Raw genomic sequence first — 144,179 nt, forward strand, 5'->3', positions numbered from 1 at the left:
GTGGCAAAGCACCACAGAGGGCTAAAAAAAATACATTGCAAGGTCTCCCACAAGTTAATCAACCCCAACAAACACTCAGCAAAATATTTTTAAGTGCTAGTCCCAGAATTTTGGCATCTCAACAGGATACATGTTAGTCAAAACAGTTACTTTTCAACATTTGCAACAGTTTCTTATTCCAAGAGGTTTGGACCTCCTGTCTGTCCTTAAACCTCTTGCCAGCATCCACTTCTTTCACTTGAACAGCCAGCACTAACCTCCACCCTGAGCTTTATTCCAAACATAGTCATCACGTTGCAACACATCCAATTAGTTTAAAAAAATTCAGAGCAAACAAGTTGCATCTACAGCAATAGGTCTCTTACGAACCTTTGCGCTGTTAAGAATTTCTTCATTTCCTCTCAACAATTTTATTGGTGACTGATGTTTTTATCAGAATTTAAAGAACCTCCAGGCAGGAATAAGTCTTTGTACACCTGTGAAGCGCATCCACACCTGACTGCTTAAACTACTGCTCACGCTGCAATAACCTGGGTGTGAAACCTACAGGTTTAGAATGATATATATATAAATGGATAGCATCAAAATCGGTTCTCAAACCACCTGCATTTCTGCTGCAAACCAACAGCCACACACAAGGCAGAATGGCTGTCAGCAACATATCCCTGTGCTTAGATGATAATTGCAGACCTGTATTGCAACCATACTGCTGGGCAAATCAATCACTTTCTACCACCCCACCACAGGAGAAAGGAAACACAGAGAGTTTACCAAGGATCTGCGGTTCCTCGCACACTGCCTGGTTGCAACACTGAGTGAAGAATCCTACCTTTCCACTAGAGGTATTTCACAGGGATGAACTATAATGATATATGCTTTATGTTCTGGATCTGGACAAGAAAACCATAAGGAGCAAAAAGATTGCTTTTGATATTTAGGGGTGGAAAGATCATACTTCTCCATGCTAGAAGACATGTCAGCAGGACGCCAAAGACAACTCTGACATTTCTTGTCACATATGGTGAGCTAGGAGTGGGAATCCACATTAGTTTACCAAAGTCAAGATCTCATCTACACAAGACAGTCATACATTTTTTCATACGCCCTAAAGAACCTACTACTTAGCATACCCAGAAGACAAGCCTTGGACCACAGCTTAAGTGCACATCTACATTTAAAAACCTCAAACTGTAAACCAAACCTAGAGAAAAATGCAGAGCTTGTATTGCTATGTGAGATGAAGACACTAATATGAATGTACATGACAGTCTGGGCTCACTGTTTATATAGTGATCCATAAAAAGAAACTGAGACATTTCAGTTCAAGATGAAGTAAGGTGATACAAGGTAGTGGAGAAGCCAAAGGTCTCTGGTCCCCTATTTAAAAAAACACAATACAAAACCCCACCCTATGGCATAAATATTTTTCTTCTAGGTTTTGTCACTGCCTAGAGGACTAGAATGCCCGTTTTAAAAAAGAACGGATTTTGACAATTTTTAGTTGATTATGAAAGCTTTTACCTCTTTCCTGTGAGCACTTTAAGGAAAACAGAGTTCTTGACTGCAACACCAACACCTACATTTCCAAGGTCTGTAGCATGGAAGTGAGCACAGAACTCCCACCCAAAACAGGGCGCAGACTGGAATTCATAATTACCAGGACAGCTGCCTACACCAGCACATGTCCAAGATTTCCTCACCTACAACATAGCTAGTGAAAAAAAAGATGGCTAGTGGTGAAGTGCAGGTTTACCATGATGACACCTAGCCCCCTCCTGCCAGTCTTGAACAGTGATACATGATCAGCACATCAGACACCCAGCTGCATTAGCACTCACATCACTGGCAGACTCCTGGGAAACACAGAAGTGTGCCAACACCAAGCAGAACTGCTTGCACTAAAAGCTGAGTGAGTCAGTGCACTTCTCCCACCATATCCCCATGCTCAGGTAAGATTAACGACACTAAATCTTCTCTGGAGCATGAAGTCAGATAAGTCTGAACTTGACATGCCACTGACCTACTTTTCAGACATGCGCAACACCCACATCTCCCTCTAAAGGCAACAAAAGACAAGGTTGCTCAGCAATTTTGAAATGGTAGCACATGCTTTTAGCACACAGGAAGCTGATGACAGCTTAGAGCCAGCTGTGCACGTTAGGAAAAATCCCACTTTAGTTTCATGTGTAGCAAGCACCTAGGGCATTCAACGCTATAGATCACTCAAGACTCCACATGTTTGAATATATGTGTCTGTTAATTCCACTCGTTTGCCGGCAGGTGAAAGAGCATGGATGAAAGCTAATAATTTCTTTCTTGTAGCCCTCCTGTATCAGATTCATACCTTCTTGGATAAAATGTGCTGCCACTCCTTTAACTCTCACCTGCCTAGACAGGTGCATCCCTTTTCCTTAGAAGAAAAACACAAAATAAAATTACATTTTATCCCTCCCAATGCACGCCAGCTGTACTTGTAAAGAGGTAACAGGCTCAGTCTATTTTGCCCTAATAAGGAATCAGACAAAACAACTAAGATTTGGACAAAATGCACATTGTTCAACTAACATGACTGACTAGGATTCAGAAGAGAGAAATATGTAGATCATACAGGTGATGCACAGTGAAAAGAAAATCTAACCTTGCAGATTATGTAAAGTTTAGATAATCTAGTTTATATATAAAACCCCCCTGAGACTACTCCTTTCCTCCTCTATGCCATTCTTTATGAGGAATTACCACACTCTCTATCATTACTTAGTTTTCATTTTATTTCTTAAAACATATGCATGTATATGCTACAAATACAGCAATTCAGGGCTATATAATGCACGACTATGTCTGCAAGCTATAGCTGAAACCACTTCCGTGGCTTTTCAAGCCAGATAAAACCACTGGTACTATACAAAATAAAGGCTAGAAACCGAGCTCCTGCTTTGAAGGGTTTACGGATTTAGAGCCACACCATGCACTAAAGAAAACCTTTAAAGCTGTACCTAGTTCTTGTGTGTGTTAAAACTACTAACAACTTCAACAATGGTATATTCAGCCATGAGCCAGCAGTCCAGCTGAGAACTCCCTCCCTTTCATCTCCAGAAGACTCATCCTCCCCAGCATGAGGAGAGTGCTGGAGATGGCAAGTTGGTTCAGCTGAAGTCCTCTGCAAAAGTTTCAGAACATCTCTCTTGTATGAGCAGTACATATCACAGGCTGAGAAACTTGGCCAAAACTCATTTATTTGTCAAACAAGTAGAGAGACAGATAACATCTCCATAAACATCCTTTAGAGTTTCCAGGAATCACTACAAGCCCTCCACATTCCATTAAGGCCATTAAACAACCACCTCAACACTAACACTAGAAGGCAGGACCAAACAGGCAAAGGTACCATAAGGAGCTGCACAAGCCTAATCATAAGCCGCACGTATTGAATGTCTGTTAAACTATGTTTCCACCCCAGGTATCCCAAGACCTCCAAGTTCGACTCCCACCCTGCTGTTCCTGCCAAATGAGTTTTAGACTCTGAACTTTTTAATTACAATTAAAATGCTAATGCAGGTGGAAAATGAAAGAAAGAGCCATCAATCAACATTTTCATGTGTAAAAAAAAATAAGAGGCACAATCATAGCTTGCAGCTTTTCAAAGACACTGCAAACCAGCCCCACAAGCAGGCAAACTACCTGGTTAGTGCCTTTAAACAGAAAATAGCCTGGGAACCTCCAGACTTACTGTCCGTAGAGCTATTCTGCATCACCAGCAAAATTCTGGACATCAGCAGATTTCTTTACCCAGTTTAATCAGCAAGCAGGACCTAACTGACCTACATCAGGTGTTTGCTCTGGGATGGGAAGGGAGAGGGTGGTGCTCGCTAACTAGTGAGTTTCCTGATGTGAAACCCCTGGTTTCTGTACACCACTTGTTTCTTGAACCTGACATATCAGTTATTAGCGAAACAAAGTTATCTGATAATTCCCTTATTCTACATAGAAATATCAACTTGGAGCATCAATATTCTCAACAACTCATATGTGCTAAAACAGCAGAAGCTACTTATTTTTTTCTGAGGTGGGGGGAGAGGCAGAGATTGAGAGAGACAGCACCTATACCACAGCAAATTAATTTTAGGAATACTCTCTTACAGATAAAAAGAATTGGCTGAGTGAGCCTAACAACCTACAATGAGCAAAAACACACTCAAGCTTTATTCAGCTCCACAACAAACACATAAAAATGTAAAGACAAAATTGTGAGCACATGGCAATATAATACTCTGCTTGAAGTCCCTTTGACAGTGTAATTTTAAGTAGCTCAGTTCCTCTTGTTGTGAGGCACGAGAGATCACTTGGAGACCACAGCTTAGATGAAAAATGATCTTAAATTTACTCATATTTGACAACTGACTGAAAACTAACTCACAGGCAGGACAAAGACAAGATGAAAGAAATACCGACACTTTTCTGGAAAGCTAGCAGAGACATAAAAGCAGACGCTCAACAGGGTAACTGGCATCCCAGAGAAGCAGTCTACCAAAAACCCTTGAGAACCAAAACATCTTCACACACTGGTCAACGTTTGTCTTTCAAGCTGGGGACACGGGTTACACCACGCATCTGAGTTGCAAAGAAACTCTGCTTAAAACAGTTATTTATGGGCTCTGCAAGGAAAAGAAGCTCTTACTTTAAAGGAGGGCACCTTCAGCACAGAGTTTTGAAGCTCCGGCCACAGGGCTGAATGAAGTTTGAGCTCTTTCAGCAGACACCGAGCTGCTTCTGGGCAGCCTCCGAGCCCGCGCAGCCCAGCTGACCGGCCGGAACGGATCCTGCTCTTTGGCAGCTTTACAGCACGGGATGTCACTCCACGATCTTACCGCCGGTACACGGTATTTTTAAACAATTACCGAGAAACGCCTGGAGAGGGGAAACGGGAACCAAAACTGCTGTTGTAGCCAATGACACCACCGTCCTCAGGCACGGTCAAAGATCTCCACAGCCTCCCCGGCACCGCCTGCGATGAAGGCCATCTCAGACCCCGTTGTACCCACGCTGAGGGGAGTCACTCCCGTCCCGCCAGCTCCAGCCGCGCTTCTGCCCGCTCCCGGCCCTGACCCACACGGCAGCGGAGGAGAAGATGGACACCAGGCTGGAGACCCCTGCCCAAAGCTCCTTCCCACCCAGGGCCAGACGCGGCTGCCTATAGCAATGTCCCCGTGCGGGGCCGCTGCGACCCTGGCGCTGCCCGAGACTCCAGCCGGGGCGTCCACAGTCACATCGGTGGCGGTCTGTCAGCACTGCCACTCGCCGGTGACCGTGGTGGACCACCACCGCGGGACCTGTCACCTCCCACCATCACCTGTCGATGACAGTGGTGGTCGACCACTACGGAGGAGCGATGGTGGGAGGTGACGGACAACGGCCACGGCGGGTCCCGTGGACGCCCGCTCCCCGGTACCTGTCCTCTGAGACACTGATGACTCCATCCTCCTTGGGCACTATCGCTGCCATGTTCACCACCTCCTGCGAGCCCTCCACTTTGTTGAGCAGGAGGGGCTTGCGGGTCAGCGCCTTGGGCTGCGGCTCCGCCGCCATGGGCGCCGCGGGGCCGCCGGGCTCCACCGCTGCGGCCGGGGGAGGCTGCAGCCGAGGGAGGCAGCCCGCACCGCCAAGGCGGAGGAGGGACTTGCCGGAGCCTGGCGCCGCCGCGGGCTCCCTGGGAAGCAAGAAACAACGCGGCGGCAGCACCGCCCCCAAGCCGCGGTGGTCTGAGGCGGGGAAAATGGCGGCCGCCCGCTGCCATCGCGCGGTATGGGGCTGCTGCGCCGCGCCTTCATGAGGGAAACCTGCCGGGCAGGCGGCGTTTTAAACGCACGTCTGCTTCAATGGCCGCCGTCCCGGGGGCGCGGGCTGCCCGGGCCGAGCGCTGGTGCTTCTCAGGGGCAGCCAGATAATCCTGTCCCTCTCCTGACAAACGCCTGGGGCTGGCTCGGTCGGCACGTTAGGCTGCTTTGCTGCCGCCCCGTCGTCACGCTGCGGTGAACCCTTTTGCGAAAGAAAAGGGAGTAAAGATGAAACGGGGCGACTGCTTCCCTGTGTTTACATTACTTTTTCCTCTCTGCGTTTACCTTGGGGCTAGAGGTCAGCAGGTGAGGTAAAGACGAGATTTTTGCTGCTACATCGGACAGCAGGACCTTGTCGTATTCACATCTCTCTAGTATTTTCTGCACAACGTTTACATAACGATTTCTACGTGAATTTCAGTATTCAGTGTTGAAAATGGGTGAAATAAAGCGCGGAGGCAGCTGGGCTGGTGGGGGCTGGCCGCAGGGATTCACCCCTGGAGAGCTTGTTCCTGAGGGGAAGGCAGCAGGCTTCCAGCAGCTCATTTTCTGCAAGATGCTACTGCTCGCCTGCCTTTCCCGATGGATTCATCGAGATCCAAGCAGATCAAATCACTTGCGCAAAGCTCTGTGCTAAAGCCTGTGAAAAGCACCTCCAGGAGGTGTACACCAGACTTTCATAATCTGTCTCAAAAAGATTCTGGAAAATCATGTTCGGTGTCTGAAACTGTAACCCTGCATCACAGAACTAGTCAGCCGATTGGGAAGCGTTACTTCAGTTGTAACTTTAAATTTACCCACACTAAGCCAATGAGTAGCAGTTCTTCATGAAAAAAATCAGATACGAAAAACTTGGAGATCAGGAGTTTATTTTTTTCTCTGGGAGTAACATACAACAGTGTCAGCAACAGAACAGGCCCTCCTTGCCCGGTTGGTTGGCAATGTTGCCTATGTACTAATAGGCAACAGAGGAAAAATATAGTAAATTTTTGGGGGCAGAAACTAAATTTTCACAATGTTTAGTAATCTCTGATATACTAAACAAACAGGCAGTATCTGCAGGAGAACAGCACAACATTTAAGCTATACTCTGCTCAGCCGTCAGAGCATCCTGTGGAGGGAAAGGTCCAGACAGAAACAGCCAGTGGCTTGTAAAATGGCTTATAGGACATGAATCTGCAGTCTCAAAGTATTTCCCAGAGGATGTGTGATTGCACTAGATAATATCTCTTTCTTGCAGTTCTTAGACAGGAACTAATACTAAAGAGGCAAAGACCAATCCTTGTACCACTATGGATGAACCTGTGGTCATAGGCTAGACCTACAGATAGAAATGCACATCTTGCAACTTGATGAGACGTGATATTCTTTGAAGATGTGTATATACTTGATAGTTTTCAGAATGGACATGTATCTAAATGTTTTTTAGAACTGGCAAGGTCCGCTGTCTTTGCAGTTGGTTGCATTCAAGACTGGGCACTGTGACTGGGCTGACAGATAAATGGGGGCTGAGAGTATGCTGGAGACAACAGACTGCAGGCTCTTCAGAGACCCAGAATACTTTTTGCCAAACAGGCCTTTAAGGAAGCAGGTAATGGAGAAAATTAGTATCTTAATAAACAGCCATGGTTCACGGGACTGGAAGTAGGTCCTTTGTATCCCCCAGATTAGCTGGATTTTTTTCAATTGCATATGAAGACATATTACATTTCCCTATTTGTCTCTCCTATATCCTTAAACAGTTTCAGGTCCAACACTACTCCTTCAAGGTTTGAGACACTGGAGGAAAATGCTGAAAGGTGGGCGTGCATTTTGAACCAAAGCCAAATAATATGCTGAAATAAAATACGGATTTTTTTATAAAGGTTTGATCTTTGGAAGTAAGTTACCCATTGGGGAAATGAAAAAAAAAAACCACCAACAAAAAAAAACCACAATGCAAGAGAGGCTCCAGCTGCCATGATAAAAATCTTAAGGGCATGTTCTAAAGCTTGTCTGTAATGGTGACTTCCTCTGCAAGACCAGGAAGGTGTGTGAATAATAGAAAGGTATCCTGAAGTCTAGTACATCACTTTACCAGGTATGCAAACCTGAGGTCAATGCTCTACTCTCCCTTATATGGGAAATATGGGTGGGAAATTATTGCACACCAAAGCAGTTTTGCTATGACTGAGGGAAGAAAAAGTAATGCATGGAAACCTGAGGAGAGGAGGAAGGGAAACAGAGAAGAAAGAAAGATTTCAAAGTGAGATGGGAACCTGGAGCTTCCTCCTGCATTCCACCCGACAAGCTAAAAGAATATTATCGTAATGGTAGGAAAAGGCAGTGAAATTAACAACAAAACCTGAGTGTTCTCACAGATCTACTGTTGTCACACACAGTTCAACAAAAACTTTTAAAAAAACAATTTCCCCATAGTGACAAAAACTAATGGACAAAAAGACTTCAAGTTAGAATCACTGTAGACATCAAGTTTAATGAGTACCTATAGAAGCAAAATTAGAGTACTTTAGAAAAGTGTTTCCCCACATAATTGAAAAAAAAAATATCAAGAAAATAAATCTTATAAATACTTCCTAGCAGATTGTTTTCCATTTCTTGTCATATCTTTTAGGTTAAATTGTGTGGATTAAAAACATTGCTAGGACCAAAAGCAAGACAATTTAGTAATTTAATTTGATGCCAAAAAAAGCAAGATTATTCAGTTCTTTTTCTACATTTAAAAAAATTGTAGGGTTAAGAATTATATGGTGCTCCTCTGGTATGTGCTTTTTGCAGGAAATCACAAAAATTACATGTAAGGAAATTTATATGATGACATAATTTAAAGGTTCTTTTTCTTCTTAACATAAATTCTGAATTTGTAGAAAGCGTGGTTACTCGTATGGATTATCTGAACTTTCTTGGAAGAGTATATCCATCAGAGTGAAAAACAAGCTGAAAAATACAGCTTACTTTATATCAAGTTATTATTACCTCATCCTTGTTTCTTAGCATCATTTCTCTTGCTCTGCGTTTTGCTACGCCACCATGGTAAATCAAACATCCTTCCCTCTCTTAGTTTTGGTCTTTATTTTCTTGATGCGGGTTGACTTTCACTCTTTTGATATGGATAGAGCAGAATTAGGCTGTCTGCTTATGAGCAATTAACAGTGGCTCATGCATTCATGTACAGGGTGACAACAGAAGACCTCTGGTTTGAACCGATGTGTTTACACACAGTGCAGCCACCTTCCATGCCCTCGTACCACACCGGAGCCTTGGAGCAAGGACTTTCTCCAGTTCCTCATCTGCAGTCTTGTTTGAAGCTTAGCAGTTGGAATTCCCAATCTTCTCTGGCAATTTGCTTTAAACGCTGCTCTCTGGCTCCATCTTCTGTTTTGTTGGTTGATTGGTTTGGGGCATTGATTCTAAAAAAAATATTTATTTTGGTATATCAGGGTGAGATTCTTCTGAGTCTTACAAATAAAATTTGTTTTAAAACGTAGGTAATCACGCCTTTTGTGACAGTTCAGACAAGCAGGAGAGAATCCCGACCTGCAGGTGAACAGCGTGATCCAGAGAGGACGGAGCTGGAGGGTCTCCAGCTCTGCTGTCAGCCCTTTGTTTAGATACTGCTGTCTGCAAAGTTGTTACTTCTGTTAAAAGAGGAGGGGAAATCCCTTAGTCAAACAGCACGATACATTCTGTTCTAGCGTCATTGAAACTGTTCTGCAATATTATCATCATTACATGATCTGACAACATAGTGACATACTTGGATACCTTTCAGCTAAAACTGGTAACCGTTGCGGCCACTGAGTGGGTGTAGGACAATTTAATAAACAGGGTAGCCTCTTTGTGAATACTAAGAAAAACAGGCCTTTTATAAAGTGCCCAACAAGAAGAAGAGTACTATTAACAATCCCAAGAACAGGCCTTTTATAAAGAAAAAATATTTTATTGCAATTAAAATTTAGGCCCAAACTATACAACACGTGCCTTTCTGAGCCATTAAGTAATCTGATTCCAGTTGCTGTCAGTCTGCAAGAGGGGAACTAGTGTGGGAGTGAAACTGCACTTTGACTGATTCAGTGCTTAAATTTAAAACTGCTCCACTGACAGCAAACCAGATTACGCCTTCTGGGGCCTCTTCCTCCATTGCCTCTGCAAAACCAAAGAACTTATATACACAAAAGATAACCACATAAAAAAGCTAAAATCACTTTGCAACAAGTAGAGCCTCTCAATAGCTGTTGAATGTGCAAGTGTTTTATTCTCTCCCATGCTTTTCTTCTCTGCCTATTTGCAAACTAAATGTTTTCCAGCTTTACAGTATACAGGATTTACAATTTCTTCAAAACTTGCACTTCTATGCCATGCAAAAACGCATACTTAAAATTCTCTCCTTCTTCTGTTTTGTCAGCAGTGATAGCCTGTGGATAACTGGCTAGCTGAAAAAGGTCACATAGACATAGTCCAGCTGGCTGGACAAAAATGCACATCGCTCTCAGCTTATCTGAAGTAAAGCAAAAATACACTGTCCTTGGCTGTTCTTGTTATACAATAACAGGAAAATTGCGGTCGGTAAAGAATGTTGCAGGAGGAAACAGATAACTACAGAAGAGAAACTAGGGGCGGGCTTGGTATTTAGGCAACTAACCAATAATGAGCTTAACTTTTGTAATATGTATGAGCTAATTATAACAAGGCATAAAAGGTGACTGTAAGGGACAATAAAGAAAGTCTGCTGATCACTCATATTGAGTGACTGTGTCTTCCCTCCATCGCGACAATAGCCTTCATAAGATAGTTACTGAAAAATATTTTTAATTTGAGATGCTACATCATTCCTCGAACCATGTGGGAAAAAAATATAGATGAGCTCTTTATATAGAAAGGCAAACTTCACAGAGCAAAAATGTTCTGTGGAAAATTCGCTTGTCCATCTTGCTTAAAAATACAAAAGCTGTTATAAAAATGCACCCTCAAATTTAGATATTGCTCCTTATTTTCCTCTAGGTATTTATCAGTCACACAATGAACAGTACTGCCTATCACATTTCTGTTAATAAGCCCCACATGCTCATTATGACAGTTTTCTTCTATGTTTCATTAGTTTTGTTTTATGCAGGCATTCAGAAAATTATGACCTACCAGAAACATGCTTGAATCTGCTCTAGGTCAAAGTTACGGAGAAAAAAGTTAGCTTTAAAAAATATGCATGGCACTATCACTGTGCAGCACCTTATTGAGAAGAAATACACTCATTTTTAGCTGCCATGCAAGTGCTGTCAGCTTTGTAACTGACTGTGAACATGTGAAAACAAAAAGAGTGATGCTGTGTCAGTGTGTGGGCTGCAAATGAGAACTCCTGGCTCATAGATTTTGCCCCATAAGCAGTTCTGGCATTGTATGCAGTCTTATTGCTGTTTCCTTTGTCCTCATTGATCCTGCTATAGTATTACTCACATTTTGGGCTCCCAACTTGCTGTAAAAAAACCTCTGTAATTTAATTCACTGTCTTTTTGGTGGAACTTTCTGACCACTAATTCTTCTAAGCTCATTATTCTTTTATTTTTCTAGGTCTCAGAACTTCAAAACTTTCTTTTTTCCTAAATCTTCTTTCCCTCCATGATATTGAAGAATCACGGAGTATCATCAATAAATACATTTTCTATTTGGAAAATGCATTAAAATCACCTATATAACCTGCTTGAAGGATAAATAAATTTATCTTAAATAGTGCACGAACTATATGAAAGCTTTGAAGTATTTCCTCTTCTTTCATCTAAAGTGTGCAGTTAAGAACATGTCCAGGGAATATCAAGGAACATTTTCTTGCAACAACTTTTGTCTTTCAGCTTTTTTTATTATTATTATTTTCTCACCTTTACTACACATGGGCCTACAATAGATGTTGTTAGGCTGACAAAATGCTTTCAACCATCTGAAACCTCGTGAAGTTCAACAAGGGTAGGTGCAAGGTCCTGCACCTGGGTCAGGGCAATCCCCCATATCAGTACAGGCTAGGGAATGAGTGGATTGAGAGCAGCCCTGCAGAGAAGGACTTGGGGGTACTGGTAGACAAAAAATTGGACATGAGCTGACAATGTGCGCTTGCAGCCCAGAAAGCCAACTGAATCCTGGGCTGCATCAAAAGAAGTGTGTCCAGCAGGTCAAGGGAGGTGATTCTGCCCCTCTGTTTTGGTGAGACCTCACCTGAAGTACTGAGTCCAGCTCCTGGGTGCCTAGCACAGTAAAGACATAGACCTATTGCAGTGGGTCCAGAGGAGGGCCACAAAAACAGTCAGAGGGCTGGAACATCTTTCCTGTGAAGAAAGCCTGAGAGAGCTGGGGTTGTTCAGCTTGGAGAAGATAAAGCTATAAGGGAGACCTTATAGCAGCCTTTCAGTATATAAAGGGGGCTTATAAGAAAGAGACAGACTTCTTACCAAGGCCTGTAGTGACAGGACAAGTGGAAATGGTTTGAAACTGAAAGAGTGTAGGTTGAGACTGGACATAAGAAGGAAAATTTTTTATGAGGAGGGTGGTGAGGCACTGGCACAGGTTGCCCAGAGAAGTGGTGGATGCCCCATCCCTGAAAGTGTTCATGGCCAGGCTGGATGGGGCTTTGAGCAACCTGGTCTGGTGGAAGGTGTCCCTGCCCATGGCAGGGGGTTGGAACTAGTTGATCTTTAAGGACCCTTCCAACCCAAACCGTTCTGTGATTCCATGATTAAACACTGGTTTTTGCTTACTAATACTGAAAGTACCTTAGAAACAGGAACAAAAGACTATTTAAATAATAATAAAAAAAGTCTGATACAACTTATGGCCAAAAAGATCCTACCAGTGCTACTGCTAACAAAGTTCTAGCATCATCATAATACGCATTTTTCAATAGAAAGTTTCTGGAGCTGGGCAGTTTTCTTAGTCAAGACATTTTGTAGATTAGCCCTTACTTGCAATTGCATGGAAATCTCCACATTGTACAAAACAAGTGTCTGGATCTTTAAAAAAATAGGTAGGCCCTCACTAAAGCTGCCAATTTTTCTCAATGCAGACCTATAACAAAAGATTGCTTTAAAAGCTTGTGGTTCCTGAAGCAGGGTGACTGAGCTCATCCTTTCTGTGGAAAGTGATTCCTGCAAAGAAGTCCTGAGAAGCAGCTTGAGAGCAAAATAGCAGAAATTTCAGTGTATACATGGACTTATGACTCAGTACAATAGGTGTGTTCAAGGAGTTTAAAAACGAATCCTAGACTGTCTTGATCAAACTTTTTTATGTCTTATTCTGTGCAAGTGTTACGAGTCACCTTCACTTTAGCAGGTAAGTCAGCATTTCTGGTCATCACTGCAGGAAGGCATTCCTCAGCCTTTGAGCACATATATACATCCCAGTGATGCCATGCTTAGATGGGCACTTTCGTGGATAGTGTGGAGCATTTGGTTCCCTGATTACCTCATGGCTATTACTGATAAGCATCATTTTTATTCTAGATTATAGCCAGAATGTCCAATTGCTTGGAACATCTTGCACAGTAGTAGGCCCATATGTCTATAGTCAGAATCTACAGCGTGCCCTTTGAGTTTGAAGAGAGAACCATATCTGAGTCAGGTTTAGCTGCTTTGGGGAGACATCCTTTAGGACAAGAGTTGGAGAGGAAGCACTGGCCTGCGGCGAATGAAGAGACGGGATGCAGCTTGATGCAAGCAAATGTCAATTTATTGTTCAGAAGCACGCGGTTTTATACACTTTCAGAAGCTGCGCGTTTTAAACAGATTGGTTCTCGAAGCTAAGCATTGCATACTAGGCAATCCCCGATTGGTGGTTAACTACCAGCAATTAACAGCAAGGTGTTACCTTTCCTTGGCGATGGCGCCATCCGTCTCCCACTCCCCTGTGCTCTGCAAACATGCCCCATCATGTTAATTGTTGTCTAGACAAGCTCGAGCACATTCCCCTCAGCTAACTGATTGCCACGCATGGTCCTAGTTTCCAGACGGCTCCTGCATCTCCCCCTTCCTGTTGCACAAAAGAACCCCTGAAACCGAGCAAAAACAAGGCACAAGTAATAGAACAAATAAAAAACCAACTAAGACATATTATCAATGTCAAAATAACCCACTGTCTTTGTTCCGTACAGTTTTACAATTTCCCCTTTTTGTTTTTGAACAGCTAGTACCAGGTTTGCCATGTTCTGCAGGGCCCTTGCAAACAGGACAGCAACCAAGGTAACAGCAAACAAACAATACTGCCAATTGAGTGAATGGATGCCAAAAAGGCTGACATTTTCTCAGATTTTGGTAACATGTTGCTGCAATGGGGCGCCTAAAATCCACGCAGCACATACCATCAAAATCCTCACAGCCATGTCCCTGAACCAACAACAAAAAGCAGTGGCAATTTTGACTCACATTCTTAACTGCCTACCAAACAAGGTGATTTAACTCTTTAATGCTTTCCCTGCTGTTACTCTGGATAAGAGAAGAACCGCTGCGACACGTTCCCATCATAGCCTCCTACTACATTAGCATCCACAGAAAGACAATTATCGACATTCAAAGTGTAAACAATATCAGCTTCTTTTGGATTAACATTATACATAGGTGGAAGGGCACACCAAACAAGAACTGGTTCAGTCAAAAAGTTCGAAACATAGCATGCCTTCTCTGAACATACCTCTGGGGTCATTCCCCTCATTCCCTCTCTTTTTTATGCAAAGAGAAACACTTTTACCATAACAGAGAAGCCCCTATTTACATCTGAGCCCGGACACAAACCGCAGCTGTATGCTCCACCAGGCTCAGGGCAGAAATCGTTCATGTAGTTACATAGCTATATATCTCTACAAGCGTGCAGACACCTATTAAACACTAGATAACCATGTTTATCTTTCCTAGTCTCCTTCACAATACCCAGCTGTTCTCTCATCTCTTCTTAGGTCAGACATTCTCCAGTTTCCTCTCCTACATCTCTCTTCAGACATTCTCTATCCTCCTCTTTTTTGCTTGTTAATTGCGACAAGGCAAAGGTTGTGTGTAGCTGGGTGACCATGACCTGATTTATGTGACAATCAACTAAACACTGAATACAGGAAAAAAAGGTATGGGAGACATAAGGCAAACATCAATAAGGTGGTTAAAGATAATTATAATAAAACCTGTAATACTTTTGAGTCATGGCCCAAAGTTTCCCAGCCGTGAGAAGAGACCAAAGGCATCCCGCCCCTGGCTCTGTTGCAGATCTTTGTTTTAAGGCTTTTGAGTTTTGTATACTTTTGTAAATTAATTCACAGTGGTCACTCAGATTCACGTAACACATCCTATCAAAGCCTTCACACTTGTGTCCCTGTGCTAATAATAAAAATCAATAGCAACTCGGTTCTGTAGCAACATATGATGGACAGAATCAACATCTGTTAATAAGCCAGAAAAAAAGAACAGTATTTGTAGTATTACTTTGTTTAGCAAGCTAGCAGCCTAATTTACTAAGCAAGTTAAGAGCGTGTACTATTCTTACAGAAGAGATTAGAGAAGCAAAAATGTGTTATGCTGCATTCCAGAACTCAGCCTGAGAATTACAGTCTGCTGTGAGTTCTGCGTTACAATCATTTGACACATGTTGGGGTTGCGATTGTGAAAGTTGCCCGTTTACAATTTTCATTGGCATTATCACAGCCAGTTGTTTTAAAAGCAACCCTTGAGCTTCCTGATGTTCGACTTGTTGCAAAATATTCTGAAGCCAATCAATCAAGTTAGTATTAAAGTTAGTGACTCTCTAGGACCCTGCAAGACTGTGGCAAGACTCCCGCATCCTGACTGCTTTAATAGCTATTCCTTCATTTGCAAACAGTTGTCCCTGGCATACCTTGCCTGAGTCACAGAATCGGCACAGTTAATTGCTCCAGCCAACTGCTCATAGTTAACAGCAATTCCCCGATTAAGGTTTTCAGTCAAGGCCACTACACATAGCTCACAAAAATCAAATAACCACATCATAGACTGTATCAGTTAGTACCATACAAAGCAGTAACTTCCAATCATGCAGTGTGAGTGTGTAAGGCTCTGCCATCACTTCAAGAAGGGACATAGCAAATGTATTATGAATCCTCCCTTCCCGCACTGCTTTGCTTAACCCTTTAACAGCCTCGTATTGCACAGGCTGCCACTCTGCAGGTTGATTTGTCTGACAAAATACTAAACATGCCATAGCGACTCCCAAAACCCATCACTGAAGTGTTTCCCACTTGCATTCCTGTCACCAATCCCTCAGACTCCCTTTCACCCTCCCCAAAAATACAATCAATGCATCAGGAGAGACGAGGGGGTGGGGAAAGGTCTAGCTCCTTTTCCAGATCTATAGGACCTGGATCAAAAGGTTTATCAGTGTCAATGGAATCATTGTCCGAGTTGTCCTGTTCCCGTGCTTGCTCCTGTGTTGTGAGGGTCGCTGCAATCAGTGACAGAAGCTTTGGGGGCAGAGGAGGTGTGGACAGAATCGCCATCGCTGACGGTGTCTTGAGAAGAGTCGCGCTGTCGGTGGAATTTACAGCTTCCTCTGGTTTAGCACCGATAGTAGAATTAGTCCACACTTGGCAGAGTAGTCAGAATTTGCCACCAAGGCGCTAAATGCATTCCCGACACGGAGCTCCCCTCTGCGGCAGCATCATACAATTGGCTGCTGTCTGTACACACTTTCATTCTTTCAAAGTCTCTAAAGTTTCTTGGCTGCTCACCTGTCTCGATGCATACAGGTGTTATCCTCGGGGTTTAGGTTGTCCGCCTGGTCCAGACAGCAAGACGATCGTTCAGCCAAGCCGTCTCCTCCGGAACGCAGCCCTCTTCCACGAGCTGTCTTTTTTCCGTCCTTATTCTTCCAAGGCTTCGGGACACCACCATAGGGGTCACCATTTGAGGAGACTGAGGCACGGACTCCCTGATCTGACTAGAAGACCCTTCATGAGTCCATATACGTCTCTTTCTGGGGACGAAGCCTGATTCCCCATTACGGATTTCCCACAGCTCACCTCTCAACTCCGGAGGGATTTCAGGCCGGCTCCTGCTTCCTTTCAGCGCTCCATTCAAAGTTCTGTGGGATTCGCTGCATGTCGCTCAGATAGGCGATTCGAGAGCCCTTCACATCGGATCCTTAAACGCATCACGTCGGGGTCACCAATTTGCGGCGAATGAAGAGACGGGACGCAGCTTGATGCAAGCAAATGTCAATTTATTGTACAGAAGCACGAGTTTATATACGCTTTCAGAAGCTGCGCGTTTTAAACAGATTGGTTCTTGAAGCTAAGCCTTGCATACTAGGCAATCCCTGATTGGTGGTTAACTACCAGCAATTAACCGCAAGGTGTTACCTTTCCTTGGCGCCATCCCTCTCCCACTCCCCTGTGCTCTGTAAACATGCCTCATGTTAATTGTTGTCCAGACAAGCTCGAGCACATTCCCCTCAGCTAACTGATTGCCACGCATGGTCCTAGTTTCCAGCCCGCTCCTGCATGTGGGTGAGAGACCTTCCAAGAAAACAAAATAGTTGTGATTTCAAAATCTAATCACAATGACAAAGGGGAATCTATTTTTAGAAGCCCTGCCTGAGAGCACAAGTATCAGTTGCGAACTAACTAATGAAACAGCTTAATCTTTCCCTATGACCAGTTTACTTCATGAGATGTTCAATGATGATCCTCAGCCACCTCTCTGTACATTCATATTCTTCCTTGAGCATCTGTCCTGAAGGCCTTGAAGTCAACAGAAGAGCATGATGTAAGCCCTTCCTTACAACAGCTTAGGTACATCAGGGCAGGCTACCAGCAGTTGGCATGCTTTAACCTTAGCCAGCAGCTAAGCACCACACAGTCACTCGCTCACTTCCCCCCCAGCAGTATAGGGGAGAGAATCAGAAGGGTAAAAGTGAGAAAACTCATGGGTTGAGATAAGGACAGTTTAATAGGCAAAGCAAAAGCTGCATGCACAAGCAAAGCAAAACAAGGAATTCATTCACTACTTCCCATCAGCAGGCAGGTGTTCAGTCATTTCCAGGAAAGCAGGGCTCCATCACATGTAACAGTTACTTGGGAAGACAACCACCATCACTCTGAATGTCCCTCCTTCCTTTTCTTCTTCCCCCAGCTTTTATTGCTGAGCATCATGTCACATGGTCTGGAATAACTCTTTGGTCAGTTGGGGTCAGCTGTCCTGGCTGTGTTTCCTCCCAAGTTCTTGGGCACCCCCAGCCCACTCGCTGGTGGGGCAGTGTGAGGAGCAGAAAAGGCCTTGACTCTGTGTAAGCACTGCTCAGCGATAATGAAAACATCCCTGTGTTATCAACATTGTTTTCAGCACAAATCCAAAACATAGCCCCATACAAGCTACTATGAAGAAAATCAACTCTTTCCCAGTCAAAACCAGCACAACTGTGTTGACTGGAGCAGTTTACACTGGCCCCAGTGTCCTGCAGCATCCACATGCTGAAGGGAGAAGCAGCAGTTAAGAGTTATATTGCTCCATCTGTCGCTTCTGCAGGTCTTCTGTGTATGCAGCTAAGACCAATCAAAAATGTCCACCTCTGTGGCACAAGGGGCTTCAATCTCTCTTTCAAGTGGTTACTCATTGTCTTCCAGGTATTCTATTGTTGTTTCAGCCTGGCCTTCCTGAGACAAAGTCTAGTCCTTTCCAGGAAAGGCATTTTGATATCAAAAGCTTATGGCAAGCTGCCTCTCAGGATAGGGTCTGACCAGGAAAACAGTGCTTGCTACTGCTTCCTTCAGTTCAGAACAGACACTTAGATTTACAGACTCTTGCTGCTAGAAGAACAAGAAACGTACTGTTAGGTAACCATCACCCCAGGAAATGCTGTCTGTTGGAAAAAGAGTACCACAAGACTTGCCTCTGTCTGTAAGCAATGGCCTGTCTCTGTGTGCATGGGGTGTCATTTGGAGTTCTGGTAGAATCCATCCACAATACAGATCAGGACTTTCTAACAGAAAGCTTTTTTTCCTAATTCAGTTTCACCATCAAGGTGGTGCCTGCCCCTTTAAGCCACCCTCAACACTCCCCCTTTGATCTTTCTATAGGGATGACCATGATATCTCAAAATATGTTGGATCTCTGCATCAAGTCAGGCACCTTCAAGGTGGATAGTACAGGAAATGCAGAAGAATGACAGTTGATGATCAAAAAGTTACCTCCTCAGAAAAAAACAGCACTAATCCCTAAAGAAAGGCTACAGCCAGGTTCCTTCTATATCTGTATCTGACTCTTCTCAGCAACTAGCTATTTCAGTTGAAATAGCTGAAGAACAACCCCAGTCAGAAGACAGCAATGTTTTTATCAATTTTAACTAGAGGTCAGTGGAATTTTGAAGGCCACAAACTTTTCAAACAAGAAACAACCGAGTGCTCCATACTCTGGTGCCACAACTTTCTAGATTGGCCAGTCTATTTTTATGTTCACTGAGATTAGTGGAGCAGGCACTAGTGGCAAGCATGAGAAGCATTTTGTGACTTGGTCACTAGGGCCAAACATGGTTTGATCAGTGCTGTGAGCAACAACTGGACAGTTGAGCAGTAGCATCTGACACCTCTACAGCTGCTAGTGGCTCATAACAGCAGCCATTCTGTGGGGGACACTGTTTTACTGACCAGCTTTAAGGGGACCTTGCCTTGTGCTCCCTTTGCTCTCATTCTCATTTTAGCTGCCTTTCAAGCTGTGCAATAGCTGATCACCAGAGAAAGGAGCAGCACTGAGAGAGTAAGATGAAGAAGTCCATAGGGTAGTTGGACTCCCTCTGCCCTAGACAACTCAATAGAGACTGTTGCAATATAACCCCAGCCTTTTCTGCTCAGTTACTTTGATTGAAATATCTTCATTAGAACAAATGGTATAATGATCATCAAATACCAAAAGCTTCCCCCTATAGAATCTATCAAAACCCTCTACCAGGTATTTGTGAATCCCTCCTTTTAGCTGGAAAATCTCTCTGCACAGTGCCTGTTTAAAGCAAATTGGCAGAAAATCTGGAGACAGTGACAGCAGGCTTGTACCAGATTGCCCAAATCACATACTGGAAATGACAGGCTGAGAAGTCGCACCTTCTCAGTGGCCATCAGAAGACACCACATATGCTCCACAACTCTAGCCAGTTCCAGATGGGATTGGTGGGTTGCCCATACTTAATGCTGGCTTGATAATGAACTCAAATAGATATTTAATGGTACAGTTTAAACATACACACACATACCCAACACATTCAGCAGAAAAGCCTTTGAAAGTGCTTTGTGCTGACTTCATGGAATAGAACAGAACAGAAGACTATTTCAGTTGGAGGGGACCTACAACGATCATCTAGTCCAACTGCCTGACCAATTCAGGAATGACCAAAAGTTAAAGCATGTTATTAAGGGCATTGTCCAAATGCCTCTTAAACACTGACAGGCTCAGGGCATTGATCATCTCTCAGGGTGGTGCCTCATGGTGGCTGGTCATTAACCAATTCTCGTGGAGTTCACCTACAGAAAATTTCTCAGCTCCAGTGTGCCATTTCTGATCCATGGAGAAAAGAAGCAAGATCTGACCATCCTTGGAATATCCAATTGGTTGGGAGTTGGAATATAGGAGGGACATTTCATTTTCTGCTCTGATTCAAGTCAGAGGCTCTTGCCTGAATGTCCTAGCCAAATGCTCCAGCGGCCACAAACCTGCTTATTTTGGAGCGGAATTTCTCTCTTTTGTCATCTGCACTAATCTGCAGAACTAATTAAATAATCATTGGAACACAAAGGGATATTCCATGCCATATAACATCATGCTCAACAAAATACCTGGGGGGTAGTCTTTCCAAGGTAGCCATTCCTTGGAGAATGGCTGGGTATCATTCTGCTGGTGGGAGGTGGTGAGTGCCTTTGCATCACTTGTTCCCCACTCCTTTTTCTTCATTTATTAAACTGTATTTATCTCAACCCATGAGTTTTCTTGCTTTTGCTCTTCCTTTTTTCTTCCCCAACCTGACAGGTGGAGGAGTGAGCGAGCAGCTCATGTCCTTAGTTGCTGGCAAGGGTCAGCCCACCACATGTAGTCATTGCTTTCTCTTCAGGAAAAATCCCAGCCTGAATGACATTAAGTTGCTACTCAAACAGATCTCCCACCTTGAGGGCAAATGCTGCAATTGCTTAGCTACAATTTATGCTAGGCTTTGCAACTAATGCCAAAAGCTCGTATTCAGAGTTCTATATCCATAGCAGAGAAAGGTGCATTCCTTAGTGAAGACAGGCACCTACCCATCTCAGCTACTAAAGGCCAGAAGCCTTGTCTAGTCCTCCGTCTTTCATTCCTGACTAATCTAGGTAAAGCTTCTCTTAGGCACTTACTTTTCCACAGGCACTGTGAGCAGAGTGCTTATCTCAGGATTAAGAATTCCATTAGGCAGTGGAGCACCAAGACACTGCAATACCCAAGAAGGTTGGATAATACTGCCATCAGATCTTGTCACAGATCTGTTAATATGTATGATTTATCAGGTGAAGGGGATGGAGTTCTGAGCAACAGAGAAGAGCCAGGGGCTGCTGCTGTGTTAGGAACCAACAAGGCAACACCTGATAAATGCCTCAAAGGAATTAGGGCTTGTTCCTCTAAAAAGGTGACATGGTCAACAGCCTAACTGAAGTGCTCTCTACACCAATGCATTCAGCATGGGTAACAAACAGGAGGAGCTGGAAGACACTGTGCAGCTAGAAAGCTACAATATAATTGCTATTGCAGAAATGTGGTGGGATGAATCAAATGACTGGAGCTCTGCAATCTATGGCTATAAACTTCAGAAGGAAGGAGAGCCGGGGATTGCCCCCTATGTATAAAAAAATTAAATGGATTGACTGCACAGAGCTGTCTTTGAAAGACAGCAATGAACAGGTTGAGAGCTTATGGGTGAAAATTAGAGGTCAACCCAACAAAGGAAACCTCATAGTTGGTGTTTACTACAGGCCATCTGATCAAGGGGAGGATGTTGATGAAACATTCTTACTTCAACTAGAAGCATCATCACACTCACAGGCTCTGATCCTGCTGGGGGACTTCCACCACGCTGACAGCTGCTGGAAAAGCAGCGCAGCAAGCTGTACGCAGTCCAGGAGACTCTTGGAGAACATCAAGGATAATTTCTTAATCATAGAATCATAGAATGGTTTGGCTTGTAAAGGGGCCTTAAAGATCATCTAGTCGTGTCGTCCCCCCCCCCCCGCCCTTTTATATAATATATAAAGGACCCTTTATCTATTGAAAGGTCACAATAATGTCTACCTAGAGCCTTCTCCAGGCTGAAAAATACCAACTCTCTCTGTCTTTCATCATAGGATAGGTGTTCCAGCCCTCTGACCATTTTCGTGGACTCCTCTGGACACGCTCTAACAAGTCCATGTATTTCTTGTACAGGGGGCTCCAGAGCTGGATGTGGTACTACGGGTGGGGTCTCATGAAAGCAGAGTAAAGGAGGAGAATTGCCTTCCTCAACCTGCTGGCAACACTACTTTTTATGCAGCCGGCTCACGTGCAATTTTTCATCTACCAGTACCTCAAGTCCTTCTCCACAGGGCTGGTGATAGACAGTGAATTTCCAGTTGTTTAATAAATTAGTGCATGGCACCCCCTGGGAAACTACCCTCAGGGATAAAGGAGCAGAAAGGAGATGGCACCTCTTTAAAGACATTTCTCTTAGAGCAGAAGAGCTCTCAATTCCCACAGATAAGAAATCAGGCAATGAAGGCAGGAGACCAGCATGGCTGAGTAAGGATCTTCTGGTTGAGCTGAAGCGCAAGAAGGAAATCCACAGGCAGTGGAAGCAGGGACATGTGTTCTGGGAAGCATATAGTGATGCTGCCTGGGTGTGCAGGGATAGGAACAGGAAAGCTAAGGCACAGTTGGAGCTGAATTTGGCAAGGGATGTGAAGAATCATAAGAAGGGCTTCTACAGCTGCGTTGGCCAGAAAATGAAGATTAAAGAAAATGCACCCACTCTGACAAATAAGGAGAAGTATCGACAACTGACATGGAGAAGGGCTGAGGTACTTAATGATTTTTTTCCCCTCTGTTTTCACTGGCAATCACTGTTCCTACATCTCTCAAGTACCTGAACCTCAAGGCAGGGGCTGGGGGGAACAAAGACTCTCTCATTGTAGGAGAAGATCAGGTTTGAGACCACCTGAGGAACCTGAACATACACAAGTCCATTGGATTCAATGAGATGCATCCCAGGGTCCGAAGGGAACTGGCAGACATAGTTGATAACTGGGCTGAATAAAAAGAATTGTTGACGGTAGGTTGAGGGAGGTGATTCTTCCCCTCCACTTCACTCTTGTGATACCTCACCTGGAGTACTGCATCTAGCTCTGGGGTCCCCAAACAAGAAAGATGTGGAACTGTTAGAGCTGGTCCAGACCTTATTGCAGCCTTTCGATAGATAAAGGGAGCTTATAGGAAAGATGGAGGGAAACTTTACTAAGACCTGTAGGACAAGGGGCAACAGTTTAAAACTGAAAGAGGGTAGATTTAGATTAGATATAAGAAAGATTTTTTTGCCATGAGGGTGGTGAGACACTGGAAAACAGGTTGTCCAGAGAAGTTCTGGATGCCCCATCATTGGTAGTGTCCAAGGTCAGGTTTCTAATGAAAGATGTCTCTGCCCATGGTGAGGGGGTTGGACTACATGATCTTTGAAGGTCCCTTCCTACCCAAACCATTCTATGATTCTACGATTCTATATCTGAGTTACACGGGAAGTCCCACGGCAATAAATGGAACTGCATGCAAACACAATAGGAGGAGAGGAATGCTGCACAGCAAGTTGCAGTATCAGCACCTGAACATTCTGCCAATTTCCATCTATATCACTGGCCTTAGTACAGGAGCATCTGTGGCAGAAAATACCAGTGGAAGCCATAATTTGTACTAAGCAGCTACAAACAGAACAAAACAGACACAATCTGTGTCAGGTGCACATCCAAATTTAGGGACTGATTCTGCTTCAGTGAAGTAAGCAGGAACATTATTGTTAAATTTCAACAGAAGCAATTCTAGGTGTGGGAAAATTACTTGGGGGGGGGGGGGATTAGAGAAAACTGGGACCTAATAGAAGTGTAGTATTAAAGAAAGTTTTTAAGGGTAAAATACAGGTATCACCTTCAGGATGGTTGGCATGCACGGAATCTACATCACTACAGTTCCCTAAGCAACACACCCTGCCAGCTCAGCACATGCTGATAGGAGTGATGGAGGATGGAGAGGAGTGGAGACCCCGTGACCAGGCTCTGTTGTGCTCCCTGCAGGAATGGGAACTTGATGGTACCATACAGCTGATAAGCTACATACCAGTTATCACATGAAGAATCCATGAGATGTCTGTGGCTGAGCCAGCCATTGAGGCAAAATGACTTTCCTCAGATTAAATAATCTCATTGTAATACTAACACACACCTCCATCTCAAAGTTACCTGCCTCCGAGGTACTACTACACCTCACTGGGCACATGATACCAGTTAGCAACAACAATATGTATGACTAGAGTCACTCAAGTGCCACCTAAATGTGATGGAAATGGACTAGTCCTGGACAGAAACAAGTCCAGAGGGAGGAGAAACTGTTGTCTAAACTCCCGAATTACCCAACTCTGATTCAGTGTTCACAGAGCTAGGTCAAACTGACTCTCTCTAAAGCTGTTATGAATGAAGGGACTTCTAATCAAGGTAGTCAGCCTTGGGGAGCATGAGAAACACAGAACAGACAGTGAAAAGAACACAGTTATCTAAGTTACACAGAAAGAAACCTTCAAGTGAGGGTAGGTTTGGCTATGAGAGGAAACAGGATGATAAGGTGTTGCAATCCACTGACATCAACAGAAAATTAGTTGAAAATAGGACAAAGATAACAGTGGTAGTGGGAGACCATGACCTCCAATTCAAATAGCTCCCCCACCACCACCACCACAAGAGGGCAAAACCCTGCTTGAGGAGCACGTGTAGTTAGTAGAGAACTTCAGTAGTGCTATCTCAGGATGTGTACTAATTCGCATTGGAAGCGAGAAACTTGTAACCAATCCCATGTATGAATGAATATGCAATATACTATGAAGTATAAAACGTGGACAGATGAGGGGAGAAGTTAGGGAAGACTCCATCGTAACTCCTGGGATCAGTTGACGGGCTGAACCTGTCTTCTCCCCCATAGGGATGCCTATTGGGCAAGAACATTGACTTATGCATGCTAAGTAACTAACCCACACTAGCTGTTATTAGTGATTATAGTTTGGTTGTATGTTGACGCAGAAGGCTCGGACACAACTTATATAACCAATGTGATCAAGTTAGTGCCACTTTATTAAAAGACTTACAGCAATTTATATTCTCAGCAAAAGATACACACGCTACGAAAGGTTTTGTTATGTAAAAGGTGACAGGTTAAAACCACTCGTCCACACGCTTCCACCTCCCTTATGATTGGTCCCGGTGTGGTGCCCACACGCTGCTCCCCCCTTGTGCAGGCATCCTGTTTTTTCTCATCTTTCTGTCCAACTCTCTTATCTCTCTGTGAATACACAGTTTATCTCCCTTGGCCTTGCATATGTCCTTCATAACACCTGCAGCTTGTTAGGGCTGCAGCCTGTTATTACAACCGAGTTATTCGGTCTGGATTGCTCATAATATGCCCGTTTTCTTCCAGCCATTCCACAAATCCCCCTTTTTGTTTTTGAGTGATCCAGACCCCTTTTATCATTCGGTTCATCATTCTCATAAAGCAATTCCACACACAGCCTAATATCATTAAAAAGATTACAATGGCAATTAATACCGTTATTCTGTGCAGAAAGAAATCTTTTAACCATCCAGTAATTCCTAAACTCTGTAGCCAGTCTATTAACCCGTTCTCAATCTTTACGGCCTGTACATTTTTTCTCAACTCAGCAAGCTGCTTATGAATAGAGTTTGAATGAACAGTCAAATTCATACAACACTTTCCTTAGCACTGTTCACTATAGGCTACTCTCTACTGTTCATGCTGTTTCCTTATCTTCTAGAGGTGAGATCACATTCCTCCTTTGTTTCTGTCTCACCCTAGTTTCTTCTCATACTCCCTAAAAGTTATTTAACTCTCTGCTGCAGGATCACAGCTGCACATCGTCAAAGCAAGGCCAAAACTGCACATTATCAATGTCAAAACAACCCACTGTCTCTGTTCCATACAATTCTACATTTCCCCCTTTTTGTTTTTGAACAGCTAGTACCAGGTTTGCCATGTTCTGCAGGGCCCTTGCAAACATGACAGCAACCAAGGTAACAGCAAACAAACAATACTGCCAATTGAGTGAATGGATGCCAAAAAGGCTGACATTTTCTCAGATTTTGGTAACATGTTGCTGCAATGGGGCGCCTAAAATCCATGCAGCACATACCATCAAAATCCTCACAGCCGTGTCCTTGAACCAACAACAAAAAGCCAATAGTTGCTCTGTTTTGTATGCCATAGTGGCAAATTTGACTCACATTCTTAACTGCCTACCAAACAAGGTGATTTAACTCTTTAATGCTTTCCCTACTGTTGCTCCGGATAAGAGAAGAACTGCTGCAATACGTTCCCATCAGTTCCATAAATCAACTACATCATTATGTGGATAACTGGCTAGCTGAAAAAGGTCTCATAGACATAGTCCAGCTGGCTGGACAAAAATGCACATCGCTCTCAGCTTATCTGAAGTAAAGCAAAAGTTACACAATAACAGGAAGATCGCGGTGGGAAAAGAATGTTGCAGGTGGGAACAGATAACTACAGAAGAGAAACTAGGGGCGGGCTTGGTATTTAGGCAACTAACCAATAATGAGCTTAACTTTTGTAATATGTATGAGCTAATTATAACAAGGCATAAAAGGTGACTGTAAGGGACAATAAACGAAGTCTGCTGATCACTCATATTGAGCGACTGTGTCTTCCCTCCGTCGCGACAAATGGCGCCCGAACAGGGACCCTAGAGAGGGCTGAACCTGCGAGCCACGGTTCGACGGAGATTCGGGTACCGGTCCTGAAAGCAGCGCAGGAGGCGGAAGGGCACAGTCCCCGCGCCCGGGAGCACCTACAGAGGGTCCCGCCGGCCACGCGTCGCCGAAGTCTCGCAAAGGCTGCAACAGCGCTGACGAAGGTATGGAGAGACAAGCGACGTACGATTCGCTCATATGCTTTTTAGAAAAGCGGAGCGTTCAGGACATAGATTGTAAAAAGGCATTACCCGGGTTATTAGCGTATGGGATAGCGTCCGGGACCCCCGCGGCAGCGGCGAGCGGCGGCGCAGCCCGGCAGGCCCCGTCCCGGCCGCGGTTTCTCTCCAAGGCGGCACCCCCCCCCCCCTCCGATCGGCGCCATGGCGATGCAAGCGGCCAAGCGAGCTGACATCCGGCTGCCCCCAGAGGTCAATCGGGTCCTTTATATTCGGAACCTGCCGTATGAAATCACAGCGGAGGAAATGTATGATATCTTTGGGAAATACGGACCTATTCGACAAATCAGAGTTGGAAACACTCCTGAAACAAGAGGAACAGCCTAAGCTTCTCAAGGAAAAATACGGAATTGATTACAAACCCACCAAAAAAAGTGCTTCAGATGTCCCCTACAAGAAATGGGTTTCTGCCTTGAACTAGGAAACATCTCTGTGCTTAAAGAGAAGCCTTTTTGCCTTGATGGAGATAATTCTGTATTCTGTATTTATGCTGTATTCTGAATGTGGAAATTGGTTGGGACTAGGAGGCTGGCTTAAAGGCATTTTGCAAACGGGATTATTATTTTTGATCATTATTGTAATAATAGTTTTTTGATCAAAACCAGCCAAAATTATTTGTAAGCATTAGGCATATCTGAAGAGAATGCCTTTATTTGAATCAGCAGTTAAGGTGTAGTTTAGTCTGATGCTGTGGTTTTATCTGCTTCTGGTGAATTTTTGAAGTGATGAAATCAGAGATACAAGGTATACTAAGAGTTATGAGGTAATAAGGTAATAATCTAAGTAAGGGTGCTGTCTTTTATATCTACAAGTGCAATATGCTTTTATGTAGCAGAGAGAAACTTTGACAATAATGTTGCTTGAACGAGATGTGAATGTGACAACTTGGGAAAAGGGATATCACAACTGGAGTGCAACAGTGTTTCTATGTCTGGCAGAGTGAAATCTTTCAAGACCCGAGTTTAGACAGTCTAAAATAAATTGTTAGCATTCAGAAAACCCATCTTAAGCCTCTTTTGCTTACATAGTGTTATGGAAGTCAACTGCTATTGTAGAGAATTAATGATTTTTTAATACATATTAACAAATACTACTATTTTACCTTGAGGCAGTTGAGTGAGAAATACTCACGTGTAGCATTTGAGGGAATGTCAGCATAAATCGCACTTACAGTAAGACTGCATTTTTAATTACTGTACTCGTTAAGATTCAATGATGCCATAAGGCTAAGGCCTTTTATCGCAGATTGGTTCTGAACTAAAAGGTGTGTGCACATGTAGATATGCACATTTGTGTTATTTTCCTTAATTGGCTACAAAATAATATAATTAGGTTGGGGACTAGATCTTGGGAATTTGTCTATTATACTTCTGTTTGTTAAGGAACGTGCATAACACACAGCACCCATGTAGGCTTGGCTTGTGGCACAGTTGTCAAATTTAGCATAGACATTCAGACAGATAAGCAACGTACTCTTCTTGTGTGTATCACCTACAAGCCATTATGGCTTAGTGTGTAAATCTGTATGTAACTATTGAAAAAAACACTTATGAATGTATATAGCTTAGAACTAATTTTTTCCCTTTGTTAATTCTTTGATATCAATGAGGTATTCTTCAGAAAATGTATGGACTGGTTGGTTGCATAAGGGCAGTTATTTGGACAGAAAATTGTTAATGGTCAGGGATTTTCCACTAAAATATTTGCAAATATTCCTGGTCAAACATCAGTTTGGTTTCTTTTGGGGTTTTGAGCTTGCATTAGTCCATGTTCAGAACTTTAAAATTACCTTTGAATTTTTTAAACTTTTTATATCACTGGAACAGAAAGAGCATCTAAATTAAAACTTCAAGCTAACTTTATTTTTCAAGTATTTCAGGAATTATACTTCTGAACTGAGATTTTATAAGTTGGCTGTGTATTTTCCTGTGTTAAAACGCTGTTATTGAAAATGGTCAACCAGGCCTATGTCGCCCAAAATAAAAACGGGGGAATTGTGGATAACTGGCTAGCTGAAAAGGGTCACATAGACATAGTCCAGCTGGCTGGACAAAAATGCACATCGCTCTCAGCTTATCTGAAGTAAAGCAAAAATACACTGTCCTTGGCTGTTCTTGTTATACAATAACAGGAAAATTGCGGTCGGTAAAGAATGTTGCAGGTGGGAACAGATAACTACAGAAGAGAAACTAGGGGCGGGCTTGGTATTTAGGCAACTAACCAATAATGAGCTTAACTTTTGTAATATGTATGAGCTAATTATAACAAGGCATAAAAGGTGACTGTAAGGGACAATAAAGAAAGTCTGCTGATCACTCATATTGAGTGACTGTGTCTTCCCTCTGTCACAACATCATTACATGCTTCATCCAAAGCTATATTGCATTTAAGCCTATTATGCTTATCAGCATGTTCATGTGTTGATTTATGTGGGTGTCACGGTCCCATCATAGCCTCCTACCACATTAGCATCTACATAAAGACAACTATCAACATTCAAAGTGCAAACAATATCAACTTCTTTTGGATTAACATTATACAGAGGTAATCAATTATCCCTAATATCAAGGCTTTCAGTAAGATTCTTCATTCCCTACATACATTCACTTTTTTGCAACAATGTCTGCAAGTCAGGAAGGGCACACCAAACAAGACTGGTTCAGTAAGGAGGCCACACATTAGTTGTTGGGTTGACTGGCAGCAGCAGCTCTCCCACGATCCGGCACGCTAAGCTCAGGCCATACACAGGGAGCAAGTATCCATCGTAGACCTAGACTTTCATCTGTAGAAACACAAGCATAACCTCTTCCCCAAGGTAAGAATTCATGGGGTCCCGACCAATGCCTGGTACGAGGGTCTTTCATGCGTACTAAGACGCCTTCGTGCTTTTGCTGCTTGTCACCAAGTAACAACGTGCCACACAATGGGAGGCACCGCATGGTTGACAGATTTTCAGAAAATTCAAAACATAGCATGCTTTCTCTCAACATGCCTCTGGGGTTGTTCCCTTGATTTTCCCCCCCATATTTTTTTTTTATATGCAACCCGAGACACTTTACCGTAACAGAGAAGCCCCTATTTACATCTGAGCCCGGACACAAACCACAGCTGCACACACCACCAGGCTCAGGGCAGAAATCATTCATGTAGTTACATAGCTATATATCACTACAAGCATGCAGACACCTATTTATCACTAAGCAAGTTAAGAGTGTGTACTACTCTACAGAAGAGATTAGAGAAGCAAAAAAGAAAAACTGTTATGCTGCATTCCAAAACTCAACCTGAGAGTTACAGTCTGCTGTGAGTTCTGCATTACAATCATTTGACACATGTTGGGGTTGCGATTGTGAAAGTTGCCTGTTTACAATTTTCATTGGCATTATCATAGCTAGTTGTCTTAAAAGCAACCCTTGAGCTTCCTCATGCTCGACTTGTGGTTGCAAAATATTCTGAAGCCAATCAATCAAGTTAGTATAAGACTCTCTAGGACCCTGCAAGACTGTGGCAAGACTCCCGCATCCTGACTGCCTTAATAGCCATCTCTTCATTTGCAAACAGTTGTCCCTGGCATACCTTGCCTGAGTCACAGAATCAGCACAATTATTTTCTCCAGCCAACTGCTCATAGTTAACAGCAATTCCCCGATTAAGGTTTTCAGTCAAGGCCACTACACATAGCTCACAAAAATCAAATAACCACATCATATACTGTATCAGTTAGTACCATACAAAGCCATAACTTCCAATCATGCAGTGTGAGTGTGTAAGGCTCTGCCATCACTTCAAGAAGGGACATAGCAAATGTATTATGAATCCTCCCTTCCCGCACTGCTTTGCTTAACCCTTTAACAGCCTCGTATTGCACAGGCTGCCACTCTGCAGGTTGATTTGTCTGACAAAATACTGAACATGCCCTAGCGACTCCCAAATCTCCTTGCTTAAGCACTTCTGACTTGCATTCCTGCCACTGATCCCTCTGACCCCCTTTCACCCTCCATGAAAATACAGTCAGTGCATCAGGACAGACACCGGGGGGGGGGGGGGGGGGGGGGAGTCTGGGTCCTTTTCTGGGTCTATAGGACCTGGATCGAAAGGTTTACCAGTGTCAATGGAATCATTGACTGAGTTGTCCTGTTCCTGTGCTTGCTCCTGTGTTGTGACCTGTATATCACTTCAAGCTTGTTTATGCAGACAGTCCCTATCACCCACAATCACAAACCTTAATTTGTAATGATTTTATATTAATAAAGAGTTTTATTCCATAAACTGTTAGTATTAGTCCTTCGTGGGCACTAGCAGTCGCTGGCAGCAGGTAACATTTATATAAAGTGGGAAGGCCTGCTGACTGGTCCCCTGATGCTATTGGTGCACTTCCCTGAACAAGTCAATCAAATTGCCTTCCGATCCAGTGAGACTGTTCAGTGAAGAGTCCCTGTAACAGGACACTGACAGACTGGTCTGGCACAAGGATCTCAGCTTTCCTGGAGCACTGGTAGACAGATCAAACACTAGGGCAGAGGTCCTTAAACTACAGCCCACGGGCCAGATTGAGGACCCCGGGGTCCTCAAACTGGCCCCCGGTATTTACAGAACCCCCCTGCCGGGGGTTGGGGGGAACCAAGCAGCGCAGATGACCTCCTGCCACTTCATCCGTGCACCAGCCCCCTGGTTAAAAAGTTTGAGGACACCTGCACTATGGGTTGAGAGAAGTCTCTCTCCCCCCCTTCACATAACAGCCATCACTAGCCTTTAATTGAGTAAAGCACACAATGATGCTAAACTTAAAACTTGAGTGGGACTTGAGTATTTTCTCAAGGCCAAGCAGAGCTCCTGGCTGAAGTAGAGCTTTAGTTTTCATTCCAAAACCTGTGAAGTCCACAGAAACACTCTATAGAATTCTCTTCAGATGCAGCTTGATTCTTATTACTGGCTAACCACAAAGACAATTCATTGAAGCTCTTTATACAGTACCATTTCTGAGCTGTCTTAAACATTTAGACCAGTTATAAATATATTAACATACCAAAAAAATTTTCCTAATCATTATATATAGTAATTTGAGTCCAAAACAGTTTGCCTCACACAGAGCACCCATTGTTGCAGTACAAGCAAGCTGCAACAAGGCTTTACCATAGGTCAAACTCTACTATCCATACCGTTTCTCCATCCTCCAGAAGCCCAACTACACACCTACTTGTCTCTGCTACATCCAGATTCTTCCCTCATCCAGGACCTTTTCCATCCAGCCTCTCTTCCCTCCCTCCTCGGTGCTATTTAACCACTTAGCGGGAACGAGCTACAGCTGCACATCATCCATGTCAATCAACCCACTGCCTCTGAGGCAAGGCCACAGATGCATATTACCAATGTTAATCAACCCACTGCCTTCAGTCCTCTACAATTATATGTAATTTCTCCTTATGTCCTCCTTAAGCAAATGCCTTGTGACTGATTTTCACACCAAAGCACAACATTATTACCCCAATGCTAGATAACTGATGTCACTTGTGCTATTATAGTTATGAATAAAACAGTTCAGTCTTAACTTTTCAAAGTAGTTAAAGACTGAGCAAACCAAAGCCTGATCCAGCAAAGCCTCTGTGTGGCGTATGAAGGCATGGACTCCAGTTGTGGTGCAGCCAGAGACACTTTATTGTACAGAGAAGCTCATATTTATATCTCTAAGCCCAAATACAAATTTCAACCATATGTACCACCAGGCTCAGGGCAGAAACCATTCATGCAGTTACATAGCTATATATCACTACAAGCATGCACACACCTTTTGACTACTAGATAACCATGTTTGTTTCTTACTCTCCTTCACAATACCCAGCTGTTCTCTCATCTCCTGCCAGGTCAGACATTCTCCATCCTCCTCTCATACATCTCTCTTCAGACATTCTCTATCCTCCTCTCTCTTATCTCCCATCAGTAATGGTCAGACAGTCTCCATACTCCTCTCATACATTCTCTATCCTCTTCTCCCACACTCTGCACCAGGAACTCTGACTACCAACAACAGATCAATTTTCCACATCTTCCTTCCCCATATCCTAGTAATTGAGCAAAAGGAAACTTTTTTGCTGAAGGTGATTTTTTTTCTTCACTTAACTCTTGCTTAAGTTATAATTTCTTTTAAAAACAGGTTTTAATTTTCCTTAAATCAGCTTACCAGTTTCTCTATAGGAGGTAGTTTTTGTATCAGTACCCACAGGTACAATTTCTTCAAACACAACAACTTTAAAGGTGTGGAAAAAAGTGAGCTCCTCCTAGGCTGCTGTGCTGGTTTTGGCTGGAATAGAGTTAGTTTTCTTTACAGTAGCTGGTATGGGGCTATGTTTTGGATTTGGGATGGAAACGGTGTTGGTAATACAGGGATGTTTTAGATACTGCTGAGCAGTGCTTACACAGAGTCAAGGCCTTTTCTGCTCCTCACACTGCCCCACCAGCGAGTGGGCTGGGGGTGCCCAAGAACTTGGGAGGAAACACAGCCAGGACAGCTGACCCCAACTGACCAAAGAGATATTGGAATATCTGGAGACCATGTGACATGATGCTCAGCAATCAAACTAGGGGGGAGGTTGGAGGGTGGGGGGCACTGCTTGGGGACTGGCTGAGCATGTCGGTTTGTGGTGAGCAATTGTTTTCATTTGTATCGCTTGTCTTTCTTGGGTTTTATTTCTCTTTCTGTCATTTTCCTTTTCATTACAATTTCTTTATTATTATCATTATTATTATTATTTTGTTTCAATTATTAAACTGTTTTTATCTCAACCCACGAGTTTTCTCACTTTTACTCTTCTGATTCTCTCCCCCATCCTGCTGTGGGGGGAGTGAGCGAGTGGCTGTGTGGTGCTTGGTTGCTGGCTGGGGTTAAACCATGACAGCTGCTCTAAAAAAGCAAATACAAGAACACTACACTAAAAATATCTAGTTGTCAAGATAAAATTATCCACTTGAATGTGCTACAAGTACAGTGCATTTCTGGTCTTGACATCTTCACTAGAAGCTAATATTGCAGGGTCCTGGAGGCCTGAGGGGAACAACCATCTCTAATCTTTGATTTGGTTATGTACAGAAAATGAAGTGGTACTTTCTGCAAATAAAACTGTCTGGAAGACAACAATACTGATAACAGGAAGAGCAAATAGCTTCTCCTCAAAAATAGCATACACTACCCATAGCACTATGGGAGAGAAAGCTCATCAGAATGGCATACACTTCTCTCCAGAGGTACCTCCAGCTGCTGTCACTGTTTGAACAGAGTAGTCAACACGTGCTCAGACATAGGCAGGAGTTAGCACCTGACTCCCTCCAGTCAGGCACTGATGGCAGCTGGGAGAAGGGTCTTGACTCTGTGCATTTGTTCTAGAAAACAAAGGTGTCTGATTCATGGAATCAACAGTGCACCTTACAGGTAGCCTGGGACAACAACAAATTCTCCATGAACCCAAACCAGTACATTTGTACCAGTGCAAACTAAGCCAGGGTCTTAAGAGAGAGTGAGGAAGAGAGCACAAGAATACATTTCAAGGATAAAGATATGGAGTGTGTGGTCTTCATTGGGGCAGGGTGGTTGGAGTAAAGGTGTGTGATAGAAATGATGGGGTTGGAACACACCTCTTCCTTCACCTCTGTGCAGCCTGCACAGAGCTGAGTGACTCTGAAGCAATTTGTACCTGGGAGTCAAAAGGAGAAGCAGGCCCAGGAGTTTGGAAGGGGTCAGTGGAACTATGCCAACTGATGAGGCAACATGCAGGGGAAGGAGCAAGGAGGAACAAAGTGGGGGTAGACAAAAGGGGCTGACTACATGTAAAACATGGTCAGTCAGTACCCTTGTCTGGCTGAGCCCTGTGCCTGATCACTGCCATCTGTTCTATCTTATTATTAAATCCTTTCTTAACTATCTCTCTGTGTAATCTCATTCTCTATTCTGTGTGTATTCATGTTGCAAGGACTAAGTGCCAGCTACTGGGGGGACTGTGTGAGTGGACTGGGTGCCAGCAACTGGAGTCAGACTAGGTGTGTGCATGTAACTCACTAGCAAACTGCAAGTTGGACCAGCTGGTGAGTAGGGGGATCTGTGCAGGTGTACTAGGCAGACAGAGGGACCATGCTGGAATTCAAAGGATCCGCAAATGTGTGTGTGTTTGTGAATCCACAGATTGTTGTGTGTGTGTGCCTTCACTAGTGAACTTCTGTCTCTGCCAGATAAAGAGGAGGAAGGAGACTTGGCTGTCTGTGTTTGTGCTTTATGTGAGTCCTTTATGTATGTGCTGTTGAAGGTAGTGCCTTGTCTGTGGCAGTCTGTGTGATTGCCCATCTCAGTGTCCTGTGTATGTGTCTCTGTGATACGTGCTCAGCTTTGCTACTGGTTGAACCTCCAAATGGGAAAGTGGCAGCTATGTCACTCAGCCTGGGCAGAAACCCCAGGTCCCTGAGCACACCAGGCTGGGTTCTAGTGGGCGGGCAGGAGGGAGTCCTGGGCCAGAGCTGCTGGAGGTGGTGGCCATTCCTAATGTCCCTTAACAATGGTCTTGAGAAAGAAGGATACAATAAAAGAAGAACTGGAAAAAATGTTCAGTAGCCACTTTTGTATCTTTTCTTAAGAATGATAGAAAAGAGTTACAAAAAACTTGTGCAAGAAAAAAAGTGATGACTGGTTAACAGGCAAATCCTACAGCCGTTATAAAGTTGAAACTCCCACTGGAAGTTTGCCTGAGGACAGACAGTAGAATTGTGCCCAGTAATTCAGGTAGCTAGAATGAAAAATGTCAGTGCATAATATTGACATTAAATCTAGCTTATTCATTCCATCTACAGCACTGACATAAATGAACAAAATCTCTGAATCGGTGAAACAAAATTTATTGAATCAAAGGGAGTGAGGGGGAAAAAATTCCTCAATTGACTGAAAAGACAAATGCAGTATCTATCTTGGTATGGTGATGTGACTTGACCTTGGCTGGCCACCAGGTGCCCACCAAGCCACTCTCTCACTCCTCCTCCTCAGCAGGACAAGGGGAGAAAATAAGATGAAAACACTCATGGGTCAAGATAAGGACAGGGAAATCACTCACCAATTATGGTCACAGGCAAAACAGACTTGACTTGGGGAAAATTAATTTAATTTAATGCCAGAGTAGGATAGTGAGAAATTAGAACAAATCTAAAACACCTTTCCCCCACCTTTCTTCCCAGGCTCAACTTCATTCCCAACTCTTCTACCTCCTCCCACTCCAAGCAGCACAGGGGGGATGGGTAATGGGGGTTGTGGTCACTTCATAACACTTCCTGTCTGCCACTCCTTCCTTCTCACATTTTTCCCCTGCTCCAGCATGAGGTCCCTCCCAGAGGATACAGTCCTTCCCAAACTGCTCCCAACATGAGTCCTTCCCAGTCTGCAATTCAAGAACTGCTCCAACATGGGTCTTTTCCAGGGGATACAGTCCTTCAGGAACAAACTGCTCCAGTATGGGTCACCCACAGGCTGCAGTTCTTGCCAGGAGCCTTCTCCAGCATCAGCTCTCCACAGGTTGCAAAGTGAATATCTGCACCACTGTGGACCTCCATGGGCTGCAGGGGGACAGCCTGCCTCACCATGATCTTCACCATGGGCTGCAGGGGTATCTGCTCCTGGAGCACCTCCTCCCCCTCCTTTTTCACTGACCTTGATGTCTGCAGGCTGTTTCTCTCACATTTTCTCAATCCTCTCTCTCACAGATGCTGCAGTGATTTTTATCCTTTCTTAAATATGTTATCAAAGAAGTGCCACCAGCTTTGCTGATTGGCTCAGCTTTGGCCAGCAGAATGTCTGTTTTGAAGCTGGCTAGAACCAGCACTGTGTGACACAGGAGCAGCCCCTGCATCACCCCTCTCCCCCCAACATAAACCAAATACACTTGGAGAAAAAAGAGCTGGGATACTATGAGATAAGAAGCATCAAGAGATTTTACCCTGGGAGCTGCAGAGAAGTGTACATCTATGGGGGAGGGGGGTACCTTCCTTTCATTTAATCTGAACAAGGAAGACTGTCTTTGTATTTGCGGAATACTGTATTTCTTTTGCTTTAAATAGTATTGGCTCTGGGAAGGAGGTCACAGACCAGATATGCAAGTCTGTTAGCTGAGTTAGAATGCTGTGTGAAGTTTTGTTCCAACCTTTGATGATACAGAAAAGAAAAAAAAAAGCACAAAAAGAAGGAAAAAATATTATGACGTTTGGGACACAGGACACAAAGGACACAGAGCATCAATGGCACAATTCATCCTGCACCAGAGGATACAGACAAAACTCAGACAATAATTTCTATGCAGTTAAGCTATAAGTGACTGACAACAACATTCAGCATTCAAGAAAATGGCAGAACAAGAATCCAAAGCCTGTAAATAAATAAAAATAAAATAAAAATCACACTCTACGTTAGAAAAAAGGTCCTGGGAAATGGAACACCAAGAGAAGGAGAAATGAGGCAGATATTTCTGGAGATACTCCAGTCAAGCTAGGAAATATATCTTCCAGTGTCAGTAGTGCAACTGAGTTAACTTCAAGGGTAACCACAATGGTTAAGTTCAGCCTAGGGAGACCATTCTCCCACTGTCAGCACAGAGAAAGACAGACTCCTTTGGGAAGACAATTCAAATAGTTTAATTTTCTGCTCAGACTTGCCCTCTAGAGGAGTCTTTCCCCACTGGCTATAAAGGGAGCCTAAGAAACCTGACCGACTGACCTCCTTGGATCTAGTCTGAGGAATTAAGGGAACAAGGATATTATGGAGTAATGAGCAGTGCTATTCCTATGATTTTATCCAAGTTGACAGCTGTTTTGCTTTTTTCATGCTTGACAATACAGATTACAATTTCACTCTCCATAAAACGCATTATCCTGCACTAAGCAAAGACAAATCTCTGTAAAGAAAGTAACTGCTGCTGCTTAAAACATTACCTTACCAGTGAGATGCAGGTGCTGGCGCTGAGCCTTTTGCCAGAGAGCTTTCCTGGGTCCTTCACCTCACAATAACATAGCAGTACTTCTCCTACCTTGTTGCTTATAACATGACAAATTAAAGCAGATAGAGGATTTTAGACTTGGCAGCACAACCCCACCCCCCCACCCCCCACGTTTTTAGCATTAACCCCGCAAAAAGCAGCCAATTTTCTCCAAGGAGATGTGAAAAAACTTGGTGGAGCTAGCACATCTATTTATCATTTAGTTCTAAGAGAGAAATATACACTAAAGTTAGGACATTTGCCACATTCACAGTTCTTTGGAAACCTGACAAAATAAATTAACCTATGCTTATACAGTTCATCTCTGTCAGCATATTGTGATAAGTTTTCTTTTAACACACTAGACACAAGTACTCCTGTTTTCTGGACTTATTAGTGTCTCATTAAAAGATGAATTTTAGAAATTTTATCCTAAGAATCCAGTTAATTGTATTATCTAAAGAAACACAAATTGTTCAAATGGATAGTTTTTGGATGCATTCTGAGAAGCACAAGCACAAGACTCCCTAACATACAGTTAGATTCTTCTGCATCTACTCTCATATCTGAACCCTTAACGTACCTGCAAGGGAGGAGAAAAGGGATCTATGAAGAGCATGACCTACTTATTCCTACTCCCTCCTGTTGCTGGCTTTCCTTGCTGTGTGTCTTTTTATAGACATGAGGTGTTGGGTAACATTAGCACAGGTCTGCTTTGACACTGCAGGAAAAATACAGTTTGAGGGGGTGGGAGTGGGTTGATCCTATAGAGTCCCCATCTTTTCCATTATAAATGTAGGCAAATGCTTCTGTATCAGCACAGCAGTAATGCTTTGTGCAGGTGTAAGCAGCTGTGAAAGGTGCACAAAATTGGGAATGAGTTCAAGGAAACTGGATGAATTGTAGAGGGGATCTAAACCAGTTGAGTAAAGGAAGATCAAAAGCTACGGTCTTTTCTGTACCTCAGAGTATCACTTGTCTAAATATAATTTTTAAAAAAGAGAAATTTGGACTTGTGCTAATTGATGTGAGGTGTGAGCCAGATGCAAACCTGCTTATAGCAAGTAACTTTTTCAAACTGTCAAGGGATTTTCTTACCTTGTCAGATCATCAGAGCTAGTGTGGCTTGTGTCTGGGAGCCTACCAGAAACCTTGGGATGTCACCAGACATCAGTAAGGTATCCTAGGGGTGGGGCACACAGAGTGCAATTCACACATGCAATGGGCAAAATACAAGCCTTCAAAAGAGATCAGGCACAAGTGAAAGTAAATACGACTTTTTCATTTAATGGAAAATTCACTAACTTTGTGTCTATTCTCCCATCTTAGAAATCATCCAAGTTCTTTGTACAATAAACAGGTAAAATAGCACTAACTCCCAGAGAGTCGCGAGAAGTCATGAAAGAGAAGGCACTAGCTTTTCCTATTGCTCTTTTACTCCGGAAGAAGATTGAGACGAACAGGAAGTAGGGAGAGGGGAAGCAGAGGAAAATATTCTGATCCCTATTGTATAGTTTTTACATAGTGCTCTTCCTTCTCCGACTGTGGGTATAGCGTTCCTGCTTTTTCCTCTTTTACACGCAGATTTCTCGCAGGGGTGGTGCTACTATGTCGCGACGGCGACGGCACAGTGACGAGAGCGATGGTAAGTATGGATGGAGTGAGTTCCAGGGTCTGGACTCCGCGTGCCCTGCGCTTGGGGCCGTGTTATCCTTAGGGCTGGGGGAGTGGTAAGTCTCGGCTGAGATAACTCCCCGCGTTGCCTCGCCTTTGGTTCGGGGTGGTGGCGGCTCACACTGTTCCTCTGTCAGGACTTGTAGGGCGTTCTGGTGCAAGGAATCGGCTTACGTAACTGGGGCTAAAGACTGCCCTGAGCCGTTGCTTCGGTCTGCCTCAAATACGGGGAGCGCCTTGGGTGAAAGTAAACTTATATCAGAGCACTCAGCTCTGCATATGTGTAGTCAGAAGGATGTGCTCTCACATCATGTAGAGGCTTTAATGGAAAACGCTCAGAAAACATTGAGAATGGAGAATAACTGACTTCAGAAACTGAAACAAGTGCTGTTTCTCTTTATAACATAAATCTGCATGAGTGGAGAGTTGGACAGTTTTGTGACTAGCTTTTTCAGATTTTCATTGCAAAGATAAACTGGTTTTTAATCACACTTTTATTTTTTAATTGCTTTGATGTGCAGTTTTTTCTAAGCTTATAACCCCCCTAAAAATATAAACAAGGATTCTTAATATCTTTTTTTAATGTATGCTGAAGAAGGTGTTATTAAGCAAAATACACAGTAACTGATAACTCTGTAAAGTATGCTTAGTTTATCTCACATATACTGTCTCATACAATAGTAGAAATGCAGAATTATTTCTAAACAAAATTTGAGATAGCTACAATGTTAACTGTTTCTACTTCATGGATTAAGTCATCAGTAACATGGCTATACTTTTGTTTTTCTTGTTTATTGAGTCAATTTTGAATGCTTTGTCAGGACTTAAAGTATGTTGCTGGAATGGTAAAAGTATCTAGAGAGTTCTTTTAGAATAAGCAGGTGTATTGGGTCTGGCTGGGATGGAATTAACTTTCTTCATAGCAGCCTATATGGTGCTGTACTTTCAATTTATGACCAAAGCAGTGTTGATAACACACCAACATTATTAGCTATTGCTGATCACTTCTTGCAGTGTCAGGGCCTTTTCTTTTTCCCACTTTGCCCCTCCAGTGAGTAGGCTGGGGGGCAGACAAGATGTTGGGAGGGGACACAGCTGGGACAGCTAACCCAAACTGACCAAAGGGATGTTCTGTACCATATAATGTTATACTCAGCAATAAAGGTTGGGGGGTAGTCTTTCCAAAGTGGTTGTCAGACTGGATAGGTATTGGTCTGCTGGTGGGAGGTGGTGAGTGACTGCCTTTGTATCACTTATTTTCCTCCTGCCCTGTAGAGAATTGAAGTCAGTGGGTTGATTAGCATTGATAATATGCAGTTGTGGCCTTGCCTCGCAGGCAGTGGGTTGATTGACATGGATGATGTGCAGCTCGTTCCCACTAAGTAGTTAAATGCCACTGAAGATGGGGGGGGGGGGGGGGGGGGGAGTTGGATGGAAGAGGAACATTGTGGTCTGACCTCTGGAGGATGGAGAAACAGCATGGACAGTAGAATCTGACTGACAGTAAAAGCCTTGTTGCAGCCTACTAGTTTGTTTAGTTTGTTTGTGCTGCAATGCTGCCCTTCTTCACTCATTAAACTGCTCTTTATCTCAATTAATGAGTTTTCTCACTGTTGCTCTTCCTATTATTTCTTCAATTGTGTTGGGGGTGGGGGGAGTGAGTAAGTGGCTGTGTGCATGCTTGGCTGCTGGCTGGGGTCAACCCACCACAGCAGGCAAATAACGTTTAATGTATTGAAACAGGGCAAACTCGCAAAAGGAGGAGAACGTCTGAGCCATCTGAAATTGAAGAGAGACTTGAATCTTTAATATGCAGAGTGGGAGAGAAGGTATAAATACTATTTCCATATTGTTTTGTGACTTGGGGTCCTTGAATGTAATATGTTGTTTTCTTTGGTTTATATGTTTTAATGTGTTAATAGAACATTAGCGATCCAAAAGAAGAAAATCCATTGGAAACTTCCTAGCTGGAAAATTGTTGGCCTCAGTAAAACTTCTTTTTTTTTTCTTTTTAAAAAAAAGAAAATTCTTAAGTGCTATCCCTCTGATACCCCTCTGCTAGTTATACTTCAGCATTGTATCATTCCAACTCTGAACTTTATCACTGCTTCCAGTTTTTTTGGGGAGTAGAGGGAAGCTAATGAGATACATACCCAAACAAGCAAACAACAAAAGGTTCCACCACTGTCACAACTGATCTTGGGACTTGGCTGGGTTTGGTGCTTTTAACAAGCATAGAAAAAAGGGTGACAGCAAATATTATGGGTCTTATACATTAATTTAAGCCACGTACAAGCTATGTAGTTGTTTCACTTCCCCTAACGTCATTAATGTAATGTTTAATTTGGTTACTGAGAGACCTCTGAAGCTATGTTAACTCTTCCTAGGAAAACACTAGAGCTCCTTGCTATGGAAAACTCACAATTGAAGCTCCTCTTAGTCATTTTTGCTTCTTATTTCTAGCAAATGAGAAAAATTGTGAATTCCTAATGGGATTTGAACCATTGCTAACAGGAAAAAAAATGCAAAGTAATATTTTGTTTTATCCTATTTGCTTGTCTTCTGTTTGTTACTATGGGAATAGTTGATATACCTGATTGATGAGAAGACACCATTTTCTTTCTTAGAGTACTTCCTCTCTGGAGAGCAACTTGGAAGGTCTAGCTGGTGTCTTGGAAGCTGATCTACCAAACTATAAAAGCAAGATATTAAGAATTCTTTGTGCTGTGTACGTATGCAGAAGATTTGGGAGGTGCTCTGTTATCTATGCTAAATAGAAAAGTTTAAGTATTTGAAGCACTTTAAATGGTGTGAACAGCTTTTAGTTCTTGAACACTGTTATTGCTTAGGGTTTGTCTTACTTCGGGCAAAAGAAATTTGAGAAGCTTAGTCTGTTGGCTTAGGCATAAATCAATGAAAATATCCATGTGCAGTACTCCTACTTGAAATGTGTGCACGAGGTCATAAGCAAAGTAGATGTCAGAGCTGCTTTCTTGTTGCTATGGGGAATATGCTGGGTAGTATCTTGTTTCTGAATTGAATGGTCACTAAGGAAAACAAAAATCTGTTAAGTGCTAATTGTTATCTGTGTATTTCTACTTTTCCTGTTCCCTTTCTTATGGGCTGAGGTGCTCCTTTCTCCATGAACCTACCCTGTATGTAATAGTGGAGAGATGAAGGGACTAGAGGTAGGCTCTGCCCTTGGCTAGCAGCACTTCTTCCTCTCCCTAGCAAAGTCCTGGAACAGAGTTGCTTTGTCTGTTGGGCCGTTAGGGAAGTTTCCCAGGAGAGTATTGTGTGGGGTCTGCAATAGTATACCACATTGGGGGTGGGGGTGTTTCAGTGCCAGCTTGTGCTATAGCTGTAAGGAAACTTTAAATCAATTTTGTAGCACTGTTCATAAACATAAATCAAACAGTACATGTTTCCAACAACAGCTGAATGCCTTTGAAGGCATGGAATTAGCTCACACATTTACAAAACATTTGAAGAAAATAAGTGGTTACAATAGGATCTAACCTGTCTATTTCTTTAAGACCTTATACTGAAAATTGCTTACTTAAGTTCAAGATACTTACAATCAAATTTAATTTTTAAGTGATGTAAAAAGTTTACATGTCTTGCGTATTCTTGCTGTTCTAGCATAATAGAATGGCTGACATGCTACACTGAACAAGTTGTCTTAAATGGTATTGTTCAGTCATATTCCCATAGAGTATATAAAACATTGGAAAACGAGGCAGAATAGTCAGAATGGTTACTAATATATATATATTTAATTAACAGATTTTTGCTTTAAAGTGACTGATATTTTAAAAATCTGTTAAATTATATATTTGGGCAGTACTTAAAATTATATTACTAGAAGCTTTTGTCAAATGTCATTCCAGTCTTATACCTTATGTCCTTTGCTTCAATAACAGCTTTTGTCCAGATTAAAAGTTTTTGCTGAGTTGGAGACTGCAGCTGAAAATGTCTTAAAGTGTAGTTGCTGTAGGTTTTAGAATCTACTATAATCCTAAATGCTTATGAGTTAAAAATAAAGAGAAAATTTATTGAAATGTAGTTAAAAGTAGTGTATATATTCCTAAAGAATTATAGTCCTAAAAAGGATGTTCTGTAATTTTTTGTCGACAGGACACATGAGGTTAGCAGTTTACCTTGCTTAAACACAAGAGAAGCATAACATATACAAAGCAGATTCAAAGATGCTATGTAAATGCAATGATTGGCATGTGATAAATGAACATCTAACAAAATGCTTGGATTTCTTCATTTAAACCAGTGCACGTCTATTACCAGAAAAGCTTACCATTTACACAACGTTAGTTGGGTTGCTGAATGCCAGGAACTACAACTTTGGTGGGGAATTTGTAGAAGCCATGATTCGTCAGCTCAAAGAATGTTTGAAAGTCAACATGTATAATGAAGCTGAGTACTTAGTAAGTGGAATCTTTCACATCTCTCTTTCCTCTAGTCTTCCTCTCCTCGTCCTCACCCAATATTACTTGCTCTTTGACATCCAGAGGGGCTGGAGGTTTTCTGTATGCAACATGGTTATCCCAATTCTGGGTTCTTCACACAGTGTGCAAGAGCAGATCCACACACCCAGTTGAGATACTTGTTTATTGCATGTCTGTGCAGAGATGGGTGCTAGGTGGTGAATCCACAAAGCTAGCATGTCTCTTAACACATAGTAAAACTTTTTATACAATTAACGTTTAGTCACACTTAATTCTCATTGGTTCTTACAAGCCTTGTCTCCATTTAAAGTTACAGTGGTGTGTTTTTTACCATGCATGTTCTGTGGGGAGGGGGCTTTATTAGTAGGGGGCTCTCTTTGCTCGAGGGTGGATCTTTTAGTATGCTACTTAGGATAATTCACACACAGTTCCAGTAATTTTCTGTTTGGTCTCATTAACCTTTTGGTTCTCCTTGAGCTTATCTTGTTATGCCCCAGCTTGACATATTTATGGTGTCCATTCCTTCTCCCAAGGTCTTGTTTTGTTAACTGTAAGGATTTAACTAACATCCTCTTTTTTTCAAAATTTTCTTGTTTTTCACTATATTTACATTTTTCCCCCTCTCTTTTTTTCTTTTTTGAAGTAAATCATTCTTAAATCAGCATGGTCTTTTCTGACATCCCCATGTAGTGCTCCATAGGCATGCCAGGAGAAAGTGTGTGGGTATTCCTAAGGAGAGGAAAATTTAGGTTATGATTGCAAAACTGATCTCCAAACTGTGTGTGAAATTTCCCACAGTCAAATTAACTCTTGGGAAATCAGAGGTTTTCTTTTTCTTCCTTCCTCCTAGTTTGTTCTACAGGAGAATGTAGAAGGTGAATGAAAGCTATTGATTTCTACTGTGCTCAGAGACAAATACTGATCCTGTTGGGACCCTTTATTTATTTGTTTGGTGGTTGTTTTAAAGACAGCTTATTCCCAAGTGGATAGGTTTTATTGGATGGCTGTAATCAGTTCTGTATGCTCATCCTGCTTGTGAGTAATGAAGACCAAGTGGATAATTTTCAGTGCTGGCTCCTTTTGAAACCACTTCAATTTGATTAGCAGTATACCATTAATTTGGTGCCTTGTTAAAACACGACAGTAGCAGTGGTTTTAAGGGTCTGTCTGTATGAAACTAGTTCAAGTTATGAATAAGTGACTGTAGAAATGCATTTTGTATGAAAGTCCTGTATGAGCAGCATACTGATTTAACACTGATGTGTACTATTATTCTCTGGATAAATGCAAAAAATAAATTTCCATCTTCAGTCTTGCATACTCTGTGCATGTTACTCTGTGTGTGACACCCCCAGCAGCTCCTCTGTCCCACCCCTTGCCCACTCCCCATGTCTCTCTCTGACTCTCACCCCTGCCCCATGTCATGCTCTCTCGCTCACAGGACCCTGCCCCGTGTCTCATGCATGCTCTTTCCAGCCCCTGCCCTTTGTCTTCTGGCTATTTCTTTCTCTGGCTTGTACCCTGTGTCTCACTCTTGCTTGTTCTTTCTCCAGCTACCACCCTGTAGTGCGCTCTGGCTCATGCCTTGTGCCCCCCTCATTCTTAGGCTTGCTCGTTCTCTTGCTCCTGCTTTCTCCAGTTTCTTCCCTGTGATGTTATTTTGCTGATTGACTGTATACGAAGTAAAAATGAATTCCAAATCAAATATAAGAATAAATGCAGTTTAGTACATTATAATAAAGGAAAAATAGCATGGAATATGATAAAAGGAAACGGTACTAGTCATGCACAATATGATAAAAGAGCAATAGGAGTGAAGCACCAAATCATTACTGCAAAGCATTACAGACACTAAGAAAAGGATACATCACCAATTACCACCTTAACATCATCCAGGCCCACACTTTGGCTGAGAAGTCCCATTGCAGCTGGCACCAGGAGTCTCTCTGTAACAGGGAAAATTCCTATGCAGTGCGTCTACCCATAGGTGCTTGCCCACCTTTATACTCGGTGAAAAACAAAAATAGTTTACATACCTAGTATATGTAAACTTTTACATTTAGGCTAAGTGCAGGTGTGCACTGTCTCATGATTCGTAAAATTTGCACACGCCAGGGGCATTGGCCAGATGCCTGAGCATGGTGGAGTTACTGTCATGACATAGCTGCACACAGTATTGATTGTCTGGATCTTCCTGCTCATATCTTGCTTGTTCGGGGGGCTGAGGACAAACACCACCTGCTCATTAAAGTTGTCCCTGAGCTCCCTGTCCAGGTTAAATGATTCATAATTAAAGACAAAGGCTTTTTCATAAGCAGTAATCAATTTAAAAAATTTTAACCACAGATGTGTTCTAACTATTGTGTACTGGATTGCATTCACTATGTCTCACTCAACTTTCTTCAGCAGTCAACTGTTGGTGCCCTCTATTTTGTTCTTTCTTGAGCTCCCACCCTGTCATGCGCTCTAGCTCATGTGTTTTGGCTTGTGCATTCTTGCTGCTGCTTCTCATGTTCCCACCCTGTGACACATTCTATATTGTGCCCTGTGTCTCGCTCTCACTTCTTCAGCTGTCACTGTCCCCCATCCATTTCCACCCCTGCTCTGTTGTGCTCTCTTCCCCCTTTCCCCCTCCCTCTGTGTGTACATCCACCTCACCTCCTTTGAAGTTGAATTAATGCTTGTTTCTTTTTGTGTGGTTGGATGCAAGAGTATTGATTTAAAAATTAATAAAATAACATTTTTGTTGTTGTTCAATAGGTTCGTTTTCTATCTGATCTTGTGAATTGTCATGTAATAGCTGCACCTTCAATGGTAGCCATGTTTGAGAACTTTGTGAGTGTGACACAGGAGGAAGATATACCACAAGTAAGCATAGTAACTGCCATCTCAAGTGTTGTGCTGTTTTTACACAATTTCACTTTATCATGAAGAAAACATTCAGTTAGCATGAATAAAAGGATTTTGTGAGTTAGACAATACATGCATACAGTGAACTACTTAAGTGTTCTGTAGTGAGGTAACTCAAGTAAATTTCTTTTCCTTTGCTTCTGGCAAGTCTATAATACTCAGTGAGTTTTGCCAAGTTTATTGAACAGTTGTAATATATAGCTGGTTTGCAGAAAGATTCTAAACGTATATTTGTTTTCTTATGTGTGCATGTCATGTTTCAAATAAAATGTAACATCTTTCAGGTAAGAATATATTTTTTCTTTGGCTGCCAATCCAGCTAATACACTGTGACTGTGGACTATGGGAATTGGGTTTAGTTATTTCTTTGCTGATGAGTGCATTGCAGTAGCCTAAATATTTCATAGATCACATTAAGGTCACTGTAACAGTGATGCACCTTATGGGTTGCATAACTACTTTATGGAAGGGTCAGTTATTAAATTGTTCTGTTGATAGCTTAGTTCAACTTCAGTTTCACTTTTTTTTTCTTTGTTAACAGTTTTAAGAGAAATTTGTCAGGAAATTTGGCATTGGTAACTTTGAATGATTTAAGTAAAGAGACTCTAGAAGGGTTTTGTGTAGGTCTCCAAATATATTGTATGTCTAAATGTCTGCCTCTTGAATTATACATTCCTGTTTTCAAACAGCCTCTTGACATGTTTTCAGGAACTTGAACTGTCACATGGTTGTAATCCCAAGTATTGATTGCCGATTTAACTGGAGTTGATCTCTGTATCCCTTTAAATAATAATGCATTTGCTACTCTTTGCATTGAGACAAATTCAATAAGTTTGTCAAAGAAATTCCTTTTTAATTTATTTCCTGTAGGTACGATGTGATTGGTATGTGTTTGCATTTCTGTCATCTTTGCCTTGGGTTGGAAAGGAGTTGTATGAGAAGAAAGATGCTGAAATAGATCGCCTCTTGTCCCACACAGAAAGTTATCTGAAGTAAGCTATAACCAGTAAAAATATATTCTTTCTGGTACCTATTCAAGTATGGATCAAAAGCTTTGATTATTGTTAATTTATAAATACTCTAAATTCTGAGACAAAAACAACTGTGAGGAAAAGACTCTGAAAAATAAAATAGATGGAGAGGTTTATGAATCTAAATGACTTAAGTATCACTCTCAACTTCTCTGTGTGTTGAAGGTAATATTTTCTTGATGCATATATGTCTACATTGTTATGACTGGGCTGCTGGTCACCTGTGTCTGTGCCTGTCTGTTTGTGTCTGTGTCTTTTTCTCTAAGTGATTTGAGTTAACATTGCCATTGAGACTAGGCGTCAGTGATAATTTAAATGTTCACAAACCTGCTTTTATATTACTGCAGATCTCATCAGCTTAATAGACCAAATAGTAGTACATTCACAATAAGAAAACATTGCTTTCTTAGATCGGCTTTTTAAGTGTTAGATTTTTTTCCTATATAAACAGGCGTCGCCAGAAAATTCATGTACCCATGTTACAAGTTTGGATTGCTGATAAACCACATCCACAAGAAGAGGCAAGTAGGCTTTATTTATTTTGTACTGTATAAAAGATGCTTTAAAATAATTATTTAGCTGAAGTGTTCTTTGGAAATTTTAAAATAAAGGTGATTTAAGAAGAAATTTAATTCTTTCTGAATCACCCTCCCATGTGTCTTTATTCCAAATGGATTCTAGGTAAGAAGTTCTCTTAAGTCTTGGGCTAAAACTTAGAGCTGCATTGGGTGAGTGGGAGAGCATTTTGTTGCTTGGTGACAGTCCCCTTTAGGAAATGCTGCTAAACAAGGAATTGTCACTGAATATAATGTTCTTGGGAAATGGGGTTACAAGGCTCTGTACTGAAAGTACCTTTTGGAGAAGGAAGATGTAATTTACCCATTAAAATGTTTCCCTTCCACAAAAAGAAAACTATTAGAGTGTTCTTCCTGTGGTACCTTTGCTTTTTACAGCTCTAGAAAGTGCTAGACAAATACAGGCAAATGTTATGCAGCACTAATTGCACCCTCTTTCATAATTAAACCAAAAGTATTAGAGGGGAGAGGTGGCTGATATGCTTTTTTTTTCTTTTTATTGAGCTTTTTACTTTTTCCTCCACTGGACTCACTCCCGTATAATATCAATGTCTGCCTTGTACTGAGGAGCCCAATACTGGACACAGCACTTCAGATGTGGCCTTAAAAGTACTGAATGGAGGGGAAGGATCACTTCCTTTGACTTGCTGGCTATGCTCTTGCTGATAAAGCCCAGAATGCGGATGGCTTGCTTTGCTGCAAGGGCACACTGCTGGCTCATGTTTAACTCGTTTACCAGGACCCCCAGGTCCTTTTCTGCAAAGCTGCTTTCTGGTTAGTCAGCCCCCAGCATATACTGATGTATGGGGTTGTTCCTCCCCAGGTGTAGGGTTTGGTGTTTGCCTTTGTTGAAATGCATGAGGTTCCTGTGAGCACATTTCTCCAGCCTGGCTATGTCCCTCTGAACATCAGCCCTGCTCTCTTTGTACTTACTGCTCCCCCCAATTTGGTATCTCTTAGACTGTATTTAAATCTTTAATTGTAGTATTGAAATAATGTGGGTCTTTTTGTAGGTGGAATGAATGTTGACTGAATTAATATTGATGGAATGAATTTGTGTATCACACTTGGACTCCTGGACTGCACTCTGGTGTTTATTTTATTAGTAAAATGGCAGATGCCTTTAATGTGTGAAATTAGGAGCAAGATTGCTGTTCAGAGTTGTTGTCTCTTGGTTTACTGAATCATTAGATGGCTTCTAATAAGCAATTTAAATAGGTGCTTGTTTGGTTTTTTTCTGAATGCAATAAGGAATTTACCTAAATGTTTGCTAGTCCATACATCGCAGGGAGCTACAAGTTCAGTTATAAAATTCAGCATATCTGAGATTTTGTGTCTTTTCCTTCAGTACTTGGACTGCCTTTGGGCCCAGATTCAGAAGCTGAAAAAAGACCATTGGCAAGAAAGACATATTCTGAGGCCTTATCTTGCCTTTGACAGTATTCTTTGTGAAGCATTGCAGCATAACCTGCCTCCATTCACTCCTCCGCCTCACACGGAAGATTCAGTGTACCCAGTGCCAAGGGTTATTTTTCGGATGTTTGACTACACAGATGACCCAGAGGTATGTATTTTCTAGGGTGGAACTGAATGTGCAATGGGGTGGTGGTTGCGAGGCAGTGCTGGTCAGGATGCAGTATCACCTTTCCCAGAATGGTTATCAGTGTGAAAGTCAGAAGTAATTACACTTTGATACTGCTGGGGAGATTAACTAGATGACAGAGCTAATACTGACAGGCAGATTATTGAAGTTTAAAATTTAATAAGTGATTTTCAGATGTTTTCATTAAGGATATGTCTTGAATGGATTCTTTGATGTCTAATAATATAAATGTGTTCAGGTAGTAGCCTCTCCTTCTGTGAGGATGGTGGTTTGGGTTTCATCAGCCTAGCTGCACATAGGAACTTTATACATTGAAGATTATCCTCTACCCATCTGTTCAAATTGATTAATATAGAACATGGAACATAGTGGTTGACCTGGGTTAGATCAAAAGTCCATCTAGCCAAGTTTCTGTGTCCAGCAGTGGCTAAGAGCAGATGTTTTGACAAGAGAACTTATGCATAGAGGAAGAAAAGAAAATGCTTTCCCCAAGTGCTTTTTCACCTGTTTGCTTCATTTGATGGCCCTCAAATCTTGCGTTGAAAGAGACAACAAACATTTGTTCTCTCCAACCTCTCTAGGCAATTCATCATTTATAAAATCTCTAGCATATCCTGATTCAACTGTGTCTTTTCTAGGTTGAATGATAGTAGCCTGTCTAATTGTACCTTATACAGAAGCTGTTCTATACCCTAGGTCATCACCATCACCTTTTTCTGAAACTTTTCCAGTTCTGCTACATCCTGTTGGGGGAGGGGAGAGTGGCAAGTATGAGTAGAACTGCATATGGAATGGAAGATGTGGATGCACCATGAACCTATACAATGGCATAATGTTCAGTGGTGTTCCCTATTCCTTTTCTGCTAAGTCCAGTCTGTTATTGCATACTGAGATAAGGTTTGTATAGAACTATGTTACAACCAAGTTTGCATTCCTGAACAGTAGAGGGCAGTTCAGCGTTCACCACTTTATATGTGAAGCTGGTCTATTTTTTCCCATCTGTAGGGAGAAGTCAACCAGTCATTTTATGGTTATCTTCTACTTTAACACCCAGACACCAAGTTTCTCAAGATGTTTTTTTTATCTGCAATTTTCCGTTAATGGTCCTTATTGTTACCAAGTTATTTAAAAGTAGCATCTGCAAGCTTTTTCGTATCCAACGCCTGCTCCCTTTCCAAATAATTTGTGGATCTGCTGAACAGCACAGGTCCCTGGATAGATTTCTGTGGGATTCTGCTGGTGACCCTCCTCTGCTGTGAGGACTGATTACTTATCTTTTAACCAGTTATTTTTCTGTGTAAGGACTTCCCCTCTTGTACTGTGGTTGCTTAGTTTACATGAAAGCCTTTTGAAGATCTAGCTAGGCTGTCAGCCATGTTTCTCATACACACGATTGTTGACTTTGTTAGAGAACTCCAATAAGTTTGAGAGGCCTGACTTTACAAAAGCTGTGCTACTGCTTCTCCAAACAGCTTCTTAATGCTATTATTTTCTATTAGTTTTCAATAATTTTCCCAATATGGAAGTCAGCCTTGTTGGTTTACAATTTCCTGGAAGACCTTTGCAATTGATATAATCTTAGTTGATTTTGAATGAGAGGATATGCATCTCAATTAATAGCTCAGCTATTTCATTCTCAAGTTCCTTGAACTCTTCAGTGGGTAATCACTTGTTGGCACGTGTTGCAAAATGAGTGGTTTATGTCAGGTTGCTTAAAGAATCACCACTAAGGGTTTGAGTGAAATAGGTTTAATATGAATTTGTGGAAATGCAACTACACAAGATTTGATGGCAAGGTTCACTCTATTATTTATTATGTGGACTAAATGCACAGAGATAAATCAAATTGAAATTGAGTCAGAACAGAGTTGGAAATAGCTTATAGAGATCAAATGCGTAAGAGAGTAAAGGAGATCCTTCTGTTGAGTCACGAGGTTTAGAGTGGACCCCCTTGCTTTCTAAATTCTCATAAAGTTTAGGTGCAGCTAGATCCAGTCTTAGTTTCAGACTTGGTCAATGGTTTATGTCTAATGGGAGAGATATAGAGAGTGGGATAAAGAGTAAGGGAGACCCTTCTACTGAGTCATGAGGTTCAGGGTACACCCCCTTGCTTTCTAAACTCTCAGAGTTTATGTGCGGCTAGGTCTACTCCTAGTCTCAGACTTGGACAATGGATTAGATCTAGAGAAATATAAAGAGTAAGGGGAATTCTACTGTTGAGTCATGAGGTCCAGAATAGACCTCCTTGCTTTCTTAGACTCTTACGGAGTTTAGGTACAGCTAAGTCCAGTCAGTCTCAGACTTGGACAATGTCTAAAGGGTAAGGGGGGAGAGAGAGAGAGGATTTTTTCACAATTCAGGATTATCCATAGGATTTTGGCAACAAAACAAATCAATGGAATTTGTTCAAATTACTAGAATAACTTAACCAGTTCAAGATTGTAATACTTATTTTGACAAAGGTATACCTGTTAAAAGTTCCCCTTGTGTTCAGTGAAATACACCTTTTGCATTCCTCAGTGGGTGAAGGGTTGAGCCTTGAGGAGCAGGGGTATCAGCCCAGGCCCTGTTGTCAGCTTTCAGCGACAGTCCCCCTAGTATGGCAAACTTGGTAGTTCACGAGCTCTGAGCAGCGTCCTGCTCAGAGAGATGCTGGCCGCAGCCTGCTGTGGTCCAGGAGAGCTCAAAAGGGTCTCACTTTAGGACTGCTGTGAGATGATTGGTTTTAGTCATCAGTAAATTTCCATTCTCGCTGCAACCTGAGTTGGTAATATTTCAAAAATTCCAAGATCAATGCTGTCATTCCACTTGGGTTACCACTTGGACTACGATCCAGGCAAGAGTGTTCTGTGGTTGTCAGGGAATAACTGATTGTCTCCATTCTCATTCCCTGCTCCAGCCAGTCAACGGGAGTTTCAGTAGACAGTGTCTGGGGTGCTTAACCGCCCAACTCATTACTCAAGCTGCCAAGTCCTAATTGGTATCTCCTGGGGTTGTAGAACAGCCCAGACCAAGGGGGAGAAGTGTGCCACCACAATCCACCCCGTTACTAAAGTCAATCTATCTCTCATAGAGTGGTAGTGTGGTCGCCTCTTGCCTCTATGCTTATAAACAGAGTGATGTTATATTCCAATTATGATTAGAGGGAAGCTGCCTTTTGTTAAATGTGATTCTTAAGCAGTGTTATATATGCAAGGTTTTTGTAAATGGTGTTATCTGCTTAGCTGTCCTCCATACCTTAACATATAAAATAATGTTTAACACTAACCATAACACAACAGAGATTAATAAAATTATGATGGGATGTAGTATTTGATTCAGGATTCCTATTGCTGTCGATGACTATCCGAATAAGGTATCCCACCAGTGATGTTCTCTGTCTTTCTTCACTCTTTCTAGGACATGGTGAATCTTCTCTGTATCATGATGGATGGTAATTAGTATTTTGCCCATTGTCTTGGATTTGCTTTAGCAATTGAGTTAGGTCATTGTGTTGGAGCATTTTCTTACCAATGTAATGTTCATTCCAATGGAGGTAGGTAGTAACTTTTGATAAGGTGTGTAGTCTGATTGTAACAATTGATAGGTTGTGCCAGGAGCTGAATAGTTAAAGTCACATCTTATAATTTTGGTAAAATTACAAATACAGATATTTGAGTGATTATGTGTCTCCACAGTGGTGTTGTCTGTAAGTATAAAATCACAAAGGGTTCTCATACAAGCACATCCATTTCCAACACGTACAAATACAGTTTCAGGGGTTTCATCAGGATGTATTTCAAAATGACAAACATTTTGTTCAGTGTCAAGACAAATGTCTTGGGCCTTAATAGTGTGTGTTTCACAAATAAATCCTTGTTCTTGTACAACACGCATCAACATCATCATCTAAACACAACTTCAGCTTTCAGGATTCCTTTTGCTAGCTTCTTGTACTAATAGTGTTTAGCATATCTGATTTCCTTTTTGCAAGTCTCTCTCAGTAAATAGTATGCATTTGCTGCATGGTAACTTTAAATAGTCTCTGTGCCACCCTCAAAAATGGAACTTGTTAGCTGCCACTTTTAGCTTCTATTCATAACGCCCTTTTTGAAGCTAAGTATGTAAAATGAAAAAAATGCAGTAGTGTGTTTTTATAGCCTATGTTGCTGTCACAGTCAGTTATGTAGTCAAATACTATATCTTTTCCCTGTTTAGGCCTGGAATTTCAATCCATTAGTGTTCAGTTACTTATTTACATGTTTAGCTAGTTGATCTGATTTGTATCTGTGCTGCCTTTAACATGCAACATCACTCATCTAACAGTATGGCCTTTACTCGCTCCTGCAGGCTTTATACCTTGATGGTTTTTCAGTTATATAGTGAGATTGCCCTTGCCTAGTCAAAATTTCCACCTTTCTGTGAACAGAGCTGTTACCATAGCCACAATGGAAAGAGCAAATAGATACAGTAATCTCAGTGCCATTTAGTTGTATTTTCTGGAACATTGATGCATAACTGTGAGCACATTACAAAGAATTAACAATATGCTTATGAAATCATTCTATCCTACTTTTAAGGATGTTTCTGGAACTTCCTTTTGGGTTTTTGGAAGATAACTATTTCATTGGCTCTGAGAATTATCTTTTGCAAGTATTGCACTTGCTATAAATGTAGATTTGTGATGCTTTGGGGTCTAGTTTTACAAGGCTATAAAGGATAATAAGGTACTGGTATGCAATCGAGTTCTTGCATCAGCTGATGCATAGTAACAGACAATGAATATACAACGAAGAGACACTGTAGAATAATTATGAAGTAAAGCATGTTTGTTAAGCTAGCTATTAAACTATGCTTTTATAACGTGCATAAAGATAGAACATCAAGATTATTAAAGGTGCAATGTTTTCAGTTTGCAACTAGAGCAGGCTGTATTGTCAGTTCCCAGATCGCTCTGATCTTCTGTGGTGTAGCTGGAAAAGATGAAGTGTGTATTAATATACTCCTGATGTATAATGATTTTATGTAACCTGAAAAAACAAAAGATGCAAAATGTCAACCCTTTAGCATGGTCCCAGCTGCCTAAATATAGAAGTACTTACACAGCAGAGAGGAAACAGTCTAGGAGGTTCCTGGAGTGTGGGGAAGAGAACTTCCTGACACAGCTGGTCAGTGAGCCAACCAGGGGAGATGCCCCACTGGACCTGCTGTTTACAAACAGAGAAGGACTGGTGGGTGATGTGGTCAGAGGCTGTTTTGGGGATAGCGATCACGTGATGATAAAGTTTTAGATTCTCTGAGAAGTAAGGAGTGGGGTCAGCAAAACTGCTACCTTGGACTTCCACAGGGCAGACTTTGGCCTGTTTAGGAGCCTGGTTGGCAGAGTCCCTTGGGAGGCAGGGCAAGGAAGGCTGGGCATTCTTCAAGAAGGAAGTCTTAAAGGCACAGGAGCGGGCATCCCCATGTGCTGAAAGATGAGCCAGCAGGGAAGAAGACTGGCCTGGCTGAACAGAGAGCTTTGGCTGGAACTCAGGGAAAAAAAGGAGAGTTTACTACTTTTGGAAGAAGGGGCAGGCGACTCAGGAGGACTATAAGGATGTCGCAAGGTTATGCAGGGCGAAGATTATAGAGGCAAAAGCCCAGCTAGAACTCAGGCCAGCCACTGCTGTAAAAGATAACAGAAAATGTTTTTACAAATACATTAGAAACAAAAGGAGGGCCAAGGAGAATCTGCATCCTTTATTTGATGGGGGGGGGGGGAACAACATTGCCACAAAGGATGAGGAAAAGGCTGAGGTACTTAACACTTTCTTTGCCTCAGTTTTTAATAGCAAGACCAGTTACCCTCAGGGTACTCAGCCACCTGAGTTGGAAGACAGGGACGAGGAGCAGAATGAAGTCCTCACAGTCCAGGAGGAAACAGTTAGTGACCTGCTGCTCCACTTGGACATGCACAAGTCTATGGGGACGGATGAGATCCAACTGAGGGTACTGAGGAAGCTGGCAGAAGAGCTCCCCAAGCCACTCTCCCTCATTTATCAACAGTCCTGTGTGGCGTATGAAGTCACATACTCCAGTTGTGGTGCAACCAGCGACACTTTATTGTACAGAGAAGCTCATATTTATATCTCTGAGCCCAGATACAAATTCCAGCTGTATGTACCACCAGGCTCAGGGCAGAAACCATTCATGCAGTTACATAGCTATATATCACTACAAGCATGCAGACACCTAATTGCTACTAGATAACCATGTTTGTTTCTTACTTTCCTTCACAATACCCAGCTGTTCTCTCATCTCCTGCCAGATCAGACATTCTCCATCCTCCTCTCATATATCTATCTTAAGACATTCTCTGTCCTCCTCTCCCACAGTCTTGGCTAACAGGGGAGGTCCCATTTGACTGGAGGTTAGCCAATGTGATGCCCATCTACAAGAAGGGCAAGAAGGAGGATGGGGAACTACAGGCCTGTCAGCCTGACCTCAGTGCCAGGGAAGGTTATGGAGCAGATCATCCTGAGTGCCATCACATGGCACATGCAGGACAACAGGGGGATCAGGCCCAGCCATCATAGGTTTATGAAAGTCACGTCCTGCTTGACTAACCTGATCTCCTTTTATGACAAGATGACCTGATAAGTGGATGAGGGAAAGGCTTTGGATGTTGTCTACCTGAACTTCAGTAAAGCTTTTGACACTGTCTCCCACAGCATTCTCCTGGACAAACTGGCTACTCATGGCTTGGATGATTTTGCTCTACACTGGGTAAAAAGCTGGCTGGATGGCCAAGCCCAAAGAGTGGTTGTGAATGGAGTCAAATCCAGCTGGTGGCTGATCACAAGTGGTGTTCCCCAGGGCTCAGTGTTGGGGCCAGTCCTGTTTAATATCTTTATCAATAATCTGGATTATTGATAAAACAACTACCATGGCTGCTGCTGGGAATGAGCAAGGAGAAGACCTGAAAGAGTTGGGATGAACTGACATCAGCAAACCATGAGGTCCTAGTGATTTCTCAGCTGATGCTCATAGGAAATGACTTGTGCTGGTGACAATTTTTGCACGATCCTGCATGTGTTCCATGTTGTACCAAATTCTGATGTTAACCTAGGCCAAAAATTTAGAAGTAGCCTAGTGTTTTGTGCAGGTACTGGAAGAGCATAGATCAAAAAGGAAATACTCTCCTTTCTATGAAACTAAGATAATTTCTATAAATTGGCTTCATTTGATATCAGGATTAAATATTGTAGTCAGCCAAACTGTCTTGGGTACTGCCCTCTGGGGTTGGTACAGGAGATGCCACTCTCACTGTACTTTACAGCATTATTACTTAGACCTGAAGCCCCAAAATAGCCAAATGTGAACTAAAATAAGGACTAATTAGACTGGAGTGGCTGGCTAGGGACACTGAAAGTATTTGGTGCCACAAAACACTCAAATGAGGAAGGCACAGAAAGCACCTTCTTTTTCCCAGTGCAGTACAAAATCCCAGTAACCCAGCTGCTTGTCCAGGAATAACAAGTTTCTACTATCGCTTAGGACTTGAGTCACACAATGTGTCTAAAAATATTTGATAGTCACTGTAAATCTGTAAATCTCACTGTAAATAGTAGTCTAGGTCATACAAGGACATTTGAAAATAAAATTCAAGAGAAGCAAAAGGCAGATGCAACTGTCCGAATCCAGCAGCATCTGTTAAAAGAACAGCGACAGGTATCTCTTCTTCTCAATGACAGCTGGCTGTTTCCATGCACTTCTCCACACAAGATACGAGGTCCTAAATGACTACTTACTAGTAAAATCTGAAAGTAACTAACAACCTACAATAAACTTGAGTATGAATTTGACTGTTCCTATTGCTACCCAATAATGTAACAGGAACCAAGATTCAAAAGACAGAGTGAAAGAAGCTCACATTGGAACAAAAACTTACAAGAAAAACCTTGAATGGTGCAAATGCACATGAACTTCTTTAAAGACTTCACTGAATTCTCAAGCTCTAAAAGCCTTTAGAAAAACATACAAAAAATTGTGTTGACTTTAGTGTCCTAGTACTAGAGATGGCAACACATGTAGATATGCCTCCTGACTCTTTATTCAGCCCCTCCAAGAACCAATTGTGTGTCAGTCTGATATGTGACAGCCTGTGGGTTACTTAAGTGTCAAATATATGTATAAAAAAACCCCCAAAATCCAAATTACCCTTTTGTGCTGTCTTGCCAATCTTGCCTTAGTTTCATCCAGTTCTTTGTGAATCTTCAGTACATGCTTGTTCATTTTACGAATAGTGGAATGTAAGATTTCCCAGACGTAGAACCTAGGAAAGATGCAGAACCCAAAACAGTAAATTGCACACTGCTCCAAGACAGAAAATGTGCAGATCTGCTATAACTCTCAATTCTTCTTATTCAAATCATCAGAAACAGGGCAACTTTGTATTGCTACAGAGCAAGTTAGATAGAAAAGTGCACAACATTGATCTGGGGGAGATTTACAACATTTCATTGCCATTACCTAGGACATCTACTGGAGCGAGCAAACATTCAATATTAAGAAAGCATATCACTCACTTCTTACCTGTACTTTGCACTGAATTACCAAACCAGCACTTTATTTCAGAATCATTCTGCAACACTACTAGCATCAAAATGCCAGGTCTGAGCATTTTTCCCACTCTCAGTAAACAATATATCGGAGGGTGATGCAGGATACATAGAATCATAGAATCGTTTAGGTTGGAAAAGACCTTTAAGATCATCAAGTCCAACCGCTAACCCAGGACCGCCAAGTCCACCACTAAACCATGTCCCTAAGCACCACATCTACACATCTACACATCTTTTAAATACCTCCAGGGATGGTGACTCCACCACTTCCCTGGGCAGCCTGTTCCAATGCTTGGTAAACAATTTCAGTAAAGCAATTTTTCCTAATGTCTAATCTAAACCTCCCCTGGCACAACTTGAGTCCATTTCCTCCTGTCCTATCACTTGTTACCTGGGAGAAGAGACTCTGTCTACAACATCCTTTCAGGTAGTTGTAGAGAGCAATAAGTTCCCCCCTCAGCCTCCTTTTCTCCAGACTAAACAACACACCTATATGCCCTAGGTGCAAGCCAAGACTCCACCAGGCTAGCAGCTATACAACAGGGTTGATGGTTCTTGTCCAGAAATGGTCCTAGAGCTTCTCCTTCCACTTTGGCAAACTTACAGGCTACTTGCATGAATCTTGCTAGCATAGCTTTTTGCAGGACATAGAAATGTACGCTGCAGCTCAGAGGAAAATCCTAAAGCTTGTGTTTTAGGGAAGCAACACAATTTTATGTAGAGTTTAAAGCAAAATAATAAAGGAAACACTACAATTATTCTAAATTTTTAAAAAATGGATTCTAATAATTTAAAATAAAAAGTCAGATAAAAAGCAACTCAAGACAGAAATTCCATACTTGTTACCTAGTAAAATCATGTGCAAGTTCTGAAGAGAAGATCCAGTTTGCTACTGCAGCGCAATCAACAATCTGTGTTCGAATCATCTTATCCACAAGAACAGCAATCATCTACATTTTGGGAAAGACAAGATGGTCATTCCTACTACAAGAAATGTTCAAGTTTACCTGCTGCAACATGGAATCTGTGAAATTACTGTGGGCTAAGGTACATCTAGTGCTGGGTTGTATGAAAAGTTATTAGAGTCAAGTTTGGTTTTATGCAACTTTGCAAATACATTAGTCAAATTAACGAGTGATTTCAAACACTTTAGGAAGCTAGTATTGCTTAAATTAGACATCTCATTTGCTGAACCTAAAAATGCTCAAACTAGGGGAGCTGTATCAATCATGCCAAGTATGCATTCGCATTTTAACAAGTCATCTTTATTCTTCATATATGATGACTTCACTTTTCATTCAAGTGAGTACTTCTGCTATTCCCAAGAGCAAAAATACAAGAACTGAATTTTGAAACAAGGCATCAGAGAAGCAAGTCCCAATAGTCAACATTGGAGTATCCAACCAGAAGACATGTTCCTGTTACATAACCATAAGGTAACAGCAACTGCTAGCCTACTCTCCTTGGACTTTGACAGTCCCCAACCACAACCATGTGCTCTTTCCTGCAGGAACTCTTCATTTTAGAATGAAACCAGCACCGTATATAAGTATTTACTACAGGACCCTACCTTGGATGAGGTTTGTGGGAAAATCAAGCAGGTAGCTACAAAATCTTTTGATTAGAACAGCTTTGTGACATTCAGAAGAAAGGGCCCATCTTAATTATTCATGTACTCCATACCACAATACCCAAGAAACTCAACCTGCAACGTGTTTATTCTCATAATCATCCATTCTCAAATATAATAAGAAATTGTAACAAAGCTCAATTTAAGGTAGAAAACTAAATTAATGGAATGAAACAGAGAACTCATGACTCGTTTCTCAATTTCCAAGACTACTTCCTATATGCATTTGTCTTAAGAAATTCTTCCTGACATCATCTAGATAATTCAGTTTGAGCCTTCATGTAACACAGACATAGGAATTCGTGAAAGTATTCGATCTTCATGTTAAAGTTTCCCTTTATGACATCAAAGCCTTTGTGCCCCCAGAAAATAGTTGAGGCTGTGACCATCCATAATTTAAAGGTTGATATTTCAGATAGGAACTTATATATATATTTAATCTCTGCTTTTTTTGAGCATTTTATTTAAGAAGCTATTTTACAATATCTTACCTCTCTTTCAGGACCTGACTTTTAAGAATATTAAAAGCAATCTTTTAGTAACCCTAGAAAATGGGCCTTAGGCCCAGTAGTAGATGCAAGGATTCTCCAGCACTCAATGAGATTATTTTTGCAAGTCTGGCTCATGCAAGTGAGGCAGCAATCACTTCCAGACATAATATCATATATTACAAACACACCAGGGAAAAGTATCCAAATAACTAATAGAGAAAAAATGAATACAAGTTTCTTACTGTTCTCCATTTATAAAACAACATCAACACGGGGAAACAACAACTGCTGTGAAGAAACTGCATGTTCTAAACTGAGGTATTTTTCATAGTTCTTTCAGCACATTATTTCATCAGACTCAGGAATTAATTTTAAGCATGGTAGTGTCACAGACAAATCTGTTCTGAACATTGGTTCAGAGCAGATTTCCTTGCTCTGCCTGTACATAACACTGATTCCAACCTGGTCTTTGTGGCTCGTGATTGCTAGTGAAAAACCACACAAGTGCTAAATAACCAGGTTCTATCTTTTTACCCTACTAATCAGGTTCTCTCTTCAGCCTACTTCTGTGTTACTAGATCTACATCTTAAAAATCAAAAAGCACAAGAACACTGTTCTAGTATTGAAATCTTGAAGAAAAACAGGGTTGGGTTGGCTTGGGTTTGTTTTGGTTTGTTTTTTAAGTTACTCTCTCGTAAACCAGACCATAGCACAAGGCTGAAAGTCTTCTACGCTGAACTTTTAACATGAAAATCTCACTGATAGAGAATAAATTTGATGTCCAGTTTAAGGCACTTAACAGTAGTAAACACAACTTCAATTCATTTAAATACAAATAGACAGTATTTTTAAGTAAACAAAGGAAATTGTAATGCTTTATATTTTAACATGACTTTCTGTGAGAGGCAACTTCAACAAATATCTGCCATTGATGCTCTTACTTGCGGATGATTCTTCCAAACCTCATATACAACTCTCAGGACATGGAGTTTCCCCTCATCACTTTCAGCAAGTACTTTGAAGACTTCGTGAAACCTTTAAAGAAATATAGGTAGTGAATAGAGGGGTTAGGATCAGGGCAATGAAGCAGAATCATGTAGTAAGGGGTTTAGATGGTCCCAACATTTTCTTTTGGCCAATCTGCAACAATTCTGGAAAGGCTACGCCCTGACAAATGGAACTGTCCTGAGTTTAAAATGTTGCAGAGACAAAACATCTCCTAAAAGCAATATAACCCTGCCTCAGGGCAAACTTACTCCTCAAAGCTAGGCTACAGTTTTCTTGCTTTTAAATGCAGGAGAGAACTCTGCTGCTTGATGTGCTTATCTATAAAACTATCATTAAGAGGATGTAATAAATTTGCAAGTAGCTAATCCAGACACTAGCTAGGATATTTTTTCATTACACTGTGGGTGTTTCTCAAGACTTTGCAATAGTATGCACGAAGAATCATAACACACCAGACTTGTTAGAAAGATTACTTAAGACTTCCTATTAACTCTCTTTTTATTTTAGGTAGATTAAGTTTTCATAATTAGAAGTCACATACAGAAATATCTACACACTTAACGAGTTGATGAACTGCCACACAAATGACCTCCCCACGTTTTGTTTTTTAAAAAACAAATTACTAACCTGCATGTTATTGACTGATTTAAACACAACAGCACAAGCCAACAGCAGTATGCTTGTGCAGGCAACTAACTCATAGCGTAATACCTTTTGTTAGCAACAAAAGCAAGGTGAGAGCTGGGTTGAAAGACATTTTTGTAGGCTACAATGAAGGGTACAAGGGGATTTATTTCAGCATGATTTCAGGAGTAACGTTTACATTTAAGAAAGATACAATGATTTGGGGGTTTTTATTTCAATTACAGACATTTATAACATTCTCTACTGCATAGATGTACATTTCCTCTTGCACTTTATGCCAACATAAAGCTCCAGGAACGACCTAAATGCTTCTGTGCAGTGACTGAGCTTAATGATGGTGACAATAGGGTTGAGTGTTTATGAGTGAGAATCAGGGGGAAGGCCAACAAGGCAGATGTCATGGTGGGAATCTGTTATACAACACCCAACCGGGATGAAGAGGCAGAGGAAATATTCTATAAGCAGCTGGGACAAGCCTCAAAATCACTAGTCCTTGTTCTGACTGGATGGCCAAGCCCAAAGAGTGGTTGTGAATGGAGTCAAATCCAGCTGGTGGCTGATCACAAGTGGTGTTCCCCAGGGCTCAGTGTTGGGGCCAGTCCTGTTTAATATCTTTATCAGTGATCTGGATAAGGGGATTGAGTGCACCCTCAGGAAGTTTGCAGATGACACCATTACGAGGGGAGACTGTTGATCTGCTTGAGCGCAGGAAGGCTCTGCAGAGGGATCTGGACAGGCTGGATTGATGGGCCAAGGCCAATTGTATGAGGTTCAACAAGGAGAAGTGCCGGGTCCTGCACTTGGGTCACAACAACTGCACACAACGCTACAGGCTTGGGGAAGAGTGGCTGGAAAGCTGCCTGGTGGAAAAGGACCTGGGGGGGTGCTGGTCAACAGCTGGCTGAACATGAGCCAGCAGTGTGCCCAGGTGGCCAAGAAGGCCAGCAGCATCCTGGCTTGCATCAGAAATAGAGTGGCCAGCAGGACTAGGGAAGTGATCAGCCCCCTGTACTCAGCACTGGTGAGGCTGCACCTCAAATACTGTGTTCGGTTTTGGGCCCTTCGCTACAAGACATTGAGGTGCTGGAGTGTGTCCAAAGAAGGGCAACAAAGCTGGTGAAGGGTCTGGAGCACAAGTCTTATGAGGAGCGGCTGAGGGAAGTGGTGTGGTTTAGCCTGGAGAAAAGGAGGCTCAGGGAAGACCTTATCGCTCTCTACAACTACCTGAAAGGAGGTTGTAGCGAGGTGAGTGTTGGTCTCTTCCCCCAGGTAACAAGCGATAGGATGAGAGGAAACAGCCTCAAGTTGTGCCGGGGAGGTTTAGAATGGATATTAGGAAAAATTTCTTCACCAAAAGGGTTGTCAAGCATTGGAACAGGCTGCCCAGGGAAGTGGTGGAGTCACCGTCCCTGGAGGTATTTAAAAGATGTGTAGATGTGGTGCTTAGGGACATGGTTTAGTGGTAGACGTGGCAGTGCTAGATTTATGGTTGGACTCAATGACCTTAAAGGTCTTTTCCAACCTAAATGATTCTATGATTCTCTTTAACTATTGTGCGTCAAATTAACATAATATAAACAGCACCAAAGCTGTTTCATTGTAAATATGGGTGCAGTTGAAATCATAGCTGGGTATTTTTGTTTATAAGTTTTTTTAAATGGTTCATGTACAAATCTTGTATAAAAATCCAAAATCTTTTCTTATGATAATGCTTTTTTTTGTTAACTTTGTACTGGAGTTTAAAAGCCTATCTTTTAGCTGTTGATTCTACAACTTGCTCATGTTAAATCTCCATGAGTGTCTAATTCAATCTGTCAAGATTTATTTTTTTATGTGTGCGTGCATGCACTTTTTAATAAATTCTTTTTCTCTGTAGTGATCTTTCATCCATCTTGATTCCATTTTAATAGGGCCCTGTCATGCCTGGCAGTCATTCTGTTGAAAGATTTGTAATAGAAGAAAACCTCCACTGCATCATCAAATCACACTGGAAAGAGAGAAAGACTTGGTAAGGTGCTGCTTATTGTTCTGGATTCCCAGCACTGTTTATATACAGTCATGGCTTCCCCTAACATCAGGGACCTTCGGAGCCCAACAACATTTAAGTAAAAGTTTGGAATTCAGAATTTCCCAAAGTGTGCAGTGAACTGTGGTTGATGCTGTTGTTTGGAATAATGTGAGGCTGCAGTATCCTGATCATGGTTTGTTCATGTAATTCAGTAGGGGTGGGGCACCCTGATGATTCCATCCTGGATTATCCAGGATTTCTCTACAGAGCATGCAGTGCTGTAGGGACTCTCAATGTGTTTGTGCCATGCTTTCCAGCACAAGCATGAGTGTTGAACTGGCTCTGTCTGGAAGGTTCCTGTTGCTCCTGCTTCTTCTTCATCCCATTCTTTTTTCCTCTTTTTGTAATTATATGGAAGAGATAATTGAGCTAGATCTGCATGGGAGCCAGTACATTGTCAACAAAGTTTATTATTTAAAGTTCTAATGGTTTGTAGGAAATGATGTTGCAACAATGTAGCAAATCTCAATGAGAGACCTTATGAAGAGGGAAGATGGTTTAATTTTAAAATAAAACTGAAGTAAAGCTCATTCACACTTGCCCTCTCAGGCATCAAAACATGAGTGAGTCCCAAGCAGTCTGTCCAGCAGTCAGGCACAGAGATGCCTGTATCTGGGTTATCTGTTCAAGATTACTTGAATTGACAAGGACAAGGGATTCTCATCAGCTACTGAGTCTTCCTTGTGTCTCCTGGGTTCTTCATTTGGCAGCTGTGTGCTGGTTTGGGGCCTTTTTGTATGCTTAAGGTGTTGACAAGTGGTTGCAATCTTTTGTCTTTCCATCCTGTGTCAGACACCTCTGAGAGTCAGTAGCATTTACTCACTGTTTCTGTTCTGTATCTCCTTATCTGGGCATCTTATGGCTCCTACCCCCTTCTGTCTTCCCACCATTATCTCTTAATGGCTTGAATCTTAGTCTGGATGTGGACTATCATTTTTTTTGGCTGCCCTTCCTTCCCTAAATTGGGTATCCTGATAAACTGCTGGTAGAGGTGTGCTAGGATCTTGATGATTTGTAAATCTAGGTGGCATTAACATATGCTCTAATAGCCTGTCAGAGAGCCACAAAGGTAGGGTGCCCTGCAAGGAAAGGGATGCTGAGGGTGACCCCAGCACAGGCAGGGCAGTGACCTTGCTGACAGGGTGCAGTCCCTCAGGACCCAATCAAGAGCAGAGTGGGTCCATGATGATAACCAGGGTCAAGCACAGTCCAGTGATCACCAGGCAATTCTGTAGTGATGAGGCAGGGCTGAGGTCAAGTCAGTGGGTCAGAATCAGGGAGGTAAAATCTCAGGTGTAGGCATAGCTGCAACACAACTGCAGTGTAGCTCATGCAGGACCAGGTGCAAGAACCTCAGCTTAAAAGCAGCTCCCAAGGAAAAAGGGTTGGGGGGAAACCTCTGCTGAGCATTCTTCAAAGTCATTATTTTAAAGTCATTTAATGGGTCTGGCTGGGATGGAGTTAATTTTCTTAATAGCAGTCCATATGGTGCTGTGCTTTGGATTTGTGACCAAAACAGTGTTGATAACACACTGATATTTTAACTATTGCTGAGCAGTGCTTGCACAGTGTCAAGGTGGCCTTTGTTACTCAATACCCCCTCAGCAAGTAGGCTGGAGGTAGGCAAGAGGCTGTGAGAGGACACATCCAGGACAGCTGACCCCAACTGACCAAAGGGATAGCCTGTACCATATGATGTTGTGCTCAGCAATAAAAGTTTGGGAAAAGGAGGAGGAAGGGGGAGACGTTCATGGTTATGGTGGTTTTTTTCCCAAGCAGCCATTACATATGCTAAGACCCTGCTTTCCAGGAAGTGGCTGGACATCCTTCTGCCAATAGGAAGTTGTGAATTAAATCCTGATTTTGCTTTGTTTGTGTGTGCTGTCATTATCTTGATCCATGAGTCTTCCCATCTTCCTTTGGTTTTCTCCCCATCTTGTGGGAGAGGGGAGTGAACAAGCAGCTGGGGCTAGTGTGTGGTTTGTGTGGTGTTGACTGTTAGCGAAGGCTAACCCATCACAGTCTAGCAGCAAAAGCTTGTGTGTGTGTGTACACTCAGGGCCTTCCTTTTCTCTCTTCTTTCTGGTGCTTTCACATCCAGACATTCCTATTAATTTTCCATTGAGGCCATTCTTAACACTTGTCTTGCAATTCTTTTTGCTGCCAGGCAACAGTCCAGATTTCTTAATTTCTGCTGAAATAATATCTGATATGGGTAATTTGGAACCCATATAATTTACCACAGATATTTAGCTCTCTTGTGCTCCCAAGTAAGAGCCAACAAACTTGATATACTGTGCAAAAATTAGGTAGGAATAGTGGTTTTGGCATGGATATGTGTTGTAGGTTTTTTGTTACAGCTTTTTGACTCAGCAGAGACTAGAAATCCAGCACTGTTGAAGTTAATGGAGGGGACTTCTTTATTCCCCAAAGAAAGTAAGTCTAGAGGGAGGTTATAAGAAGTGCTAGAGAGCTAAAATTTGAAAAAGCACAATTTTTTTTGCTTTTTATAAATAATGGGTGATTCTGTATCTTTTAATCAATTCATTTGTGACACTAATATGTCTTCTGTAGCCCATTAGTTTGGTGGGTTGAGAATGACTGGAAAGCAAATCTATTGTTTGGATATTTATATTTTTTACTTTTCCTGATATACCAATGTCTTTTGTCCTTTAGTGGACAGATGACAGTGTCACAGGTCACTGTGAGGGTTTATGTAAAACTGTGTTTTGTTTAGCAGTCTGTGTTCAAACATCGCTTGGGTATGGAGATGAAATGTGTCTCTCCGAACCATGGTTCAGATACTGCTGTTAATATCTTGTGCCAGGTGTTTTGTATGTGTTCTATGGATAAATAGACTATTTCAGTCTTTGAGGTCTGCTTAGTTTGCCTGTTTCATAAGGGTAAAATCTTGCAAAGAATTAAATATTTCATGTCTATTTAGTATATACATAATTTTTGCTGTGTTTCAGTTTAAATGCATCTGTTAATTTGCAGTGCTGCACAGCTGTTGAGCTATCCAGGAAATAATAAGATACCCTTGAACTACCACATAGTAGAGGTATGTGTTTTACAGATAACCTCTTTATTTCCAAAGTAACAAACCCCAATTAACTCCATGATGAATCTATTAAATTACGGTATGATTTAGGAGTCTGCAGTCTTATCCTGTTGACTTAAAGTGCAATGGCTTTGAACAGGTTAGATAATAACAATAAATTCAACTATTATTTCTATTGTTATTAATTTATTTATGTGATGTTTAGGAGCCTTGTTTGGGAATCAGGATCTTATGGTGCAACAGCATTCCAATTTGTGGTATTTCTCAAGCTGTTCTTGAACGTTTCTCTGTGTTTATCACTCTGATGTGCTAGACTGTCTTGGAGATGACTGCACTTAAAAGATCTTGCAAGTCCGTTTTTTTAGCGATATTCTAAGTTACTTGGATGAATTGCATACCGATTCACCTGAAAGGCTGTGAAATAGTAGTATGTTTTCTTCTTCAAATTGGAGGATTTTAAATAACCATAAATATATATTGGAATAGGAATGTAGTTTTCCTCTTGCTGCCTCCTTTCAGTGGACTGCTAACAAGATGCAGAGCTGCATAAAACCTGCTTCAAAAACTCCTGTCTAAAGTTAAAAGATAAAACATGATTGCAGTAATAATAGCAAATTGTCATGTAAAAAACTTAAAAAGAGGTAGTAAGAAATGAAATTCAGAGCTAATTGCAAGAACTCATAAGATTGTGGAATGCTTACTTTAATCAAGATGGAATTAACGATTCAACTTTGCACTGAAATCCCAAATATTCTGAATGCCCTGAAATTTTGTTTTGGTCAGCTTGAGACACTTTCCGTACTCCAAGTTCAGTCAAAAGAAATCTTAGTTAGTGAAGTTTTTCTGCTGTTAACATCTAAGTGCTTTCAGGGACCTTAAAACCTCAGGTGTTTGTATAACTGTTTTACAGAATATTAATTTATGCTCAATTACACATTACTTCTAAAAACAGTTATTGCAGATCATGATTAAACAAACTACTTAAAGGCCTTGAAAAATTGATTCAGAAACTCATCAAATCTGAAAATAACCAAAGTTTGTATAGATGAAATTTTTAGAATCATAGAATGGTTTGGGTTGGAAGGGACCTTAAAGATCATCTAGTCCAACCCCCCTGCAATGGACAGGCACATCTTTTACTTGATCAGGTTGCTCAAAGCCCCATCCAGCCTGGCCTTGAACACTTCCGGGGATGGGGCATCCACAACTTCTCTGGGCAACCTGTGCCAGTGCCTCACCACCCTTGTTGTAAAGAATTTCTTCCTTATGTCCAGTATAAACCTACCCTCTTTCATTTAAGCCCCCTTTATCTATTGAAAGGCCAAAAAAAGTCTCCCTGGAGCCTTCTCTTCTCCAGGCTGAACAACGCCAACTCTCTCAGCCTGTTTTTATAGGAGAGGTGCTCCAGCCCTCTGATCATTTTTGTGACCCTCCTCTGGACCCACCCTAACAGGTCCATGTCTTTCCTGTGCTGAGGGCTCCAGAGCTGAATGCAGTACTCCAGGTGGGGTCTCACCAGAGCACAGTAGTGGGGCAGAATCACCTCCCTCGACCTGATGGCCAAGCTTGTTTTTATGTAGCCCAGGATACAATTGGCTTTCTGGGCTGCAAGCACACATTGCTGGTTCATGTCCAGCTTTTCATCCACCAGTATACCCAAGTCCTTCTCTGCAGGGCTGCTCTCAATCTCTTCATCCCCCAGTCTGTACTGATATTGGGGACTGCCCCGACCCAGGTGCAGGACCTTCCACTTGGCCTTGTGGAACCTCATGAGGTTTGCACAGGCCCACTTCTCAAGGCTGGACTGGAAAGTTGTTACTCAGCCATGCTGGTCTCCTTGCCTAATTTCTTATGCATGGAAATAGAGAGCTCCTCTGCTCTAAGAAAAATGTCCTTAAAGACCTACAATCTCTCTTCAGCTCCTTTATCCTTGAGGGCAGTTTCCCAGAGGGTCCCATCCACTAATTCCTTAAACACCTGAAAGCTTGCTCTCCTAAAGTTCAAGGTCCTGACTCAACTCTTTGCCTAGTCCATATCCCTCAAGATCGTGAATTCCACCAGGGCATGTGCACTGCAGCCCAGGCTGCCACCAGTCTTGATCTCTTCAATTAGCTCATATGTTTTGGTGAGTAACAGGTCTAGTAATGCTTCTCCTCTGGTTGGGCTGTCTATCATCTGGATTAAGAAATTATCTTCAATGCACTCCAATAGTCTCCTGGACTGCGTACAGCTTGCTGCGCTGCTTTTCCAGCAGCTGTCAGCGTGGTGGAAGTCCCCCAGCAGGATCAGAGCCTGTGAGTGTGATGATGCTTCTAGTTGAAGTAAGAACGCTTCATCAACATCTTCCCCTTGATCAGATGGCCTGTAGTAAACACCAACTATGAGGTTTCCTTTGTTGGCTTGACCTCTAACTTTCACCCATAGGCTTTCAACCTGTTCATTGCTGTCTTTCAAAGACAGCTCTGTGCAATCAATCTTTTTTTTTTTTTGCACAGACTGCAAGCCTGTGTAAGGACTCCACTCCTCCTTCCTTGCCTGTCCCTTTACTGAGAAGAAATTGAAAGCTGATATACAAACTGTTTGAGCATAACTGCTAATTTCCTTGGTTTCCCTCCCAAGCATTTGAATTTATTTTGGAATATTAATCTTATTTCTTGTCTACAAATGTTTTCAACAGAGCTGCAGTCTTTTAAACTTTAGTGTGAATTCTGTAGCCTTGTATTCTGTTTGCTTAATGCAGTTTCCTTGTAAGGCCTGTCAAGTTGATAATACATTGCCTTCAACTACAGTCTAATAAACATCTCTAAGAAATTTCCCTTGGTTGGCAGATGGACACAGAGCAATAGATATAATTTAGCCTAACTAATATTTTCTATATATTAAGCCAATGCTTTTCTTTATTTGCAAGACAGAAGTAAATATAAACTGAAAGCACTCTATCCCTTTTCAAATAAACCCACTTCTAGTGGTGGTTGAAAGGATTAATCACCTGTGGGATCTCATGTCTTTAAATTTCATAAGCCCAAGCCCAGAATTCTCCATACTACTCTGTAGACTGTGTGAAATGCTCTGAAGCGTGGCCCCTTTTTCTTAATAGCTCCACATAGATGTATGTGTTGATTGTATTTGTGTCTGTTAAAACAATACAAGAACTTAGAACTTAACTTAGAACTTAAGCTATACAGAGTCTGGGTATGTCATCAGTACCTTGATCTTCCAGATAGCCAGGTGATTTCTTCCTCCTCCCATCAATATCCCATGATATGCCAGTTTGAAAGTTGTATCTGAGCATTTGATAATAAACATTTGAGAATTTAAAAAACATGGTCCTATGTAAAGTCTCAAGTTGATCAGTCCTTATCAAGTCTCAAGTTGATCAGTCCTTATCTATTTTTTTTCTGTTTTGTATCCTGAGGATAGGAACAGTTTTTTGCCTAACAGACATGCAAATACCCTTATATAACTTTTTAGGTGGGAGTAAAGTAAATGCAGTGCTATAAGAAAGGTACAGATGTCACTTTCATGCAACTGTGTTTTCATGTTAAATGCTTATCTTTCATTTAATGCTTTCCTAGGTCAAGAACAGATTAATTCAGCTAGCGTGCTCGCTTCCTTCCTTCCTCAGATTCTGCTATAATAATCCTTTAGCTCGCTCTATAACTTAGTGCATATTTCTACACGGTTTGTTGTATTTAACTAGACATAAAAATTGTTTCATAATGCTAGTCTTATGCATGGTATTAATCTAAAATGATAGGGATAATTAAGGAGGGTTATGTTAGTATTGTTACCGAAATCTCGGAATGAAGAACTTATCGACACCAATGTGATGTAGATAAGCAGACACTTCTTTATTGACGGCCGGGTGCGTGAGCGAGTCCTCTCACAATCAACGCACACCAAGTCTCAAAATCATACACCATATATAGAACTTATTCATACATATTCATTAAGTATTCATGCATAATCATAATATTTCCCGTAAATCATTAATATACTCTCCTCCCATATCCGATTCTGCACAGTAGAGCTTAGAAAGGTCTAGAAATGGGTCTGGGGTACGATTTAGGTAGGTGGTATATGAGTCGGTGGTCGCGATCTCCCCCTGCCGGAATTACCTTTTACTAAAGTTCACGGTTTCTTGGCAGGTAACTACAAGCTGTTCCAGTCGACTCTCCCCAGTTCCCATTAATCCTATATACTGACATTTCAATACACCTTCTACATACAGAAGACTGGTCAAATACAAAGAAACCTTTCAAACCCTAAGTTATTACCTAAGTTTTAACAATGATTCTAGCCCATTCTTCTGGCCTTGGTACGGGATGTACAGAGGATCTCATAGCAGCTTTTACTGTGCAACTATAAGTTTCATTAAAATATATTTCTTATCCTTCTATATTTCTATTCTATAAAATAATTTTATAAAATCAAATAATCAATCAAATAAAGTCAATCAATCTTAACTTATTAGCAAATCTGTAACAGTATGGTGAAGAATTTGCACTATCTTTTGAAGGTACTCTCTTATTCCCAGAACATGAGTTTGACAGAATAAAATGGGCCTCGGTTTGGTAGGTAATTGCTGAATGTTTGCATTGCTTTTCTCAAGTTCAAGACTGCAGGCTGAGTCTGACTGTGCTCTGATTCTGTGTTTTCCTCCCATGTAGGTAATATTTGCAGAATTGTTTCAGCTTCCTTCTCCACCACATATTGAGGTTATGTACACAGCACTCCTCATTGAACTGTGCAAACTCCAGCCTGGCTCTTTACCACAAGTTGTATCCTTTTCATGCTGCTAAAGAGCCTTTTTAAAACAGAGTATTTTTTTCTTTTGTTCTGTACAGGATAGAATAGCAATAAAAGTCAGCAGTAATAAATTTTCCTTCTTTCCGTGTTTAGCTGTATGAAACTACCAATAACACTGTTCACATGAAAGAATAACACAGCTTAACAGTCATAAGTAAAACTTGCATTCACATCTAAACCTGTTCTTTAGCTTGCAGACCAGGCAAACTGAGAGGCCGTGTTCTGATTCTTCCTCAGATCTTTTTGAAGAGCCATCTTGTAGCCAAAGGATGGAATAAATAACTTGCATGTTTCTGAGCCCTGTTCTTACATCAGGGAAGTTTATGGCATCATTGTAGTCACATTAAAACCGGGAAAAGTAAATGAAATTATTAATTTCTTAAATCTTTTGTTTTAACAGCAGTATGAGTGCTTCTAGTCCATTTCACTGCAAAGTGCAGTAGTTAAATTAACTTGTTTGAATTTGCACTCAAATGGACTAGGAATATTAATAAAGTCAATAATAATCTCTCAGGTCAGAGAGTAGCTAATGGTGAGGAAAGAAGTATCAGCTCTTATCTAATTCTGAGTGTTGCATTGGCCCTTTTTCATTGTAATTTTAGATTGTGGCTAATTGAGCTACAGTCACTGAGAATGGAGGACTAACAGACATGCCTACTGGTAATTCCATTCCCAAAGTTTTATTCTACTGCTTGAAATCACCCATTGTTTGTAACCACATAGCCTAAACTCTCACTGAGACTATCCCTAAAATTGTGGGGACCTGCTTGCAGTAAGTATCAATAGGGGTACAGCAACAAAGGATCAGGGTTGGCCGGCCATGGTCTTTGGGTCAGGCCACTGTGGACATACTTTCTTGAACTGTTAATGATGAGCAAAGATGGTCCATTGATTAGGCAGCAACAGGAGCATGTGAAATGTGGTCCATAATGAGATTGATGTCCATTCGTATCATTAGTGTGCAGTTTTTGTTGTCTCATGGTGGGGATTCTGGCTTCCAGTAAAAGCAGCTAATGGTCTTGCTGTAATAAATGGAAGAAACCCAGACTTGGTTTAGAGAATAGATGTTACTTATTGGAGAAAACTGCATGCTTTATTATTTTATTTATTCCTGTGGCCTTTTCAAAATGGGGTAAGTCGTGATATAGAGACAGGAAGCTGTCAGTAGAGAGTTGATGAAATCATCTCTGAAAAATGGAGAGTAACTTATGATTTCAGATGCTTCTCTGTTAACTTTAATAAGAAACTTTCAGCTTGCACAAGCCACAGAAATGCTTTACATGCGCTTGGATACAATGAATACTACGTGTATAGACAGGTAAGTATATATTTTGGGGGCAACAGAATATGTTTCTCATTTTTCTTGTGCATTGGATATCGATGCATTTTTTAAAAGGATCATCTGAAATCCTTGATAAACAGTTTGATTCTGTACAAAATGTTTTTGGGGCTCTAGACTTGAGCCATCTGAAGAGAAGGTAAGGGATGAACTGACCACTTGCCTTTCTTCCCCCAGAAACTCTTTCCTTCAAGTCACTAGTCTGATTAGCTATACAGTGCAGCTAAGACAACTCTTCCACATCCATACCCCCTTCTGTTCTGTACTACTTTCTCCTCCCTGTTGGCCTGAGGAAGGAAAGGGTTGGAAGTGGGTTTATGGGAAGGTTGGCTAGCTGGAAAAGAGCAGTGGTGTTTCTGTGATTTGAGTGGTCTGCATTATGTAGAACTAAAATTACTGTGCAAAAATGTGAAAGCCTGTAGACTTGCACTAAGTTTTTTCACTGCTTATTAAAATGTCATTGGTCTCGTATATGTACAAGAACAAGAGAGACTGCACATTCATCCATAAAGTCTGGCTTTTGACTCTCAGTTCAATCTTTTTGTATGAGTCAACATCGATGTATATTTAATGCATTGATGACTACAGATTGGAGACTTTGGGCTTATCTTTGAGATTTTCTTATAGATGTATTCTACTTGTGAACTAGGAGGTTTGTGGGGAGGTTTTTTTGTTTGCTGTTTTTCTTTGCAGTTCTGGTATTTAATAGAGCTTTCTTCTTTTAAAAAAGGTTTATTAACTGGTTTTCCCACCACTTGAGTAACTTTCAGTTCCGTTGGAGCTGGGAAGATTGGTAAGTCAGTCTGTCTCCCATCATAAGTTAAACCTTCAAACTTAGCCAGCAAATGTCACAACATAGTGGTTCTGTTAACTGCTTTCCACTAATGCTTTTGACCCCTCCCCCCCCACCTGTTTACTACCATTCCTTGGTAGACAAGGTTGGTAACCTGTAGTCATTATAAAAACAATCACAGTTTTCTGTAATGAATCCAAGAAGTACTGTGTTCTGTAAATAGTGGAAACCTGATTTGCCTGTATATTTTTGTCCTTATCACTTCAGTCAGTTGTTTGCAAGCTTTTCAGAAGGGTTCTCCTACTTATTAGTAATTTGCCTTGACTCTCCTTCCATTTGGTTCTCTTTATTCATATGTGTAACTTCACTGTCTGAGTGCCATCCTAACATGACAACCCCCACCCTCCCCCTGAATCTTGATCTTTTGGCTTCTAGCAGGAGTTCCCTGCACCCCCTCAGTGCCTAACCATAGCTTTCCCAAAGCCTTGTATTCCAGGTACCATGCCTTCTGCTTACTCCCATTCTGTTCTGCTCCCACATAAAAAAAAGATTACTTGGGGGCTTAGTCCCTCCTACAGTATAACTTCTGCAGCCTGTTACCATACCTGCATCCCATAGCCAATGTACCTAGGTGTCCCTGGGAAGAGGAGTACAGCCCTGTATGTGATGCATTACTTCAGATTTACTTACATCCCCTGTGTTGTGCCAATTGGGAGTTGTACGTTTGCTTCTTATCAAGTTTGTTCATGTTGATTGACCAAGTGGGAGCCTCCAAATAGCTGTTTTTTCATTGCCTGCATTCCCCTTGTTGGGAACACTGATGTGGATAACTCTCTACCAAGCTACCAGTTTTCACAAAACTTTTAAGAATGTAGCTGTCTTTGAGACTTCTCTTTCTCTGAAATGTATTTAATATTAGCTAAGAACCCAAAAATTGTTTGGAGGGAGGAACATAGTGAAATCATACAAGCTTTGTTTCCTCGGGAAAACAGTCTAACCGACAGAGCAAATGCTGCTTTAATTTTTCAGAGAAGCCATTCAAAAAATTACCTTATGAAGAAGGGATTCTTAAGATTGCTAATGGCCAATAAGGAAGTAGGGATAGACTGGCTCCTTATCTTCAAATTGTGTGCACTGTAAAACGTGAAAGTCTAAAACAGTCTGCTGACTAGGGAGTAATCTGCTGGTTAGCTGCTGTGGGTGACACCTGTTTAGCTGGTAAGCCGAAATGCAGCTCCCAGAGTACAGAAAATAGAAGCAGTCAGCACACCATGGAGCTCCAGACAGTGTGGGGCTGTACAGCAATGGTGGTGATGTGCCACAGGGCTCTGTCCCCAGCGCTGGTTGGAAACAACACCCCTGATAAATTAAAAGCCTTGTTCCAGATAGAGCTTTAGAGGAAGAATGTTGCTGTCGAGGTCTGGGGCTGCAGGAATTGCCTGAAGCAGGAGGCAGTGGTGGTTTTGCTTGTGGGAGGTGTGCTCTGGTCAAAGAGCAGAATTGCCAGGTAAAGGAGCTGTGTAAGGAGGTGAGCAGGCTGTTGTAGCATTAGGGAAGGCGAATGGATCAACAGAGTCTGCGTAGAGACCTTGCAAAGACCAGAGACTGAGCCACATAATGCAAGGAGGAAGGGACAGCAAGACGCTACACTTAAACCAGTGGTGGATGAGAGATAGCCAAGATGGGGGAGGCCAGAGACTTGTAACTTCTGGAGCAGAAGACTCCTCTGTCCTTAGATCTGAACAGTCCTGTAATATCTAATGCAGGGGAACAGGCTCTCTCTGTAAGGGAGGCTTCAGAGCCAGCTGGGTATGAATTGTGCATTAGCAACAGGAGGCAGCAGTGGTTAGAGATCCCTTTCTGCAGGGGATGGAGGCACCCATCTGCTGACCAGACATGCTGTCATGGAAGGTTTGTTTCTTGCTAAAGGCCCATATCCAGGATGGTTATGGAGAGACTGTTAAGACTTGTCTGGCCTTTGGACTATTACCTCTTGCCACTCATCCATGTGGGCACCAATAATACTGCCAGGGGAGACCTGGAATATATCAAGTATAACTACAGAGCTCTAGGGACAAAGGTGAAGGACATGGGTGGTGTCTCAAACCTACATGAGGAGTGGATGCATTTTGTGAGTTAGCAGCTGGCTGCATGGCTGGTGTTCGAGGCAGCACTTTGGGTTTTATGACTGTGGGTCCCTCTAAGGAATAAGGATTGCTAGGGAGAGCCAGGATCCATCTGACAAGGTGAGGCAAGAGCATCTTTGCCAACAGGCTTGCCAACCTGGTGAAAATGGCTTTCAACTAGGTATGTTGGGTGATGGAGTTCATACCATGAAGTGATATGAGGGAATGGAAAATGGGGTGGAAAGAACATGGGGTGGGGTGATGAAAGCGAGAAAGCACTTGGAAGGATAAAGCGGGACAAAAGGGCCCCCCCCTTCAAGTGTCTGTGGACAAATGCACACAGCCTGGGAAACAAAGAAAGTGCTAGAGCTCTGTGTGCAGATGAACCACTGATAAGTAGCTGAGCTGTGATGAGAGAGCTCATTTAACTACAATTCTGTAATGGATGGATTCAGACTCTTCAGAAAAGGCAGGCAGGGAAGAAGATGAGGGGAGTTGCCCTCTATGTGAAGGACCAGATTGAATACCTCTTCTATAGAATAGGCAACAGGCTGATTGAGAGCTTGTTGGTCAAAATAGGAAGAGAGGCCAGTGAGGGTGACATCATGGTAGAATTTACAAATTACCTGATTAGGATTAGAAAGCAGTCAGTCATCTTTAAACAACTGGAGGAATCCTCTGGATCACAGACCCTGTTTTTTATGGAGGACTTAAACCTCCCTGAGGTTCCCTGCTGAAAGGGCAATACGGAAGGATGCAAGTCTGCAAAGGAGGAATTTAGAAACATTGCCTGGGTTGGCAGGGATGGTATTAGGAAAGCCAAAACTCAACTTGAATTGAGATTTGCAAAGAACATAAAGGGCAATGAGAGCTCCTGCTGCTACATTATCATTAAAAGAATAAACAAGGAAAACGAAGGCCTGCAGCTGAATGGGGCAGGTGATTTAGTGACAGCAGAGGTAGCTAAGGTACTCAATGCCTTTTTTTGCCTCAGTCTTTACAAACATGGTCTCTCAAGTCTCTGTGCTTAGAGATAGTGTTCAAGGAGAAGAATTACCAGTAGTGGAAGAGGATCAAATTGGCAATCTCTTGAGAAATCTTAATCTATAAAAATTAATGGGACCAGATGGGGTGCACCTGAGGGTGCTGGGAGAGCTGGCCAATTTCATTGTGAAGCTGCTCTCTATTGTCTTTGCTTTGAAAGGCTGTGTAGATCAGGAGAAATCCTTGATAACTGGAAAAAGGTAAATGTTGCACCCATTTTCAAAAAAAGGTCAACAGAACAATTTGTGGAACTATAAGCCTGTCAGTCTCACTTTGGTCCCTGGGAAAATCATGGAGTGAGTCCTCTTGGAATGCATTTCGGAGCACAAGGGATAAGGTGGTGACTGGGAACAGTCAGTATGGGTTTACCAAAGGTAAATCATGCCTGACCAACCTCATTGCCTTGTATAATGAAAGGACTAAATTTGTGGGTGAGGGGAGAGCAGTAAATATCATACACCTTGACTTTAGAAAAGCTTTTTACGTGGTCTCCTACAGAATCCTTGTATCCAAATTGGTTTGTTATGATCTAGATGGATGAAAGCCTGTCTGGTTTGTCATGCTCAGAGGGTAGTGGTTAATGGTTTGTATTCTACCTGGACCTTGGTTACAAGTGGAGTACTACAGAGGTCAGTCCTGAGACCTGTCCTGTTTAAGATCTTTATTGATGACCCAGAGGAGACAGAATGCACCCTCATCAAGCTTGTAGACAATGTTACATTTGGGGGTGCAGTTGATATGCTTGAGGACAGGGCTGTCATTCAGAGGGATCTATTCAAGTTGGAGAAATGAGCTGAGAGGAACCTCCCAAAATTCTACAAAGACAAATGCAGAGTCCTGTACTTGGAATGAACTAACTCCTGCAATGGGGCAGGTGGGGGACTGACTGACTGGGGAGCAGCTCTGCTGAAAAGGACTTGGGGATTTGCTGGACAATAGGCTAAACAAAACCCAGTATCTTGCCAGTGACAAAGGCTAAACAGTATCCTGGGCAGTGTCAACAGGAGTGTATCCAGTAGATTGAGGGAAGTGATTATTCCCCTTTACTTGGCACTTGTTAGACCTCATCTAGAGCACTGTGTCCAGTTTCTCCCCCCAATGCAAGACAGACATTGAGAAACTGGTGGTAGTTAATCAGAAGGCCACCAAGTTGGTCAGGGGGCTGCAGCACATGCTCTGTGAGCAGAGGCTGAGGGAACTGAGAGGATGGGGCTAGTCTCCATGCTGAGGTGTATGACAGGAGGACAAGAGATAGTAGCCATAAATTCAAACATGGGAGGTTCCATCTGGATATAAAGCAAAATATTTAATTGTGAGGATAAACACTAAACCAGGGGCCCAGAGAGGTTGTGGCATCTCCATCCTTGGAAGCTTTCAGAACTGATTGGACAAAACCCTGAGTGATCCGATTTCATTGTTGACTATGCTTTGAGCAGGAAGTTGGAGTATGTAGCCTCCTGAGATTCTTTCCAACCTAAATGATTTTATGAATTGTGATTATCCAGTGAATGTTCCCTACCTGTAGTATCAGACCAAAACAGATTAGAACACAAATACATTTGTTAGAAATTGTTTGGGGGTTTGGGTTGGGGTTTTTTGTTGTTTTTGGTTTTTATTTGATAGGTCAGACTGTCTTACTCAGGACCTTGAGAAGCCCAAATCCAAATTTGTGAGAGAGGTTTTGGAAAAATGCATGAGGTAAGTAAGACTTCTGAACATCTTGCTTTTGTAGTCAAATTGTAGTTTGGCCATTGCTTCCAGGTAATGATGCATTCTTTTTAAAGTGGCTCTCGTCTTAAGCATACATATTTTCTCAGTTAACTTTTTTAGCTAAAGTTTGTTCTGTTGTCTTGCTCAGTTTTGTTCTAGTGTATCTGTTGTAGAGCACTGCTTTTCCTAGTGGACTAGGGGACAAATAGGTGGAGCAAGTGGAGGTGACATTATTAAGAAGGCTTTACTTTTTCTGCTTGGGGATAGGTAAAAAGAGCTGATAATAGGGCAGGCAGGCAGGGAAGGGAAAAAGAGTTCAGGTAACTTACTGAAAAACTGTGGCTATTCACAGAAATAAGAGGGGTTATATGTCTAATTTAAGATAAATAAGTATCTTCATTGTTCTGAGTATCTCCAATTCTCATGGACCTTAAAAAGAAGCTGCAAAAGCACAACAGCTGTCAGGATTGGGCTCGTGATTGTGGAAATGGGGGTATAGGAGAGTGCAAGAGCAAAATGTTCAAAGAACCTATGTAATTCAGTATTTTACATGGAAAAAGCTTACCTGTTGTTTTGCAAGAGTTTAATGTACAAAGTGTGAAATTGTGCTGCAAAACTATTTCATTTTGTTTGTGTCTCCTTTTGATTTTACTGCAAGTTTAGTAGAGGAATTCAGTGTTTGTAAAGTAAGAAAGATGGAAGATAAAACAAAGCCATTTGGTTTAATCTTCACACACACACACACACACACACTTTTAATACCAGTATTTTACCAATTGTCCCTGTAGCATCTTAGACTTGTGTGAGGATGAAATTCTAGTATTTAAGCATCTACTAGAAAGTTTTGATTAAGTTATCTCTTGCTATCTTTCAGGAACTACCATTGTATTGAGTAAACGTTTTGATTTTTTTTTTTTTTGCACAGTCCAAATTAAAAAATAGGAAAAATACTTTAAATCAGTGAGTTGAGTCAACCCTGATGATGATATGCTATTATAATTCTACTGCTGTGAAACTTACTTTTGTAGGCTTTCCTATCATCAGCGAATAATAGACATTGTTCCTCCAAGCTTTTCTGTTCTCAGTCCTGCAAACCCAGTGTGTGTTTACAAATATGGAGATGAAAGCAATAGTAAGTATTTAAGTTACCAAAACTTCAATTCCAAGCAAATTGTTTCAAAGCAAGGGAATATCCTAGTGTCAAATTACTCTAACTTCATGAAGGAGAACTCAGCTGAAATAAATATGCTTGGTTTTGATCTAGTGCTGTCTGGATCTTTCTAATCTAAACCTTTTTTTAAAAAAATAATCTAGATGTATGAAGTTAAATCATGCTGAGGTGACTGCAGTCTAGGTGTGACAGTTTGCTTTGGTTTTCCAGGAGTCTAAAAAAAGAAAATTTCATTTATTTCCATCATTCAGGTAGAATTCTGTGTAGAAATTAATGTAACAAGATAATATGGACTAGTTTTTGAATGAATAGGGCACTTAACAAAAGATTTTACTAAACAAATCTGGTTTAATGACGCAAACAGAGAGGTAGCAAATCATGTGAAGGTTCTGTCATTATCACAGGCAGAGATAACTGAGAAAATGCAGGTAAATATTGTATTTTTATGAAGCTGATGGAAAATAGAATGGAGTTTTAATAAGGGGAGTTATTCCCCCCATAACTCTGAAGGTCCTAGAAAAGGACCTTAATTTGTGAAAAATAGGAAACCCATTGATTAATTTTATGGAATGGTCATGTGGACAGTGGTATTGGGAGCAGCAAGTTTTGGGAATAGCTGGGAAGTATACATGCTTCTCTGAGAAGCATGCTGATTAAAAATATTCATTCCATCCTAGACTTGAAAAAGTTTATATGAACTTTCTCTTTTCATTTAGGGTCTCTTCCTGGGTATACTGTAGCACTCTGTTTAACGATTGCAATTAAAAATAAGGCCAGTAATGATGAAATCTTCAACATTTTAAAAGATGTGCCTAATCCAAATAAGGATGATGACGATGGTAAGGACATCTGATATTAGGCATTGCAAGGTTGTCATTAGTTTTGCATCTAAACCATTTTGCTGTCCTGTAGTTATGGTTTCTGCTGCTAATTTAACTGTATGCTTTTCTTTCTCATAGTTGGTTTCAGTTTAACAATAAATGGAGGTAACATAGAATTTGTCAGTATTTCTTCTGCTCTTGTCATGTACAGAGATCTGTTCTAGTTAATAGAAGTAGCTTGGCCCTTGATGTGGGTTCTGCTAATTATCCACAGAGGTGGCATGAAGGATATTTAACATTTTTCTTTGCCTTCAGCATTAGAGCTCATTTCATGGTGTCAGCTTTGTCCTGAAGATCAAGTGTCTTTGCCCTACTTGCCTCCTGTTGATACAGCCTCATAGCAGTTAAAGCTAGCACCCTGGCTATCTTAGCTTTCCCTAGATCTAAATGAAACTGTATTCTCACAGTAGGACTTTGCTCAACTTCTTTCCAGATTTGCTGTTGGTCCAGCCTCACGTAATGCTCAATTTCCAAAGCCAATGTGCTCTTGGGGTCTGAAAGGAGTGTGAGCTACCCGTTTAAGGAGTGATCTTGAAAACATAGGGACAGTTTGGGTAATACTGCAATACTTGTAAGTGTTGTTATGTTATGCAACCACAAAGCAGCAGCAAGCCTTTTTTTGCTTGAGAGCCAGTATTGTTTTCCTTGATTTACTATAAAGACCACATAGTAATTGATGTTCTGTTTTTTACCCATTGTTGCCAGCAGGTCTACAGCAGCGTCCAGGGGATTCAGAACCATTCACCTCAGGTGTCCCGTATACCCCTTCCCCCCAACCATTACAAATATCCAACCTCTGTATTATAATCATCTGCAGCTTCCTCTCTTCTCATCCATTCCCCCTTTCCCATGCTCTTGTCTCCTTGCATGCCTGCCTTGTCTCCAACCCAGTGCAGACTTCTGCAGCATCTTCAGCTGTTGTTCCCTGCTTCTCTCTATCAGTGCTCTTAGATGCCACTAGCATAGCTGTGTCTTTGCTGCTATTTCTTGTTAACCTGGAACCATTTCTACATGTTTTCTCCATGACAGATGAAAGTCTCAAGATCTGCACCTTCTAGAAGATATTTACAAACTCCCTGTTCAGCTGTGCAATATCCAGTTGCTGAATTTTTTTTGCTTTAATTTATTTTAAAAAATTTACAAAAATTATCATTAAAGTATTTGGAGCAACTTAAAACCTCTACTTGAAGTACTTGTTTTAACTTTAACTTACAGATGAAGGATTCACCTTCAATCCTTTGAAAATAGAAGTTTTTGTGCAGACTCTGCTCCATCTAGCTGCGAAGTCTTTCAGCCACTCCTTCAGTGCTCTGGCTAAGTAAGTGTGGTATGTGCATTATTTTGGGGCTTACAGAACCATTTCATTCTGACTGTGAGGTGCCTGGTAACTCATCTGCAGGCTTCAGTAACATTTTAGATGCTGCATAATGTGATGTGATGGTGTGTTTTGGGCAGAAGCAGTAACACTACTAAAAGAAAGGTAATGTGAAAACTAGGTTACATAGCTGAATGGAGTTATTAACAAGAGCATATACATCTTAAGCATGTTGATTGCCTTAGGGTGAGGGTTTTTTTTCTGCTTTAAGTATCTTGCAAGTATAAAGGTACATATCAATTTGAGATTTTCATGTTGTCACATCTGGCCATATCAGCATTCTTTACCTGAGCATGACTCTGAGTACAGCCTTGAATGTCTGATTCTACCAGTAGCCCTGTAGGGGTTCTAAAATAGAGACTGTTTGGTACTCATAGAATCATTTAGGTTGGAAAAGACCTTTAAGGTCATTGAGTCCAACCATAAATCTAGCACTGCCACGTCTACCACTAAACCATGTCCCTAAGCACCACATCTACACATCTTTTAAATACCTCCAGGGACGGTGACTCCACCACTTCCCTGGGCAGCCTGTTCCAATGCTTGACAACCCTTTTGGTGAAGAAATTTTTCCTAATATCCATTCTAAACCTCCCCGGCACAACTTGAGGCTGTTTCCTCTCATCCTATCGCTTGTTACCTGGGGGAAGAGACCAACACTCACCTCGCTACAACCTCCTTTCAGGTAGTTGTAGAGAGCGATAAGGTCTTCCCTGAGCCTCCTTTTCTCCAGGCTAAACCACACCACTTCCCTCAGCCGCTCCTCATAAGACTTGTGCTCCAGACCCTTCACCAGCTTTGTTGCCCTTCTTTGGACACACTCCAGCACCTCAATGTCTTGTAGCGAAGGGCCCAAAACCGAACACAGTATTTGAGGTGCAGCCTCACCAGTGCTGAGTACAGGGGGCTGATCACTTCCCTAGTCCTGCTGGCCACTCTATTTCTGATGCAAGCCAGGATGCTGCTGGCCTTCTTGGCCACCTGGGCACACTGCTGGCTCATGTTCAGCCAGCTGTTGACCAGCACCCCCCCAGGTCCTTTTCCACCAGGCAGCTTTCCAGCCACTCTTCCCCAAGCCTGTAGCGTTGTGTGCAGTTGTTGTGACCCAAGTGCAGGACCCGGCACTTCTCCTTGTTGAACCTCATACAATTGGCCTTGGCCCATCAATCCAGCCTGTCCAGATCCCTCTGCAGAGCCTTCCTGCGCTCAAGCAGATCAACAGTCTCCCCTCGTAATGGTGTCATCTGCAAACTTCCTGAGGGTGCACTCAATCCCCTTATCCAGATCACTGATAAAGATATTAAACAGGACTGGCCCCAACACTGAGCCCTGGGGAACACCACTTGTGATCAGCCACCAGCTGGATTTGACTCCATTCACAACCACTCTTTGGGCTTGGCCATCCAGTCAGAACAAGGACTAGTGATTTTGAGGCTTGTCCCAGCTGCTTATAGAATATTTCCTCTGCCTCTTCATCCCGGTTGGGTGTTGTATAACAGATTCCCACCATGACATCTGCCTTGTTGGCCTTCCCCCTGATTCTCACTCATAAACACTCAACCCTATTGTCACCATCATTAAGCTCAGTCACTGCACAGAAGCATTTAGGTCGTTCCTGGAGCTTTATGTTGGCATAAAGTGCAAGAGGAAATGTACATCTATGCAGTAGAGAATGTTATAAATGTCTGTAATTGAAATAAAAACCCCCAAATCATTGTATCTTTCTTAAATGTAAACGTTACTCCTGAAATCATGCTGAAATAAATCCCCTTGTACCCTTCATTGTAGCCTACAAAAATGTCTTTCAACCCAGCTCTCACCTTGCTTTTGTTGCTAACAAAAGGTATTACGCTATGAGTTAGTTGCCTGCACAAGCATACTGCTGTTGGCTTGTGCTGTTGTGTTTAAATCAGTCAATAACATGCAGGTTAGTAATTTGTTTTTTAAAAAACAAAACGTGGGGAGGTCATTTGTGTGGCAGTTCATCAACTCGTTAAGTGTGTAGATATTTCTGTATGTGACTTCTAATTATGAAAACTTAATCTACCTAAAATAAAAAGAGAGTTAATAGGAAGTCTTAAGTAATCTTTCTAACAAGTCTGGTGTGTTATGATTCTTCGTGCATACTATTGCAAAGTCTTGAGAAACACCCACAGTGTAATGAAAAAATATCCTAGCTAGTGTCTGGATTAGCTACTTGCAAATTTATTACATCCTCTTAATGATAGTTTTATAGATAAGCACATCAAGCAGCAGAGTTCTCTCCTGCATTTAAAAGCAAGAAAACTGTAGCCTAGCTTTGAGGAGTAAGTTTGCCCTGAGGCAGGGTTATATTGCTTTTAGGAGATGTTTTGTCTCTGCAACATTTTAAACTCAGGACAGTTCCATTTGTCAGGGCGTAGCCTTTCCAGAATTGTTGCAGATTGGCCAAAAGAAAATGTTGGGACCATCTAAACCCCTTACTACATGATTCTGCTTCATTGCCCTGATCCTAACCCCTCTATTCACTACCTATATTTCTTTAAAGGTTTCACGAAGTCTTCAAAGTACTTGCTGAAAGTGATGAGGGGAAACTCCATGTCCTGAGAGTTGTATATGAGGTTTGGAAGAATCATCCGCAAGTAAGAGCATCAATGGCAGATATTTGTTGAAGTTGCCTCTCACAGAAAGTCATGTTAAAATATAAAGCATTACAATTTCCTTTGTTTACTTAAAAATACTGTCTATTTGTATTTAAATGAATTGAAGTTGTGTTTACTACTGTTAAGTGCCTTAAACTGGACATCAAATTTATTCTCTATCAGTGAGATTTTCATGTTAAAAGTTCAGCGTAGAAGACTTTCAGCCTTGTGCTATGGTCTGGTTTACGAGAGAGTAACTTAAAAAACAAACCAAAACAAACCCAAGCCAACCCAACCCTGTTTTTCTTCAAGATTTCAATACTAGAACAGTGTTCTTGTGCTTTTTGATTTTTAAGATGTAGATCTAGTAACACAGAAGTAGGCTGAAGAGAGAACCTGATTAGTAGGGTAAAAAGATAGAACCTGGTTATTTAGCACTTGTGTGGTTTTTCACTAGCAATCACGAGCCACAAAGACCAGGTTGGAATCAGTGTTATGTACAGGCAGAGCAAGGAAATCTGCTCTGAACCAATGTTCAGAACAGATTTGTCTGTGACACTACCATGCTTAAAATTAATTCCTGAGTCTGATGAAATAATGTGCTGAAAGAACTATGAAAAATACCTCAGTTTAGAACATGCAGTTTCTTCACAGCAGTTGTTGTTTCCCCGTGTTGATGTTGTTTTATAAATGGAGAACAGTAAGAAACTTGTATTCATTTTTTCTCTATTAGTTATTTGGATACTTTTCCCTGGTGTGTTTGTAATATATGATATTATGTCTGGAAGTGATTGCTGCCTCACTTGCATGAGCCAGACTTGCAAAAATAATCTCATTGAGTGCTGGAGAATCCTTGCATCTACTACTGGGCCTAAGGCCCATTTTCTAGGGTTACTAAAAGATTGCTTTTAATATTCTTAAAAGTCAGGTCCTGAAAGAGAGGTAAGATATTGTAAAATAGCTTCTTAAATAAAATGCTCAAAAAAAGCAGAGATTAAATATATATATAAGTTCCTATCTGAAATATCAACCTTTAAATTATGGATGGTCACAGCCTCAACTATTTTCTGGGGGCACAAAGGCTTTGATGTCATAAAGGGAAACTTTAACATGAAGATCGAATACTTTCACGAATTCCTATGTCTGTGTTACATGAAGGCTCAAACTGAATTATCTAGATGATGTCAGGAAGAATTTCTTAAGACAAATGCATATAGGAAGTAGTCTTGGAAATTGAGAAACGAGTCATGAGTTCTCTGTTTCATTCCATTAATTTAGTTTTCTACCTTAAATTGAGCTTTGTTACAATTTCTTATTATATTTGAGAATGGATGATTATGAGAATAAACACGTTGCAGGTTGAGTTTCTTGGGTATTGTGGTATGGAGTACATGAATAATTAAGATGGGCCCTTTCTTCTGAATGTCACAAAGCTGTTCTAATCAAAAGATTTTGTAGCTACCTGCTTGATTTTCCCACAAACCTCATCCAAGGTAGGGTCCTGTAGTAAATACTTATATACGGTGCTGGTTTCATTCTAAAATGAAGAGTTCCTGCAGGAAAGAGCACATGGTTGTGGTTGGGGACTGTCAAAGTCCAAGGAGAGTAGGCTAGCAGTTGCTGTTACCTTATGGTTATGTAACAGGAACATGTCTTCTGGTTGGATACTCCAATGTTGACTATTGGGACTTGCTTCTCTGATGCCTTGTTTCAAAATTCAGTTCTTGTATTTTTGCTCTTGGGAATAGCAGAAGTACTCACTTGAATGAAAAGTGAAGTCATCATATATGAAGAATAAAGATGACTTGTTAAAATGCGAATGCATACTTGGCATGATTGATACAGCTCCCCTAGTTTGAGCATTTTTAGGTTCAGCAAATGAGATGTCTAATTTAAGCAATACTAGCTTCCTAAAGTGTTTGAAATCACTCGTTAATTTGACTAATGTATTTGCAAAGTTGCATAAAACCAAACTTGACTCTAATAACTTTTCATACAACCCAGCACTAGATGTACCTTAGCCCACAGTAATTTCACAGATTCCATGTTGCAGCAGGTAAACTTGAACATTTCTTGTAGTAGGAATGACCATCTTGTCTTTCCCAAAATGTAGATGATTGCTGTTCTTGTGGATAAGATGATTCGAACACAGATTGTTGATTGCGCTGCAGTAGCAAACTGGATCTTCTCTTCAGAACTTGCACATGATTTTACTAGGTAACAAGTATGGAATTTCTGTCTTGAGTTGCTTTTTATCTGACTTTTTATTTTAAATTATTAGAATCCATTTTTTAAAAATTTAGAATAATTGTAGTGTTTCCTTTATTATTTTGCTTTAAACTCTACATAAAATTGTGTTGCTTCCCTAAAACACAAGCTTTAGGATTTTCCTCTGAGCTGCAGCGTACATTTCTATGTCCTGCAAAAAGCTATGCTAGCAAGATTCATGCAAGTAGCCTGTAAGTTTGCCAAAGTGGAAGGAGAAGCTCTAGGACCATTTCTGGACAAGAACCATCAACCCTGTTGTATAGCTGCTAGCCTGGTGGAGTCTTGGCTTGCACCTAGGGCATATAGGTGTGTTGTTTAGTCTGGAGAAAAGGAGGCTGAGGGGGGAACTTATTGCTCTCTACAACTACCTGAAAGGATGTTGTAGACAGAGTCTCTTCTCCCAGGTAACAAGTGATAGGACAGGAGGAAATGGACTCAAGTTGTGCCAGGGGAGGTTTAGATTAGACATTAGGAAAAATTGCTTTACTGAAATTGTTTACCAAGCATTGGAACAGGCTGCCCAGGGAAGTGGTGGAGTCACCATCCCTGGAGGTATTTAAAAGATGTGTAGATGTGTAGATGTGGTGCTTAGGGACATGGTTTAGTGGTGGACTTGGCGGTCCTGGGTTAGCGGTTGGACTTGATGATCTTAAAGGTCTTTTCCAACCTAAACGATTCTATGATTCTATGTATCCTGCATCACCCTCCGATATATTGTTTACTGAGAGTGGGAAAAATGCTCAGACCTGGCATTTTGATGCTAGTAGTGTTGCAGAATGATTCTGAAATAAAGTGCTGGTTTGGTAATTCAGTGCAAAGTACAGGTAAGAAGTGAGTGATATGCTTTCTTAATATTGAATGTTTGCTCGCTCCAGTAGATGTCCTAGGTAATGGCAATGAAATGTTGTAAATCTCCCCCAGATCAATGTTGTGCACTTTTCTATCTAACTTGCTCTGTAGCAATACAAAGTTGCCCTGTTTCTGATGATTTGAATAAGAAGAATTGAGAGTTATAGCAGATCTGCACATTTTCTGTCTTGGAGCAGTGTGCAATTTACTGTTTTGGGTTCTGCATCTTTCCTAGGTTCTACGTCTGGGAAATCTTACATTCCACTATTCGTAAAATGAACAAGCATGTACTGAAGATTCACAAAGAACTGGATGAAACTAAGGCAAGATTGGCAAGACAGCACAAAAGGGTAATTTGGATTTTGGGGGTTTTTTTATACATATATTTGACACTTAAGTAACCCACAGGCTGTCACATATCAGACTGACACACAATTGGTTCTTGGAGGGGCTGAATAAAGAGTCAGGAGGCATATCTACATGTGTTGCCATCTCTAGTACTAGGACACTAAAGTCAACACAATTTTTTGTATGTTTTTCTAAAGGCTTTTAGAGCTTGAGAATTCAGTGAAGTCTTTAAAGAAGTTCATGTGCATTTGCACCATTCAAGGTTTTTCTTGTAAGTTTTTGTTCCAATGTGAGCTTCTTTCACTCTGTCTTTTGAATCTTGGTTCCTGTTACATTATTGGGTAGCAATAGGAACAGTCAAATTCATACTCAAGTTTATTGTAGGTTGTTAGTTACTTTCAGATTTTACTAGTAAGTAGTCATTTAGGACCTCGTATCTTGTGTGGAGAAGTGCATGGAAACAGCCAGCTGTCATTGAGAAGAAGAGATACCTGTCGCTGTTCTTTTAACAGATGCTGCTGGATTCGGACAGTTGCATCTGCCTTTTGCTTCTCTTGAATTTTATTTTCAAATGTCCTTGTATGACCTAGACTACTATTTACAGTGAGATTTACAGATTTACAGTGACTATCAAATATTTTTAGACACATTGTGTGACTCAAGTCCTAAGCGATAGTAGAAACTTGTTATTCCTGGACAAGCAGCTGGGTTACTGGGATTTTGTACTGCACTGGGAAAAAGAAGGTGCTTTCTGTGCCTTCCTCATTTGAGTGTTTTGTGGCACCAAATACTTTCAGTGTCCCTAGCCAGCCACTCCAGTCTAATTAGTCCTTATTTTAGTTCACATTTGGCTATTTTGGGGCTTCAGGTCTAAGTAATAATGCTGTAAAGTACAGTGAGAGTGGCATCTCCTGTACCAACCCCAGAGGGCAGTACCCAAGACAGTTTGGCTGACTACAATATTTAATCCTGATATCAAATGAAGCCAATTTATAGAAATTATCTTAGTTTCATAGAAAGGAGAGTATTTCCTTTTTGATCTATGCTCTTCCAGTACCTGCACAAAACACTAGGCTACTTCTAAATTTTTGGCCTAGGTTAACATCAGAATTTGGTACAACATGGAACACATGCAGGATCGTGCAAAAATTGTCACCAGCACAAGTCATTTCCTATGAGCATTGTCACGAGGGAGGGAAGACACAGTCACTCAATATGAGTGATCAGCAGACTTTCTTTATTGTACCTTACAGTCACCTTTTATGCCTTGTTATAATTAGCTCATACATATTACAAAAGTTAAGCTCATTATTGGTTAGTTGCCTAAATACCAAGCCCGCCCCTAGTTTCTCTTCTGTAGTTATCTGTTCCCACCTGCAACATTCTTTTCCCACCGCGATCTTCCTGTTATTGTGTAACTTTTGCTTTACTTCAGATAAGCTGAGAGCGATGTGCATTTTTGTCCAGCCAGCTGGACTATGTCTATGTGACCCTTTTCAGCTAGCCAGTTATCCACAGAGCATCAGCTGAGAAATCGCTAGGACCTCATGGTTTGCTGATGTCAGTTCATCCCAACTCTTTCAGGTCTTCTCCTTGCTCATTCCCAGCAGCAGCCATGGTAGTTGCTTACCTCCTTAATCTATGTTCATCAGCAATTAACAAATGTTTGTGACTGTTGAAGAGCTTTTCATTGATTTCACTGTGAGTCAAAGAGATTGTCTGGTATCATTCAATGGATATGCCTATGGTTTTGTTTCTGTACTGTCTCCTAGCTGCAGCTCTTGAATATTGAGTGCTTTAATGGGCAGTGTTATGCCATAAGATAACTTTTATAAGTAAATGTATTGGGTCTGGCTGGAATAGAGGTAACTTTCCCCATAGCAGCCCTCATAGCACTGTGCTTTGTAGTTGTAGCTAGAAGGGTGTTGAGAGCACACTAATGTTTTGGCTACTGCTGAGCATCTACCAGGCCAGACATTTCATCAGAGAAAGTTATCAGGTCGGTCAAGTATGACTCCCCCTTGATGAATCCATGTTGACTACTCCTCATGACTGTCTTGTCTTTCATGCACCTGGAAGTTGTTCCCAGGATTAGCTGTTCCGTCACCTTCCCAGGGTGAGGCTGACCAGCCTGTAGTTCCCTGGGTCCTCCTTCTTACCCTTTTTGAAGAGAAAAGTAGCATTTGCTTTCCTCTACTCTTTATGCACTTCTCCCAATCACCATGATTTTTCAAAGGTTATTGAGAGTGGCCTCACAATGACATTTGCCTACTCCCTCAGAGCTCATGGGTGCATCCCATCAGGGCCCATGCACTTATGTACATCCTTTTTGCTTACGTATTCCCTAACCTGATCCTCTTCCACCAAGGGTATGTCTTCCTTGCTCCAGACTTTCCCCCTGGTCTCTGGGGTCTGGGATTCCTGAAGGCTGGTCTTGCTAGTACAGACTGAGGCTGTCTTGGTTTTGGCAAAGGCAACATTAAGTACCTCAGCCTTTTCCATGTCCTATGTCATCAGGTCCCCTGTCTCATTCAGCAGTGGGCCTGTATTTTCCCCAGTCTTCCTTTTGCCAGCTATGTACTTACAGAAGCCCTTTTTGTTGTCTTTGACATCCCTTGCCAGATTCAATTCCAGTTGGGAATTCCAGCTTTCCTAACCTCAGCCCTGCATGCTTGGACAATGTCTCCATATTCCTCCCAGGTTACCCATCCTTGCTTCCACCCTCTGCAGGCTTCCTTTTTGTGCTTGAGTTTGGCCAGGAGCTCCTTGCTCATCCAGGCAGGCCTCTTGGCATTTTTGCCCAACTTCCTGCTCGTTGGGATGAACTGCTCTTGAGCTTGGGGGAGGTAACCCTCCAATATTAACCATTTCTTGGGCCCCTCTTCCCTCCAGGGCCTTATCCCTTGGGACGCTTCCAAGCAGATCCCTGAAGAGGCCAGAGTCAGCTCTCCTCAAGTTCAGGGTTGTGAGCTTGCTTTTTACCCTCCTCCCAGGATCCTGAACTCCACCATCTTTTGGTCACCACAGTCAGGGCTGCCTTTGTCCTTCATATCCCCAACGAGCCCCTCCTTGTTGGTCAGTAGGAGGTCCAGCAGAGCACCTCTCCTCATTGGCTTCTCTATCACTGGGGTGAGGAAGTTTTATCAATGCACTCCAGGAACCTCCTAGATTGCTCATACCCTGCTGTGTTGTCCCTCCAGCAGATATCGTGGTGGTTGAAGTCCCCAGTGAGGACCAGGGCCTGCTAACATGAGGCTGCTCCTATCTGTCTGTAGAGGGCCTCATCCATTTGTTCTTCCTGGTCAGGTGCCCACTACAATGCCACCCTTACCCGTCTCCTCTTCAGGCCTTACCCATAAGCTTTCAGTCTGCTCATCAGCCCTCCCCAGGCAGGGCTCCATGCATTCCAGCTGTTCTCACATAAAGGGCAGCTTGCCCTCATGGAGAGTACCCAGACACAATCTTATTGAAAGTATTACTGCATGGACTTTTAAATCATAGAATGGTTTGGGCTGGAAGGGACCTTAAAGATCATCTAATTCCAACCCCATGCCATGGGCAGGGATGTGTTCCACTAGCCCAGGTTGCTCAAAGCCACATCCAACCTGGCCTTGAACACTTCCAGGGATGGGTCATCCACAACTTCTCTGGGCAGTCTGTGCCATTGCCTCACCGCCCTCACAGTAAAGAATTTCTTTCTAATATCTAATCTAAATCTATCCTCTTTCAGTTTAAAGCCATTCCCCCTTGTCCTATCACTACATGCCCTTGTAAAAAGTCTGTCCCCATCCTTCTTATAAGCCCCCTTTAGGTATTGAAAGGTTTCTGTAAGGTCTGCCCGGAGCCTTCTCTTCTCCAGGCTGAACAACCCCAACTGTCTCAGCCTTTCTTCATAGGAGAGGTGCTCCAGCACTCTGACCATCTTTGTGGCCCTCCTCTGGACCTGTTCCAACAGGTCCATGTCCTTCTTCTGTTGGAGGTCCCAGATCTGAATGCAGTACTCCAGGTGGGGTCTCACAAGAGCAGAGCAGAGGGGAAGAATCTCCTCCTTCAACCTACTGGCCACACTTCTTTTGATGCACCCCAGGATTCAGTTGGCTTTCTGGGCTGCAAGCACACATTGTCAGACCATGTTGAGCTTTTGGTCCACCAGCACCCTCAATTCCTTCTCCTTGGGGCTGCTCTCAATCCATTCTCTGCCCAGCCTGTATTGGTACTGGGGGATTACCCTAATCCACGTGCAGGACCTTGCACTTGGCCTTGTTGAACTTCATGAGATTCACTCAGGCCTACCTCTCGGCTGTCAGTGTCCCTCTGGACAGCATCCCTTCCCTCCAGTGCATCAACCACACCACTCAGCTTGGTGTCATTGGCAAACTTGCTGAGGGTGCGCTGAATCCCAGAATCCATGGTGCCAACAAAGATGTTGAACAGCACTGGTCCCAGTACCGACCTCTGAGGAATGCCACTCATCGCTGATCTCCTCTTGGACATTGAGCTGTTGACCACAGCTCTTTGCATGCAACCATCAAGCTAATTCCTTATCCACTGAGTGATCCATCCATCAAATCCATGTGTCTCCAGTTTAGAGACAAGGATGTTGTGTGGGACAGTGTCAAATGCTTTGCACAAGTCCAGGTAGATGACATCAATCTCTCTTCCCTCATCTGTCAGTGCTGTAACCCCATCATAGAAGGCCACCAAATTTGTCAGGCATGACTTGCCCTTAGTGAAGCCATGTTAGCTGTCACCAATCACCTCCTAATTTTCCATTGTGCCTTAGCATAGTTTCCAGGAGGATCTGCTCCATTAAGATAATGGCACCGAGGTGAGACTGACTGGCCTGTATTTTCCCATGTCTTCCTTTTTTCCCTTTTTAAAAATGGAGGTTATGTTTCCCCTTTTCCAGTCAATGGGAACTTCACTGGACTGCCATGACTTCTCAAACATGATGAATAGTGGCTTAGCCACTTCGTGTGCCACTTCCCTCAGGACCTGCAGATGCATCTCATCAGGTCCCACGGACTTGTGCACCTTCAGGACGAAGAGGGTCCCCCGTGGAGAGTCGGCCAAGTCACGACAATCACACCAATATGGCTACATGCCGTGCTCCCTTTATTAAACAGGTCATATTTATAACTTAAACCGACCGCTCACCTGACTTTACACACAGGTGATTGGATAAAAGTCTCTGGCCACGCGGGCGTCCGTGTGGCTGACCGGTGAGCATGCTGCAGGCGCCTGATCAGAGTGTACCGATGAGAGTGTGTGGATTTCGCGGTTCCCAGGACTTGCTCTGCACCTGGCTTCTTGTTTGTGCACAGCTTGTTTTCTTTCTCCCACTGCTTGTTCCCAGGACAATTTAAAGTTGCTCTGCAGTTTCAACTAACAGGCCTGGGTTGTCCAACCTGGACAATGGTAACATATGTCCTCGGTCCTTTAAAAATTCCTCTACATATCCCCCTTTTTCTTTTTGGACAACCCATGTCTGTTTCACAGTAGATGTTAAACCTTTCTTCAAACAAGAAAATAAACAGCCAAAAATTCAAAACGTTACAACAGTGATTATAACAATGCGTATTCCTTCCATCAATAACGACTTTAACCAACCTGTTATCCCCAATCCTCTCAACCATTCATCGAAGGGATTATCATCAGCAAGAATATGCTTCATGTTTCCCTGCAGTTGTGACAACTCCTTGTGCATAGATATGGAATGATCGGAAAGGTTCATACAACACATCCCTTCAAAATCCTCACAACCGTGTCCATGTGCTAATAACAAAAAATCTATTGCAGCTCTATTTTGTAATGTAGCATAGCTAACACTATCTACATCAAGCAATAACAAACTTAAAATCTGTGATGTAAGATTAAATTGTTTCTCTCCTCAACATGCTAACCTTCGTATATTCTTAGCATGTAATGCTGCCATTTGGACTCAGACATGTACCATTCTGATTGGAAGTCAGATTCACTGCTTTAACATTCCAAAAACCATCAAAATTTGTTTCATTCACTTGCAGGGGAATACAAATTAAACAAGTTCTAAAGGGGTTGTCTGCCTGTTGCAGATTTAAACAAGTCTGTTATTCCCGTGATATTTGCCCATGTCACCCATATGTTTGTCCTAGGCAAGATGTCAATAATACTTTGGCCTATAGATAAAAAATTCATCAAGACCATAAACCAAGTCCACCACTCAAACATGTTTACTCCCATAATTTCCACATTTTTTTCTCTCTCTCTCTTTTTTTTTTTTTTTTTTTACATATTCCACCCAACAAATCTGTGCTTTCACAGATTCACAGATTCTGATGATGTATACTGTCTCCAATCAGTATGGTATTGCACTAGTCGTATGTTTTCTCTTGCTTCATGCCCGGTTACTAATCAAACGTACAGTACTTTGGCTTACAGTACCATTTTACCCCACATAGCATACACTGGCATAATACCCGTGGTTTACATCCCTTACAACATAGACAGTTTATTCCGTCTGCTCGCTCTGAGTCTTCTCTTCCGTCTTCTGATCTTGACATACAGGTCGCACAAACTTGCTAGGGACCCATATAGGTCCTTTATCTGTGGAGATACAAAAATAACCTCTACCGATAAATAACACCAGATTAGGTCCTTCCCATACGCCTGAAGCCATATTTTTATACAAAACATTCAAACCAGGAACTGTAGTTGTTTGGTTCCCTCACGCTGTTTGGTGATGTATAACAACAGGTGGTCCCTCTCTACCCTCCCTAAGGGAGAGATAGTTTAAGGTAAACAACACCTTAGTCAACCGTTTAGTTATGTCTATATCCTGCGATACTTTCTGTCTCTGAAGATAATCCTTCAGGGTACGGTTTGCCCTTTCAACAACTGCTTGCCCCGTTGGGGAGTGAGGAATCCCTTTAATGTGTTTAATTCCCCAAGTTGTCATAAACCTAGCGACTCGTTGACTACTATACGCTGGACCATTGTCTGTCTTAATTTCTACAGGTACTCCCACGACAGCAAAACAAGACATTAAGTGTCTCTCCACATGTAATGCCTTTTCACCGGTTTGTGCAGTGGCCCATATAAAGTGAGAATAGGTGTCAATTGTGACATGCACATACTTAAGCTTCCCAAAGTCAGGTACATGTGTTACGTCCATTTGCCAAACCTGAAGTGCCCTCAGACCTTTTGGGTTAGTGCCCACCCCTAAACCAGGTCCATGATGACTACATTGAGGACAGGAGCAAACAATGCCCTTTGCATCTGCTATGGGTATTTGATACTGTCGATGTAAAGACTTTGCATTTTGATGAAACATCTCATGGCTGTTACGAGCTTCTTCAAACTTATTTGTTGCCAGACAGCTGACTGCTTCATCAGCTCTAGCATTACCTTCGCCCAAACCAACGGTCCACTGATGACTTCTAATATGCATAATACAAAATTCATGTTTTCTCTCTCAAAGAATACTACGCAGTTGTATAAACATTTCACCAAGATGTTGGTTCCTTAGATGGTCTTGAACCTGATCTTCTCCTATAATGGGTGGTTCTTTATTCTCCCAGTCTCTGCCTTCTGCGACTTGGGTGGTGTGGTTGGAGCACTTGTCTGTGAAGTCAGAGGCAAAAAAGTCATTGAGTACTTCAGCCTTCTCCATGTCCTGGGTAACCAGGTGTCCCATTTCCTTCTGGAGAGGGCCCACATTTTCCCTAGTCTTCCTTTTATCACTGACGTACCTGCAGAAGTTTTTCTTGTTCTCCTTGACATCCCTGGCCAGATTTAATTCCATCAGGTCTTTCTTTCCTTATAGAAATGTAGATGATAGATGTCTTTGTATGTTCTTGCATATGGCTCCTTTGACCAGTTACCCTTAAAGGAGCAGACACACTCCTTCTACATACCCTTACAATGAAGTTGTCAAATCTGGGTCATACTTTATTCTGCACAGACCATCAGTGAAATGAGTATATTTCTACTGGAAATGTATCAAGGCTCTATTGTTACACAAGTTAATGGTAACATAAATGTATAAAAACATGGGAAATATTGTGGATCGGGGTTTATGCTTTAGACAGTAAGTAGTTTAGCTAGGGTGCATGTACATGAGATGGAATCACATAGTTTACTTCAATGTAGACAGTAATTATTAGCAAGTGGAAGAAGCTGTTCATGAGGGTAAGGGACAGTTATTCTTGGAGATACTGAAAATTTCACTGGACAAGGCTCTGAACAGCCTGATCTGATTTGACCTGTTTTGAGCAAGAGTCTCCATCAGTGGAAATATTCAAAACTGGATTGGACAATGCCCTGAGCAACCTGTTCTGGTTGACCCTGCTTGAATGGGGGTGGTAGTGATGGACTAGATGATCTCAAGAGATTTATTCCAACCTCTGTGATTCTGTGATACCATGTGATTCTGAGCAGCATGTTGGGCCAGAGACCACTAGACATCCCTTCCAACCTACATTATTCCATGATCATTTAGCTCCACCCATGACTCCTTCAACAACCTCCATCCAATGCTGTTTTGTTCTTAAGAAGACGGACTAAAAGGTCCTCTGTGAGTCATCTCTCTTAATCCTCAATTGCTCCAGGCTGTGCTGACAGAACAGAGGTCTCGGGCACAAGCAGCCGCTACAGAATCTCACCTGGTTGTTCAGGTGGACTGAGAGTCTTTTTCTGATGCTTTGCACCTGACAAAGCCAAAGATAAAGCACTGTATGATCATGCTTCTCTGCTGGCCAGAGGTTTCATCACCATCTTGAAGCTTGTCACTGTGTTATTCTCCAGCTTCAAGGATAGAGACACTGAGCTTGTCATTGAGTAGTATCATCAGTAAGAGCCACTATGAAATGCGTTACTGCCCAAGGTGTTATGCTCCTTTTTAGTACCTGACTTTCCTGGCATCATCACCTTGGCACTAGGAAATGAGACCCCGGAGCTCTCCATATTCCTTGTCAGATTCTCTGTTGGGATAAGGCTGCAGCAAAACCCTTTCTGTCCCTGGCATGCACGCATCCATGTTGGGCTACTGGAGTCTAAGCCTTCTACTCTGTGATTAGAGGGCTGGTGCCCTCTGCCATTTCACAGCATTAGCTTGAGCAACCTTTCTCACTTGCATGAATCTTATTGGTCTTTCTGGGACTGATTGTCCCTGGAGTTTTTGAGGAGGGCCACCAGCTTGTGCTTACATCTTCATGTGGTTGCAGAGGCTTGCCACAGTCTAGTGGATGTTTTCCATTATCTAAGCACATCACAGGGCTCCTTGCCTATCAGTAGGCCTTGCTGGAGCCAACCTTGGTGGCATGACAACTGTCTTTTGTTGCCCTTAGGTGAAGCATCTGGTCTCAAGCATAGCAGGACAGGCCCTACAAAGGGAAGTAGGCAGCTGTTTAGCACTCACAGAGGACATTCAAAAAACAGCATTAAACAATGCATTAAAAAATCTGGAGGAGAAAATATTAAAGCACTTGACTGGAAAGATTTCTGGAGTTTATTCACTGTGGGAAATATTTTAGGCATTAAATCCTTTTGGTTTATATCTATAATTTTTATGCATCTTGCTTTCCTCCTTGTTTGTTTCTCTGGAAGTTAATAGACCCAAGAACTAACAGCACCTTACACAAACACTGGACAACTGAAAAATATTTGGGCTGCTCTCCATATGCCAGCTTTCGCTAATTCTATTCAACTGCTCCTGTGCTGTTGGTGCTGGCTGGGCTCCAGTAACCAGAGGGTAAATGTCTCCCTGGTATGATTCTGACTGAAAACAAATAGGAAATCCAGAGTAACATCAGACACTAGTTATGGTTAGGTTTAGCACCATGCTTAGGAGCATAGCAGAGGAAGTAATTTATTTATTTTTTTTGAGATGTGCACCACAGAGGTTTACCAGCACTGACACAAAATTTTCTCACCTGCCCTGAGCTTCCCTCTTCCCGATCTAAATCATTGCTTGGAAGAAGAGAATTTTGAAGGTCTGTTTTAATTCATTTCAGTAAGGCTTTTACACATCCAGACAACATAGTGGGGGATGGTTAACATGGCCCTTGTTAACATAATGGATACAAAGGATTGGCACAAGCCACAAATCATCAGCCAGTCTGAGATTAATTGGTTTAAGGAATAATGTTTGAGGATCACAGTCTGCTTACTTCTTGCCATAACTCTTCCAGTGGGCAACACAGCCCCTCCAAGACTGTACACCTCCTGCAGAACAGAGGACCTTCTCTCCTGTTATCAGAGAGAGGACCCAGGCACTCCCTGCAGCTTGGGACTTGGAGAGGTGCTTTTACCATCCAAAGCTTTGTCTGTGTTGAAGCCTCTGCCTTGGTAAGGGCAGCTGCTCCAATAACTGCTGGGGAATCTGCCCTGTGGCATGTTACCACCATACCTGAGACTGTTATGCTGGTACAAATTCAGCTGAAGCACCCTTCTGCACAAACTGCTGCACCTGTTGGCTGTCTGTGAGCTTGCTTCTAGGCCTGGCTCATATTGGCCTCTCCCAAGCACCAGCTAAAAGGGTGCTTTACCCTCTCTAATCAAGGGACAGCTGCAACAGAGGCTCCATGCACCTTGGAGCCTTTTATAGGACTTTCCTTGTGTAGGACTTTTCCTTATCCAATTACTAGATAGCAGATCTGATATAATGTACTCTTTTTTTAAAAAAGGGGAACTAGCATGGTATTTTTATTGTTATGAAGTTGGGTGCCTTTCTGGCCCTTTTTAATTGGAGAGCATTCACTTCGGTTTCATATGTAATCTTCCCACTTGAACACCTTGAGCTCCAGTCCCTTTCCTCCATCTGTGCTAACCCACCAGATCCATTTGAGTTCTGGCACAAAAGATATTTGGTTTTGGCAGTCCTGTGACATCAGTAAAGTTCTTGAATGAAATCTGAGTCCTGGAAAAGTGTTTAGACAAGTTTTTTAAAAGGTCTGTCACAGATATGTTACTGAGCTGCTAATTGTTGATAATAGTCAGCCTACTGTCTTTCTGTGGCTCCACTAGAAAATGATCTTGCAAGTCTTTAAACCTGTGTGGTGGGTTGACCCCAGCTAGCAGCCAAGCACCACAGAGCTGCTCACTCACTTTCCCCTGTAGTGAGATGAGGGAGAGAATAGGAAGAGCAAAAGCAAGAAAAACTGTGTTGAGATAAAGACAATTTAATAAGTGAAGGAAAGAGGGAAAAAACAAGTGATACAAAGGCAGTCACCCACCACCTCCCACCAGCAGACCAATGCCTAGGCACTCTCCAAGCAATGGCTACCTTGGAGGACCAAACCTCCGTTTTTTTATTGCTGAGCATGACGTTCTATGGCATGGAATATCCCTTTGGTCAGTTTGGGTTAGCTGTCTCAGCTGTGTCCCCTCCCAGCCTCTTGCCCACCCCCAGCCTAGTCACTGGAGGGGTAAAGTGGGAAATAGAAAAGGCCTTGATGCTGTGCAAGCACTGTTCGGCAATAGCTAAAACAGTGTATTGTAGTGGGTTGACCTTGGGTGGCAGCCAGATGCCCACCCACCCACTCTTACTCCCCCTCCTCAACAGGACAGGAGGATAAAAGAGATGGAAAATTTCATGGGTCAAAGTAAAGACAGGGAGATCACTTACCAATTACCATTATGGGCAGAACAGACTTGACTTGGGGAAAATTAAGTTTATTGCCAATTAAAATAGATTTGGGATAGTGAGAAACAAAGACAAAATTACCGCAACACCTTCTCCCCAACATTTATCAGTGAAGGCTCAACTTCACTCTGTCCCAACTCTTCTACGCCTTCTCCCCTGCAGCATCACAGGAGGGATGGGGAATGAGAGGTTGTGGTTAGTTCATAAGTTCCTCTCTGCTGCACCTTCCTCCTCACACTTTTCCTCTACTCCAGCATGGGTCCTCTCCATAGGCTGCAGTCCTTCAGGGAGTATCCACCTCCTCCACCATGATCTCTCCACAAGCTGCAGGGGAATCTCTGCTCCAGTGCCTGGAATGCACCCTCTCCTTCTCTGACCTTGGTGTCTGCAGAGTTGTTTCTCATAGTTTTTTTTCCCCTCAGTTCTCTCTGCTATGTAGTATTTTGCCCTTTCTTAAATATGTTTCACAGAGGTGCCACCAGCTTCTCTGATGGGCTCAGCACTGTCCAGTGGTGGGTCTGTTTTGGAGCTGGCTGGAACCAGCTGTGTCCGTCACAGGGCAGCTCCAGTCTCTTCTTACAGAGACCACCCCTGCAACTCCCCCACTGCCAAAACCTTGCCATATAAACCAAATACAGTTTTTAACATTGTTTTAGTCACAAATCTAAAACACAGTACCATATAGGCTGCTATGAAGAAAATTAACTCCACCTGAGCCAGACCCAGTACAACCTGCCATGGTTCTTCTGTTTGGTTTTGTTTGTTTGTTTGTTTTCAGGCCTTTTCCATCCTGGCATTGTCTCAAGTTGATTCAGCTTAAGCTTCTCATTCTCCTTCCTTCCCAATTTCCTTCTTGAATTGTATTTATAAAGTAAGCAACCCTCAACATATAGCACTTGAAAGGCTACAGAGCAGCTTCAGTTGTGCTGCAGACTGTGTTTAGTTATTCAAGAGGCCTGTTTATCACTCCAGTGGATACTAGCAGAATCCACAAGTAGTCACATCTTCAGTTAGTTGTGTTTTGTTTTTACTTAACAGCGAGAAAGTGATGAACATGATGACAACAATGACCAAAGTAGTGATAGGGAAGATGGACCTCTAGAAGAGCAAATAGAACGCTTGCAGGAGAGAGTAGAATCAGCACAGAGTGAACAGAAGAATCTTTTCCTTGTTATATTCCAGGTAATGATGGGTGATGTCTTTGCAGCATCATTTGTATTTTAATAATTTTCTTGGGGTGAGTACATGGGAAGGAGTAGATGGGCTTATTCTTATCCAGAATCAAAGAACTGCCTAACTCCCCTAAACAAGAATTGTTTCAGCATCAAGAACTTGAGAAAACAAGTTCTTTTGATAGCATGCAATTTCCTAAACAAAAAAAAGGTATTTTGAATGTAAGTAGTTACTCTACTTAGTGTCTCCTAAATGAAGTATTAATTCTGATATTGCCATTCAAAGCTTCTGTCTGTCAAATGTCCCATGGATTATCTTATCTGAGTCTAGTAACCTATTTTCATCTGAAAAGATTTGCTGAACCAACATTCTATTTGTGTTCTACAGCGTTTCATTATGTTGTTAACTGAACACTTAGTGCGCTGTGAAACTGGTGGGATTGATGTATTTACGCCTTGGTACAAAAGCTGTATAGAGAGGTTGCAGCAAATCTTCCTACAGGTAAGTTTCACTTGGTTTGGAAGGCTTTGGGCAGCTGCTGGAAAGAAAAGCTTACATGATTTGAGAGCTGAGCTTGGTTACTTATTTTTACCAGCTCCGTTAGAACAGACATAGCTGGCATCACCAGTCTTTTTTGGGAACTAGTGTGAGTTTTGACTGTGTCTGTCTCTGGTTTTGACCCCATCTTTGCTACAGACTTGCTAAATGACTGAATGGTGAGCTCCTTGATTTGTTTCTTGCACTGTGAATATAGTGCAAAACAATATTGAGATGTGGTTGTAAATGTAGATTAGTTTTTCTTACCGCATATTATAGTAAGGGTAGAGTCTTGAGAGAACAAGTATACCAAAATAAGTGCCTAACAAGTGGATGAAAATGTTTTAAATTTATGTATCTGATTATAATGAATGCCTATTTAAAAATATAATTTGGAACTCTTGGCAACAGCCAGAGTAGTAGAAAATTATTTGTGTTTACGTGAACATAAATTGTGTTAGAGGATGGGAAGTTGCATGGGATTAATGGCATAATTCCCCCTATGAGTTAGTCTCTACCCTTATCATAAAAATGACTTAATGCTAAAGCAAACATCCTAGCATATCTGTACAGTTGCCTTTACACACTGTTCAGAATCAGGATTAGAACTGAGTAGCTACAGGGAACCCAGTACTTCTCAAAACAGGATTTCAACATACGCTCCATTCTTGCAGTCAACGGTGATTAATGTGTTGTGGAAATTAGATGTGCTTGTTAGTTCTGTGAAAACATTTGATCTGTGATACAATATGTCTTGACTCTTCTGCCTGTTCTTGTGTTTGAAGAGGAATGAAAACAACAAAGGTTTATCTTTTTATCTGCAGCATCACCAGATAATTCAGCAGTACATGGTGACCCTGGAGAACCTCCTGTTTACAGCTGAACTGGACCATCACATACTGGCTGTATTTCAGCAATTTTGTGCTCTGCAAGCCTGAGGATTTTCATGTGTTATCTGCAATATTTAAAACCATTTTTCTTTAATGAGAGAAGCTCACCATGAGGAAAGAGGAAACTCTTTAATTCAGAACAGCTTTTGTGTTCCTATATAAAGCAATACAGTACTCTATTAGTAACTGGTTTAGCATCATAAGTCTTATTAGCTATGACTGATAGAGGATTGATGTGGAATAATGTATGTACTCTTTTAAATTGTCCTTTAATTTGGTTTGAAACTTAACTTTATGATAGTATTTTTGCTTCTTCCCTCTGTCATTTATATGACAATAACAAACAGGTAAAAAAATTACAGAATTGGTTACCTATAACTGTTAAAGTAAATAAATTGCAGAAATGTGAAACAGAATTTCTGGATGTGGCAGAAACACACCTCTTCAGTGAGCAGTTTGATAAGATCTTGGTGGTATGATACAAGAAAAATTACTTAAGTCTGGGTATGTGAAACACTGAGCTTTCAAAATAGTCTAGGGCATGTGGATTTGTCTATTAAACTGACTAGATTATGACAGTTTGAAAGAAATGGTTGACAAACAATTGAAATATGCTTTTTAAATGTATTGTCTGGTGTATTATTACAGTAGCTGCAAACAGCCAGTAGAGAAATTTCATGAAAAATTTTTGAAGGAGACTGATTCTTTTCTTAGTGTGTCTGAAAAAACAAGAATAACCCCAACACTGTTCCCAGCTGGTAAATAATTGAGACCAATCAGAAGCAATCTGTCCTGAATGGGTGTCACATCCCACCAAGAAGGAGGGAGGAGTGACTCAGATTTGATGATTCTCTTGGTTGGAATAGGGTATACACAATACCAGAGGTCCGTAGGTAAACAAAGATTTTTATTCCATAGTCAGTCTCACTGGTAAATAATTGGGTAGCAGAAATGTTTATCGCTTGCCATGTGTATAAAGTTTTATGCCTTGCATTACTTACTAGAAAAAGGTAAAATAAGGTGAGGGGATGGGAGGGAGAAAAAAAGAGAAAAAGAGGTATCACCAGTCCTGGATCCAGCATCAGGCCTGCTGATGGGGGGTGTTTCTTGTAGGAGTGCTCATCCAGAAGTCCCTTCTTTTATTCTTATTCCCCTCCTAAAATGGCACTTGCCTTCCTCTTTTATTCTTATCCTTCAGCGTGGACTGCCTCTTATTAAAATCAGCCTAGCTTGCCATGTCAATTAGCATGCATGCTCCTTACAGGCATGGGGGGAGGCAAGTCTTTTTGGTCTTGAATTGAGCCGGTGGTCATGATGTCCCCCTGCCGCATTTACCTTTCCCCCAGTTACTGCAGATTCCTGCTGACTCCACTGCTTCTGGGGCTATTTTTCACCCTTTGGCAGGCAGTTCCCTCTTATCAGTTTTTAGTTCATACAAAGTAACCTTTTGTTTGATCTTGCATTCCTCGAGTGTTTGAGCCCTTCCTCAGACAGACTCAGGGGATCTCCACCCCTTATTCCCTTAACAAGTTTCATCTCCTGCTGTTGTTCGCACCCTTCTGAGCTTTCCTTGGTATTAGATTGTTTGTTTTTCCAGTTGGTCTCCTACAATGGGGCAGAGTTTCCACTTCAGTATTGCCAAGTACATAAACTTTGGACACCTTGCACACACATTATGGAGGTTGTTTATTCTGTTGGGTTTTTTAGTTTGTAAAGCTGAGCTTGCACCAGATTGGACCTATGAATCAGTACTGATGCTAAAACCTTTTTTGATGTTGATTGTGGATAAACCAAGTGCCCATCTCCTGTGATTCAGTAGCAACTGCTCCATATCAGTTGAATCTGCTTGCTGTTTAATCTCTAAAATGTGAAAGTAGTGTCTGGCTTCCATACTTTCAAAGAGCATTTTAGAGCTGAATTAGGTGGGATTTTGCAAGAAACTTAAACTAGGGACATGTACAACCTGGAAATGTGGTAGCATTATCTTTTGTTTGATAAGTTTGAGTTATGCATGATACTCGAATGCAGAAGGCAAAAATTAATTGTTTGAGCATAGATGTAAACCTTTTGTGTGGTCTGCAGTGATTGGGCACATCTTCAGAATCTTGAATCTGCTACTTTTTTCTTTACCTGTTCTGTGTGATTTGACCAATTCCTCTACTCTTCTAGAGTCAACCTTAATGTGTTTATAAACTTGTTTTATACAAGGTGTTTGTCAGTCATGCACAGACACTTGCTTCAGTCAATGTCATGGATGCCCCCACTCTGAGTGAACAGTACTTTGATTCAGGCATCACCAACATGTAGGTCTGACTGAAATCAGCCCTGCTGTACAAACCTTGAGAATTGTGCTAGGCTATATCTTCTCAGGAACTAAGGAATCTAGGCCATGTCTTATCAGGAGCTAACAGTACCAGCTTGAGCTGGGACTAGACAAAACTACAACTGCTACAGCTGCACTCCTCTACATACACCAAAGGGGGGTTTGACTACAAGTCAATCACTTCACGCTGTAAATATCTGTAGACCCCTCGAGCCCATTGAGCTCTCCTGTACAGCAGCTGGCCGCATGGCAATGATCTCCCCCTTGAGCAGGGGCGCCTCTCATCTCAAGGTTACTCCTTTAGGTTGAGAAACCCCTTACCCAGCATCTGATATCTATAACAAGGTAAGGGACATTTTACATTAGGCCTAAAGGTATATTGTATGCTAGCAACATTTATATATCCAGCTATAGCTTAATTATTAGAAGCATAGTAATCCTAGAATATCAGGTTAGAAGGGACCTTAAGGATCATCTGGTCCAACCTTTCTTGGCAAAAGCACAGTCTAGACAAGATGGCCCAGCACTCTGTCCAGCTGAATATTAAAAGTGTCCAGTGTTGGGGAATCTACCACTTCCCTGGGGAGATTATTCCAATGGCTGATTGTTCTCACTGTGAAAAATTTTCCTTCTATGTCCAATCAGAATCTCCCCAAGAGTAACTTGTACCTATTACCCCTTGTCTTTTCCATGTGACTACTTGTAAAAAGGGAGACTCCATCTTCTTTGTAACCACCCTTTAAATACTGGAAGATAGTGTTAAGGTCTCCCCTAAGCCTTTTTTTCCCAAGGCTGAACAAGCCCAGTTCTCTCAGCCTTCCCTCATATGACAGGCTTCCCAGTCCTTTGAACATCTTTGTGACCCTTCTCTGGACCCTCTCCAGCCTGTCCACATCTTTTTTACATAGTGGGGGCCAAAACTGAACACAGTATTCCAGGTGTGGCCTGACAAGCACTGAGTAGAGTGGGATAATGACTTCTTTATCTCTGCTGGTGATGGCTCTTGTTGATGCAGCCCAGCATCCTGTTGGCTTTCTTTGCTGCAGCAGTACACTGTTCACCCATATGGAGTTTGTTGTCCACCACGACCCCCAGGTCCCTTTCCACAGAGCTGCTCCCCAGCTGGGTGGATCCCAGCCTGTGCTGCACTCCTGAATTATATTTTCCCAGGTGCAAGACCTTGTTGAACTTCATAAGGTTCTTGTTAGCCCACTCTTCCAGCCTATCCAGGTCTTTCTGCGGGGTAGCCCTCCCTTCCGAAATGTCCACTTCCCCACTCAGTTTGGTATCATTGGCAAACTTCATCAGGGTACACTTGATCCCATCATCCAGATCATTTATGAAGATATTAAACAGCGTTTGGCACAATATTGATCCCTGGGGGACCCCACTTGTGACAGGTTGCCAGTTTGAAAAGAAGCTATTTACCACTACTCTGTCTGGGTGTGGCCTGTCAGCTTGTTCCTCACCCACTGCAAGGACCACTTGTCTAGACCATAATGCATCAGTTTCTCTGGGAGAAGGCTGTGGGAAACCATATCAAAAGCCTTGGAGAAATCCAGGTAGACAATGTCCACCACTCACCCCACATCAGCTGAGCAGGTTACTTTGTCATGGAAGATGATCAGGTTTGTCAAGCATGATTTGCCCTTGGTGAATCCATGCTGGCTTTTCCCAATCACGTGCTTCATTTGACTTGTTTATAGCCCCCAGGAGGATTCGTTCCATAACTTTCCCAAGAACAGAAGTAAGACTGATGGGCCTATAGTTTCCTGGATCCTCCTTTAAGCCCTTCTTGTAGATGGGGGTGACATTAGCCTTCTTCCAGTTTTCTGGGATGTCCCCCAATCTCCACGACTTCTCAAAGATTACGGAGAGCAGCCTCGCAATGTCAGTCAGCTTTCTTAACACCCTTGGGTGGTTATTGTCAGGGTCCATCGATTTGTAGGGGTCAAGCTCCTGTAATAGTTCACATATCAACTCTTTCTTCACTGATGGTGGGTCTGTGTTTGCATCAACCTGGATTTTTGTTCCCAAGGCCTGTGGTCCAACAGTACTGGTAAAGACAGAGGTGAAGAAAGTGTTGAGAACTTCTGCCTTTTTGGCATTGTTGGTGACTAGTAAGTAGTAGAGTGTGACAGGTGTCTAATCACTGTCTAAATTATTGTTTAAATCATCATTTAAATAATTGTCAAATAATTTAAATCATTGCCAAATCATTGTCAAATCACTGTTTAATTACCATTCAATTATTGCTTAATCACCATTTGATTACCATTTGTTTTTCATCCAATCATTAATTAATTATCATTTGATCATTGTTTAATCATTAATAAAACCCTGTTAGTTAACCGCACAACAATGACTTCTCTTAATAATTTACCTGCGACAAATTACCCTAGTTTTCTGTAGAAGCATTTAATACAGTACAGAGGTATGAATTGGGATCATAGCCTTTGATTTCCAGTGGGACTGACCAATAAGGGGTTCTCTCATTTTCATTAATGGAGGGGATGTCATTGAATTTAAAGTTGATTTCTCTAAAACTGAGAATGCAATGAAACTTACAGATGTGTAACTTCCTCTCCAAGCTTTTCCATCAAGTAGAAAAACGCTCCTGCTGGGAATATAGCAGCAAATAACTGAGCATGGACAGTGTAATACTAATCACATAATATACAACCAAATTACAGTGCCTTTAAAAATAATCATAATAAAGACCTGTCATAAAAATGTCCATTGAAGCCCCTCTTCGAAGAGGGTCCCCCGTGGAGAGTCGGCCAAGTCACGACAATCACACCAATATGGCTACATGCCGTGCTCCCTTTATTAAACAGGTCATATTTATAACTTAAACCGACCGCTCACCTGACTTTACACACAGGTGATTGGATAAAAGTCTCTGGCCACGTGGGCGTCCCTGTCGCTGATTGGTGAGCATGCTGCAGGCGCCTGATCAGAGTGTGTCGATGAGAGTGTGCTGATTTCGCAGTTCCCAGGACTTGCTCTGCACCTGGCTTCTTGTTTGTGCATAGCTTGTTTTCTTTCTCCCACTGCTTGTTCCCAGGACAATTTAAAGCTACTCTGCAGCTTCAACTAACAGGCCTGGGTTGTCCAACCCAGACAATGGTAACATATGTCCTCGGTCCTTTAAAAATTCCTCTACACCTCTTGTAGAATGTTTTTATCAGTAAGTGTTTTCCTGGTGTTGGTCTTGGTTGTAAGCACTGAAAATAGATGAGGATGTGCTTGACCATGTTCATGTTAGTGGCTATATGACAAGTTATCTGTGTCTGTGGCTTGACAGAACTGCTCTCCTGCAAGGGAGGAGCATTTTTCTTTCCCAGCTGAAGTCCTCTTCAGAGTTGAAAAAGTAGAAAAAGTTCTCATGGTTTTATCAACTACTTGCCTTCTGCTAGTCCATGACAAACCACTCAAATTGGTAACTACACAACAGATTGAAAACTAGTCACAACACAAGTAGTTTCGTTTTACTTTCATACAAAATCTCCTTAAAAGGATACATAGTGAAAATAAAATTAGGGTAACTACATCTTGTTAATTTATGGTTACATACAGTATGTCTCTGCATGTATATCTACTCTTCTCTGAATGAGTTTTGATTTGTCTTGCAGAATCTAACTTTTCCTTGTTCATGTTATCTTAATGGACATTAGAGAAATATGAGCTCTCATGTGTGTTGCAGGCCAAAAAAAGTTTTGAGTTAGGGAATTTTGATGAAGTTATTGCTAATTAACAAACATTTAATTACTGATTCTGGTAATGGGAAATAAAACCAAATACATAAACACTTAGAGAAAACACAACTCAGCTCCTTTCCAGACACCTCTCCTTCCCTCATTCTGACCTCCGTTCCCCTTGTTGTTGACACATTACACTTGGTTCCTTCAGTGAAGTGTATTGGGTCTGGCTGAGATGGAGTTAATTTTCCCTGTAGTAGCCCTCAAAGTGCTGTGCTCTGTATTGTTAGCTAGAAAGGTGGTGATACACCAATGTTTTTGCTATTGCTGAGCAGTGCTCCCACAGCATCAAGGCTGTCTCTCCAACATCCCCCACCACCACCACTGCGCTAGGGGTGGGCAAGATCTTGTAAGGAGACAGAGCCAGGACAGCTGACCCAAAGTGACCAAAGGGCTATTCCATACCATATGATGTCTGCTCAGCAATAAAAGCTAAGAGAAGAGGGAGGCATTCATTATTACAACATTTGTCTTCCAGAGCAGCCACTATGCATACTGAAACCCTAATTCCCAGGAAGTGGCTGGACATCACTTGCTGATAGGAAGTAGAGAATAAACCTTTTGGTTTCCCTTTGCTTCCATGTGCAGCCTTTGCTTTATTAAACTGCCTTTATCTTAACCCACGAGTTGTTTTTTTTTAATCTTATTTTCTTCACCCCTCGTTCTGCTGAGGAGGGGGAGTGATAGAGCAGCTTGGTGGGAACCTGGCATCTAGCCAAGGTCAACCTACCACACAGGCAGCACAGAAGATTGGGGTCAGTGCATTGTGGTCCCTTTTCTTTTGTCATTCCCTCTTTCTAGAACAATTGCTCCAGCATATGAAGGGGAAATTCAAATTGTAGCTGCTTAGCAATGATAACTTGAGACTGAGGAATGATCTGGCCTGGCGGGCAAGAAGGCCTAACTACACAGCCAGGTTAAGCAATAGAAACAGAAATGCTGGAGGTGGACCAACTCCATATAAAGTTCCCTTGCTGATAAAATAAGAAATGCCACAGTATTGACATGTAACAATATAATTGGTGCTGGTGCAAGCCTATATAAGATATTGACTGTTGCCACTTCTTTACAAACTCCTTGAAGAACCACTTATGGTGGTAGGCCTCTGTCCAGTGCACTGTTCATTAAATGTCTTTATACTTAAGTGCAAATGTGTGTTTAATTTGCCTCAAGGGATTAAACAAACATTCCCCAGCACATGGGTTCCTCCACCAGCTACAGTCCCTTCAGAGTTGTACCTTGTCTTCTTTTTTTCCCTGCCTGGGCAGCTGTTGCAGCACAAGTAAGCTATCAGGCTCCAACAAGACTTTACCATCAGTCAGATTCTACTGTCTATACTGTATCTCCTGACACCAGACATTACTGCTACTCCCATAATCCTTAGGGCTATTTAACCACTTAGCAGGAACGAGCTACAGCTGCACATCATCCATGTCAATCAACCCACTGCAGTTGAGGCAAGGCCACAGCTGCATATTATCAATGCTAATCAACCCACCGCCTTCAGTCCTCTACCGGCAGCTTTTTTCCTTTGGTGTTTTTCCTGCTATACTGCTCTAGCATCTCACTTGTGTCTCCTGTCTAGCAGCTACCATCCTTTCTTAAATATGTTTTTGCAGGGGCACCATAAACTCATCTGATTGATTGGTTCTATTTTGGTGCACAGTGGATCTGTTTTGTCTATTGCCAAGCCATCTGGAGCTAGTTGTAACTGACACAAGACAGCCTATGATCTCCACCTACACAGATCACCTCTACAGCCACACAAACGCCCCAAAACCCCCTGGCAATTATGCCCAATACACATATGAAAGACCCTTTTGTCTGTTTGCCCCTGTTTAAAAAGTTATTCAAGTGTATTTAAGTGGGTTAGTTGGAGGTTTGGAGTTATGAGGAGAAAGTGTAGAAAGGAATTTTGCAAAACACTTTACTGCAAGCCAGGCACACCTGTAGTCTGAAGTAGACACTGCAAAAGAAACCCAATATACCATTCTAGTATAGTAAAGGCTCTCATTTCTTCCATTAAGTTCTCATCATCTTCATGGCTTCATAAAAAATATTTCTAACTTTTAAAGAATAATCCAAATACTTAAAATATGGAGAGCTCATATTTTTACTTTGATGCAATCACTTCTATTTACCTCAACCCTTCCATGTTACACAGTGGTCAGAGACAGGAATGGGAACCACCCATTTGAACAGTCGGCTATTAATTTGAGTTGTGTCTCCTCTGTCTCTGAATCCCTGCAGACTTTCTACCACAATTATTTTCAACTGTCCAAGAGAAACTACTTCTCATTCACTTCTGAGTATTTATTCCAAATGGTTCAAAGCTCTTTGCAAACTTTGGGCCAAATCTTGTCAGTTCCTACCCTAGCAGTACCAGTGAAATATCAGTAGGTTCTCAACCGAGCATAGACATTAGGTTGAGACAGACACATTAACAGTATCTTCTACACAGGCAGCAAGTCACTGTTTTGTTGAAAGTGGATGGTGAACCTCCAGTCACTTAAAGCAAATTACAACACTGCCCTAGTCTTCTGTTGCACCACCAATGTTAACTTACTCCTTTTGTCAGTTATTTGTGTCACATTTAGCATAGGCATGATAGCTAGCTCAATAGAACTGCTTTACCCTAGCAGTTTATCCACCACAAATATTGAAGTTGAATGTCTTTGCCAGCTTTGGCATCTATGAGATGGAGATAGATAGGTGGTTTCAGAACCATGCTCCTGTAATGGACACTACAGAGAATGAGGCACCTTTGGACCCTGGTGACCCACAAAAGCAGGACTCCGCTTCAGTCTCTACCCTCCAGCATCACAACCAAAACCAGCTATAGACACCCACAAGCAAGGTCTGCAAGGAGAAACTGCACTAGCAGCACACTGGATACCGTAAAAAGAAACGATGAGTGCTTGTAGTGGGCAACTCTCTGTTAAGGGGCACTGAGGCACTCATTGGTGGCCTGACAGGGACTCATGTGAGGTATGCTGCTTTCCAGGAGCTAAGGTTGAAGATGTTTCTAAGAGAGTGCCACAACCTGTCAAGAGCATAGATTACTATACATTGCTACTATTTCACATGGTCACAAATGACACTACAAGTCAGAACCTGGGCAGAATCAAGGAAGACTATAAAGCCCTGGGGGTGCAAGTGAAAAATATTGGTATCCAAGTTATTTTTCCTTCCATTTTACAAGTTAGAGGAAAGGGTGAAGTTAGAAATAGATGTATAATGCAAATCAACTTCTGGGTTTGTGGCTGATGCCATTGTGAGGGTTTTGGCTTCTATGACAATGGGATATTCTTTGACTATAGCCTGTTAGGGAGGTATGGGTTCCACCTGTCTAGAAGAAGGAAAGGAATCTTGGGCAGCAGGCTGACCAGCTTGGTGAGGTGGGTTTTAAACTGAAGGATTCAGGGGGCGAGGTCCAAAGTGGCAAAGTTCACACCATCACATCCAACTGGGGAATAAGCCAGGCCAACCAGAGCAGCAACATATGTTCCTCAGCTGCCTTGCAAGAAGGCCAACCACCTCAAGGGGGTGTGTGGCTATGGTGGATTGACTTGCAACCCTCCTGGGAAACCTGCATGCTCAATTACCTCTCTGAAATGCCTGTACACCAATGCACGCAGCATGGGGAATTGTGGTGACGCAAGTCGAGGCGGACAGAAAAAACACTATGTCTGCGTAGCTGGGTTCGGACAAAATGCCCTTTATTGTTTATACAAAATATTTATATCTCTTAGACAGTGCAGGTGTCAGACCCTGATAGGTTTTAGTGTTCTTCTTCTTGCTTGCTATTTGCTGTTGCTGTAGGTGCCCGTATGCTGCGGTTCTAAGTTCGGGTTCTTCACATCCTGTTTACATACCTGACAATTTGTGGCTGTCTTAAAGGTACACGGCTAAGTCTTTGAAGTCAACTAACTTGTCTGCAGACCCGCTGCAGACCCCAACAGGGAATAAACAAGAAGACTCTGTGTGTGGTTTCAGGGCCATGATCTCATTGCAATTTACAGAGTAGCAAGGTTTTGGTAGTGGGGGGGGCTACAGGGGTGGCTTCTGTGAGAAGCTGCTAGAAGCTTCCCCTATGTCTGATGGAGCCAATGTCAGCTGGCTCCAAGATGGACCCAGTGCTGGCCAAAGCTGAGCCAATCAGCAACAGTGGTAGTGCCTCTGTGGTAATATATGTAAGAAGGGGGAAAAAAATATGTTTAACAATTGTAGCAGAAGAGAGGAGTGAGAATATGTGAGAGCAAGAGCTCTACAGGCACCAAGGTCAGTGAAGAAGGAGGGGAAAGAGGTGCTCCAGGCACTGGAGCAGAGATTCCTCTGCAGCCTGTGGTGAAGACCATGGTGAGGTAGGCTGTCCCCATGCAGCCCATGGAGGTTAATGGTGGAGCAGATATCCACCTGCAGCTCATGGAGGACCCCAGGCCTGAGCAGGTAGATGCCCAAAGGAGGCTGTGACCCATGGGAACCTGCACTGAAGCAGGTTTTCTGGCAGGACTCGTAACCCGCAGGGGACCCATGCTGGAGCAGTCTGTTCCTGAAGGGCTTCACCTCATGAAAGGGACCCATGCTGAAGCAGTTTGTGAAGAACTGCAGCCTGTGGAAAGGACTCATGTTGGAGAAGTTCATGGAGAATTGTCTTCCATGGGAGGGACTCCATGCTGGAGTATGGGAAGACTGTGAGGAGAAAGGAGTGACAGAGATAATGTGTGATGAACTGACCATAACCCTGAAGTACTGAGGCCTGAGCAACAGGTCCTGAGCCAAAGTTGACCTCTCGATGAACCTGCCAACCAAACATTATATATATATATAGTATCCAACCATTAGCAAAATATGCATGATCATTAGTGAAAGATGTAGCTTAGATAGAATATAATCATTAGCAAAGATATTATGCATCCTTCCTTGCTTAGAGGCAGGTAGTCAAGGCTATGAAACCAGATATATGGCCTTGTTTGCAAACCAGTGGTTAAAATCAAGTAGATAAGGGAAACTCCTTTGGATCCTCCCTGAGCCCTATCCAGGCTTTGGGGGGATCTAAGAGGAGAGTGAAAACATTTGTTTCCACATTTGAAATTAGGCGCACTTGTTTATTCAACAATATAAAAGCTGGACCCTCTTAAGACCTCACCTATCAGTGGATGTGGTGCATAGGACCTCCCAATTGCCGAGAAAGTCTCTCCAAAACCTTGCTGTAACTGGGGCTCCCCAGTGACTGCGGATCTGGATGATGATCCAGTATATTAAGTATTAAGGCAATTGGTAATGGTTCTTAACCATTCTAAACCAGTGATTAGGTGCATTACCTTGTCTTGTTTTATTCTTGCTGTATTATTTTACTTGCTATTCTATTGCTTTAAATGTAAGTAAAGATAAGCTCACTTATTTAACTGAAGAGAGAGAAAGAGAGAATGCCCCAGATGTAGGAGAGGTCCCAGGAGAAGCAGGGGGCCTGGATGAGGAGAGAGTGGCTGGAAGAGGAGCCTGGAGAAGGAAGACTGCAGATGCAGCAGAGGCAAGAAGCTGTGTGGACTGGCCTGAAGAGGATGAAGAAACAGCATGGACAGTAGATGAACTTTTGAAACTTTTTGGGGGATTGGTGGCTGTGCTTGGCCAAGGTGTGGGAGCTACTTACTGATGTTAACCTGGTATGTGATGGTAAAAGCCTTATTGCAATCAGCTAGTTTTGATAGTGCTGTGACATTTAACTAGGTGTCTGTTTACTTTGTGCTGACCTGGTCAACTGGCAAAACAAACCTCTATTCCCCATCTCCCTGTGCTGTTTGGAGGGAGGAGGTATTTGGGAGTGAAGTTGAGTCTTGGAAGAAGGGAGGGGTGGGGGCAAGGTATTTTAAGTTTTGATTTTATTTCTCATTATCCTACTCTGATTTGAATGGTAATATATTGAACTAACTTCCCCATGATGGTAATTGATCTCCCTGTCCTTATCGCAACCCGCAAGCTTTTCATTATATTTTCTCTCCCCTGTCCTGTTGAGTTGAGGAAGTGATAGAGCGGCTTTGGTGGGCACCTGGTGTCCAGCCAAGGTTAAACCACCACAGAGACATGGTGGGATAGCTCACATGACTGGAATGTTGTTGTGGATGGCTATGTACTTTTTAGGAAAAACAGGCCAGCAAAAAGAGGTGGTGGAGTTGCTCTTTATGTGAGGGAGCAACTGGAATGTATCGAGCTCTGCCTAGGGATGGATGCAGAATGAGTTGAGAGCTTATGGGTAAAGATGAAGGGGCAGGCCAACATGGGGGACACTGCTGTGGGTGTTTGCTACAGGCCACCTGATCAGGAAGAGGAAGTTGATGAGGCCTTCTACAGACAGCTGGAAGTAGCCTCAAGAACAGAGGCCCTGGTTCTCATGGGGGATTTCAACCACCCTGATATCTGCTGGAAAGAGAACACAGCTAGGCACACACAGTCCAGGAGGTTCCTGAACAGCATTGATAATAATTCTTTGACACAGGTGGTAGAGGAGCCAATGAGGCAAGATGTGCTACTCGATCTTGTACTAATAAAGAAGGACTGGTTTGGGGATGTGAAGGCAGCCTTGGCTGCAGTGACCATGAGATGGTGGAGTTCAGGAAAAGTAGTATTGCAACCCTGGACTTCAGGAGAAATAACTTTGGCCTCTTCAAGGACCTACTTGGAGGAATTCCATGGGTTAGAGCTCTGGAAAGTGTGTGTGTGGGGTGGGTGGTCCAAGAGAGCTGGCTAATATTCAAGCATCACTTCCTACAAGCTCAAGATCAGTGCATGCCTATGAGTATGAAATCAATCAAAGAGGGCAGGAGGCCTGCATGGATGAGGAAGGAGCTTCTGGCAAACCTCAAACAGAAGAAGGAAGTTTACATAATGCAGAAAAAGGGACAGGCCACTTTGGAGGAATATAGGGATGTGAAGAGGGTCCCCCATGGAGAGTCGGCCAAGTCATGACAATCACACCAATATGGCTACATGCCATGCTCACTTTATTAAACAAAAAGGTCATATTTATAACTTAAACCAACTGCTCACGTGGCTCTACACACAGGTGATTGGATAAAAGTTTCTGGTCACGTGGGCATCCGTGTTGCTGATTGGTGAGCATGCTGCAGGTGCCTGATCAGAGTGTTGATTCCGTGGTTCCCAGGACTTGCTCTGCACCTGGCTTCTTGTTTGTGCACAGCTTGTTTTCTTTCTCCCACTGCTTGTTTCAAGGACAATTTAAAGCTACTCTGCAGCTTCAACTAACAGGCCTGGGTTGTCCAACCCAGACAATGGTAACATATGTCCTCGGTCTTTTAAAAATTTCTCTACAGGGATGTTGTCAGAACATGCAGAGAGGTGACAAGGAAGGCTAAGGTCCATTTGGAATTAAATCTGATGAGGGATGTCAAGGGAAACAAGAAGGGCTTCTTCAAGTACATCAGCAGGAAAAGGATGACTAGGGAAAATCTGGGCCTGCTGCTGAATGAGGTTAGTGCCCTGGTGATGAAGGATACAGAGAAGGCAGAGTTACTGAATGCCGCCTTTGCTTCAGTCTTTACTGCTAAGGCCAACTGTCAGGAATTCCAGAGCTTGGAGGCAAGAGAGAAAGTCTAGAGAAAGGAAGACTTGCCATTGATCAAGGAGGATCATGTTAGAGATCATTTAAGCAAACTTGACACCCACAAATCCATGGGCCCCAATGGGATGCACCCCTGAGTGCTGAGGGAGCTGGCAGGTGTTTTTGCCAAGCCACCCTCCATCTTTGAAAGGTCATGGAGGATAAGAGCAGTGCCTAAGGATTGGAGGAAAGGCAATGTCACTCGAGTCTTCAAAAAGGGCAAGAAGGAGGACCCAGGAAACTACAGGCTGGTCAGTCTCACCTCCATCCCTGGAAAGGTGATGGAACAGCTCATCCTTAGAGGTCATCTCTAAGCACGTGGAGGTAAAGAAGATTATCAGGAGCAGTCAACATGGATTCACATGGAAATCATGCTTGACCAACCTAATAGCTGCCTTTGATGTATTGACTTGCTGGGCAGATGAGGGGAGAGCAGTGGATGTTGTCTACCTTGACTTCAGCAAGGTTTTTGACCCTGTCTCCAATAACATCCTGATGGGCAAGCTGAGGAAGTATGGGTTAGAGGAGTGGACAGTGAGGTGCATTGAGAACTGGCTGAATGGCAGAGCTCAGAGGGTTGCGATCAGTGGGTAGAGCCTAGCTTGAGGCCTGTAGCTAGTGGTGTTCCCCAGGGGTCAGTGCTTGGTCCAGTCTTGTTCAGCTTAGTCATCAATGACCTGGATAAAGAGACGATACGCTGGAAGGCTGTGCTGCCATTCAGCAAGACCTGAGCAGGCTGGAGAGTTTGGTAGAGAGGAACCAAATTAAGTTCAACAAAGGCAAGTGGAGGGTCCTGCACCTTGGGAGGAACAACTCCATGCACCAGCACAGGCTGGGGGCTGACCTGCTGGAAGGCGGCTCTGTGGAAAAGGACATGGGAGTTCTAATGGACAGCAAGTTGCCCATGGGCCAGCAGTGTGCCCTTGTGGCCAAGAAGGCCAATGGGCTCCTGGGGCACATTAGAAGGACCATGACCAGCAGGTCAAGGGAGGTGATCCTCCCCCTCTGCTCTGCCCTGGTGAGGCTGCAATCTGGAGCACTGTGTCCAGTTCTGGGCTCCCCAGTTCAAGAGAGTCAGGGAACCACTAGAGAGGGTCCAGCGGAGGGCTACAAAGATGATGAGGGGGACTGGAGCATCTCCCTTATGAGGAAAGGCTGAGAAAGCTGGGCCTGTTTAGCCTGGAGAAGACTGAGAGGGGATCTTATCAATGCATATAAAGATCTTCAGGCACATGCCAAGAGGATGAGGCCAGGATCCTTTCAGTGGTGCCCAGAGATGGGACAAGGGGCAATGTGCACAAACTGCAACACAGGAATTTCCATCTGAATATGAGGAAGAAATTCTTTAGTTTGAGGGTGACAGAGAACAGGCTTCCCAGAGAGATTGTGGAGTCTTCTTCTCTGGAGACATTCAAAACCTGCCTGGATGTGATCCTGTGCAACCTGCTCTATGTGAACCTGCTTTAGCAGGGGGTGTTAGATGATGTCCAGAGGTCCCTTCCAACCCCAACCATTCTGTGAATCTGTGAGTGAGTGTGGGTTGATCCATGACAGTTCTTTTATTTGTTAAGAAAGCTCAAAACATTTCTAAAGAAATATTTTCCTTTATGAAAATTGGTGTTTCCTCAGCATCTTTGATAGGGAAAAAAATCACTTCTATACTTTTTTCCATGGGTAGATTCCTAAATAAATCGGGGGGGGTTTAGTCAAATTGGAAATCTGCACCCACCTGAGCTTTTGGGGTGCCTCTTTGGAGCTATATTTCTGACTTCTTAAACCCTTTCTCCTAATTCTCTTCTGCAGGGCACTAGGAATTAGTCAATGGCTCTTATCTGATATATTGCCTAAATGGGAAAGAATTAACGAGTAGGACCACCAACTAATTGTAGACATACTTGGCATTGCCCAGAATAATGTTTCTCTAGCTCTTAGCTGTATCCAAGCTCAGTTATGGGCGCAATCTACTATAGCAGCAATTATAAGGGAAAGCAATGAGGGCACTTTGTCCACTGAGATTCCAAAAGTAATTTGGGATAATGTGACTCCATTTGAAAAAGATTTCCAATCTCAGTGGTATCCAGTCAATTTCACTTATGTCCCCACCAACAGTAAAGCCACAGCTTTTGTTTTAACAATAGGTAATGCTTTTGTATCCACCATATAACAAATCATTGTGCTGGGATTAAATACCAATGAAACTGTCCTCTGTCTGTTAGAACATAGAGTATGGGCCCAAAAAAATGAGAACAAATGGCAACCTGTTGTTGTTGACAAATGTGTTGTACTGGAACAACAAGGATTTGTGAAAGTAATACCATTAAGGACAAAGACATTTGTCTTGATAGTGAACAAAATGTTTGGCATTTTGAAATACATCCCCATGAAACCCCTGAAACTGTACTTGTATACATTGGAAATGGATGCACTTGTATGACAAACCTATGTGATTCTATATTTATAGGCAATACCATTGTAAATATACACGATCACTCAATTATCTGTGTTTGTAATTTTACAAAAATTATGGGATGCAACTAACTATTCAGCTCCTGTCACAACCCACCACTTGTTACAATCTAACTACACATTGTATGAAGATTTATTGCCTACCCCCATTGGAATGAATCTCACATTGATAAGAAAACTGTTGCAACATGATGACCAGAGTCAATTGCTAAAATTAATTCAAAACAATTACCATCCATCATGATGCAGAGGAGATATACTGCCTCCTAGAAAGAGTAAAGAAAGATGGAGAACATCGTTGATGGGAAACTCTCCTTAGATGGTCACCAACAACTGGAGCTTTGAATTTGATGTTACACCTAATTGCAGTCTTGTTATTCTTTGTAGTTTTGTGGGTTTTTGTTAACCCTTTGTTTATATATCAAATTATGATGCTTATCTCAACATATAATATCTATGAGTGAATATGTTAATATCAAAGAATCAGCAAATCTGATATATTAACTTATTTACCAGCCTATCAAGAAGGTAATGTCTTTACTGCCCTATATTTACGGCACAGAGGCAAAAGGAGACTGTACCACCATCCTGTGAAGTACAGTGAATTGACTGCAGTCATGGGGTGGAGAGTGTGACAGGAGCACTCCTCCTGTTTGAACTAACTGAACTTTGGTCCAGGCAGATGCTCAACAAGTAGGCCTAACCAAAGTTAATCCTGTTGTGTGAAGCTATCAGCAAGAACCCAGCACCAAAACCACAAAACCAGTTTGGCTGGAGACTGGGCTGACAAGCGGCTAAAACTGCATGAGAACAGCAGAAAACCTGACCACGAGTCAACCACTTTACAGTATAAATATGTGCAGCCATCAGGGTCTGTTGAGCTCTCCCTCCATAGCAGTTGGCTGTGTGGCATTGGTGATCTCCCCTTGAGTAGGGCCGCCTCTCAAGGTTACCGCTTAAAGCTGAGAGAGCCCTTACCTGACACTGGGCATCGATGGGTTAGTGACATTTTTTGCAAGCGTGTAACATTTAAGATATGTATAGTAAGCTTACACACTAATCTTTGTATCCCATACTAACTTTGTGTAGTAAATAGCAGGGTATTGACCACCAATCCATCTGTACTTATTAAATATTTTACATACCTACATTTACTGATTAGAACTCAATAAATGACTAATCAGATCTGTACGAGTGATCTCTGACTCTTCTCCTGTGTCACATCCTTCTTAAATTGTGGGGCCCAGAACTGCACACAGTACTCAAGGTAAGGCCACACCAATGCAAAATACAGCAGGGTCATCACCTCTTTTGACTGGCTGGATATTTGATGCACCCCAGGATGCAGGTTTCCCTCTTGGCTGCCAGGGTATGCTGCTGAGTCCTATTGAGCCTGCTGCCAACCAGCATCCCCAGATCCCTTTCTGCAGGGCTGCTCTCCAGCCACTCACAGTTTATACTTGTGTCTGGTGTTACTCCATCCCAGGTGCAGAATCTGGCATTTAGACTTGGTAAATTTCATCCCATTAATCATTGCCCTATGCGCCATACTATCTAGATCCCTCTGCAAGGCCTCTTGTCCCTCAAGAGAGTCGACAGCACCTCCCAGTTTGGTATCATCAGCAAACTTGCTAATGGTGTGTTCAACTCCTGCCTCCAGATAGTTGAGAAATATATCGAACAAAAACGGCCCTAGAATTGAGCCCTAAGGAACACTGCTGGTGATCAGTTGCCAGCCAGATGTAGGCCCATTCACTACAACCCTTTGAGCCCTGCTCTTCAGCCAGTTCTTCACCCAGCACCATGAACCCGCTCATACCACAGTTGGACAACTTGTCCAGAAGGATGCTGTGAGGGACAGTATCAAAAGCCTTACTAAAATCCAGAAAAACTACATCCACCATCTTCCCTTCACCCACTAGGTGGGTGTTGTGGTTTAACCCCGGCCAGCAAGCAAGCACCATGCAGCCACTTGTTCACTCCCCCCCCCCCCCCCCCCCAGGGATGGGAAGGAGGATTGGAAAGGAATGCAAAACTCATGGGTTGAGATAAGAACAATTTAATAGGTAAAGCAAAAGCAGCACACACAAGCAAAGCAAAGCAAGGAATTCATTCACTACTTCCCATGGGGAGGCAGGTGTTCAGCCATCCCCAAGAGAGCAGGGCTCCATCATATGTAATGGTTACTTGGAAAGACAAACACCATAACACCAGATGTCCCCCCACCTTCTTTCTTCTTCCCCTAGTTTATATACTCAGCATGATGTCATATGGTATGGAATATCCCTTTGGCTAGTTTGGGTCACCTGTCCTGGCTGTGTCCCCTCCCAAACTGAAAAGTCCTTGATTTAGTATAAACATTACCCAGCAACAACTAAAAACATCAGTGTCTTATCAACATTGTTCTCACATCATAGCCATAACACAGCACTGTACTAACTACTAAGAAGAAAATTAACTCTATCCCAGCTGAAACCAGGACACTGGGTGACATTATAGAAGGAGATCAGGTTGTTTAGACAGGACTTTCCCTTTGTGAACCTGTTGACTGCCTGATGATTGCATTGTTGTTGAATGCCTTTCAATAGTAACCCATTTGATCTTTTCCATAATTTGTCTATGAAAAGAGAAGATCCCAATCATGGATTTGGTAAATAATTTTTAACTGGAAAAGGAAACCTATTTCATTATGATAGTAAAATGTATAAACAGAACTGTATCTTGGGCTGCATCAAAGGAAGCATGGCTAGCGGATTGAGGGAAGTGATTCTGCCCTGCTTTTAGCTGTTTGCCTGAGGTTCTGTCCTCACTGGTGTAATAACAGGCAACTGTGATTTCATTAAATGCTTCCTTACTTGCTTTCCCTCTTTCTGCTTAATTTTGGATTATGTTACTATCTTATCCTTCTTTCAGTTCAGTTATTTTATAATACACCAATTGATCAATCTATTTGTCAAACTTGAAGTTTATCTTGCGTTTCTTGCACATGTGGAAGGCTTTGCTCTTGTAGATAAGAAATGAGCTGTTTCTCTCTGCTTTACCTCCCAACACATGCTGCTTTCAGGTTTATACCTCTATAAATAGATTCTAACTCTCTCTTACCCCCTGAAATTTGGTCAGCAGAAGCAGGCTTGTAATGGGCTCCTACTCTTTTATTTAATAGATAGAGGCATTATATTTTTATGACTTTCCAGAGCTGTGTGTACCAGGGTGAAAGTGAGGAATGGTCACTCACTAGGAAAGTAACTTTTGGCTCAAGGATCTTAATTTACATTACAAGTTTTGGATGCAGTTCTCCAGGTGGGGTCTCACCAGAGCAGAGGGGCAGAATCACTTCCCTCAACCTGCTGGCCATGCTCCTTTTGATGCAGCCCAAGATACAGTTGGCTTTCTGGGCTGCAAGTGCACATTGCTGGCTTATGTCCAGCTTTTCATCCACCAGTACCCCCAAGACCTTCTCTGCATGTTAGCTGAGAAACAAAAACCCCATCTACACAAAGTAAATAAGCAGGCACTTCTTTATTGCAATGTTGGGTGCTCAGTGGAATCTCCACAAATCCAGCACACCTATGCAGATTTCACTGTTACATTTATACACATAAATTACAAGATCATACACTCCCAGTTACAATGATCAATTATTAATTTGCATATAATTATAATGTAAGAAACTATGGACTAGGGTATTGTTTATTAAGATTTATGTTAAGCCCAATGTAAAGATTAGGCAACAAAAGATAAGATAACAGCCAGGTGTCCAGGATGCCGCTTGTGCATATGAATGAAGGGTCAACACCTCCACTACTTCATGAACACGAAAGTAAAAAAAAAGGTATAAAAAGGGACTGTTTGAACTGCTCAGGACGGCAGTTGGCGGAGCGCAGACTCCCCTGTCGTCCAGCGCTGGTTTTGCTCATATTCTACTTGCTATAATTAATAAAAATTTTAATTGGATTATGATCTATTGTGGTCTCAATTTATAACAATTCTGGTGCTGTGACACGGATAAGGAACGGTGGGCTTTGGTCCTCCGGGGAGGCGCCCCGCGACATTTCGCGGCCCCGCGACCAACAGCTTACTCCAACCTTACCGACGAACCTAAATTCTAGAATAATGAGCAAAGGAGAAACCGGTAAAATCCCATAAAAATTCTGTGCACGGGAGTCCGGACGAAGACGCAGGACGCGTAAGTATATTGCGAATTTGTTCGCGGGTTTGCCGTTCGGGCGGGATTGGGTTTCCTGGAATATAACGAGTGAGTGTATGTTTGTGGATATTCCAGAAGATGGGGGCGAAGGGCAGCAAGCCTTCGACTCCCATGGGAAGGGTACCCACTGTACCTAAGAATACCCCTCTGGCATATATCTTAGACAATTGGAGATATTTCCCTGGAACTCTAGGGAAAGATAAGCAGAAGATGATAGAATATTGTACTAAGATATGGGGAGGGAAGAAGATTTCTAAAAATGTCTTTTGGCCAGTCTATGGGTCAGAAGAAGATTGGGTAAGACAGCAATTAAACCTCTGGGTTAATAATAAAAAACCCCTTAACCCAGAGGAGAGTCGATATGCGGAAGTGTGGCTAGAAAGACCGGGAGCTAGACTTTACCCACTGAATGAAATGAAAACTAAACAAAAGAAAAAGCAGGAAGAGTTGGACGAAACCCTTCTAACCCCCCCTCCTTACATTCCTCCTTCTGCTCCCGCAGAGGTCCCCAGAGCGCCCACTCCCCCACCAGAGTCGGAACAAGGGTCTCCCCCTCTTCCTAGACGCATAACTAGAAGTCAGAAAGGGGCAGCTCAGATGTACCCCCTAAGGGAAATACCCATGGGGGGACCTCAACCTGTGATCGGATATATTTCCGTACCCCTAAACTCGGCTGACCTACGAGATTTTAAAAGAATCGAGATGGGAAACTTAATTGAGGACCCACTCGGAGTGGCAGAAAGATTAAATCAATTTTTTGGGACCAAACCTTTATACTTGGGATGAAATGCAATCTATCCTTGGTCAATTATTTACTACCGAGGAAAGAGATATGATTAGACGAGCAGGAATGAGACTGTGGGATGCTCAGCATGCCCAGGGACCCCAAGCAGATATTAAATGGCCACTCCAAAGACCTAATTGGGATAATCAGGATCCAGTGCATAGAACTCATATGCAGGACCTGAGAACTATAGTAATTCAGGGGATTAGGGAAGCAGTACCCCGTGGCCAGAATATCAATAAAGCATTTAATGAAATGCAAAAGAAAGATGAAAGCCCTACTGAGTGGCTGGAACGACTGAGGAAAGCCCTTCAGCTGTACTCTGGGGTAAATCCAGACGACCCTTTAGGGTAAGCGCTCCTAAAAACTCAGTTTGTGGCAAATAGGAGAGTCAGGGGCTCTATATCTTAGGGGACCGGAGTCATCATGAGCCCTTGATAAAATTAAAAATAGGTCCCCATAAACAAGAGTTCACCTTTTTAGTAGACACTGGGGCTGAAAAATCAACTATTAAGCAAATACCTGAGGGATGTAAAGTTTCCCCTGAAAAAGTACAAGTAATTGGGGCAAAAGGAGAACCCTTTAAAGTAAGCAAAATCAAAAATGTGGTATTCGAAACTGAAAATAAATTTGGAATGGGTGAACTCTTGCTCGTCCCTGAAGCAGAATTTAATCTGTTAGGACGAGATTTAATTGTTGAATTGCAATTAGAAATTAAAATAAAAAATCAAGAGCTAACAGTGATATGGAGAAATAGTGTGAAATGGCGACAATGGACATCGATTGTGATTGTGTGTGTCTGCTCGAGGAATGTGGGTATGGTGACTGGTCATGGGTGCGATGTCTGGTCACATAGGCACACAGCTCTGAGGAGACAACTACAGTTTTGAGGAGACGCCTGCCCCTCCTCCTCTAACAAAGGGGCTATTTAAAAGAGAATGAGAAAAGGATGAGAGATATTCCAACACTATTGTGAGAAACTATGGACTAGGGTATTGTTTATAAAGATTTATGTTAGGCCCAATGTAAAGGTCAGACAGCAAAAGATATAAACAGCCACAAGATACCGCTTGTGCAAGATAAGATAACCACCAGATGTCCAGGAACCGACAGAAACAGGACAAACTACCCCATATAAGGACATATGAGTGAGGGGTCAACTATGGGACAAAGGAGGAAGACTTCTTACTTCGGCCTCAACGACCACCAGAAGGCAGAAAACGACCCCCTAACAACAACTGAAGCATGCGCAGAGTACCTCCACTACCTCATGAACACGGGAGTAAAGATGTATATAAAAAGGGACTGTTTGAACTGCTCAGGACGGCAGTTGGCGGAGCGCAGACTCCCCTGTCGTCCAGCGCTGTTTTTGCTCATATTCTACTTGCTATAATTAATAAAATTTTAATTGGATTATGATCCGTTGTGGTCTCAATTTATAACAATTTCTGGTGCCGTGACTCGGATAAGGAACGGTGGGCTTTGGTCCTCCAGGGAGGCGCCCCGCGACATTTCGCGGCCCCGCGACCAACAGCTTACTCCAACCTTACCGACGAACCTAAATTCTAGAATAATGAGCAAAGGAGAAACCGGTAAAATCCCATAAAAATTCTGTGCACGGGAGTCCGGACGAAGACGCAGGACGCGTAAGTATATTGCGAATTTGTTCGCGGGTTTGCCGTTCGGGCGGGATTGGGTTTCCTGGGATATAACAAGTGAGAGGTTCGATATACTGAACCAAGCGAGTGCGGACTCTTAAGTACTGCGTTTCCCATCTCCCGCGAGGGACTGGGCCAGGAACAAGGGGAGCGAGTGAGTGTATGTTTGTGGATATTCCAGAAGATGGGGGCGAAGGGCAGCAAGCCTTCGACTCCCATGGGAAGGGTACCCACTGTACCTAAGAATACCCCTCTGGCATATATCTTAGACAATTGGAGATATTTCCCTGGAACCCTAGGGAAAGATAAGCAGAAGATGATAGAATATTGTACTAAGATATGGGGAGGGAAGAAGATTTCTAAAAATGTCTTTTGGCCAGTCTATGGGTCAGAAGAAGATTGGGTAAGACAGCAATTAAACCTCTGGGTTAATAATAAAAAACCCCTTAACCCGGAGGAGAGTCGATATGCGGAAGTGTGGCTAGAAAGACCGGGAGCTAGACTTTACCCACTGAATGAAATGAAAACTAAACAAAAGAAAAAGCAGGAAGAGTTGGACGAAACCCTCCTAACCCCCCCTCCTTACATTCCTCCTCCTGCTCCCGCAGAGGTCCCCCGAGCGCCCACTCCCCCACCAGAGTCGGAACAAGGGTCTCCCCCTCTTCCTAGACGCATAACTAGAAGTCAGACAGGGGCAGCTCAGACGTACATCCTAAGGGAAATACCCATGGGGGGACCTCAACCTGTGATCGGATATATTTCCGTACCCCTAAACTCGGCTGACCTACGAGATTTTAAAAGAACCGAGATGGGAAACTTAATTGAAGACCCACTCGGAGTGGCAGAAAGATTAAATCAATTTTTGGGACCAAACCTTTATACTTGGGATGAAATGCAATCTATCCTTGGTCAATTATTTACTACCGAGGAAAGAGATATGATTAGACGAGCAGGAATGAGACTGTGGGATGCTCAGCATGCCCAGGGACCCCAAGCAGATATTAAATGGCCACTCCAAAGACCTAATTAGGATAATCAGGATCCAGTGCATAGAACTCATATGCAGGACCTGAGAACTATAGTAATTCAGGGGATTAGGGAAGCAGTACCCCGTGGCCAGAATATCAATAAAGCATTTAATGAAATGCAAAAGAAAGATGAAAGCCCTACTGAGTGGCTGGAACGACTGAGGAAAGCCCTTCAGCTGTACTCTGGGGTAAATCCAGACGACCCTTTAGGGCAAGCGCTCCTAAAAACTCAGTTTGTGGCAAAATCATGGGAAGATATCAGAAAGAAGATTGAAAAGTTAGAAGACTGGCAGAATAGAGGGTTGGATGAATTATTGAGGGAAGCTCAGAAAGTCTACGTAAGGCGGGAAGAAGAGAGCAGCAAGCGACAAGTAAAAATGATGGTAACAGCAGTCAGAGAGGATCGCAAAGGGCGAACTGGTGAACACAGATCTGCTGGAATGAAACAAGGGAACGTAGTAGTAAAGAAGGAACAGAGATGTTGTTTTTACTGTGGAAAAAGGGGACATATAAAACAGAATTGCAGAGAAAGGATCAGGGATGAGGAAATATTGAAAACGGAATAGGAGAGTCAGGGCTCTATATCTTAGGGGACCGGAGTCATCATGAGCCCTTGATAAAATTAAAAATAGGTCCCCATAATCAAGAGTTCACCTTTTTAGTAGACACTGGGGCTGAGAAATCAACTATTAAGCAAATACCTGAGGGATGTAAAGTTTCCCCTGAAAAAGTACAAGTAATTGGGGCAAAAGGAGAACCCTTTAAAGTAAGCAAAATCAAAAATGTGGTATTCGAAACTGAAAATAAATTTGGAATGGGTGAACTCTTGCTCGTCCCTGAAGCAGAATTTAATCTGTTAGGACGAGATTTAATTGTTGAATTGCAATTAGAAATTAAAGTAAAAAATCAAGAGCTAACAGTGTCTGCTTATCCTTTGACCGTGGATGATCAAAAACAAATTAACCCCGATGTCTGGTACTCTCCGGACACAATTAGTAGACTGGAAATCCCACCGATTAAAATCCAAATTTCCGAACCCCACATACCTGTGAGGGTAAGGCAATATCCCATATCCCTAGAAGGACAGAGGGGATTAAAACCAGAAATCGATCGATTGTTAGCACAAGGAATCTTAGAGCCTTGTATGTCACCCTTTAACACCCCCATTCTGCCTGTGAAGAAACCAAATGGGAAATATCGGCTCGTACATGATCTAAGGGAAATAAACAAAAGAACTATCACCCGGTTCCCTGTAGTAGCAAATCCATACACACTGCTAAGCAAGCTAGGACCCCATAACTCCTGGTATAGTGTGGCTGATTTAAAGGATGCCTTTTGGGCCTGTCCACTGGCAGAAGAATGCCGTGATTATTTTGCCTTTGAATGGGAAGACATAGAGACAGGCCGTAAACAGCAATTGAGATGGACCGTGCTTCCTCAAGGGTTCACTGAGTCCCCTAATCTGTTTGGACAGGCCCTGGAAGAGCTCTTAAAAGAATACCAAGTACAAACAGGAAACGTGCTGTTACAGTATGTAGATGATCTGCTCATAGCAGGAAATAATAAGGAGGATGTAAGAAAAGAAAGCATTCGACTCCTAAACTTTCTTGCACAAAAGGGACTACGGGTATCACAAGAAAAGTTACAATTTGTGGAGGAAAAAGTGAAATATTTGGGGCATTATTTGTTTAACGGCAAGAAGATATTGGATCCAGAGCGCATTAAAGGAATTCTGGAATTACCTATGCCTGTCACTAAGAGGCAAATTCGGCAGGCATTAGGGCTATTTGGGTATTGTAGGCAATGGATAGAGAACTACAGCTTTAAAGTTAAATTCTTATATGAACAACTGTCTAAAGACAAAATGCCCAAGTGGACCCCTCAGGATCAAGAGCAGTTTGCCAGTCTCAAAAGGGAGCTAAGCCAAGCGCCGGTTTTAAGCCTACCAGATTTAAAGCGGCCATTCCATTTATTTGTTAACATATATGAAGGAACGGCATTCGGAGTATTAACTCAGGAATGGGCCGGATAAAAGAAACCGGTGGCATACTTATCAAAGCTGTTGGACCCTGTGAGCAGGGGTTGGCCGAGTTGTTTACAAATCATTGTTGCTGCTGCCTTATTACTTGAGAAAACGAATCGCATTACCTTTAATGGAGAAGTTGTCTTATATGCGCCTCATAATATCAGGGGAGTGTTACAACAAAAAGCAGAAAAATGGCTTACAGATAGCCGATTATTAAAGTATGAGGGAATACTTATAGAATCCCCTAAACTATCTTTGAAAACTATTGGAGCAGTTAACCCCGCTGAATTTTTGTACCCAGGAGAAGGTAATGAACTATTGCACAATTGTTTTCAAACAATTGAACAGCAGACACGCATTAGGCCAGACTTAGAAGAAGAAGAACTACAATGTGGAGAAGTATTATTTATAGATGGGTCATCACGAATAGTGGAAGGTAAACGATTGTCCGGATATGCCATCGTTAAGTTGGAAAAAAGAGAATTTAAGACAATAGAATCAGGCCCCCTGAGTGCCAGCTGGTCGGCTCAAGCCTGTGAGCTGTATGCATTGTGGAAAGCATTAGTGTCACTGAAGGGAAAGGATGGAACTATATATACAGACTCACGCTATGCGTTCGGAGTAGTGCACACTTTTGGGAAAATATGGGAAGAAAGAGGATTCGTTAACTCACAGGGAAAAGAACTGATACACCCGGAATTAATTCGGCGAGTTCTGGAGGCATTAAAAATGCCGAATAAAATAGCAGTTGTACATATAAAGGGACACCAGCGAGGTACAAGTTACCAAGTTAGGGGAAATAATGCAGCTGATACAGAAGCAAAACGAGTGGCAGGCAATTATAGTATGATTTTAACTATACAACAAATACCTGTTAGTAAAAATTTGAGTTTTGAGTCTGCAGAAAAGGAAAAACTAGAACAAATGGGAGCTAAGGAACAGGATGGTAAGTACATATTGCCAGATGGGAGAGAAGTTTTGCCGAAGGGCATAGCACTTGAAATATTTTCAAAAATACATAGTAAAACACACTGGGGAACCCAGGCGTTAGTTGATCATTTCAATCAACAGTTTGCCTGTATAGGCGTATATAACATAGCAAAGACAGTCACGGCAGCCTGCGAGACCTGTAAAAAGGTTAATCGAAACAACATGAGACAAAAGCCTCTTGGAGGACGTTCCCCAGCATACAGACCTTTCTCACACATACAAGTGGATTTTACTGAACTACCCAGGGTAGGGCGTTACAAATATTTATTAGTAATGGTGGATCACTTAACACATTATGTTGAGGCTTTTCCTACCTCCAAGGCAACTGCTAACCAAGTTACTAAAGTGTTACTTGAACACATTATACCTCGATATGGAGTACCTGAAGTAATCGACTCGGACAGAGGAACACACTTTGTGTCAAAAATTGTTAGAGATCTAACAGAAAGCTTGGGTATTAAGTGGGAATACCATATGCCATGGCATCCACAAAGTTCGGGAAAAGTTGAAAGGATGAATGGAGAAATCAAAACTATTTTGACTAAATTAATGATAGAAACCAAATTATCATGGATTAAGTGCCTACCCATGGCGCTATTAATTCTCAGAACCAGACCCCGAGCAGATGTAGGAATATCAGCGTTTGAAATGGTGTATGGAATGTCCTATAGAATTGAAAGTCCACAAACAAATGTTTTAATTCGAGACCGTGTGATTAATGAATATGTTTCACAATTAGCAGAACATCGTAACAAGCTTTGGGAACATGGACTGATTGTACAACGACCACCGTTGGACTTAAAAATTCATAATCTTAAACCTGGGGACTGGGTATTGGTTAAAACGTGGAAAGAAGAAACCCTAAAACCCAATTGGGAGGGACCTTATCTTGTTCTGCTTACAACAGAAACGGCTGTCCGGACTGCTGAGCGTGGATGGACTCATGCTAGTCGCATTAAAGGCCCAGTGACGAGACCCCACTGGAAAGTAATCAGTACTCTAGGTGACACCAAGATAACCCTGAAAAGATAACGTAATGATAGAGACTTTATTTGATTATTTTGCCGCATTACCTTTTGGTATAAAGTGTGTATTGTTGTTTATATTTGCTATAATTATTTCTTTTTTTATCTATTATATATGGAAGCGTACAAAGTGTGTTGAAGGAAATTGCTAAACTTATGCAACCACACAATATCAAGTATAAGAAGATATGCTGATGCAAATAATGTATGCACTCTAGATATATGAATTAGATGTAATAATTTGAACTGCAATTGTTATCCATTTGCTTGTTTCAGGTGTAAGGTATGCCAGAATAAATGGTGGACACACTGTGAATGTGGATACCCTCCAATAGGAGTTTGCACACAGTGTTGGAAAATCCAAAGAACTCTTACGGAGTGGAAATTAAAACAATTAGAGTCTAAACAAGAAATTATTCGAGAATCCCATGAGTGGTGGGAAATTTTTGCCAAAGGAATAAACCCTCAATATTATTGTTACCACTCCACCGAACCAGTCCCCTTTGTAGCTGAAATCTTGGCTATAAAGTGCAGGAGGGAAGTACTAACCGTGTCTTGCTTGGCCCCATTAATTAAAGCTGCGAAGTAGGAAGCCTATGTAAACAGGCAAAAAGCCCGGAACAGCTATTCTCCTGAAGAATTCCCTTGCTGCCGAGAAGATGGTACACCCCGTGGCTCGAAGCAACCGAGTCGACGGGCGAGGCAGAGGAGAAACAAACCGTGGAGAAAAGAGCCAGAAAAATGGGATGCAAAAGCAGCCATGGCCGAACTTCCCCAGGACTGGTAAGAATATACTTAAATTAGCAAAATTAACAAACACCCTTTTTCCTGGTATACCATTAATTGTGCTATTGATAACAACCCAAGCAAAAGGGGGAAACCCACATGAACCTTTTAAGTGGGAACTAATATCTTGGGAAGGAACGAAAACAATAGCCACTTTTAGCAACCCAGGGCCACCTGAATTTGTAGTGAAACTTTGTAATTTAGTACCAATACCTTGTGAAAAAGGACCTCCATTTTGTTTATGCCCGGCCTCTGGACAGCCTTACTGTAATTATCCCGGACACTATTATTGTGGTTATTGGGGATGTGAGACAATAGCCTCGGGCTGGAGAGTAAAGGCTCCTGATAAATATATAAAAGCAACCTGGACTCCTAACGGATGTGTACCTGAACAAACGGGTGTAGATCTTACAGGTCTGCGCGACGTGGATTATGTAGCTCCACGTAACAAAAAAGTCTGTACCCACATCAAATTTCAAGTATTGCATCCCCTAGAAGACGAGTGGTTAGTAGGACGAACATGGGGAATACGTGTCTATGCAGGAATTCCTAAAGATTGGGGAGGGCACTTTCTCATAAGAAAAATTAAAATACCATATGATTCACTCCCTGTTGGGCCGAATAAAGTATTGAATTCACCCACTTTCCCTAAGAAAAAGATAGTCCCCACAAGTGTTACAACCACTCGTCCAAACTCCCTATCAGTAACAGATAAAACAACTAATGACACGGTGACTGAGTCCTCTTTAGTTAGGGATTCAGGAGTGTCAGAGTCTAAAGACCCCTTATGGGATTTAATGCAAGCCTCTTATCATACCCTTAATGAAAGCAAACCAAATTTAACTAAGGAATGCTGGTTATGTTACAATGTTAGACCACCATATTTTGAGGCAATCGGAATACCAGATAGGATTCAATGGTCTAGTGGTTCAAACCCACAAGAATGCCCATGGGATGACCAGAGGAACCATACGCAAGGAATTACTATTCAATTGGTAACAGGTCAAGGAAAATGTATAGGTACAGTGCCCGAACAATATCAGCCCTTGTGTAATCAAACAATCACTAAAGCTAACATAAAGAAACACAAGAATCAAAATGACAAATGGGCTATCCCGACACCAGGAGCTAAATGGGTTTGTTCAGACTTCGGAGTATCAATCTCAGTTTTGTGTACAGGTGATTATTGTTCCTCGTCTGATCTATCACACCTCTGAGGAGGTGTTACGCCATTTTGAAGGAGACCTGAATAGGCAAAAACGAGAGCCAATTACAGTGGTAACCCTAGCTACACTGCTGATAGCGGGCGGAGTTGGAGCAGGTACAGGCATAGCCTCCCTAGTAAAAGGTCAGGAATTACAAAGTTTGCAGATGGCTGTAAATGAGGATTTAACAAGAATAGAACAATCTATTAAAAATTTAGCCACTTCAGTAAAGTCTTTATCAGAAGTAGTGCTGCAAAATAGAAGAGGATTAGATCTATTGTTCTTAAAAGAAGGAGGGTTATGTGTAGCTCTCAAAGAGGAATGTTGCTCTTTTGCTGATCATACGGGAGTAGTCCTGGATGCCATGTCTGAACTCCGGAAAAGGTTGGAACAACGTAAAAAGAATCTTGAGGCGGGCAGGTCATGGTATGAAAACTGGTTTAATATTTCACCTTGGCTAACCACTTTGTTGTCTGCTTTAGCAGGACCACTTATTATGTTGATTCTAGGACTGATATTTGGGCCTTGTATATTACGCTATATTTTACATTTTATTAAAGAACGGTTTGACATAGCTAAATTGCTTATTTTAACTACGAGGTCTGGGGCAAAGTATAAGAGTGTATCGATTAATGAGGATGAAGATTGTTGCGAATGCGTTATGCCACGTGAGAACTATGCCTATTGTAATTGTGAGGTATTACCTTGTGAGTGTTATGATAAATGTTGGGATTGTGGAAAAAGGTTTGTTCGCAGTGCCAAGAATGAAAGTAGCGTCTAATAAACAATAATAGGATAAAAAGAAAAAGGGGGGATTGTGAGAAACTATGGACTAGGGTATTGTTTATAAAGATTTATGTTAGGCCCAATGTAAAGGTCAGACAGCAAAAGATATAAACAGCCACAAGATACCGCTTGTGCAAGATAAGATAACCACCAGATGTCCAGGAACCGACAGAAACAGGACAAACTACCCCATATAAGGACATATGAGTGAGGGGTCAACTATGGGACAAAGGAGGAAGACTTCTTACTTCGGCCTCAACGACCACCAGAAGGCAGAAAACGACCCCCTAACAACAACTGAAGCATGCGCAGAGTACCTCCACTACCTCATGAACACGGGAGTAAAGATGTATATAAAAAGGGACTGTTTGAACTGCTCAGGATGGCAGTTGGCGGAGCGCAGACTCCCCTGTCGTCCAGCGCTGTTTTTGCTCATATTCTACTTGCTATAATTAATAAAATTTTAATTGGATTATGATCCGTTGTGGTCTCAATTTATAACAAGGGTAAGAAAGAGTTAAAACAGAAGTGCTGCTGCAGAGGCAGGCTTGTGTAACCTGCAGAGCAGGAAGAGCATCTCCTGCCCCGAACCCTTCTGCTGGGGAGGAGGAGGGGGTTGCTGTTGCTGACGATTGAGCAGAAGGACCTGATAATGTCACCTCAATTGCTGCAGCATTTGCAGTACAACAGGACCAGTAACGGCCCCTCTAGGGCAGGGAATGGGTATGAGGTGGAATTTCAGTGAATACAAAACCAACTTACTTGTTAAACTTCAGTAATAAATAAATAAATAAATAAATTTGTTACAGTTGTGGGAGCTGCTGGCCACCAGGAAAACATCCTGAAACCTTTAAAGTACAAAGTAAAAAAAAAAACAACAAACAAATAAGAATGCCAAATTCACTAAAATCTTTGTTGGCATGAGATTTATTAGAACATCTAGACGTTTAAAGAAGGGGAAATGAAATTAAAAGTTAAATATGATCAAGTAATTGAAATATTGAGCTTATCTTTAATTCAACAGAAAAGAGGAAAAGAGGACCTCCCTGAAGTAAAAGAAATTTTTAACCAGGTGTATCTGAAAATAAATTCCAGGAAAGGTGAAAAATGCTTTACCTGTTACAGTAAAAATGATAAGGGGGAGGCTTGCCCAGTTCAGATAAAAACAATATCCCTTGGTCAGCAAGGCTGTGGGGATATTGGCAGAAAAAGTGAAATAAAATACACTCTGTAGTAGTTCTACTAATGTAAATCTGTGTGTTTTGCCATGACAGTGACTTGTTATGGGATGTGCAGATGAAACTGCATTGACAACGAAGTACAAGGAATAAGGTTGGTCAGGTGCCTCCTACCATAGTCAAGGGCAAGACTGGGTTGGCCTCTGTGTTTGCCACCAAGAAGAATCTTGAGCTCCGCTGCTGGCTGCAACCCTGTAGGCGTTGAGCGGTGGGAACATATGCCGTACCAGACCTTGATATGAGGAATGGCCCCCTCTGTTATGAGGGTCATCCAGGAAGGAAGAACATAAGGTGGCCCATAGAGGCACTGATTTGGAAATTGGAAACTGCCTGGCCGACCATGAGGCCAGACGAGTAACAGAGGAGGTAGGAAAGGAGGAATTATCCTTAATACCAGACGATAAAATCCAAACTGTAAGTACAGATCAAGAGCCAAACTATTCTAAAGAAAACTTAAAGGTAATTCAGGACATGAATTATAAAATAAAATTAAGTAAGTGGACTTATTTAAGGGATGGTTGTATAGTGGTACCATCCAATTTAATATGGACCACAGCCCTATTATTAATAAGACGCATTGGGGAGCTGATACTTTATAAAAGTCTAAATCAGAAATTGAAAGGGCGAAACTTGTATACTGTAATAAAACAGGTGACTCAGCAATGTGAAATGTGTTTACGCAATAATCCCAATACAGCAAATAAAATAAAACTAGGGAACATTGACATGCGGAATTAGACTCTATAACTCGAAAGTTATAAAGTAGGTATGTTTATTGCGCGCAGATGCACGGGGGATCGCTCCTCCACAAGCGTGCATACCCGAAGTGACGAACCATCTCACATTTATACAATAAACAAATGAATATTCAATTAACGCCTATACATATTCGTTACCTAAACCCCGCTTCGTATGTTAATTAGCTTATCAGTCCTGTGCCTGGAATGTGGTGGTCTTGCAGGTTTGTAGGTGATTCATGTTCTTGTGACCATCCGATCTTCGTCAGGTGATTGTGACCACCCAATCTTTTCCAGCAAGGAGACTTAGCACTCCCTCCCTCTAGATAGCATTTGAATGTCTCTTATCTTTTCTTATTCTCTTTTAAATAGCCCCTTTGTTAGAGGAAGAAGGGCAGGCGTCTCCTCAAAACTGTGTTTGTCACCCCACCCATGACTAGTCACCATACCCACATTCCTTAAGCAGACACATACAATCACAATCCATGTCCATTATCCCCATTTCACATTATTTCTCCATATCAATCCCCCCTTTTCTATTAAATTAAGTAAATTCTTTTACTTAAGCAGTCTTCCCGAATGATATAAAGCATCATACATAAGTGTTACCCTTTTAAACATTCTCCAAACCCACAAATATAACATAATGGTTAGTATTAAGGAAATTCCTAAACTGATCAATAAGATCACAATGGGGTGTACCAGAGTGTTAAGAATTCCTGTTGCAGAGGGTGACCAGCCAAAGAGAGTATCCCACCAATTATGGTTTCCATCCTGTTCTACCTTTTTTAAAACTTTCTTGATCCCCTCTACATCATGATGGATCATAAGAAGAGTTTCATGTCCCTTTTCTTTGGTTTCTTCCAGTATACGTTGTAAATCTGCATGTTTTAATAGTTCTTTTATACTGCTTATATTTAGTCCTATGGGGGTAGGAATTATTATCTGTGATAGGGTAAAATTGGATTTTAAGAATTGATGAGACACTACTGGGGCTGAGTAACTAAAATCGCATCCTGTGATAGTAGTAAAATTACAAATACAATAATTTGAATACTGTGCAGTCTCTTTTACCTCCCCATCTATGGTTATTGTGTTACACTTAGTTCTCAAACACGCACATCCCTTCCCTGCATATATAATTACTGTTTTCAAGTTTGCATTTGGTCGGGCCTCGAAATGACATATTTTCTGCTCTGTATCTAAACAAGTATCCTGAGCCATTATAGTATTGCTTTCACAGAGGAAGCCCTGCTGTTCTCGCATAATACAAGATTCTAAATCTACTGTTTGCCACTTGTCGCCTATCTTTCTGGCCCATGTTCTATGTTCAAAAGGGTATAGGAGCACCCCATTATGGTTAATTCCAAGGGCTACAATGGGGTGTATGGTAATTATTACTGCATTATGTATGGTTAACACAAAAGCTGTGATGGTGTGTGTGTTGGGGTCATAGGTAAAGTTCACCACATTCCACCATGACTGGAGTTTTCTTTCTACCTCCGTAGCACTGTCCCAAACCATCGTTCGAATTTCTGTAGGAAATATGCCTTCCTCTCCTTCTCTTATTATGGATGCAGCTATTGATTGCATCCACATTTGGGCTTGGATGCAACTTAGAGCCAGGGCGACGTCGTCCTGTAAACCACCTAACGCCTTAGTGATAAGATGATGATCTTCCATGTTTATTTGTTCCCACCCGGGGAGTACCTTCGATATCAACCATTGATGTGCCCCTAATGCCAATAATGAAGATTTTAGTGGTTGTTGTAGTTTTGATAGATCGGCCGTGGTGGCGGCTAGTTTATTCATTATCACCTCTGAGTCTATGGAATTTAATACTCCGAGTCCTGTTTCCAACATTCCAGATACATCTCTCACAGTTCTGTTTCGATAAATATTTCCCCTTTTTCTTAACCAAGTTGTCCATCCCTCATAAGAGGTTCGTAAGAAGGGGGAACAGGATGGCTTAACATCAGAAACATTGACTTGTATTTTTAACTCTATTCTTTTAAGAGACCATTCTGGGTTAAACAACATTTGTTGCTGACCTGTATTTCTGATTACATATGGTCCAATTGTATAAATCTTTGGATCTGGTTTAGTTAATTTAAGATCAAGTGTTAATGGGGTTGTTGTAACTGTGGTGGTGGTAGGAACAGTGGTTAGCATGATTGTTATTTTGATCTTATAAGTCAGAGCTGTTCTTGGGGATTCCTTTCCTAGGCATATTATAAAGATGGGCTCGGTTAAGGTAAAATTGTGCCAACATTCCCGTGAATTAAAGCACATGGTTGTATTTAGAAGGGTAAATTCCTTATCTACCTTTCTGACATTAATCTGGGTGTCTCCCGAAATCTTGGTGTTATCCTTTTCATTATATGTTTGACATCCTACTTTTATCTTATCTCCTAATTTTCCCCATAATCGGTCGACTTTGTGTACATCCTCCCGATCCCATTGATTCCTTTGGTACACCTCATTTTCAGAAAAAACCACCATAGCTAGTTTCGTCTTTGAGTCCACCTTTCCCATTATTCCAGTGTGTTTTTTCTGGGCATGATTCCAAGGCCAATTATCAGGCTCTTGGTTGTAGGCAAGAGAGAGGGTACAAAAAAACACAAATGGTTTAAACCCACTATTGATCATTTTAAGAATCTAAACGTTAAAATCTGTTTTGATCAAAAATATCTTTGTTTGAGTTGGGGCTTACTAATAACAAGTTGGGCAAGACTGGCCACTGGCTCAGTCCCCGACTCTTGTTCTATATTGTTTGTTGTGGTGCCCTTCCCATATGGTGGATCCGCAACCGCTCAGGTTCACTTACTTGCCACCCACATTGTTCCCATTTGTCCGAGTAAATTTGAGTTTCAGTTCTTTTTTATCTGGGGTTACTTTCCACGAAGTTGCAGGGGCTTTCTTAATCCGGGTATGGTGAATCCAAGAATTCTGTCCCTCAACCTTGATTGCAGTGTAGGTGGTGAGTAGGACTTGAAAAGGTCCGGTCCACTGTGGTTCCAGGGTTTTATCTGCAAAACACTTAACGTATACATAGTCTCCTGGTCATATATCGTGAACAGGTCCATCCAGACCCCTACTGCGTGTTCCCATCACATGCTTCTCAATTCTTATTAATTGTTTGTTTAGTGCCACCATATAGGAAGTCATTGTTTCTTCACCAATCTGTGAAGACATCCCCTTTTGTACCCCATAGGGTCGTCCATATAAAATTTCAAATGGGCTAAGCCCCTCTTTTGCTCTCGGTCTAGTTCGAATTCGTGTAAGAGCTAATGGCAAAGACTGGGGCCAAGTTAGATTTGTTTCTTGGCCTAACTTGACAATCTGTTGTTTGATTAGATGATTCATCTTTTCCACCTGGCCACTCGATTGTGGTCGGTATGAGGTATGTAATTGCCAATCTATTCCTAGATGGTGGCTAATCTGTTGCACTATTCTGGACACAAAATGTGGTCCTCTATCCGAGGACATTACCGCTGGGACTCCAAACCTAGGTATTATCTCTTGGAGTAGTATTTTGGTCACTTCCCGGGCTTAAGCAGTTCTGCATGGGAAGGCTTCTGGCCAACCTGAAAAGGTATCCATTAGTACCAATATCGATACCCCCCTTTTCTAGGAAGTTCTGAGAAATCGATCTGCCAATGTTGCCCTAGAACATTCCCTCTGCTAATGTTCCCTAGTTTTATTTTATTTGCTGTATTGGGATTATTGCGTAAACACATTTCACATTGCTGAGTCACCTGTTTTATTACAGTATACAAGTTTCGCCCTTTCAATTTCTGATTTAGTCTTTTATATAAAGTATCAGCTCCCCAATGCGTCTTATTAATAATAGGGCTGTGGTCCATATTAAATTGGATGGTACCACTATACAACCATCCCTTAAATAAGTCCACTTACTTTATTTTATAATTCATGTCCTGAATTACCTTTAAGTTTTCTTTAGAATAGTTTGGCTCTTGATCTGTACTTACAGTTTGGATTTTATCGTCTGGTATTAAGGATAATTCCTCCTTTCCTACCTCCTCTGTTACTCGTCTGGCCTCATGGTCGGCCAGGCAGTTTCCAATTTCCAAATCAGTGCCTCTATGGGCCACCTTATGTTCTTCCTTCCTGGATGACCCTCTTATAACAGCGGGGGCCATTCCTCATATCAAGGTCTGGTACGGCATATGTTCCCACCGCTCAACGCCTACAGGGTTGCAGCCAGCAGCGGAGCTCAAGATTCTTCTTGGTGGCAAACACAGAGGCCAACCCAGTCTTGCCCTTGACTATGGTAGGAGGCACCTGACCAACCTTATTCCTTGTACTTCGTTGTCAATGCAGTTTCATCTGCACATCCCATAACAAGTCACTGTCATGGCAAAACACACAGATTTACATTAGTAGAACTACTACAGAGTGTATTTTATTTCACTTTTTCTGCCAATATCCCCACAGCCTTGCTGACCAAGGGATATTGTTTTTATCTGAACTGAGCAAGCCTCCCCCTTATCATTTTTACTGTAACAGGTAAAGCATTTTTCACCTTTCCTGGAATTTATTTTCAGATACACCTGGTTAAAAATTTCTCTTACTTCAGGGAGGTCCTCTTTTCCTCTTTTCTGCTGAAGATAAGCTCAATATTTCAATTACTTGATCATATTTAACTTTTAATTTCATTTCCCCTTCTTTAAACGTCTAGATGTTCTAATAAATCTCATGCCAACAAAGATTTTAGTGAATTTGGCATTCTTATTTGTTTTTTTACTTTGTACTTTAAAGGTTTCAGGATGTTTTCCTGGTGGCCAGCAGCTCCCACAACTGTAACAAATTTATTTATTTATTTATTTATTACTGAAGTTTAACAAGTAAGTTGGTTTTTGTATTCACTAAAATTCCACCTCATACCCATTCCCTGCCCTAAAGGGGCCGTTACCGGTCCTGTTGTACTGCAAATGCTGCAGCAATTGGGGTGACATTGTCAGGTTCTTCTGCTCAATTGTCAGCAATAGCAACCCCTCCTCCGCACCAGCAGAAGGGTTCGGGGCAGGAGATGCTCTTCCTGCTCTGCAGGTTACACAAGCCTGCCTCTGCAGCAGCACTTCTGTTTTAACTCTTTCTTACCCTGAATGCAAATCTTCTACTTGTTGCTTTAAGTCTGTTGTTATTACGTATCATGCCGTTGCAGGCAAACAGAAAACATCCTGCCATGCATCCCAGCATGATTCAGTCGCACCTTCGAGGGGGTACAGGGGTTTGTACAAACTCACCCCAATACTTCAACACTTTCACAGGGTCTTTGATTCTTCACACACACACGCATGCCTCAGGTTTTACATACATCAGTACAAGTTTTTATATCTTACAACGTGTTTCATTCTGGTTGCTCCACAGAAGGAACCACAACCTGAGCTTTTTAACACAAAAATTTCAACAAGAACATCTTTCTAGTTTAGGTCTCAGTTTTTTCCTATCCTTTTCCAGAGCCACAATCAAAGATCAGGTGATGTTAATCCCGCACTCTTTCTAGTGCTAGTACCATAGGATCCCGAGGGGGTACTAATCCACAGTCCTTTTGCCACTCAGGTTTGTCCTGGAGGACGAAGAACATGTCTGCATACGATACTTCGTCCCATTTTCCTTCTCTTCTCAGACACAACATTAATTGCAGGAGAGTGTTATAATCTAACGTTCCTCCCTCCTGAGGCCATTTCGCATCGCTCTCCAATTTATACAAAGGCCACCACTGATTACAATATTTAACCAATTTCCTTCTATTTTCGGTACCACCCTGTCCTACGATATCACTCCAATGTTTTAATATACAACCCAAGGGCGATTTTTCACAGGGCTTACTCCTTCCATTTCCCATTTTGCAATTTTAATTACTTTGTTTTTTCTTTTTTTCCGGCTGCCTTAGCCACCCAAGGTCAGAAACGCGGATCGAGCTTCTTACTCCTTTTGCACTCAAACGCCTGTCTCAAGCACTCTTGCACTCACACTCAGTCAAAATAATTAAGCTATACACGGAAAATCAAAATGCGCATCTCAATCACACCATTCACACTCTCCGGGCAGCCCGCAGTCACACAAGCAGTATGTTATACGGTACCGTGCACTTATGTACAAACTCTTAGGAACACTAACAGTTCACAAAGTATGCATTTCAATGAACAATTGTCAAAAACCAAACAATAAACAAAAACCAATTTTTCCTGGTCTTAAGCAGAGTGTTAAGTTTTCCGCTATTTGCCACGAATTACCAGAATGTTAATATTTTTCAACATACATTTCATAACTCCGAGTTTTGAACATATAACAAGACAACACACAGAACAAACAAGACACAGAGCGTTCAGTTGTTACATTCCAGGAATTCCCCAATTCTTAAGACAACCTAAAGGAAGTTTTTAGCTTCCTCTTTGTCCTACGCAAAAGTTTCCCTTTTACTTTTGCTGTGAGGTCCCTCTTGTTCCTGTGAGATTCCGCCTTATTCCGTCCCGCCCCCCGCTTTCCGTCACGAGGCCTCCGGGCTTTTAGGAATGGCAGTAACCTCGGGTTTGCTCGGTCTGCCCTCAAGATCGCTAGCGGCCACCCCTTGGTCAGCAAACCCCCTCCCAAGGTACCTTTCCTCCTGGGGACTACGCTGCGCGCCGGACGTCTCCGTGCGTCTCACCAGCCGCCCCGTTACTAAACATACCGTTTTATCCGTGGATCCAGGGGTTTCTCTCCTGCTCCCGGGTGAGCAGCTGAGAAGAGGAGGCTCCTCCGAGGAAATCTCCTGGGGCGCGCCTAGGAGCGTCCGCTCCGCAGCTGGTCCCTCAGCCGAGCAGAAATCCTCCTGCCTGGCTCGCCAAACTGACTGCGGAATTGGACTCTATAACTCGAAAGTTATAAAGTAGGTATGTTTATTGCGCGCAGATGCACGGGGGATCGCTCCTCCACAAGCGTGCATACCCGAAGTGACGAACCATCTCACATTTATACAATGAACAAATGAATATTCAATTAACGCCTATACATATTTGTTACCTAAACCCCGCTTCGTATGTTAATTAGCTTATCAGTCCGTTTCCTGGAATGTGGTGGTCTTGCAGGTTTGTAGGTGATTCATGTTCTTGTGACCATCCGATCGTCAGGTGATTGTGACCACCCAATCTTTTCCAGCAAGGAGACTTAGCACTCCCTCCCTCTAGATAGCATTTGAATGTCTCTCATCTTTTCTCATTCTCTTTTAAATAGCCCCTTTGTTAGAGGAAGAAGGGCAGGCATCTCCCCTTTGTTAGAGGAAGAGGGGCAGGCGTCTCCTCAAAACTGTAGTTGTCACCGCACCCATGACTAGTCACCATACCCACATTCCTTAAGCAGACACATACAATCACAATCCATGTCCATTATCCCCATTTCACATTATTTCTCCATATCAACATTAGCAGAGGGAATGTTCTAGGGCAACATTGGCAGATCGATTTCTCAGAACTTCCTAGAAAAGGGGGGTATCGATATTTGTTGGTACTAACAGATACCTTTTCAGGTTGGCCAGAAGCCTTCCCATGCAGAACTGCTTAAGCCCGGGAAGTGACCAAAATACTACTCCAAGAGATAATACCTAGGTTTGGAGTCCCAGCGGTAATGTCCTCGGATAGAGGACCACATTTTGTGTCCAGAATAGTGCAACAGATTAGCCACCATCTAGGAATAGATTGGCAATTACATACCTCATACCGACCACAATCGAGTGGCCAGGTGGAAAAGATGAATCATCTAATCAAACAACAGATTGTCAAGTTAGGCCAAGAAACAAATCTAACTTGGCCCCAGTCTTTGCCATTAGCTCTTACACGAATTCGAACTAGACCGAGAGCAAAAGAGGGGCTTAGCCCATTTGAAATTTTATATGGACGACCCTATGGGGTACAAAAGGGGATGTCTTCACAGATTGGTGAAGAAACAATGACTTCCTATATGGTGGCACTAAACAAACAATTAATAAGAATTGAGAAGCATGTGATGGGAACACGCAGTAGGGGTCTGGATGGACCTGTTCACGATATACAACCAGGAGACTATGTATACGTTAAGTGTTTTGCAGATAAAACCCTGGAACCACAGTGGACCGGACCTTTTCAAGTCCTACTCACCACCTACACTGCAATCAAGGTTGAGGGACAGAAT

The 144,179-nt window shown here is 42.2% G+C and overlaps 1 protein-coding gene and 3 long non-coding RNA genes across 4 annotated transcripts; 1 reads left to right on the forward strand and 3 right to left on the reverse strand.

Annotated features, from left to right (window-relative positions):
• Window positions 1-1,228: 1,228 nt before the first annotated feature.
• On the reverse strand, window positions 1,229-10,407 carry LOC129734940 (uncharacterized). Its single transcript, XR_008730467.1, has 2 exons — window positions 5,447-10,407; window positions 1,229-5,002 (listed from the first exon to the last, which is right to left on the reverse strand). It is a non-coding gene; the product is annotated as an uncharacterized LOC129734940 (long non-coding RNA).
• Window positions 10,408-39,533: 29,126 nt separating this feature from the next.
• LOC129734931 (nuclear cap-binding protein subunit 1-like) lies at window positions 39,534-103,458 on the forward strand. Its single transcript, XM_055700356.1, has 23 exons — window positions 39,534-39,712; window positions 41,485-41,570; window positions 42,369-42,469; window positions 44,027-44,183; window positions 46,965-47,072; window positions 47,985-48,106; window positions 48,597-48,666; window positions 50,069-50,284; window positions 64,591-64,688; window positions 67,746-67,809; window positions 72,480-72,590; window positions 73,872-73,936; window positions 74,688-74,750; window positions 79,544-79,618; window positions 80,659-80,762; window positions 81,518-81,640; window positions 82,898-83,000; window positions 85,585-85,678; window positions 87,792-87,895; window positions 89,031-89,145; window positions 101,805-101,948; window positions 102,327-102,440; window positions 103,301-103,458. Exons 1-23 carry the CDS (start codon window positions 39,676-39,678, stop codon window positions 103,412-103,414), a joined length of 2,388 nt encoding a protein of 795 aa, XP_055556331.1. The 5' UTR covers window positions 39,534-39,675; the 3' UTR covers window positions 103,415-103,458.
• Window positions 58,373-62,076, reverse strand: LOC129734936 (uncharacterized). The gene is made up of 3 exons (XR_008730463.1): window positions 61,969-62,076; window positions 59,752-59,855; window positions 58,373-58,616 (listed from the first exon to the last, which is right to left on the reverse strand). It is a non-coding gene; the product is annotated as an uncharacterized LOC129734936 (long non-coding RNA).
• On the reverse strand, window positions 89,416-98,603 carry LOC129734941 (uncharacterized). The gene is made up of 2 exons (XR_008730468.1): window positions 94,364-98,603; window positions 89,416-94,332 (listed from the first exon to the last, which is right to left on the reverse strand). It is a non-coding gene; the product is annotated as an uncharacterized LOC129734941 (long non-coding RNA).
• Window positions 103,459-144,179: the final 40,721 nt, after the last annotated feature.

The sequence above is a fragment of the Falco cherrug genome (genome assembly GCF_023634085.1).
Source record: "Falco cherrug isolate bFalChe1 chromosome W unlocalized genomic scaffold, bFalChe1.pri SUPER_W_unloc_1, whole genome shotgun sequence".
NCBI classification, from domain to species: domain Eukaryota; kingdom Metazoa; phylum Chordata; class Aves; order Falconiformes; family Falconidae; genus Falco; species Falco cherrug.

What these genes read in the sequence shown, in the direction of transcription:
- LOC129734931 (XM_055700356.1), top strand. Translation starts at nt 39,676, where the DNA reads ATGTCGCGACGGCGACGGCACAGTGACGAGAGCGATG. An exon ending in TGAACTACCACATAGTAGAG is followed by an intron (nt 67,810 to 72,479) that starts GTATGTGTTTTA and finishes CCTCCCATGTAG; the next exon opens with GTAATATTTGCAGAATTGTT. An exon ending in GTTTTGGAAAAATGCATGAG is followed by an intron (nt 79,619 to 80,658) that starts GTAAGTAAGACT and finishes TTACTTTTGTAG; the next exon opens with GCTTTCCTATCATCAGCGAA.